Below are 144,179 nucleotides of genomic sequence, written 5' to 3'. Positions count from 1 at the left end.
TGCACTTGCATTGTGTGCCAAATTATACCCAAGGACAAATAAAACAGGCAATCAGGCTAATTCCACCGTGGCCTTATATTTTGACAGATTATAGTATTTATTAAAGTTAATTCAATAATTAAATGTAAGCCCTACTCCACATGTCGGTGAACAGCAAGAACAATTGAAGACACTAATGAAAACAGGGTACATTATCTCATTACCGGCTGTACATTTTTGGTCATATGCTAACTGGAACTAAACAGGGTCAAATTTTATCATAATTTTGGCTTCCTTTTCTCTTTTCTTAACCTGCGCAGTAGGTGTACCCAGATCCAAAAGCCGTCTTCGCTCATCTAAAGCAAGTGACCGGAGCTTGGCAGAGGGACAAAACAATAGTCCCCCTCATGGTGAAGTGGATGTGAGTGATCACAGTCCTAACAACCACCGCTGTGACCCGGTTTATGGAAATCACCTCTCCACTGAGCGGACGCCTCCAGCTCATCATTGGGGAATTTTCCAGAGGCTCTTACAGGCCAAGAGTAATATCAGCAGAGGAGCAGGAGAGGAGAGGTGTCATCACCTCCACTGTTTGTGTGGCCCGGTGTCTGCTCAAAAATACTAAAGGGTGCTTATGGTTTTAGATTGCAAGTGGATCTGGAGAGCAATATTGAAAAACACCATTACCCGCTTGATGACGGTTATTTAACGTCATTGAAAGTGCCGCTGTCTAAAATGACATGATTGGGCCCCGAGCCCGAGAGTGGATCAGCCCCTGGGGGCTACGACAGGTTGTTGCTCTTTTTGTTTTGCTCAGTGTTGACATCACTTGGACATGGGTGGGCAAGCATTTCCTAAAGGGCGGGTGGGAACGCATTATTTTGATAGTGACCCCATCCCGTTAGCTCAAATGACAAAACGTCCAATTTCTGCTGGAGTGTATTCTTCAGCCAAGCATGGGAGGTGTTATTCACAGCCACTGAGTGTTAATAATGTGCCAAACAATTATGTCACAGTATTTCGCCTCCCGTGTGAGAGCACCACCCCCCCACCACCCCTCTACCCCCCTGCTGTGTTACAGTATGCAAATGAGAAAAAGGCTAAAGTCTGAGAACTAGATCTTATGGAGCAGAGCCAGGCTGTGGCAAAGTGAATGGCATCTGTAAGCTTTTACAGCAGGGGGGAAAGTGAATGTGAATTAGAGCAGTGTTCCATGGGAAATAAATAGGGAATAAAGAGGCAACTTATTTTTTGGGGGGTTGTTGCTGGTTGGCACCCACAAATAACTGATGTTTTTTCGAATTTAGCTACAGAATGGAATCCATGTGAGCAAAGTACTTTGTATACTGGCCACTTAAAATAGCTCAGTGGGAATACTTAATGAGAACCACAGTGAAATGTGTTGGGTGACATACACTAGAAACATCACAAGAACGTGCAGCCGCAGGTTTACTGTTGGAGTTGAACTCTACCCCTACAGTATTTCCTTTGGCTGCTTAAAAACACAAAAAGGGATAAAAGATTTCTAAGAGTTAATGAAATTACCTTAACATTGATTTTTGTTGTTTCTTTCCCACCAACAACCTTCATCTTTCTGCCATAAATTACTGGCATTATTTACATTGCACTAACAAAGGCTTGTGGGAGATTGTAAAATTGCGATGGGGTCAAAGCGTCCTCCGTGCTCTATAAATTATGCGTCCGGTGCATGTTTAATCACATGAAGCACAACGCTGGCGAACAAACCCTGGCCTGACCTTCTCATAATTAAAATGCAAAGTAACCTGTTGCCTGTCCGCTGCAGTGATTGGACGTGACATGCAGTCCGTCAGCCTAACGCTGGTATACCACTGTTGCTTATCTTAGATTAGATTTGATCATCATGTACAGTTTGAAAGGAGGCAATCTGTGGTTGTAAATGTAAAGTGAAGAATCTCAAAAGCCTTAGTAGCAAACTCTTGCCTTTTGAAAGTCTGTCCTTAAAATGTCAAAAGAAAAAGCAGCTTTGGTTTCAGCCTCTGATAGACATAGATAAAAGCATGAAAATCACCAAAAGGGGAGATTTCACATAACTGCAGCATCATGTTTTGCTCTCTGACTGCAGCACTAAAAGGCTACTTGCTTCACAGCGAGTATCTACCATTAGCTTCAATGTCGATCCAGGGTTATGAAACCTTTTAACATTCCTAAGTGTCACCTCAGAAGCATTGCGCATCAGCATGCGAGAGAGAACGTCCACAGCCCCATTCATTTATATTTCACCGCAGGACCTCTTGATCCAGAATAAACTGGCAAAACAAAACAATCACTTTAGTAATAATTGGAGGACAGATGTCTTTTCTTCCTCAGGGTGTTGCGATTAATCTTTGAAATCCGCTGCATAACATGTCAGCTGAAAATAGAAAGAGCATGCCCTTTTATACAGTCTTCACTGGTTCTATAATTTATTTATTTTTCCAATGAGGCTGTGAAGATCATTTGCATATGTAACCTACAGTAGAGAGCACTGAACTGATGGCAGCATTTGCCAGAAATTCAGCGCTAATACAGACTTAATGTGTAAATATGCTACAGTGTCATGTGAGCAATTTTAAATGCTAATGCACATGATCCACTTGCGATAATAAAATGGATGTGATGTGAGCGCTATTCACCTTATTTCCTCAAAATGTGCTTTACTGTCATTTTGTTTCAGATAAACCCGCAGCCTCCAACACCAGCAGCTACTTTATTATCTCCTCACATGCTACAGTGTTTTCTATATGCTCTTCACTTTTTCAGTCGATAATTAATTGGTGTGACCAAAAATTAATTAGGGTCTAGTCCAACGACAACGGGTGCGCATTGCAAAATGAATTCCAGTGATGGAGGTAGAGAGGGGAGGATTAATATTCTGCATGAGTGTTCCTTTGTAGCCTTAGGTTTTTAATGAGAGATGATGAAGTGAAATGTAAATATCAAACACATAAAACCTGATGATTGACTTAACACGACTCTATTTACATACTTGTGATGAAAAGGAAAAGACAATAATTCAGCTAAGTTAATTCTTGTACAGCGAATGAAGATGACAAGACCTGGTAGTATTAATGGGATCACTTTTTCTTCTTTTTTAAAAGTAAAATATAGCGGAAATAAAAGGAGACAGGGGTAGAATATGGGAGCATCCCGGGCAAAAAACAGGAGGGTTGACAGCTATGAGTTAAGGCTGATGAGAATGTCATTAGCTAAGCATGGATTAAGTCATAAACCAAAGTATTGGACAAATTAAAATGTGTATCTGATGGAGAAGTCAAGAGATCAGTGATTAAAACTCATTCTGAGGGAAGATTACATGTCTATACAAAACTGCAATACATCAAGTAGTATTCAAGATATATTATAGAGCAAATGACAAGTCAGGGTAACACAAATATCATTAGGATTCAATCCATCCTATGTTTTTTGAGATATTTCAGTCAGGAACAAATTGCTATAACTATATTAAGGTCTCAACATGCAGATCAAATAAATGTCAAACTGTAAATTGCCTATAAATTTGAATATGTCTGCCACTGAGCACTACTATTCTCCAGGTTTCAGCGACACTGCACATGAGAAACCAAGGGGGAAAAAAAGCATAGATGGACCAAAAATCTCATTTTTGATTATATGGACTTCCAAGATGAAGTGGACAGATGTGTTAAGGCAAAAAGTAATAGTGCTTATGTGCCATGACCTCATCTTTTTCCTACCATAATTGCAATTTCAAGCAAAGCGGGATGCGTTACAGTAAGTCTGAAGTGAAAACATTCACAGCGTGTGAAATTAAAACACATCTCGTCGCGAGGCTATCGCTATCTCTCCGCTCGCCTCGCTTTCCTCTCCTCTCTGCCAGGCATAACACAGTCAAGAGGCAGTTGTCATGGTGATTAATGCGAATGCACACTGTTAACCTGTAGCAGAGAGAAGAGGACTTTTCAAAGCATCTCAAACCTTGACTTCAACTAATAAGTGTTTCTGCTCACCACCTATAGCAGCGAATTGAAAACCACACCGGCTGTTATGAAGTGTTTAGCAAGAGTGGGATGGAGCTTTTCATAAGTGACAACGCAGTTATTTCGCAACATAGCAACACGTTTTTTTAAATGACAGCCAGTGCGGTGACAGAACCATAACAACTGGGATCATTAGTGTGCATAAACCGGCATCTATAGTTCTTAAATCAATGCGACCTACCAAGAATGCCTTAATGAGAGCGGGAAAGGGCAGGGACAAAAACATCATTACACCAGGGACCATTATGTGGGTATGTGCGCTCGCCTGTCCTCACCTCTTCTTGACCGTTCGACCCCGCGTTCCAGAGGCTAACAGTGTATTTTGGTCCATCCTCCAGAGTACACTGCCGCTGTCTGCCAGGCTGACACAAGCCAGAGACTTGGAGAGAGAATCTAATTACAGAGACAATTATGATTGTGACCCAGTTCGACCCGGATTTGGATTCAAATGGACTCATTTACCTTGAGCTCTGGAGCTACATCTTCTGAGGACTGCGCGTGAACCCGGAGTCTCTTCTGTCACTCAGTCTCTCTAATACAGTACAGTCTCCTTGTTACACACTCACGCACTGCATACAATTATCGTTGACATGCATGCTTATTTGTCAGCGGAATGAATCACAGTCTTTATTTATTCTTTCATACTGATACATACTGTATAATCTAACCAGAGGGCCTCCGCTAGGACTTGGTGACAATACCATATTGTAGTTCAAAAGCTTCCAATAGAATCACTATGAGAACAACATCCCATGCCTACAAACAAGATAAGTTCACAAAATACACCTGAAATACAACATGGCCGGAACATATTTTATTGGCAAGCACTTTTCGAGTGACAATGAGTTTTTTTCCAAAACCCTTATGAGTCTGCACTTTCAATATACCAGCGTAGTGGCAACATTGAAATGAATGAGCATTGGCTGTTCTTTTGTACACATAACAATATCAGACACATCTTTTTTAATACCTAGCCTTTGAAATTGTTGAGTTCAACTGAGGGATCAAGATTTACTATATCTGAGGAGAATTCTACAACTTCTCAAGCAGATGAAGCAAAATCTTATCAAATGGGGGGTTGGTGCCCTATTATGTATGAATTTGCTGGTCTCTTGACACTGAACAGGTTGATAATCACTTCTTAAGGGCACCTAGGGAACTCCCTATGCCTTAAGCTTCCTTGCGGGGAGTGATGAGGTCATGAGCTAAGACACAAAAGTCGACAATATACATATCATGCATTCACATAATAACACACACAAATTTACTGACCACAACCAAAGGACCAAAACAGGGTGCCAACCACTTATATTAGCTTGAAGGCCAAACACCAGACTACTCCAGCAAAAGGTAGCTGGCCAACTATAAATTATTTCTCGCTCGTATATAATTTTAAGAGGCAAAAAGATTGTTTTACTCATTTATGATGCTGGTTAAAACCTATTTAATAAGGCAAAAAATATGGCTCTTTAACTAGTCTAAACGACCTGCTTCTTTTGAAATATATTACCACTATTCCTACCTACTTCTGAAATCGCCCTTGCTGCTTTGCATAGCACTCAGACGTGTTTGCTGGTTCACTGTGAGTTCTGCGACAAGGTCATGCTAAGTGACATCAGCTGGCAGAGGTACTCTCAAAGCGCCCCCCCCCACACACACAGACACACACACACACACACTTCAGTGTCTTACCCACACCCATCTCTGGCGGGGCTGTTGCTTCTTTTTCTTCAGGGCTTCCTCTCCGAGGATTGCATCTGAGTTTTCAAAAGAATCGACGCTCCTGCAGTTTCAGTTAATCTGTGCTCAGAGAGGAAACAATGAGCTGCAGCTATTTGCACATATTTCTGGGGCTTAAACACAAAACAAAACAGAGCGAGAGAGAAAAAAAAACAACAACTAATCTGGCACACTTTGTTGTGGGCAATGTTCTTAGATCCTCTCTCATTTCTTCTGCTAATTGCAACACGGTAATTAGGTGTAGAATCTAATTTACTACGGGGCTTCGTTTAAGGAAATATGCATTATTCAAGGGGGAATCCAGGAAGGAGGAGGAGGAGGAGGAGGAGGAGGAGGGATATTAGGGTAGCTGGAGCTCAATAGTACTGATGACTTGTATTTTTGATGATAAAATATGGATTGAAATGGGAAGGACAAGGTAGGGAGGAAGATAGCATCCATGGCGACGATGATGATGGGGATGATGGTGATTATGACATGCTGCTGGGGACTGCGGTACAGGCGAGCCATGAACATAAAGGAGGGTCATTGACCTCTGATTTCAGCCCTATTTCCCCTACAAGCCAAGTCCTAATAGACTCCATTAACAGGAAGAGAGGGAGGGAGGAAGAGAGGGAGGGAGGGAGGGAGGGAGAGAAAGCCCTGATGCTGGAGCTTTCACAGTAAAGTCTGCATATGTGATGACTTGCAGTCTGGCTGGCTGAATGAAGCAGGCTCAGAGTCTGATAACCTCTTCTTTCCTTATTATTTCCCCTCATTTAACTCAGTGTGTGCCTCCATCACAGTCCATTTTCCTGTGTGTGTGTGTGTGTGTGTGTGTGTGTGTGTGTGTATGTGTGTGTATGTGTGTGTGTGTGTGTGTGTGTGTGTGTGTGTGTGTGTGTGTGTGTGTATGTGGGTGTGTGTGTGTGTGTGTGAGGAAATCTCTCACTCCCGCAGCATGTCTGTTATTTCACAGCAATTTTGGATAATGACTTATTTTACTATCCACAATTGGAAGGCCTTCCGCTTGAAAAGGAATGATAAAATAGTAATCCCTTTGCAATTATGTAGCGAGGGATAGTCACGTTCATTGAGATTCACTGATACGACTGATGTGGACAGAGGACAGCTTTCAGATGACGGTGAATAACAGGCATTTTCCTCTTCTTTGTCATAAGCTCACTATATAGCATACAAAAACACTTGAAAATACACCATGCATATGTCATAAAGGGTAGCCACATTTGGCATGTTTATTTATAATACTTGAATATTAGTTAGGGGTGGGAATCACTAGGGGCCACACAATACGATACAATCGTGATACTTAAGCCACGATACGATAATATTGCGATTGTAAGATATGTTAAGTTTTGCGATACGATATATTGCGATATATTTTAAAATTGCTTCAGTTTATAATCATAACAGATCAAAAAGTTCTGTTTCATTTTTCAGTAAATCAGTTTATGGTGCGCTTCTACAAACAGAAAACAACATATTCAATACATTTAAACAAACTACTAATAGTAGATTAACTACATTATAGAAAAGAAACAGTAACTTTGGATAATAACAGGGGAATAATAAACCGACTGCTCTCTCTCCCTCCCTCTCTCCCACTTCTGACAGCCCGTCAGTATCCGTCTCATGCAGCTCGCTGATCCAGTAATGAGTGACCCGACAGAAAAGAATAAATGTCTCTATAACTAGTTCAGTTAGTTGCAGAGGTCGATAAAATAGCTGACCGTATAAGGTCTAACTGGAAGTGTGTGTTTTGCTACGCTTATCTGTCCATCACCGGGTGTATCTGCAGGTGATTGGGGTGGAGCTGGGTGTTCTCCGTCAGCAGCAGCTGATCCTGATCACTGATCACTGATCTCTCTCTCCAGTCCAGGTCAAAATGACCCCGTTCGGCGGGTTCAGTGTTAAACGCGCATTTCTTATTTCCATCTTTGTTTTGACTAACTTCCTACCAATCCCACTGACTTTACCCATAGCCATAACTGCACAAAAAAACAGCTAAGCACCATGTAGTGGATTTAAAAAGTATGGAAGCGGATTAGGGCCACATGAAAAAACAAATGGGGGGGTGTGAAAAAAATTCTTTTTTTTTGGTTTTGAAAAAAAGTCAGAATTCTGAGATTAAAGTCAGAATTCAGACTTTTTTCTGACAAAAAAACGTTTCATGTGGCCCTAATCCTCTTCCATAAAAAACCAATTGGTACAAAAACTTTAATTTGAATAGTTTATATAATAAAATATCAAAACTTGGCGTCCGTTTATCGATACAATATTGCCAGGCAATGTATCGCGATACTATATTTCAATTCTGTCCCACTACAAGTACAGAATAATGACTGAACCAAACAATAATGGGATCTCTTACAGCGGTTGATTTTAGATGGTCCATTTTCCTGACAAATTTGCATTTAATCAAATTAGCCTGGGACCCAGACAGGGTCAGTTACCTGGCAGGTGGAAAAACCACTCACATCTTTTACATAAGCAAAAGTAGCAATAGCGCAATAAAAAAAAGAAGAAAACACTGTTACACATAAAGGTCTATGCCCTTCTAAATGCACCGATTGACTGAAGTACTGATGAATCAAAGTGTAAGCATCATTTTACTGTTGTACTTGCTCGAGGTGCAGCTACATTAAGTACATTGTATGCTTCATCCCAACCTAGGGGTTGAGTCTCCTCACAAGAGAGTGTCAAATGTAATTATGCTGGATTACATGCAGGCAGTGCTGTGAATCCCCTCTGCTGGGTAGGTGACTCAGACTCAGCACGAGAATGGGGTTCTCCACAACTACCAATGAAAACTATTAGAGGTGATTACTGAATGAAAGTACATTGAATGATTATGTAAAGAAGAAAACCACACCATAAAGAGGAAATTAGATTTAGTGAAAAACTCAAGGGATTATGACTTTGTGTAGGTAGTTTAGCCCTCCTGACCCATTGTGGTTTATTCAACGGTTTCCCAACCTAGTATTGGGGCCCCTCCAAACGGTCTGCAGATAAATCTAAAGGGTTGCAAGATGATTAATGGACAGGAAAGAAAAAATCAAAACACTTCAATACAACCACCTCTAAGTAAAGTACTAAACATCTTTGGTTTCTCTCGTCCACTGGTTAGCCGTTAAATAAATCTTTCCAAACCGTGACATTGTGATAGGACACAACCCTAGATCTTATGCACTCCCCTGAGACGTTAAGATAAGATGTGTGACATCTAGAAATGATGAATTGGTTCCCTTAATCCTTTGGGTTTTAGACTGTGTTACAATATCAATGTGGGAAAGCATATGGAGGTTTTTGAAGTCTGGACACATCAAAGCAAATATGTGATCATAGAACCACATTTACGAGGACCTTTTACACATGACGGTCCGCTTCACAAGAGGATGTCCCACTTCTGTAGCGAGGATGAGTCAGCTGCATGGAATAGTAAGCAACATGTGCCGGACCTCTTTAAAAACAGAATCCGCAAACTTTTATGTGCAGGTCCAGTGAGAAGTTTGTGTTTAATTTTCTTGCGCTGGTTGTTTTTCTCCTCATGCATTATGCATCCTAGGTAGATTTGAAGTTGAGAAATCAAGCAGGGCAGCAGTTTTGAAGGATCAAGGAGCTGCAGCATTTGAGGCAAAAACAACACTCTTTGCCACTCCACGGCTGGGAGGTTCTCCAAAGCGAGCTTAATTACCAACTTCAGGCGAAGCTTCGTTTATAACCACAGGGTTTTTACTCGAAATCAGAGGAGCTAATAAGTTGCCTGCCCATTCTAGGTCATCACCGTAAACAGGGGAGCAGAGAGGAAGACGATCTCAAATCTTGTTTTCTTGTTAGTTTGTGACTTAAACTCAGCTCTTTGGTTTATCCACTGCTGTTTTGTATCATTATCTATGTCAAGTAGAGTAATTATCTAACAAATGTATAAAAGCTGCTCTCTAATTAAATGCCAAGGGCTGTAAGAGATGGAGATAAATTATTTATACTGCTTTGATGAGAGCTAGCTAGCTCTAAGGAGCGAGCAGTCAGTCGCTTTTAGAACTGAAAACACTGCAGTGAGGTTTTATAGAAACTTTTCCAGGGGGTGTTTGGGGAGAGAAAATGAAAATAAAGGTTTGCCACTGGGAGCGTCAGGTTTCTGTGTTTAGCAACCAGTTTCTGCAAAGATATAATTTGCTCGTTCGAGGGAGGGATATTTCCATGCTGGTATTTACAAGGCAGGATGAGGTGAGGACATTTAGAGCTCCTAGCAGGTAAACCAAGAATTTATATTGCACAAAGTGGAAATTCTATTTTTAAGTGATAAATTCTAAATGTCAGATATGTGCCCCCGGTGCTCACACACTGACACTAATCTCATTGTGTCCATATTACTGCAGCAGAAATGTAGCCATTCATCCTCAGCACACTGCAAACCTCCCACAGATAAAGAAAAAGCTTTCACAATAATCAGGCAGAACTGAGGAGAATCAACAAATGAGACAAAGGAAGCAAGCCAAAGTCAGATAAGAATTTCTTATTATTCCAATAAAAAATACATTCATACAGAAATATAACAATTTTGCAAAACAATTTCAAATAAAAATTTCATAAAGCATAAACATAACAATTTTACAAAAGTTTTTTTTTTCCTTTTTTTATACAAAGATTCAGTTGAGAACAAAGAGCTGTGTGTGTGTGTGTGTGTGTGTCTGTGTGTGTGTGTGTGTCTGTGTGTGACAGAAGAAGTTGGGATAGTGGGATGAAGGCGAATGATGGAAAAAGATGCGAGCAAACACGGGGCTTAATCAAGGCTCAATTACCATTTGAAAAGTATTGGCAGCCGCTTGCACGAAATGGATGTTCCTTTCCTTTTTGCCCACAAAAAAGGCACTGCCAGCACTCCCCAAATCTATCGCAGCAAGCGGTTTCAAGTTTGTACTCATCCTGTCTCTTTCACTCGCTGATCTGAAATCCATAAGTCGTAGCAAACCGCGGTGCTGCAACATCGAATTCCTACAGCACTGATCTGGAGTGGGTGGCACTTTTTCCTGAAACGGTAATAAGTAAAATCCCTACAATGACTATTGTTTTGTCCCACTCCACATCCAATAACAGATCCACCTTTAACGGTGATACTGCCATTGTTTTTTTTCAAACTTCCATGTGCACGCTTGATCTTTATCAGCTCCCCCGCCCCCATCGCTCGCTCCTGTGGTTTTGATAATACTGTTGCAGCTTGGCTAAAACAACGCTCCCCAGACAGGTCAATAACCAACCTACACAGTCAGCAGTCTGTGACAGATTCCATGCCAACAAAGCCTTTAGCAATTCATTACGGAGAGGCAGTACAAGGCGAGGCCTGTCCGACTGCAGCCTGTTAATTACAATAAATCTTTAGCTTTTTCTTCAGTCCCACTTGCAGAGATGGAGGGACAAGAGGGGGGGAATGATGGCGTTGGAGATGGTGGGGAGGGAGTCTGCGAAAAAGGAGCAGCACTGCACACATGAAGACCCATTTTTGTTTCCCCTGTCTGGTTGTTTTGTACCTTAGAGGTGTGTATGATGGACTGTGGTACATACTACACAGTAGCTTTTAATAAATGAATTTAAGTGCTCTTAACATATTTACATGTTCTGACTGGATTGAATGTGACATACATCAACTAAACTGGCGCTCTGACTTGAAGGTGCTTTTTTCTGAAGAACATTTGAGCAATTAATGGTCAGAACAGATGCGGACAGCTGTCATTAAACACAAAGAGGCGCGACTTAATGCGTAATTGAGCCTTGATCAAGCTTGTCAAATCACCCATATAACAAATGTGACTTCCACGGAGAGCAAAACCACCGCTACCACAGGGCTAAGTCACTTGCATAAGGCACCATTAAGGTCAACAGTGCATTATTAGATAAAAAAAGAAAGTAGAAAAATCAAAATTACTCCTCAAGGCATAGGATGAATGAGAGAATGAGTAAGCAGTGGTGAAGTCTCCAGCCAGATGAAAAAACGGATGAAAGAATAAAACAAAAAGAGGGAAATCATCAAGGCTTTATGTACAATATTGTAACATTTAACCGTCTGCACTTTAGCTGCACTTTTATTCAAACTATTTGCAGTCCTGATTACAGTGGAAACATGAAATGAACAAACCCTAGAACCATGCAACACCTGTCTATGATACTGAAGTTATAGTATAGTTGTGTTATAACTCTAAGCACACAGCTTATACAATTGGACTACAAATGAGCTTTGTAGCTTGTAAAAAAATAATAAACCAGGCTACATAACACATTGCACATTTAGTAGCTGCACCAAAAACACCAAAAAAAGCTCCTGTCATACAGTGACCAGGGGGGAGTTGTGGGTCACTGACAAGAAGGGGGACATGTCCTCCTTCTATAATGTCAGACCCAAGGCTTCAAAAGCTTTGAAAGCTTCCGAGACTCTCCCTCCCCCCTCTTGGTGCCAGACAGACAGGCAGGAACTTCCATCCTGCCCTATCCTCACACTGCCACCGGGGAAACACTAATTCCCCCCAGAAACCCATTCAGTCCACAGCAACATCGGTGCCAGCCCCGCACCATCCATCAATCCAACTCCAAAAAAGCATCTCCTCTTCCTCTCTTCCCAGGGGGGCCAGTCAGCCAATCTCAGACATTCACAGTGCACACATGCTTACCTCAGACAGTTTTGTAAAGTACCAGTGTATCTGCTGTCCGGGAGATGTCCCCCAAAACATCATGCACCATACATACAAATCATTCACTCTTTTTGTTTGTGTCTCTTTTATCTTTTTTTTTTTTGTCTTTTTTTGTGTGTCCTTCTCAAAAAAAATGTCTTCCCCATCCATGATTTTGTCCTTTTTTTCGTTGCAACAGACAACCTTCAGAGCGCCTTTCTCCAAAGAGAGGTCCCGGAGGCACTGGGTTTCAGTATGGTGCAAAACGGCATGCTTTGGCTGGAACACACTCCCGCCACTCTGCTCTGGGACAGTTCAACCAAGAGACTGGTCGGGAGACGACATTTGTTTTTTTTTCCTTTTCAAACTTTCCCCTTCTCGCCTTGGTTGGAGCTTGCCCTGCTCTAGACGTGCCTCTTCATGTGAAGAGCCAGATGATCGGACCTGGAGAAACATCTGTGGACAGAGGGGAGAAGAAGGAAGTCAGTATCAATGAAAAGATGGGCTACTGAAACAAGTGTTGTGCTCCAGTGATCACCAATAGATAAGATTAGATTAGATCACATGCTTTGTCATGTTGGGAGGTCATAATGGAAGCATGAAATTCCTTGACCGCCTTCAAACAATGTATGGAATTGAGACACTTTTGAGCTGATCCCAAACCTGCTTTTGCAATTTCTTAGCTGACATTTATACCAAGGCAATATATCTGCTTATATTGGCTGATGTATGTGTGTAGGTTTAATGTTTAGCTACCTGAATAAAATGCATCAGTGCTTCCAGTCTTTAAAGACATGCATCATTATCTAGATGGAGAATAGGAGATCAGCACTGGTGCATGCATCAGCTCTGTGTTAAAGGCTTATCAGAAGCCTGGTGACGTTCCTTGCAGACAAATGGTGTGGCTTACCTGTCACAGTGACTGCATTTAAATGGCTTTGCCCCAGTGTGCTTCCTGAAGTGTCTGGTCAACTCGTCGCTTCGTGCAAAACGCCACTCACAGCCCTCCCATGAACACCTGTAAGGTTTCTCACCTGCAGGACAAACATTAGGGCGATTAATTCAGCTCAAACACAAAAGGAATGTTTTTTTATCCTGCTCAGGCTGTGATTGGTCGACTCTGCGCTATTGTCATTCAAATTCATTCAGATCAATCAGCCTGGGGACAACGCAGATGACATAAGTGCTGACAAGTCACTCGAGACCCAGATTCCACAGAACTGGATTGATCACTAGCTGTGTTATGTAGACCACCTGAAACATGCTAAAAACTCTAATAGCGATGCTGCGTAGGCGAACATGTGACATTAATAAAATGAAAAAAAAGCCACACGTGCAATTTCACGCTGTTAATCAAAAAAAGAAACGCTCAAATGACCATTCAAAGCCCTTCCAACTCGGTGCCCCCTGGCTCCCCGCCCATTCACCCCTTTCCCATGCTGAAACTCAATCTGTTTTCAACTCCTTTTATCTCCCATGTGCTACCCCTCCCCCCTGTTCCCTCCCGCCTCCCTCGCTCGCTCACTCACTCAGTCAGTCACATTCCAGATAGATTAGGTCACAGTTTAGGTATCCAGCCATGCAGAGCTAATACTCGCAGCGCTCCAGCTGAGGACATCATGCAATGTGGACCTTTAATTACATTACACAATGGACGGACAATGACGTTAAGGTGGAAGACTGAATTAAAAGCACTTCCGCCACCCGCTCAATAAAAATTAAACACTATGAATGAATTTGCTTGAGAACAGCCGAGTAGACCCTCATGCCTTCTGTTTACATACATCACACATGGTCGTGATGATGGTAACTTTGATAGGAGCTTGAATCTCACCTGTATGAGTGCGCTGGTGTGCTTTTAGGTGGGAGCTCTTTGTGTAAACCTTGCGACACCCGTTGAAGTGACACCTGTGTACTCGCCTCCTGCCATCTGGGGACGCATCCCCGCAACTGAGTCCCGTCTTTTCCGTACTCTTTGCCACCCCGCCGCTCCTGATTTTGCCCGGCAAGTGTAACTCAGCATGTGTGTTGACCCAGCCGTTAGTCACGACACCGGGCTCCGAGTTGGCCTCCGGAGAGGACGGGGGAGTGCTTATGATGGATGGGCTAAAAGGTCCAGAGCCAACCAAGACAGAGCCCAGAGGGTTGGAGGTAAAGCTGTGTGTGGGCGAGAGCTCCTCAGAACTGTCTGAAGCTTCGCTGCTGGCGTCAGAATTCACACTGTTGGTGTCCAAGATTTGGCTGTCCTGATTGTCCTCATTGTGGGCCGTGGTCAGCTTTGGGTCGGACTCAGCCTTGGCCTTGTCCCCGCAGGCCAAGATCAACTTGCTCCAGAGGTCCTCCTGGCTGTTGAACTTGAGTTCTGACGTGGAGACGTAAGGCTCGCTCTGAAGGTAGCGCTCCAACTCCAAGCATGTCTGGAAAATTGAGTCAGAAGAAAAATGAATTACAACAAACCCCAAAGAGAGGATGTTCATTCACACCAGCACATTGCTTCTGTGTGGGAAATCCTTCTAAATGATGCATGTGCACATACCCAAAATGCCTAGTGTGGTGTAATATTTGTTAAGTGCTTACAGCAGGGAGCCTTCAACAGGAAATAGTAGTAATTACTGCACTTATCTTTAGTGTGATCCTAGGCTCATACTTTAAATGATCAGGTTTAGACATTGCAACTGTTAATATTAATGGATAGAAAGATAATCAATCGTTTTTTATGCCAAAATGCCAAATATTTGCTGGTTTCAGATTCTCAAAAGAAGATTCTGGTGCTTGTTTGCACCATATTTGATATTTGATGTTAATTAAAAATATTTGTGGTTTTGTTTTTGAAAAAGAACATAAAATAAAGCACATTATTTTGAGTTTAAATGACTTTAAATGTATTTGCATTACACTGTCCTACAGTCACTGATTTACTCCTTCCCATAATAAGGGCTTATCTCAAACATCAACACGTGCCAGCCAGCTCAGCTTCATATCATGTAAGCAGACCAGAATTGTCATCCCTCTGAACTCCAAACCTCTTGCACCTGAGTTCAGCCCAACACTAAACCTGCATTGTCATTTCAACACTGGCATGACTCACAGAACCAATCTAAAGTCCTTTTAAGGAAGCTGCTCAACTTCCCCCCCCGCCCCCCCCCCCCCCCTTCCTACAACATGACCCATTCAGATGCTTTTCCTCATGCAAACCTTTGACATGCAATCACATCCTTCCTCAGTGGCAGCCACTAGAGCCCACAAGATACCCTGGCTCTATTTGATTTTAGTAGGCCATTTAAGTTTAAAAGCAAAGGCCATTCATTAGAAGGTGCTCAGAGACAGCAGCTTTGACAGGGCAGATGTAAAAGAAATATTTCCCTCCAGGCTTCTGCAGCCCAACAACACATTTTCCAGCTGTGCTAGTGCCTACTCATGCAAGCAGGAATTGGCCCTGGCTGACATTTGATAGTGTCATGTTGTGGAGCACACTCAAACTCAAGAATGATGCATACAATTGAGTTTTTGAGGATATTATGGCGTAGAAAAACAAATGATAAAGCTGATAATGTTGAGACTGTGGCAAAACAGACTGAATCCTATTATAGAAGGTAAAAAACACAATATTGGCTCATGATCTTTAGAACTGATCCTGAGCCAACGCGCTACTAACATCTTGAATTAACTGTCGAGGTGTTTGAAATGCTACTTCCTTCTCCAAGGGCTAGTGAAACCAGCACTCATGCCCTGAAATCAGCTAGTGAAAGGAGAAGTCAAAATATAGCAGGGCAGTAAACGCCGCACGCTGCTGCTGGTATTACTCTGTGCCCAGCCATTCATCTTGGAGAAGCAGAGCCACGACTCCAGCTGTCAGACTGACACACTGATCCACTTCAGCCTGCCAGAAAACTTCATAAGGAAACTGATCGTGAAATACCGCGTCAGGTGAATGGATGTGCGCCGTCTCAGCGTGTCTTCACTACCGTTATGATGCGATTCAGTAACTTCGCGGTGTAATCTATTAAATAAAAACAAGCGCTTCAGTTCCGCTTTGGCACACTTTGAAAATAACATATATTCACCTGCTGCCAGTACTCCTCCAGTGACGGTAAGGCTGAGAAATAGCCCGTGTCGTGAACTATTTGAAGTTCTTGAAAGATGCTGCACATAGGTAGAACATCCATTTTTTTTCCAGAGTTGGTTTCAAAATGTTAAACTGCAGTTAAATGTGTTAGAAAAAACACCGAGCGGAAGCGATGAGAGCGGTCCCCTGTGATGCAAGCGATAGAAGCGCTCGTTTTCAGCACGCAGTAGCAGCCGAGCGTCCGTCCGTCCGTCAGTTCCCCCCCTTCTTCTTCTTCTCCTCGCTTGCGTTCAAGGTGTTTGCAAACACTGCACCGGACTGGATGGGGAACAACTGCGCTCTGCAAACTTCTCTCTTCAAACCTCCAAGCCCGCCCCCCCCTGACTCACGGCAGGATTACGCCTGCATCGCATGAGCCAATCAGCGTCGCGCAACGTCAGGGTTTGCAAATGATATCACAGTCAGCCAATCAGGGCCAGCCTCTGATTTAATTTGGTTCCTTCTCCGTTTTAATTGGCGCGTTTAACTCCTAGTGTCTCGCCGCTGATTGGCTGGTTATTTATAGGCATGTATATAACCGAGTGATGGGCTCTCTGTCCGTGCAGTCTTTTCTGTCGGCGACGAGTTTCGCCACAGACAGCGCATGTGAGCCGAAACAGTTTTATTCCTCTTCAGTGGAAAACATCTCTCTCTCTCTCTCTCTCTCTCTCTGTGTCTCTGTCTGTAACTTTGTCATAAGTAGCACTTGCAACACTGCTGTTTAAGGAGAGGAGTTCACCAAGCCTGTAACAGTGTTGAAGTGCATGTTGACATCAGCAACTGAATCTTGGGACACAGTGACTAATGGATGGCAGGGTATTATATGTTATCAACGCACGTATGTCTTTAGAGGAAGCATTTGTCCTCACTTCTCTCTGACTGAATGTCTACAAACTTTACACTTCTGCTTTAGTTCTAAATAAGATCAGAGTTGCACTCTTTGCTAAGTAGCGGTTTCAACAAGTGCATCTTGCCATTAGTTAAAAAAAGCTTTTATCAGCTAATTTGCATTTAAAAGAGCATGCATCAGATTAAAATTCAAAGGAGTTCCCAGAAATTAAAGGATTTATTTTACCCCAGTTTAGTTATATGATTCATGGAGCAACACTTAGTTATTTCCCAAAACATGTAAGACCAAAATACATGTGCAACTTAGCAGGAATATCACCCAATGCATTAAGAAAGTGGTTTGCAACATTTTTTTTGTTGGTCAAGAATAACGAATGTGTACTTATGACCCCAAATTAGTGTCCACGTGAGTTTTAAGCGACTGAAAAGGGATTTTTGCCTCTCAAATATATAACTTCAGGGGTGTATGGAGTTTTGTTGTTTATCTTTATTGATAAAAACAGAGACAAGTAAAAAATAAATGTGTTTTTTCTTCTTTTTGTTTCTTTGAATACATTTATGTGAGGTCTGTAAGAAGAAATGTTGAGCCTTTTTTAAAAAATGTACTTTTTAATCTTACATTGCATAATTTTGACATGACACAAAGTAATTAGAAGTATTTGCATTGCAGTTTAATTATACCTTACATAATTCCACTATTGTCTGGTGATACCCAGCTTTAGTCCCTCATGAATGACTCTTCATTCCAGTAACATTCAATCGCATATTTGGAAATGCTGTTACGTCATCCCAACTTATTCTTATCATTTCCTCTGCAGAAGTACTCGCGTGCCACAGAGGCATCTCTTCCTGCTGCATTTCAATAAGTTCACAAAATGAAGTCGTAACGCAACCTGGCACGCCATTGCCCGATGAGATAAACAACATTTCTACACAAGTCCAGCATTGTCTCATGAGTTGCAGTATTTTCTGCTGCCGGCCCAAGCAGACAACTGAGTGTCCTTTGTGCTGCTCTCAGCTGTGAGGCCATATTTGTCACCCATAGCATCTGATTTAGTCATATGGCGAAGGGATGCCTTGTGAAAGCCTGGAACTGGCCTCTGTTGCCCTGCAAAGGAATTCCATTCTGCTTTTATGTCACTAATGGGGCTATTCATTATGTCCCTGTAGGACTGAGTGGGTACTTTGCTTTGAAGAGTACAATCTGAGTCCATTTCACAAAGTTCTTCCATCACCTCAACTTATCATTGCACAATAACACTCATTATTTATGCATTTTCCAAAGTTGCCAAGGCTCACACCGTCTGTGTTTGATGAATAACACAGTACAATGTTGGGTCCCGCCGGAGCATTAGTGGGCAGCTCGGCAGTAATCACTTCCTTCAGAAGGCCTCTCAGATGAAGCATTTAGAAAATGCGCGAGGTCCTGCATGGCAGGTTTTATCTTGGAAAGCCAGGTCCGCAGCTTTATCATCGTTATGTAATCCCAGCCCAGCCAGTAGCCACAGGAAAGAGCAATTCCAGGATGACCCATTTTAATGCATCACTGTCAACTCAATTAGTGAGTTGTTCTAAGGGGTTTTTCTGGGCAACCTAGGTGCACTGGAGACCAGCTCTTGTATGGTTTTCCATAATGTGTACAGGGAATATTTAAAGACCAAGGCTATTCCCCAGAGTTCCCCATCCTCTGGGGACGTCTAACAGGAGCTAAAACGGAAAAGATTAGCAGAATGATGCTCGAAAAAATAATAGTCAACTATTTTGATCATCAATTAATAATTAATTTTAAGCCAAAAAATGCAACATTTCACAGGTATGGTTGCTCCTAAGTTATAGTACATGTATGGTTGCTGTGCTGTTGGTTGGATATAACTAGAAATCTGTAGAAACCCGCTTAATTAAAAAGAATTTTCACTCTACGATGCATTTAATTGATTCAAAAACTAAAATCACTCATTTTGAATATACTTTTACTCAAGGAGATTAATATACACTATGCAATGGTATTTCTTCAATAGAAGGACTCAAATGTGCATTTTGTTTTGTTTGCAGAGTAAAAAAAGCTTCAAATACAACAAAATAAAAGTTGTAAGGCTAAGATACAAAAGGCCTCAGAGGGTTAGAGAAGGAATCTCAACTGAATGAGCATTAAAAAATCTGACAAATACAAAAGAAAAAGTCATCAAACAAGGCAATAAAGTATTTCATTAGTCCTTTATTTATCTTCCATAACATACGTTTGTTTAATCCACTTGAACAAAAATAGGAACACATTAGTTATAAATTTAGGGCAAAGTTTGGTACATAACAGTACTTAATTTTTTTCCGATTTGCCTTTAAGTGTCATAGAAAAGAAGCAGAGTCAAATTTATTGCCTAACAATGTTTAAGCAGACATAACAGACTCAGATTTAAACACCCTCTCATTAAATCCCTGCTTACCATCAGAAGGCCAGTTAGTAATGAGGTACAGCGCTGTTGATAGAGATGCATCGCTCTCCGCGGGTGCCACTGAAAATTTGTCCAAGCTTAAATAAAATGAGAATAAAAATAATTGATTGGAAATCAATGCACATACATCATTCACTCTTTTGTTAAAAGGAGAAATGGAAGGGAAGAGCGAGGGGGGGAAAAAGAGCTCCTGGAAAATCGATATTCATTACAATCATAAATCAGAATTGAGTCAGCGCTCGCGGGGAGGGGAGATAATCATTGGCCTGGTTTTGGATTACATACTCCACAGGGCTGAGGCTTGTCCGGCCTGCAAATGTGTTTAGCTATGTCACAATCCCCCAGCCGCTACATTTCTTGTCCCACACACACACACAAACATGAACGGTGAGATCCTCTCATTGAAATGCATTGATGGTAGAGTGCGGCGTTGGCCTTATGTGCCGCTGTCAGCCCACGTCTGGGGACAGATCAACATGTGTGTACAATGGGTCGCGTGGTGTCAGTTCCATCAGGCCGTCATTGAGGAGCCTCTGCCTCCCAGTAGCTCTTGACCTTGAGGATGAAGAGTGGGCCCCTGTGTGTGTGTGTGTGTGTGTGTGTGTGTGTGTGTGTGTGTGTGTGTGTGTGTGTGTGTGTGTGTGTACACATGTGTGTTTTAGCTGCAGACTTGCATGGGACACAGCAATCAGTCAGGAAGCTCTTGTGGTGATGGAGGTGTGCGAATTGGTTTGTGCGCTTGCATTCAGAATACACACGGATATATCAGTTTGCGGAAATCAATACGGTCCACCTGTGAAATGACAGAGGTTCTGCTCTCATCACTGCTACACACACTTTTGCACTCAGTGGAAAAGGTTCAACACTTTTTTTCCCCTTTGGTTTAAGCAGAAAGATCTTTGCTATTAAGCCTCAAACAGCGCTATTGTGCATGTTTGTTTATTAATAAGGGGACAGAACATGTTAATCCCATATTATTCAACATTGACCTTTTCACTGCATGCATTTATATATGCTGAGGTCAGCTCAACATAATTAAAAACTTACCATCACAATTCATCACCATATTTAAAGCGACTCGGACTCCTTGCCGTGCCATAGCGACTTTGAGATTTTCAAATATCTTAATATTCTTTTCCCACTTCAAATAATGTTGTTTGCCATATTATCCATAATATTTCATGATTTATGCCATCATGAGGTCAAAGTGGTGGTTTGACTTTGGTTTATCATTAAATATCTGCAACACTAATTTCCCTCCCTTAAGCAGGATATATAAAAACTGTTCAAATATAGAAACGGTCAATCCACACAGCCCGAATTCAGAAACCCCCGTAAGGTTTTGATGTCACAGCGTCACAATTTATTGGTAGTAGTGCTGCTTTTGTGCTGTTGAAGTCATCCCTTGGCTGCAATTGAGGGTGTAGAGACCATTCTGTAAACCTGAGATTCATACGGTATGACTTTGAAATCCATAAATGCAATGAATGAATTATACATTTAGAATCAAGATATAATGGAAGCCCTCTTTGTTCTGCCTTGTAAAACATTTTGACAACAGTGAAACATCGGCAGCATCAGAACCATTTCAAATGAACTGTGACTGTGTCTGTAACCATGTGTATGGTGGTGGTGTTTTGACAACAGCAAATTACCAGTGAGCATGCAGGCTGTGTCATATGGCCTTGAGGTTATCACTCAAGTGAATAGCAACAGAGTCGGTGTCTCTTATCTGCAGAGACACTCGCGTTGCCCTCAGGAGTCTCTATCTGTTCAAAATGAAACAAATAGACATTTCTGGAAAAACAAACACTGTTGGGACCTCATGTACCGCCTCCAACTGAGCTTCATTCACTCCTTCCAACCGCGGATCCAAAATGTGCCAGAAATAGAGTTTGTTTGAATGCTGCAGTCACACAGGGAGAAACTTTAGCAGTAGTAGATCTTAAAAGTGCTGGAAAATGTGCATGACACTTCAATGGTCATTGTTCACACGGTGGTGCATTCAGGGGCTGAAAGTTGTTTTTCCCTCCGGCGATGCCAGCGCTGCATTAAAGGCCACTGCCATTATATAGGGTGCAGGAATGTTAAGTATTTTTATTATTTTCTGCCAACCTCTGGGAACCAGCGCTCTCTGGCTGTTTCGGGGGTGGTATTTAACAAGGCCACGGTATAAACACAGACCCAACCCACTGATTAGGGAACTGTGATGGATTCATTGTAAACTTTCGGGTGTGGGAGAGAAAGAGGAGGAGGAAAGGGGGGCGTGGGGGAGTTATGATCGGGTTACGGTGACCATGAACGCATCGTGCTGAATGTGGTATTCTCAGACTCTTGATACTGGATCGCATATCGCCAAGATCTGGAGAGCACATAGACACATTCCTTAGCCATGAATAAAAGCTACTCTGACTCACAGTTTCATTTGTGTGGCAGAAAACATACGAGCTGTCCGGGATTTCTGTCACAAGGAAGCGTTTTTTTGGTTTTTCTTGGCTTTTCTGGTCGAGTTATATTTTTGTAGTGCTTAAAATCCAAATGTTTCCACAATCCCAAACGCCACGGATTCAGTATCACATGGGTCGTGTTACCCTTTATTTTAGTTAAAGATCTTACTTTCATTTCTATGTGAGTTTAACCTTATTGGTGGTACTCTCTGCAGTCTGTCTCAGACTGAATTGGGCTACTGGAATCTAAAAAAAACAACCTCTAAGCACCGAGTTGTTTTGAGACTGTTTCCAATCTCCTGCCAAATCTGTGTTTTACAATGTAATGCTAGTCCCTTGCTGTGTGCTATCTGAGCTTACGTCTCTCTCTCTCTCTGAGCCTGTGACCTGGGAGGCAGGCCTCTGCCCGGGGGGTCTTTGTCCTCACACAACCGAGAACAATATGACTCCACTTTTTTCCCTTATCACGCTTATCCAAACCCAGATCTTCGTTTATTGCCACAGATCTGGGTCACAGATCAGTTTCGGATTAAGTTATCTGACTGTAAGGACACAAAGGGGGGATTTAAGAAAAGAAAAGTGCTTTTGTTTTTCCACAGGTACACAAAGACGGACTTTGTTTCACATGAACTCATTTGAGAGTGAGACTTTGAGCAGCAGCAATATATCAGTAAACGGTTGCTCGTCATCACATTGAGATCCTACTTCCTTGTACATACAGGCTTAGATTCATCAAAGCAAAGTTTATGGCACTGTAAAGAATGAACTTTGGAAAATCTTTAATGTGAGCTTCTACTCTGTTATAATTGTGTTTTTGTCAGGAGAGCTGATCAGCTAATGCAGAGTGTGAACTTTAGATATCGGTGCAGTATAGGAAACACATCAGCTCTCCTGCACCTTTTGCTAAGGTCGTGACTTTTAAAGGTTGACTCCAAACACCAGCTTTGTTGACTCAGCGCCTGTCTGTACATTAGGACACAGATAGTGAGCAGGCTAACGGCCGGCTGCTGCCAGAGTAACAAATCCTATCCACTATGACCTCACTTGCTGGCGAACGCTGGTGAACTTTGAACACTTATGTCATTTATTTGATCTGTGTGTCATCGGCATTTCCCTTCATAGATTCCTCCCCTCCGTTGCCCTCCCTCTTTCCTCGAGCCTTACACATTTTCTTTACTTATCAAAAGGAAATCCTATCCCGAAACCCCTTGTTTCCCTTCCTAACCTATTATGCCCCATGCTTTTGTTTTGCTCCATTGTGTGTTTTCTTTGGCGTAATCACTACTATGTTAGCCCCTTTTATTTAAACTCCATTTTCCCAAGCTTACATAATGGATATTCTCTGAGCGTAAACACATGAGTGCACACTTTGATCTAAGGTGACCCGCACAGTGTAGTTTTCAGTTCTCATACAAGCTTACAATATAACACTTCAATAAATAATCATTATAAAACAACGTGTGTTCCTATCTGTACGTTATCACCTGATTGCTGCATCAACCAGATGACAATCATCAGTGCAAGAGATTCTCGGTCTCATCCCCCCACCCCCCTCCCTGCAGCAGATACCTTTGCCCAGCTGAGAATGACTCATGTCTCATGACTTCTCTCCAATGCAACTTGTTGTTCCAAGCAGCAGTTTCCGGGAAACAGGCTGAGTGGTGAATTATACCATCACCCCACCACAGGCTCCAGGGAATAAGACTGACATAAACAAATATACCCAGTACAAACTGTGCATACTAATGGCCTTAATTACTCGTCAAAGAGACATTCATGCAAAGTGAAGTCTGACTCTTCTCCCTAAACCTGGGATTTAAGTCCAAGGCATTAGAGGCAGGTGATGAGTCAGCTCTGTTCCAGCCTATATTTCTCCTACTGTTACTTATAAGTACTGTTAATACTCAATATAATAATCAAAATACAAAATATCAGAAACAATACCAAAGTTTTAATACCCAAATGACACAATTATTCTCTGTCACAGTTACAAAAAAAGACACGATTAAAGTGCTCACTATGCATGCTAAATGGGTTATCAGTTAGATATTATACTAATGGATTATTATTGCTAAACATAAACAGCGTTTTAATGTTGTAACTGTCTCTAATATCTAATGAGACCCATCTTATGCTGTTTTAATTTACTCTATTGCTACAGTATGCATTTTATTTTAGATGCTTATAATAAGGTTTTAAATGTCTGCATCTGCAAGGCAAATGTAAATGAATAAACAAGACTCAAGTAGCTCAAAATAAATGTACTTTCCATCACTAACTATAAATAATAACAGTCAAGTAACCAAAGCATAATGAAGCGACCGGGGGAGTGCCATAAACCCTTTTTTAATGGGCACCTTTGCCACTGTCCTAACAGGCACTGAGTTAGACTCGGCTCAACATGTTGACGTTAATAATGAAGAGTGTGTGAACTTGTCTCTTCCCTGAGCCCCTAACCAGTGTCATTTTTGAAGCCTTCCGCCAGGACAGACACCGTGAGGCCAGTCAAGCAGCAGCGGCGGCAAGGTGACACAGGCAGACAGACAGATATGCCGGCAGACTACAGCAGACAGGTAAACAGACAGAAAAACAGGGCCGGGGCAATACCCCAGAGAGCAATGATACAAGCCACTGCCTCCCTTCTGCCACACAGGGAGGGAGGCGGGAGAGGAGCGGGTGGCTTTCCAGTGACTGGAGTGTAGACACACAGCAGCCCACTCGCCTCAAACAACCAGCCTGTAATGACTGGAGACACAGCTGCCTTCCCAAGGGGGAAAAAACAAGGAGAGGGTGGGGGGGGGGGGGGGTGGGAGCACAGCACCAACTCTTCCCCAACAAACCCTAATGGTTGAGGCTCAATAAACAACAGCGGTGGCAACAACAACCCAAATAAGCCATGACAGCGCGTGGGGTACCTGAGCGAGTTCCTAATTGATCTTCCTCGGTTGGAGACTTCCCGCTCCCGCTGTAAAACACGCACGCTCCTCCTGCCCCAGCTACGCTTAGCATCATCGCTATTCTTAGCGCAGGTGTTGGAATTCTCATTTTGCCCCAGCTGCTTTCACTGTAAACATATTCCAATATCATTTATTCATAGAGAGTCTGCTCTTGATATCATAAAAAGTGTCCCATTTTCGTTATAAGCTCCAAATTCAGCTAAAGCAGTCGCGTCATAAGCCTGCAGCCGGCTGACCTATTGTTAGAATTAATTAGCGGCCATGGCAGATTTTAGCACAGTTATTTGGGACTTTCTGTACCTAGGTGTGATATGTGGGTCAGTGGGGAGCGACGCGGCCGGGCGTCATGTCATCTCACACTATCAGCGGGTGACAGCCGCTCAGAGCAGCCTCAATAAGCCTGCTGACCAGCACAGTTAACATTCCCTCCCTTTACAGCCGCCTAATCCGGGAATTTAACAATGCGCCTGGCCTTCCAAACCAAGGATCAAATTCTCCCGGTTGACCCCGTATTAGCCAAGCCAGCACATGCAGCCCCGGCCCTGTGCCCACCCACAAAGCGGACAAGCAAAAATTCACACACTCACACCCGGGGTTCATTCTCCAGCCCTGGCCACACGCAACACCGAGTAACAGGGGGGTGTTAATAAGAGCTGTAAATGTCTTCTTCCAGTTTTCTGCCTCTTTAATCCTTCCAGCTCCTTCATGTGTGTTTCCCGCTAACCTTCAACATAAATGTAATCCAATTGAGATGGCTGCTGGGGTCTTTAACTTGCATTATGCCTTAACAATTGACATTGACAAAAATGGTGAGGGAAGCAGGCCTTGTTTGCGCTGAGGCAATGGTATCAAATCCGGGGAGAAATCTATTTCCCTGAGAAGACATGCCACAGAGATAGGAAAACTGGACACATCCTGACATGCAATTAGGGTCCTGCACTTTGGGAGCATTGCAATTAGCGAGTGTCATTTTCAAGTGTTTTCTTTCCGTTGTCACCCTTCCAGGACGAGCTTCTAGCATTTCAGTCCAGGCTACTACAAGGTCAGATAGAAGAGATACCCTACGCTGGTGTCGGAACCTCTCAGCTGTATGCGGTAATTACTGGTGTCCTTGATATTTGATGTGAAATGGGGATGGTAACCTTTAGTGTTTGCCTGTTAGTCCGACCCCTCCTCCTGCCTCCCCCTCACTGCATCCTCCCTCCCCACAGCTCCTGGGAGTAGGGACGGTAAAAAACAGGAGGCTCGCTTTGGAGCGAAATGAGAAGTGTGCCAGCTGGTGTCCAGGGACACAGTTAAACATCTACCGGCCAAATGGTTCTTGTCATTTTTGTGATGCGAGGGGACACTTTTGATGGGAGCTGATGTCCGGGAGAAGACAAGCGAAAGGGCAAAGGGCGCACAGATGAAGGCTTTGGTCCTATTTATTTTCGTGCAGAGGAATAATTAAAACATTAACCATATTGAGGAATGATCAAGTTTTACACATAACTAGGTTAGACAAGTTCCTAGAATTTCCCCTCAGACATCTTTTAAGACATACAGTATTTATTTGCCTGTCCCTGCCAGCTGTAGCTTCTTCCGATATTTCCATTCAAAATGATATGTTTTGTAAGGATCATTTTCAGGAAATGTCATGGTTTCCAACCTGCCGACTTTCTCGCTAGATTTCGTGACTTCCTGATTAGTGTTGCTAGCTACTTTTATTGGGAAAAGAGTGGGTTACATTTTCTCCTCCAGTCTTACTGCCATAGTTTTAAAGTTATTTAGGAAGAACTCAAGAGTTTCAAGCAATGTGATAAGGGAGCTTTATCCTAAAAAAAGACAAAAGTATTTAAAGTCAAGGACACTAAACTGAAGCGGGAAGAATAAATATGCAATAAAACGTCTGCAGCACCGTTTGTTAGGTAATGAGACATTCTTGAAAGGATTTGCACCGGCAGACTGGACTTGTGATTACTTGTTCATATGAACGCTTATGCCATAGCCAGAGCAGTGAGACTCCAACATGGCCTGTGGCTACTAATTAGACTAACAACAGCTCCACCATCAGTCCCTAAAGAGCGGCTTTAATTGGCAGCGCAACAATTGAAAAAAAAGCCTTGTGGCCATTACTTTAAGCTACACCTGTGATGGAGAAACTCCTCAGTCGGCTGCCTTTATAAAACACACTGGAATTGCACGTGGCTGGATTGATCGTCCTGTGTTGAGGGAGATCCGGTCCCTCTCAGTGTTTTGTTGCAGTTCCACGCAACTGCAGCCGTGCACATCTGTCGTCACTACGAGTGCTATGAAATCAGCATGTTTCGCAACACACTCGGAATAGTATGCTATAGAAAACCCCATGTGAACACATCCAAGTGCAAAAGCGGCGTGTTGCAACATGCCAGGTGTTTTGACAGTCGGCGGGTGTCTCTCAAGCCCCTACATCAAGTGTGTTGTGCCAACCTCCAAACACTCCCCCAGCTGAATAGGACTGGCTTATGTAACAAGGCTTTACATTCATCAATCTGTACGCCCCATGTTTACCCCCTTGCTGTTTATCTTGGAGTTCCCGTTCCGAGGAAAGTGGCAATGGAAAGGGTGCGGGGCTCGTGAGCAAACACAGGCGAAACACCTGCATATCTGAGATGCCTGGCAGGAATTATCATCACGGTCCACTGTAAACACACACACGCTGATCTACGTGCAAATGCCGTACAAAAGCTGAGGAACTCCAGGGCTGTGTTCTGATAATACGTGGCTGCCAGGAAACACTACAGGGATTGACTGGGATAGATTGCACCATGGGCCTCGGTTGGGACATGTCACTGGAAGACGGGGCAAAAGCAACAACATAAACTCTTCCTCTCACAGGTTTGTGTCGGAACATGTTTTAAAACGAGGTGCCTACTTTTACAAACAGAGAGGGTTGAGAATATCTCACCGTTTGTTCATTCCCCTGAAATATAAAAGCGGCATCAATAAAAAAATCACAACTGTTCTGCAATAGGCTATAATACTGCAAATACAATTGGCTGGGGAATTCAGCAGTAAAACGATAATGGCTTTCCATTACAGTCATGGCAATGAAGACATTTGCAGCCACATTATCTACACTTATTGATATTTTTAGTCATTACTTTTGCAGCTAATTTCAAGTCAGCCATTCTACACGGCTCCTATTGATTCGATGTGAAAACACGGAAAAAGTGGAGCAAAGATATGAAGGTGAAAGGAGGAGTGAATGTGGCAGGAGGACTGAGGTCAGCAGCATTGTGCAGTCGTGATCTTCATCCATTGTCCATCCATGGGTGCCGGACTGAATGGGAATTTTCTTTGATAAACTTTTGACCTCGACGTATCTCCTCCTTGTGCAAACAAGTTGACCTTGGCTCGCTCATTCACTGACATGCTGAGGCCGTGGAGAGAGAGCACGATAACATATTCCGATGAGCCGATACTGGCATCTTCGGTGGAAAAGTTTGAGAAAGTCGAGCACTGCTTGTGTCATTGGGTAAAGTTGCATTTAATGGCCCTATTTCGAGAAACCAGGTCAATGCCTCTTCTGCTGCGAGAACATCCTTCACTCCCATCCCAAAATACAAGCTCCGCTGCTCCCTCCTATGTGAGATTCGTTACCCAGAACCAAACCGTGCCAGGGCATGCCGCCGAGCATTTGTCAAAAATTGCTCAAGCAGTTGCTGGTTATTATTTATGGTGTCTTGTCACACAGCCTAGTTGTTGATTCTCGCTGCGGGCACCTGCATGCATTTTCATCACACACGCTCATCTCCCGCCCTTTCATCAGGCGTCTTTAGCTTCAGGTTGTGACCGATGTTCCCGAAATCTCTCAGCCCTAACCGGGAACCTCTTGGAGGTGTTTTTTTTTTATATACTTCAATAAAATAAGAGCTGGGACAAGGGGGAGATGAAGGGAGCTTGGGGGAGTGATTGCCACCTGCCACTTCATTCTACTGCATTTTAATCTGGGGTGTCTGGAGGAATCTCGTTCCGCAAATGACTTCACCGGAGGAGTGGCGGCGCGGGAAGGAGGGAGAGGAGATTTGAGCGGCTGATACCTCGCAACAAATCACCTGGATATGAACTATTCACTTTCTAATGGGAATCCATATTCATCTTCCTCTCCAAAAGCTCTCCTGTGGGGATGCAGATGTGTGGCTGCTTTTATATCTTCTCCTTATCCACTTCCCCATCCGTGTTCCCTAATCACAACCCCCACATATTTGAAGGCCCCTACACCAGCCGCTCACTCATATTGAATTTCCATTGCTACACCATTGAGTTTATGGACCATCTTTGGGATTATTAATGACACTGCACAGAGTTATACATATGAATATGGAGATCAGCCATATTGTGCATACGCTTCCCTATATAACAGGATTGATCTAAATCTGTAATGTCTCCTTTGACTGATGACACCACCCTTCTGCTCCACGGGCTTTTTTCTTAATAATGTGTCTTCTCCACTCCCATTATCTGTGTATTTAAAACCCGAGACCCCCTAAAAAGCAAGCGTGAATGATAACTGTCCTCCACACAAACTCCTCCAGCTTCTTCAATTCAATCTGCGGCACAGATAAAGGGGTCAACTTCATGCTACAAGGGATCAAATTGAAAGCATAACAGGTTTAGTTCTGGTGGTCCTTTTTTTTTTTCAATGCACAGAATATGCGTTTTATTCAGGCGTCTTGAAGGGCACCTTCACGCTCGTTGTTGCCGTTTCAGTAGCTGCTCTAAGCGTGCGATGCCCAGACAAGATATGAAGGATGAATTATTACAGTAAAAGGATATTATTTATTAAGTGGCCAAAAGAAGTTGGGAGCGTGCCAACTGTTGCTGTTCCATTCCAGGGCCTATCATACGTATTGTCAGAGGGCAGATAAATACCGTATGGCTGTATTCATGGTTACAGATGATATATAGCCGGGCAGTCGGAATCTACATTAGCAGAGAATTAGTCTGAAGACTGTTGGGGAACAGCCAGCGCATGAGGGCGGACAAAGACGCCATTCCACTATCTGCTGAGAGCTCACTTTTAGAAAAGTCTGTTAAAGTGATGATAATTTGTCAAAATGGGGTTAAGTTAAAGGTGCACTCCAGCGATTACACATCACCCCATTTGAGTATCTACACCAACAGCTTGAGAACTACCTTTGCATTTTTCTCAAGAATTTTCCAGAGTGGGAAAATAAGAAACCGCTATAGTAAAGACATATGGTAAAAACATGTACAGTTGGGAAAAAATTAAGACACCACTTTATTTATAGGTATGTCTTTGAGTTAAATGATTTATTTAAATTGTATTCTATAAACTACTGACAACATTTCTCTGTGTTGGAATTCAACAGACACTGGAATGGCTGCCATACATGAAGACATAAAGATTGGAGTTGTCTCTTCATTTGTTTCCGGAGCTGTATGTTCAGAAAGACAGTTTAAAAGATGAGAACATTTGTCCTTTGTAACATTAGAGACCTAAAACCCAAGTAATGAATGACCAAAACCCTGCAATCTGCCATGCCAGGCTCAGATTAGTTTGCCGTATAACTGACCTTTAAAACCAGTTACACTCTATTGATTCTAATAAATATCATACTTCATTGGCACACAGATATTTTGGGATGTGTCATAAAGAGGATGAGAATGAACCCTTGGCCCTTTCATACATGTATCTGCTGTCAATCTTCAAAAGCACCTTATAAAAAAGGTATGAAAGCTTGACAAATAATGAAAAAAGGGCAATTACCCTTTGATTTTTATTAGATTTTCCATTGATTTTGAGCATGTTAGAGTCTGTAAGGGAGGATGTGTGTCTACAATACGCACCATAGCAACCAGTGTAAACATCACACATGGCAGTAGGTCATTTTACCTAGTATTATGTCATCTTTCAGAAGTGGATTGCATAACAAAAGCTACACAACAGTGAGTGTAAAATTGAGAGATGTTATCTGAGGATACTGAGCAGGGGGAGGACTATTGCTCTGCATCTTCAAGTTATTATTTCTACAAATTACTTTTCAATTGCCTTTTTAAAAGTTTTTTATTGTTATAATTTATTTTCTTATCTCCATTTCAAACCTCCCCAGGCTGCAGATTTCAATCAAGCATAGCGAAGCCGGTGCTGTTGTGTAACTGTGTGTATCTTTCTGACCTGCGCTAGTAATGAGTGTCATCTGCACATGCTTGTGGAGACGCGCTGCAATATCAGCTGATAGTCATGTTTGTTCATGGTTGTTATCCCGGGTTGAGAAACAGCTCGGGGTAAACAGGGAGGAAACAGAGCGCCTACATACACACAAGCTCGGCATCTCAGCAAATTACATCAAATCACTCTCTTTATTTTTTCTCCCCCTCTATTGGTTTTACAGTAAAGCGATGCTGCATCATCTAACCAACAATTTCTGGGGAAATGCTCGACTGCAGCAGAAACAGCAGCCTGGAGTTTTGAGATAAATTTGTGCTATTCAGCATGCAAGCAAAGCCTTTCACTCAGGGGCTCTGTCGTGTTTTTATTTGCGAGCAGCAATTTCATCTCGCCGTCTTCACACCAGTCTCAGAAATCCAATAAAGATGACTGACTACATTTTATCACTGCAGGATTTATCTTTCAGGAAGATTTACAAGTCCATCCAGATAATGTGGCAAAAAGCAGAAATATGAAGCGACATAAACCTGGGGTGATATGTGTTTTACTCAAAATTGCGAGTAGCCGCTGGAACCTGTAATTCACCAGCCCTGTTACTGCTGAATAAAATAATTACACAGCTGATTTGTACAGCAGCATATAATGTGTCATGTTCTGAGCATTGAAGCTTACTTTTTTTTGTATTTCTGTTCTCCTGGATTGAGATGTTATCTGATTCAAACCAACAGGCTGACAGTGATTCCTTGGCCCTGTGACTCAGGAAAAGCCTGTTTCACCCTCGACCTTTGTCATTATCCACCAACAACATCGCAGGGCAGACAATCAAGGGATCAAGGCCGGCCAGGAGAAATCCTGTCCCTAGACATAAAAAAGGATGCGCGCTGTGATCTCTCCCCCTCATTGCCAGGAATTCAATTTCACTCAGCTAACATCTGCCAGAGATAAGTGAAACATAAACAATGTCATTCACACATAGAGAGGGAGCTCTTCTCCAGAGCTTTTTCTGGAGAAACACAGCAGTACTGACACATCCCTTAATTACAACCATGACATTTGTGACCAACATTCTTCTCTCCTGCTATTTTATTAATCAAAAAGTAAGAAAAACTAAAAAGGAATCCTTGGATGGAAAGAGAAAATAGCATGCCGCTCAAAGGGGGTCACTTTCAATAGTAATGGAAAGAGAAAATCCATTCAAATGTATCCTGCACAATTTAAAAGAAACAGACAATCATGACGGAGCGAGGATACAGTCTGGATGCCTTGTGCTAATAATGAGTCCCCAGAAAATACGTGTCTCTGCAAACAAAGACGTCCAATTTCCCGTCCAACAGTAGGTGTCAAGGCCACAAACCCCCTGCTGTCACATGATACAGAAGACCTGCACCCTCGGGTCAATGTCAGTGTAGTGTTTTTCTTCTTCTACACTGCTGTAGCTTAACTTGAAAGCTCCATTATGGTTGAGATGACGCAGACATCCAGTGTCCTGGTGCAACCCCACAAGGCCTGACTCACTCCAGTAAACATGTTATTAGGAAACCATGTTGTTTACATTGGAAAACTTCCAGGTAACGGTGCTAACCTGTGCCGCCATGCTGTTTTATATACACATCTTTAAAGTGTACATGGGCTTCTGTTTGTGTGCTCAATAAAGAAATCCTAAAAAAGGGCTGATCTCAGTAGAAGTTTTTATGGCTGTGGAAAGTTTGTTCAAGCGAAAAACATCTCTGTTTTTCCCATTAACCATTTTCATATTTTTTTGCTCGTTGTTTCCCTTTCTGCCCAAAATGTGGCAAATATTCATGGTTTAAAGCAAAAATCGGATCAAATATTCCTTGTTGAGATCATTTAAAAGGGAGACAAATTGACCATCAGTGTTATTCTACCTAAGGGACTGTACACAAATGAGTCTCTGTTTTATTTAAGGTCAGATTTTCTGACCCTGCAACCCTCTCACAGTTTTTGAATACATATTTCTAATAAACATTTAGGAAAAGGCTTTGAATATTGATGAAATACATAAAATCCCAGAACAAAGAGAAGTTTTTTCTTTATTTTCCTTCTTAAATACACCTTTATTACCCCGAACAACTCAGCTCTATGTGATCTATTTGATAAAAAAAAAACATATTGCACAAAGGAATGCTGAAATAAACTATATGAAAACCAGTCAGATTCTATTCCTTCAGCAAAAATAAAAAGTATTAAACCCTGACCTTTTCTGACCCGCTAATCATTTTGATACAGTCCCTTAGTTTGGGCCGTCAGGTCTGTTCTCTAACAAGAGACGTGACTGTCGGACTTCGCTTCAACTGTCATCCATAAAGCCAGGATGTGCTCTACCTTTGTGCAGCTTTACCGGTGCCTTGCATAAAGATGTATTGCCTATTGAAGTATAAAGGAACACATAATGCAATCATCTTATACTGGTGGAATAATATCATTTTCTTTTCACTGCCTCAAAGGAAAATGCAGACCACCATTATCACTAAGTATTCTCTTGAGGAAAAAAAAAAGAAAAGAAACCCCAAAGGCAATATTTGTGTTCTCTGTGTGCCAGTTGCATTTGGAAACACAAAATCAGTATTCATGCAGACTTTGGTTATTTGGTGTACAGACCTCATTATATTAGCATACCAGGAGGTAAATGACAAATAAATGCAGCACTCATCACCGTCTCTATTTCTTCTTGACAATGCATGTTCTGCATGAATGAATATTGATGCACAGCTTTCCCTAGATGGCTCGTTTTCAAGTTAACTCTCCCCCCTTTTTTGGGAGGGAGAGGGATGAGGTTCAAAAAAAGAGGCAGCAGCAGCAAGGAGACTTGTAAGTAGCGCACATTGTTAGCATTGAAAGTGTTTCCTGCTGGTAGTCAATAAACAGGATGCTTGCTGTGTCATCCCAGACGTTTGAAGACAGCTGCCGTATGGCAAAGAGAAACAGCTTGGAGCCTGCCACTTTGAGCCTAAATCTATTTCGGGGATTTATCCTCAGGTTTTTTTTTTTTTCCTTCTTGTGAAATGGATGTGAAAGTGAAGTGCCCCCCTCCCCACCATCACCACCCCCTTCTTAGCTCCTTCCCCTTGCAGCTTCACACACCTGCTTTTTGTTCGACACAAAGCTGATTACACTTTTCAGCACAGCTTTTCCCCAAATAAAAAAAAGAAAACACGGAAAGAAAGAAATAGGCAAGCCTTGGAAAGTGTCCTCGGCAGGTAACTGCACTTCTTCAAGAGAGCATTGTTAAGAATTTTAAGTATACTATACTATGCCATTTTGAGAAATATGCCTGACAAGAGAAAGAAGATCTATCCCACGGTATTTCTTTTTAAATGTAACTGGACCTACCTCTGTCCAAAGGTAACACAATTAACCAACCAGCACGTCTGAAGCTGTTGCATCCGGTTTGTTAAATAAAAAAAAAAACCTGTCAAGTTGTGGTTTTAAGGGGAGTTACATTCTAGATTATTTAATTGGCAAGGAGCAGTTGCAAGGCAACAAGAGCTGCTGTAATAGATGCCAATTTGGTGGATATGGAAATTTAACACCAGGAACAGAACGATCAGTTTTGAAGGAAGTGCTAGCGCAACAGATGCCTGCTTGGAAGTGATTTAAGGTCTTAGCCTCTCAACATGTTCATGAAAGTTGTTTCAGTTGTGCCTGAAGACAAGAATGGACTGACTCAAATCAAAAAAAGAAGCATAGAGTAAGTCAATGAGAAAAAGTATTTCTTAACCCACTGACGTCGCAGACTGCAAATTTGCTTTGAAGGCTTGCATATTTACTGGATAGCTGTTTTCCCCTCGATTCATGTCTTAATGCTAAGCTAAAATAAGCTAAGTTACACGGCTATTTATTTGCCATAAAGAGGTTGGAGAGTGGTGTCAATCTTTTCATCTTACTTTGAGCAAGAGAGATTTCCTAAAAGGTTGAATTATTACCAAGGAAGTAAACTTAGAAAGATATCACCACATCTCCTTGGTTATGAACCATTGCCCTGAACTCTTACTCTCTCCATATTTCTTGAGTTTTTCACTCTCCTACAGTTGCAGAGACTCCCTCTGACTCCCTGACCCTGCCTGCTTGGATCATACGGTTCCAGAGCGCACTGAGCACGCCCAACCCAGCCGGTGGATAACCCCACTACCTCATCCTCCCCCTGGGACCAACTTACATCCTTCCTCCCCTGTCCGCACTCTTTACCATTCTCCTCGTATCTTCGCTCAGCTTCACTTCCCTCCACAGTGAGAGAATCACCATCTGCTTGCCCAAATCCCTAGTCACCCTGCCTCCCCCTCTTTAAATCTCCCAGCCTCCTTCCTTCTCCATGCTTGTGTCTCAGCAGCAGGAAGCAGCACCTGCCTCTTTACATCACTTCCTGTTGTCAGAATGGTTCCCCCCCCACAGCTTCTGTGTCTAATCTTTTAGCCCGGATTTGTTTGCAGGGATTTTAGGCCCTTATGTGTGTTGGAAAACGTTCTGGATTTGCCATTCACTTTTTGGCTTGATTCCCGGCTCCCACAGTTGAGGCTGTATGTTAGGTGGCAGTTTGTGTCTCAGCACTTAATCTGCTCTCACAAGCAACCTTGGCCATGGATTTCTCCCTGACCCAGGCCACCATGTGAGCAAGTTCCTGGCATCAATCACACCATTACCCCCCCAGTTGGAATCTTATCAATTCATCCATAATGTCCTTTTTTTGGAGCAGTCATCTTTACAGCAACATAAACCATGCAGCTTGACTTCTTATTTAGGACAAAACATATGGATGTCAGACAAGGAGCATAAAAGTTGTTTGTCTGCATTAACTTCAAATGTCACATTCTTCTGTCACTGCCCATTTCCCAGCGATTCTTTCCATTACACAGCTTTGGAAATATTCTTATTGTTTATTGCAGCAGGCACTCTATTGAGTTAGGGAACTCAAAACAGGATGTTTCGCTGCGCAATTACCGCTCACAAGGAATGATGGAGGAACAAACAGAAGCTGAAGTCACTTCTGTTTCTCACTGGGTGGATGTCTATTGTTTTAGACTCTCTAGTTATTCTTTGTTCCGCCGGCTTCCTGTACTAACATTAGGCCCATACAGTCGCGTGTCCGGTCATCCTCCGTCATGTGTGGTCACAATGGTCTTCCCACACTGCAGTTACTCAATGTTGAGCATGATTCAAATCTTTATGTTAAATCACTTTGTTAAGGGTAGACTGATCTTGGTTAAACATTCAAAAATGAATGAAATACATATTTAATCAAACCTACAAAATGTTCTTCACCTTAAAACAAAGTGTTTTAAGTGTTGAGGACTCATAAAAGTACTATAAGCAAAGATGTACATACACTTTCTTTCAGTTTTAAAAAGAGTTCTCCTTGAACGAACCAAAAACGCTTTGTCTGAACCTCGTCTCCACTTTGCAGACTCATGCATGTCGTTTCGTAGTCCTATCATTACATCACATCTCTTCCTCTTTCACTGCTGGCTTTACTAATGTGTATTTTTCCACATTCTGTACTATTTCCTGTAACGCGGTGTTTCTGGAGACAAAAGAGCCCCCGAAACGACGGTCACTGTGTTATTCATACTAACATTCCAGTCGTAAAAAGCAACCATCACCGATACACTGGATGACTCGGAATCGACCTCCTCCCACTGATTTAAATGGCTGTGTGAAACTGTTAATAGAACATCTCGGGCCTTGAGGCCAAATGCATTGATCCTATACAATGTGTTCACTGAGTCTAGATAGAGAGTATTGATACGCCCAGTATGGATCCACAATATTAGACTTTACATGTGGAGAGTCATAGATTGGATCATGGAAGGCATGTATGGGTGAATATATTGCTTTGTGTGTCTTTTCCAGCAGTTTGAAGTTTAGGTAAAGATCCTGCAACACATTTTTGATGCAAATATGATCATGACAAAGCCAGCCAATGTCAGATATCCAAGATGAATGGGTCTTCGAGACTGATTGATTTGTCTGAGACTTCAGTGACAGACAAAATGTTTCATTATATCAATCAATATGAGTGTCTGGCTTGACAGCACCGTTTCATTATGAGAAAGGAGTTAATACAACATTTCATCTACAGTATGCAATCACAGTTATCTGGAGACACAGTTCAAGGATTTAAGCAGTTCTCAGAAGTTGTCTTCTCCGGTGTCGCTGTTTTGTTGCCAGGAAACCAAACAGTGGTGTGATAACAGGAAATGGTTTCATTGCCTCTTTCCTTTAACGTACAAAAAGGAGGTGGCATGCTGCAGTGCATGTGCTAATATGCAAATACAATGAGAGATGCGGAGCTCAACTAAATGCAAACATGATGGTGTCACATTAGAAAAGTTAAAATGTATGCTGTAATTTAATGGTTTTCTAATCCATTATATATATTTGTTTCTAATGAATAATTTAATTGTTTCTTTCTATCAATTTCCAACAAAAGGCCACAGACCAAACAGGATTGAAGCCTCTGATTTACACATATGGATCTAATTTTATAAGCATATTATATCGTTTCTAGGTATAATCACTGTTTGAAAGGTCCCTATACCAATAGCCTTAAAATAATTGTCATGCATTGTAGTAAGGTACAATATTTACCTCCTAATATGTAGCAGCAAATGGAGATACTCAAGTACAGGGAACTCAAAACTATACAGTCCAAATAATATTTGAAAAGATGTGCTTTGTTTGTTACCACCACTGACCAGCACTCAAAGCAACTGCCACTAGACAACCAAAATGGGCTGCAAAGATGAAGGAAAAAAATTCGATCATTCATTTAAGACATTTTTATTGTCTTTTGGTTTTTATGGACATGCATTTGAGTGATTGCTTCCTGTTGCCACACAGAAAGCTGCCTAATGTGTGGTGGCAGTATGTGAGTGCTCCTACCCCTGATCTGCACTTCTTTCATTATAGGGATGATTATGGAGCCGGCTGATGCTTGCCAGGTCGGAGCCAGAAGGGTTCATCTGTGCAGATAAGGCTGAACTATACCAGAGCAGCCCCAGGCACCCTCTCTGACATGTTCTCATACCGGCTTGATAGCGCTAGGAGGAATGTAGTGTTTCGTATGCTACATGTCCTCTCTCCTTAGCTCCCACTCAGTTTTTTCCCCTCGCAAGGAAAAGACAAAATTAGATATAAAAATCCACCAGTGTATCACGTAGACGGTGGAGTGGAATCACCTCTGGTTTTGATATTAAATGGTTGTGTCTCTTAATGAATATTCAGCCATGCTTGATGCCAAAACATGGCTGATGCAACAAGGCCTTTTCACCCTGAAGATGTATACCTCGGAAACCCTCTCAATCCCCGTTGTGTCACAGCGCTTCTATTAACATCTTGATAATGGCCCAGCAGTACCTGTCAGGCGTTTAAAGAAAGACTTCAGTGTCAGCTCCCTCAATAATTTGTAGCGTTTTTCGGCCCTTGTGGGGGGAGGCCCGGGTCTTCTCAGGGGAGGCTCTCTTAAGCAGAGCGCTACGTTCCCAGAAAACATGGCTGGAATTTGGCTCCAGGGCAGATGGGTATCCTTTCGACAAGGGGAGGGCGGAATGTGTTTCTTTGTAGAAGGGAGTGTTGATGGGAGGAGAAGGGGTGCATCTGAGCCGGTGCCAACTCTCCCAAACTCTCACTGACTGAGAGATGTATATGTGATGTAAACACGTGGGGAGCTGATGAAAACATGAATCTCAAACAGAGATAGTGAATCCGAGCTGCAGGGTTGTTGTTGTGAGGACGTTGGGTAGGAGGTTGTTTATTAGAGCTTCTGCTCACCTATGTTCAATCTTTGATACTGCACTGTTTCACTGCAGGTTTTCAAATATGATTACTGAACCCAATGTGAGATTGTTCATATCATTTAAGTGCAAAGTTCTATAAAACGGGTAACAATTTAAAAGAAGGTTAGTCCTGAAACACAAGAAAGTTAAATTGTCTGCTTCAATGTTTTCTGAAAAGATTTGAAAGAAGACACTGATTTTTGTAACGTATCTAAAGAGATTGAACTTGTTTATAATACATCACAGATCCACTTTAGTATTTAGATACAAAAGCAAACAGTGAACAACACTGACTTTACACAGAATTAAAAAACCTACCATGCCCTAATGAACATAAAATAAAATGTAAAGTTAACCGCTCCACAAAATTATTCATTTGACACAAGGTTGATACTTTAAAAGCATCTTGACCAATTAGGGAACCTGCGCACCACTAGTGTTTTTGCCTTAAGCAGCTTTAACTGGGACAAAGTTCTTATATTCCTTTAATTAGGGGATACAAACTATCGTATCTTTCTTAGATCCAACCACAGTCCTGTCCCCATGCCAACTATTCCCATTTGGACAGATTCAATCTGTTCTATCCCATTACTGCGAGAATTATACAGGGTGACGTATAACAGCATCCTCCAGTTCTCTTCATATCAACCCCCAAAAAGTGTTTCATGGTGGAAAAGAGATCACATTAAAAAGACCTATGCATGGCCGAGTGATTCTGAAAAAACCCTAGAAGTAAATAGGATGGATATGGGTTGCAACAATCTGACAATAAAAAGAGTAGCTAATGAAAGCGGAGGCGAAATGTGGTTTGTTGAAGTGAAAAGTGTGAATGCCCAAACTAGAAAGATGAAAGGACAAACATTTTAATAGAGAAGGCATTTGATTTTTTTCCTATTACATTATCATTTTTATGTATGTCTAGTTTATATATCCGTGATGAATTGCAAATTCACCATTTGACCTTTTTTTGAATAAAAGGAACTGTTTATTCAACCACTATAATGGTGGGATATATTGCTGCTGTGCCAGGGCACACAAGATTGTCAACAACATCTACATCTTTCATGCAAGTGCAAAATGCTTCATAAACAAAGTACTGTCCTCGATACAAACAAATGACTTGCTGATTGTCCTCTGTTTTAGTACTACTTGACCTGATTGCAGCCTTGCAGCCAACTCTAATTAGTTTTTGTACACTGATTGACAGAATGAAGCTCTTGGTTGCGAACTGTACAACAATTCTAAAATAAGTTCATCTTTCTTGAATGCCAGAACGTTTGATTGTGTCTCATCACTTTGACATTGGTCTGACTTAGACATGGAACACCACAGGGCTCAATTCTTGGTCCTTTTTTTATTTCCCTCGCTTGAAAAATATTCCGTCATTTGCACTCAGCACATCGACAAACATTATGTTTCTTTCAAAGGGATGGATCAAATTATTTTAACTGGCTCCAGACAGTCCAGAACTGAGCTTCTGTCCTGGACTAAATCACTCCCTCCAACCGCCTTCCTGCCAGGATTGATTTGAAAAGTTTGCTAACAACTTTTGAAGCACTTCAACGCCTGGATCCCAGCCTACAGTACAAGCATTTCATGTCTATATCCACACCAATGGCGGTTTGCATTGAATAAACAGAAGAGGAACTTGGCAGAGAACGTGAAAACAGTGTGGCTGAGAGAAGGCTGAGAAATAAGCAACGCCTGCAGGAACGCACATATCACTCTGTTTGATAGACAGGTGCCCTTTTGGATGAAAGGGGAGTAATATCAAGTTATTACCAAAAGTTAAACAAATTAAATACAACAGAACCATATCCAATTCTTTATCATTATTTAAAACTAATCCCTAAAGCTGCAGCTGGAAAACACCACATTGTGACTTTTTAAACTTGAGCCTCACCTCTCCTATCACAGAGGCTTGAGTCTTACTGGGCTTTGCTGAGTCTCTTTTACATCCTCCAGGGACAATAGTCTCTTCCCATTAGCTCACCCAAGGTTGGCCGGGATCTCCAAAGATATGCATTTCTAAACATTGTATAAGCATTGTGCATTATTCATTGGGCTTATTAGGGGAGGTGGACTTTGGGTTATTGCAAATCAGAGGAACAAATATTAACCCATAACATTAGCATACGAATGAGTAAGCTTCTCACCGAATGACTTACAAGGACTGGTTTCATAGAACATGCCCTCAAGGTAAGCACTGCTCTATAGCACATACAAACAATATAGGGTTGAATTAAAATTGCATGATACAGGCTCCTGAAAGTCCAATTTCGTATGTACCTAGACAATATCCTGTGTGTTGCTGTTATCCAGATAACCCCATCATAAAGACTCCAATGGCATTTCCTGTATTTACCATGAAAAACAACATAATTAACCTTGATAATGGCATTAGCATAGCATTATTGCTGCTGTGATGGTAAATTACGTAAATAAAAAGCGTTACGGCATCATGTGAACTGACTGAGCCTTGCCTCAGTGCACATGCCTGCACATATGTTCCCATGTTTATGACGTCTTTGAGCATCAATTCATTTTGGATGAAAATCAATGATCCTCTAGGATCAAATTGTCTCACTATGGCCTGAGGTTTTATATTTCTGAGATGGTAGCCTAATGAGGCAGTGCAATCTCCCTTTACACACAGACACAGTTCAATCCCATCCTGCACCCCCACCCATCCAGCTGGTCATGCACTCTACGTGCTCCGATGCAGATGTCTTCAATGCTGTATACTCATTACCCAAGGGTTGCTTATCGAACCTCCTCCCACTTCTCGTTTCATTTATTATAAAACAGAAGTATGGAGATTCTTTTAAACCCTTAAGAACTGGTACCATGACATGTAAACTGAAACACTACCATGGCCTTCATCAATTTAAAAAAAGAACGCCCCTCATGTCAGTTTTCCAATGATACAGGGAATTATTTTCACAGTAAAATGACATGAAATATACATTTTCTGTTCATTTGTGTCAATCATGTTCATCCTAACACCCTACTCATCTCTCCATCAGCTGCTTGATGGTTATCGTCCGACTTCCATCATCAGGCTCTGCATAACTTGCCATTTTAGTGACGCACGCATCTCAACTTTCCTTGACCCTATTACATCACTTCACTGCCTCTCCTCTTACTGCATTTGTCATAATTATATTGTCGGCGGAGGGTGAGCATGTGTGAGTGTAGGTGTGTGCGAGAGAAAGTTGAAGAAGCATACAGTGCCGGATTTGATCCAGCGCACAGTGTTTTTCTAATTACCGTCTTGTACACAAACCTCTACTGGAGTTGGTGGATAGGCATCTTTAAGCATCATCAAGTTTGGAGATAAACATTGCAAAAGCTCATTCAAAGAATGAAACATTTCCTGAGAATCTTATGTTGACAGGAAACACAATGCGAAGCAGGCAAATTGAGCAAACTCTAAGACCGGTTCCGCTGTGTTACTCTGCATGCCTTCGAAACTTTGCCTTCTTGCACAAGATATATGTAGGCCTAGTTTGATCATTCAATAATTAGCAGTGTGAAAATGTATTGTACCAAATTTAAAGCAATGTTCTTGCTTCTCATTTATAACAGGCAGAGTCTAATCAGCTGTAACTAACAAGTCAAAACAGCTAGTGTTAGCATCATGAGCTAGTTAAAAACACTGATGGCCTAGTGAGTAAATCCTATATGTATAGATGAGCAAATACTGCTTAGCATGAGTTGTAAGCGTACTTGAACTTCCTTTAAATATGTTTTGTCCTTACGGTAGAAATGCCTTCTAAGATGAGAACTGTTTCTTTCAACCCTAGTCGTAGTCTTTGTCCTTCACCAGCACATGCATGAGTTTATATGAAGAAGCTTTGACCCTGACAAAAGGTTGAAGGGGTTCATCATTATAAGATCCACAACATGGTTATGTTAAGTCACTTTTTACATTTACCAATGTATGATTCAACATGATAATGGAAAAGTAGCTGGGAAAAGTCTTGATGTATTCAAATAAACTTGATGCCCTGGGTGCATTCTGATCCAGTTGTTATTAAGCTTTTCCGTGGCTTCTGCTCCTTACTCTCTGCTTTCCCTTAGCCAGACAGGTCAGTAATGAGAAAAACTTGTTTTACCCTAAAAACATGATTTCCAAGGCTGGCTGGAAACACTCTTTGTTTGGCTCTTATGACCAGACCCTAAGTAGGTCAGCCATAATGGTCTGCTCCATCGTCCTTCGTCTGGTAATTCGGAGCATTGATTGAACTCCGTCTCAACTTTCCGTTAACCTGTGCACAGAGGCAGAAGACACGGTATCACTCAGGAGGAAAGAAAGATAGAAACAGGAGAGGTGGTCGAAGGAAAAGATTCTCATATGCCTGACTTGGTCTCCAAAAGAAACATGTGTTTCCAAATATAGCAATTTGACCTGAGGACATGGGATTTAGTTCTCTTTATACCAAATTCCCCTGAATAAAAGTAAGCTGAAAAGCAATTAACCATTCCATTTTCACATGATTTATGCTCTTTGTTTACACATGGAAATGCAAGCATCTGCCTGAATTAATTTTCCGGTGGAAATGTTTAGACCGTCAGCCAAAATGACGGCCTCTCTGCACTCTTCAAACGTAACCAGCATTGACTTCGCTGTTTCAACAAATGAACTGTAAAGTTAACTTATGCAATGCTCTTAGAAGCGGTACAACCCCAATTCTCTTTCACAATCACAGTATGGCTTCTACAATTAGCCGTAATATAGTGCACATTGCTGTTCCGTTACCAATAATCTTCTTTTCATAATCAATGAGTCTCATAGGACATGTGATGGATCGTAACGGCACATGAGCATAGCCTGACATTAATGATTCAAATTTTCAATAGCAGGCACTGGCTATATTGTTTGTCCTTGCCACATTTCAGCACATCTATTTCGTATTGAATACCATTCATCATTCCAGTGTCAAACATGCTTCATGTGAGTACACATAATGTGGTCGTAAAAAGACGGATGCTGCGCCGCATAAGAAGCAGTAGATAATGGCCCTTTTTGGACTTGAGGGAATTTGTCACTTTTGTTTGTACACCACAAAGCAAAGTACATCAGCAAGGACAACTGTGGTTTACACGAGTCATTGGCAGGCAGCCAAGCAAAGAGTAATAACAGAGACAGGAAGAAAAAGGAGCTACCTTACATCATCTATTGCATTGAAAAGCGACAGGAGAATGATGTACTGTAACAGTGTCAAATAAGAGTTGTTGAAGGGCTTGAATTACAGCAGGGACCATTACAATGGCTGCTTCAAGAGCCTCCCTTTCCCCTTATTAGCTGATCAATTATTTGGTGTATGAATCTGATGTAAACATCAGACAAAAAAGGTATATCGTGTGAAAGTAGCAGCCTATTGAGCTATATATCCGGATATTTTCCTGGATATTGTTCATTCCTAGATGTGAGAGATTATTCTCCAATCCAACACTTAAGTTTGCCTGTAGTCCCTTTCAAGCACTTTTTGGTATATGTGCTGCACCTATCTATTGAAACATTATTTCCCCCCTGTGGCCAACCCCTCCCTTTCTCCTCTTTCTGACAGAGTTTTCGATGCCTGCGCCAGATGGCATTTCTCGACACAAATGAACCATGCCGGCGAACGCACGCCCGAAACACGAGAGAGAGAAAATAGTGACGGTCCGAGTGTGGTGTCTCTGAATAAATCATGGGCTGGGGAACAAAGGCTTCCAGCAGTTTGATCAACGAAGCTCATTTAAATCTCTTTTTAATACGCTAAGACCTGCAAAATGTATCAACCTGGCTGCATTAAACTCAGCTTAACATTTACAACGGTGGGGAACCTTGTCTGAAGGAGCTGTTAATTCCTCATTTATTCTGTGGAAAAGGACACTCTCTGAGGTGCACTGAGTTAATCTCTATTAGTTGACGACAGTGTGCACTTTTGCTTTTATTAAATCGGCTAACGTTTTTGACAACAGGCTAGAGATGCAGCTAGTAACAACTGTGCTTTTATTCTTCTCTATTCTAAATAACGCAACGTGCCATAAATGATAAGTAAGGCTGAAGGTAAAACCTTTGAATTTGAGCCTTTGTAACCTCCATTAATAATACCCTTTAACTACGCTAGCAGCGACGTTCTAGGGATGACAATATTTATCGGTTGGTCCACCACTAAAATATAACAACTCTTTGCACGGGATTTTCTAAAGAATTTGTTTTGTCTGCAGACACTGTTTCCAACCCTTCGGACATTAAATAGTGAGCATGATGCACATTGAACCCATGGATCATCAGTATGTTGGCATGCTAATGTTAGCATTTAGCCCAAAGCACAGATGTGTACAGCCTCGGAGCTGCTAGCATGACTGTAGTTTCTCAGTCGAGTGATCTATAGAATAACCTATGTATTTGATCACCAAGAAGGGAATGCTTTTTCATTTCATTAATGAAATTTGTTAACATGAATTGAAATCTAAAGCCTTCCAACCAGCTGGAAGCTTCAGATATGCAGCGGAAAGTTTTCGCAGTAACAAGAGTTATGGAGATGGCCTTCATCTTTTGAAAACTGCATTGTCTGCCTATCGCATCGACTTCGCCTTCTGTTTAATCAGCTCTTTTCTGACAAAGGTCATCAGGAAACATCCAAACCTGGACTACAAATATTAGCCCATTTGTGATCAGAAAGGCTCCATGCTAAACATTTTGGCTTGGATTTTTGCAAGCATAGCCATTAACCTTTGCAAAAATCGAATCTAGATTTGACAAAATGGGGCACAACATAATGTGCTTCATCCCTCAGCGTGGATTAAGAAAACCAGAGCCCTTTATCAAGCAAGATACACATTTGGAGATAGCACAGTGGGACAGTTTGAGGTAAACTGTATCTGGGTCAGGTCCAGCCTGCCAGACTGTTAGTGCTTATTATTGAACAGCGCCATCCTGTTTCTCTTTCTCTCTTGCCTCTCGAGTTCATCCAGCAGATCCTCTCATATTGACCGCATGCATTACGGGGCTTGGGGAACATGGCAACAAAAGTCACTCATTAGAAGTTTGGGTTTCTCTGAACATTATGGGAGGAGGTGGAGTATTGATCGCTGCAAGATAGCTAACTGGAAAACACTTCCCATCGGAGCCGACTGAGGCTCACTTGGGAGGGATGCTGCTGGCAAGCTGGAGACTATTCCACATCTGGCTATTGGACCCGGGGCGGCAGTGAATACAGTATGTTTCTCCCGCAATCAGGAAACACTGGGAAATCTATATGTGGTAATTACAAATTCATGCCAGCACTGTGAAATTGAACACTTGGCGTCATTATAAAGTAATAGGCGCATTAGAGGGAGGTTTTGCAGTGATGATTTCCCTCTCGTATGGAGTATCATCAGCAGTGATCCAAACAAATCCAACATTATCCTGTCAAACTGCACAAAAGGATGGTATTAAATGAGAAGGCAGCGCAGGAATCTACCTTTACTGCTAACAAAACAAAGTGGAATGTGGCCCAAAAACTGAAATACAGCAGCATGTAGATGGTTAACTGGGTTCAAAGTAAATCTCATTATTTGCTTACCAAGCTCATTTGAAAGCCATTAATTCAAGGAGGCTTTTTTATATTGCTACTACAATAGCCAATTTGTACATGAGAATGTAAAATATGCCATGACTCACATCCATTCCGTCTATCTGTAATGTAATTACCTCACATGCTGTAACTCCAACTAAGATTCCATAAATATTCATGCAAATCCAACAATTCATAGGAGGCACCCATTCACTATCAAGTCTGAAGTGGCATGTGTGCTTTATGGCAAAAAATATCCCTGACTCTGTATTTGAGATGGGACATGAATGGCTGTGCTAGTCCCACTGCTGACAGGGTAAGACAATGGATATAGGTCATGAAGAATGAGGTCCACTTAAAAAGTGCTCATCATACTGGAAGGCACAGTCATTATTTTCCCCAGAAACTCGGTAATGGGCTCACGCAGATACAGAGATGAAAGGCCAACATCTGCTTGCATAGTCATCTCTCAAAGCCCATTTTTGCCAATGTTATCCAGCCTATTTCACCATCATCGACAGCCTTAATCAATGCATAAAGATTGACCAACTCCAGGGCCACATCTCCACCATGAAAAGCCTGTGTGAAAAAAACCCTGTTTTCATTCATCATGACAGATATTGGTGCAGACTTTGTTTTCCCTAACATCAAAGTGTCTCTGATTCCTCTGTTGCTGCCCAGATTTAAATGCAGATGCACTCAGATAAACGCACTGCCTGTTACAAAAGCGTGGAGATGGCGACTAATGTTGCACTTCACTGCAGTTGAGTCACAACTCAATTATGCGTCTAACTTAACATCAGGAAGCTGTGAGATTTCCCTCCTACAGCCTAGTCATGAGGCTACTTGTAATTCACCTCTTATATCCGTTTAGCATGAAATGGTGTGTACAAAGCCAATTGAACTTGAGACAATCTCTCCATGATTACAGCTCTTCCCATCCCTTTACAGCTATTGGTCCTTGGTGTCCTCTGCAACGCTGAATAAGAATTTGGGCCCAGTCATCTGGAAATGAGGAAGGAGGGAGGTGACTGGATGGTATTTGTTGGCCATGCTCGATGAGGCTGCTAATTGTCCTTGGCCATGTAAAGCAAACCTACATGTCCCATCCTTTTTTTCTTTATCGCTGTGTGCTGTCTCTTTATTATCCCCAACCAACCAGTGCGCAAGGCCATGGATGAAACAAAGGAAAATGCCACAGTATGGATACAAGTAGACATTTTGCTAATAGGGAATGCCTTACTCTTGCAGTTATTAACTGTGAAACCACATTTTCTTTCATGAGCTGGTTTTTAAAAATATAATTGGGCCAATATTTATCAAATGTCTTAAATGAACAAAATCATTCACGACTGGTCCAAATGTCATTTCAGGTCCCTCTAGGAATAGGACTTTAGGCCATTTCTATAGTGAAGACATTCCTCAAAATATGGGAGAACTCTATGGAGTTACGGGGCTGTGACATTTTAGAGATATATCCCTATTGTGACCCTAACACACACATGCACACTCAGCAAGGATCAAACAGGCACTGAGGAGAAAACCAGGCGTACGGTCAAATTGTCAAAAAATCAGCTCCTCTCGTCTATTCCTATCTACTATCCCTTGACCGCTGCCTGAAACGTCACGGGGTTAAGGTATAGTGGATAGGAGAATTCAAAAGGACTTAATAGAAGAGGCTGCGGTGCTTTGAGAATCTGACTGCACTTACACTATCCCACGTATTTATGATGCACCAGCGGACGTTATTAATGTGCGTCTGCTGTGGGGAACTACAGCTTTCTATAAAGCGGACTACTGAAAGCGTATCTACTCTGCACCGTGCTCTCTGATGGTGTTGTTTTATGCTTTATGAACGAGGACAACAGTGAGACATATATTCTGCAAGACCAAGGTTGGAATTGAAATAAAAAAGGAAAGTGAAACTTATGCTTGTCACCCTCACCCTCCGGTCCACACATATTAACCCACATGAATCCCAATACGTATGATTATATGAAGTATTTTAAAATAAATACAAATGTGTAATGGGAAATGTTGCGGCCGCAATGCATTGTGGGACAGCATTTTGTAATTTCCTTCCCTAAAGGAAGGTCCAGTGTTTCCTAAACTAAAGGAGGTTATAAAGGAAGTTTCAGAGCTCCTCCTATTCGACCGTACCCCAGGACTTAGATACAAACTAATCAGAAGAGGGGATGGAGTGCAGCTGGACCGGATGACAGGTGACTGCAAGGCTGATTGGGAAACAGGTGAAACTAATAAGGGCAAGGTAGACAATCAAAAAAGGCGGGAAAACACTGGTAACAGGAAGCAGTTGATTGTTTGGAGAGGCAAACGAGGGAGGTGTGTCGATTGGCAAAGGGAGCACAGAGAAACAAACTGAAAAATACCGATTTAAAAGTAAAACCACACATATTTGTAACATTTCAGATAAAAACATATCAAAAGCCTCTATAAAAAGTGTGTTCAAAGTAACTATTCCACATTTTGACTCCTTAACCTTGCATTACTTCTTGGTACTTAATTATTCTCAAAGTAGAATTCATTCTCTTCGCTGAAATTTAGGACAGCAAACTTTTTAAACACCAACACACTTAGGATAGTTCTAAGTCCCACACTTTAACATAACTCCTGGGGATTGATTCATAGATGCTTGATAAATACAGACATCGCTTATTCAAAATATCCTGCATAACATTTTGGCTGTAGCAAAATTGCACAGCTGACGATTAATGCCCATGTATGGATTGCCACTTTACCTTGACATGCACTAATGCATGGAATAAAGAAAACGTATAAATCTGACAAAATCACTGGCACCCTTCATTTTTCAGTCTAATGGCAGTAGCATTAACAGCTGGTAGTCGCTGTCTTATAGTCATTTATTACCACCCGTGTTATCCTAGTCTGCCATTTTACTACCATAGCACTATAAATCAGGGGGCAAGAAGGGGGCCAGCACCCCCATTCATGCCTGCTTCAGGAGAGAAATACGGGGCCTGTGCACCGCAAGCTGAGGTGGATATCATGTCTGAAGCACAGCATTTAAAAGTCAGTCATAACTTCTCTTTTGCCTCCAGGTCAAATACTTTGCATTACACCATGGCCTGTGTGGAATTACGCCACTATTATCATGCTTACATCATTCCTGCATTACTTCATGATCAGTCATTTGGAATAAACCGTTGATAGAGAAATGTATGTTTTTCTTTTTTTGCCTGATATAAGTAAAAGAGGAGAAACTCCTTTAAGTATGCCATCTTGTAGCTTTTTATGAGAGGTGGTGCCTGGAAACGGTGGGGGGTATATAAATGTTTTGGCCACAACAGTGCAGGCCAATATATTCCGGCCTGGCCTGTTTGCATCTGTGTGGCATCGAGGCACACTGCATTTAATTTACTAGCGGCTCGACTAAATGTAGCGGGGGAGGTGCTCCATAATTCATGAGAGAAGAGAAAGGGAGAAAAAAATCATGATGAATCTAAGGTTGCTATTCATCCACTTTCAATTGAATGTTAATGGGCAGAGACAAAAGACTAAAAGAGATGGGTTCTGAAAGCAGACAGAGATCCGAGGTTAAAACAACAAGTTAAAATGTGTGAATGTGTTTACTGTATATAGACAAGGCATGATCTCAAACTGAATTGCATTGAGAGAGAGAGAGAGAGAGAGAAAATGTTTTCAGACTTTGCATTTATCATTGCCAATTTGGTTCCCGACCATTTTCTTATCTCCATAATTAAGTAATTAACAGTTTTTGGTTCCAGTTAGCCCTGCGCTCGGACAGGACACAGCAGGAAAATAATAACACTAAATCACTCAACCGTAGAGGATTTTTGGAAAACAGCCGCATGGTAATCAAAGATTAAAGGTAACAAGTGAATAAATAGATATCAGCTTGGCAAGCGTTAGAAGGAAATATTCTCTCACTCAATATTCTGCGTTCAAATGCAACAAACACAGACACAAGTACATGCACAAACTAATCTAAGAGATGAAAAATGACCACGGGCATTTTCACACACTTAATATGCCGGCACATGCGCTCGTGCAAAAATTCACACAGATGCATAGACCTGACCTGTAAATCAACACTTGACAGGATGGAATTCATCACAGATCTTTGTACTTTTCCATTACACATGAGAATGCCACACAAATACCATTGTTCACTTGTGATGTATAGCGGGGATTTTATATCATGATCACGACAGAGATAGAATCAAGTCGCGGGGACAATGAAAAATGGCGCTCAATTAAAGCAAAGGAGAAGTAAGAACAAACAAAAGAAAGGTAAAAGAGATAAATCAATATACAAATCCCTTGTCTTTCGCACCAATCAGTCCTAACATTAGGACGTTTAGCTAACTAGCTTCCACTTTGGCTTATGGTCCAAATCTTAAGTCATGTTGGCTTATTGGAAAAAGGGAATAAATGCATATACAGCCCCGAAAAAAATTCAGAGACCTCTCCACATCTACATGTATGGCAGCCATTTCAGTGTCTGTTGAATTCCAACACAGAGAAATGTTGTCAGTGGTTTATAGAATACAATAGAAAATCCTTTAACTCAAAGACATACCTATAAATAGTAAAACCGGAGAAACTGATGCTGCAATGGTCTCTTCATTTTTTCCTGAGCTATAAGGATTCTCCAGTCTGATGTGCACCATGGAATTTATGTTGAGTCTTCCAGCAAAAAAAACACTCAAACAGTAAATGTCAATCTACTGTTGCCATGGAAGAAGTCCACGCAGATGTTGAAGCTTAGATTGTGTTCTCACCAATATGTTGATAGTATATGCATTTTCATTCCTGTATTTCGGCTCTTAGTTATTCTTAAGCATATCCTTTATCTTATTGGTCTTTGTATCCAAGTCACATTAAAGGCTTGACCTTCATATGCCCAGCTTCCATAAACAGAGTCAAAATCAAATGGTGGCCATTTATCCATGTAAGGCTCTGTACACCTGATGCAAACTCAGTTTATAGTAATTTATTGGACGTGATCCTACACACACCTATGAAAGTTAACAAGCTCCCTCTTAAACCCAGGTTTGGACATTTATAAGGTTGCGGGAGACATCATGTTACATCGCTCAGAAAGACACAGAGAGCTCAGAGGACAGTTGTTGAAAGGCGCCCGCTGATGTATTGGCCATCCTTTTGCTTCCCTGGACTTCAATGAATACATCTTTGCTTTGATCCGCTAAAGTTGTTTATAAAGATTCTCTATTAGCGGCACAGTCATTACCCTTTCCCATGGGAGTGATGCAACCCCCACCTTTTAACACACACACACCACACACACAAACGTTAGGGCGCACGAGCAGACTATTCATTCCCGTCAACAGCAGAGTGTCTGGCAGATTAAAAAGAGAAAGTGCACATATCTCAAAGCGCCCATACATCAAGCAGTCTGAACGCTCTTCCTCTGTGGTTCCATTGTTAGAGCTGAGTGCTAGTGGTGTTGGGGGGTGTCTAAATGCTGGTCTGTGCTGGACTTTATCATGTGTCGTCTCTGCTTTTCAGCCCTTTTGAAAGACAGAGATAGGGAGGTCTTTCATTGTGACCACTGTCTAAGATAGTTAATCCCGGGCTGTACACTCGCTTCGCCTCAACAATGTAGCCGAGCATGTCCCTTTGATTTGGAGGCCTTGTTCCAATCTGGCTCCAATCAGTGCGTTGAGTTTCTGAGGGCACTGCTGATTTTCTCGCCTCAGATGAGTGATCGTTGGGAGACAGCCGGACATGCGCTGCCAAACCCGTATCGCATGTGTTGAAAAATCACACAATCTCACACTGAAATGACCAGCTGTGTGTATTTGTGTGTGTGTGTGTCCACTGCCAAGGCGCTATGGTAAACCAAAATGTACTGGCTTGCCTCCAGTTTGAAAGTTCTTTAATCCTCCATCTGCAGGAGAGTGTGCAGGTTGCACAGCGCACCTCAACGACGATACCTTCACACACACACATTCGAGCACCTCGACGCTGTGATATTATGCCATTCGTGTTTGATGTGGGCGACTAAAGAATCCTCTCAAAACCTGTATAAAGCCGTTTCTGTGGGAAGAACAACCTGCTGCTTCGATTGAAGTGCAGCAGTCAATGGCGACCTAGCGGATCAAAACAACCACGACGCAACCCCTGCGGCTTGTACACCTTTGTCAAATTCTTCAGAAGACACATTGTTAGACATTCAAAGGGAAGAGGTTATTACTTTGTCAGAGAATATTTCCAACTGACAAAAGATGAAAAATGCTATCCCTTTCATTGTAACAGCGGGTGGAAGTGAGAGGAAGAGAGGGTAACCTTGGTGGTTGGCAATGCACTGACCCAGGTCACTTTGTCTGCGTCACACAGCACACAGCACATTTATTAGACTGTGTAATGATAAAAAGATAGTGGGGGAAATGGATGATGGTTGAATTGGAGCCCACACATGGAGACGAGGCTTCTGCTCGCAGTCTCCTGGCGGTAATATCATAAAGCAGGCGAGAGAAGATGCTCCTCAGGAATACAAATGTTGCCTTTAAGTTGAAAATGTGTGGCCTGAGATGTGCCACCATATTGAAGGTGGGTCTCTTTAGCCGATTAATCTTTGTCATCATCTTGGCATTGTGGAGAAGCAATTTAGATGGTAAATACAGTTTGTGATCCATACATCATGTGGTTGGTGCCGTGATGTGCCCAAGTTTGGCGGCACATTTCGAGGCTAAGCTAGATTTATGCTAAATAAATGGTCTTATGTGTCATTGAGATCTTTTATTTCTTACTAGGCACCAACAAGGAGATTTTATGGGAGCATATCTGAATTTCATCACTTGTAGTGAAAGTTTAACATGTTGGATGAAATTCTTCTGATGTTAGGAAGGAGGGATGTGTTACGTTATAGAATCAAAAACAGACGTATACTGGCAAAAGCTGAAAAATGATAAATGGTGAATAAATGAATAAATAAGAGAGACATACTGAGGGAAGAAACTTGTTGGCTGCTCGAGTTAAACATTAAACTGTGTTTTTTCTGACTAAGTGGGCGTTAAGACCAAAAGCAGCCCTGCATTAAACAGTGCAAAGGGCTGAGTTGGCTTGAGCATATTTCTACAGGTAATGGTGAAATGATGAAACAGAATAAGGGAAGTTACATTTAAGTAATACGCGAGTGTGACGGATTATCAAACCACTGCACAGGGGATAAAGACGCATCTTTAAACGCTGTAATGTTATTTTGTCAATAGTAATTGTAACCTAAAGCACGTATCCTGTAATCTATCATTTTGTGTTCTTAAAGTTACTACATTACTAAAAAACTCGCCCATATTTGAATCAAGCCAATGTAATTGTATTTAATAACAAATTGAACTGTCATTTCAGCCTCAGACCTTTGTGTCTATTTTAACTGTTCCTTCAGGGAAAATCTCCCACCTATTAGGACATGATATAGACGTGTAAAAAGAAAGTGTTACTATAAATGTATTGCATCAGGTAGGCCATTATGGGAACACTTTCAACACAGTGGCGTAACATGCGTACAAAATGTTTCCCTCATGTCTAACCTGTGAAGATAATTAAGATGGGTCTGACCTGTAAAGTAAGTGGGTTCACTGGCTGATGTGTTCCTGAGTAAAAGTAACCTGACTAAATGTACAAGATCATAAATGTCATAATAATCTATTAATGAAAAACATGTGACAGCCAGTATCGTAGATTTTTGCTAACCAGAACTGCAGATATGTGATTCAACGGATAATAATAGGTCTTACCTGCAGAGCTGCACTGTTTGTAAAACTAAATCTCAACCTGCCCAGTGGAAGCCCAAGATCCCTATCTCATGTCAGACCCACGTTCACAGAATGAAATTGGGAGGATTTTTCTCAGAGCTGCTAGACTGTCTGGCTTTCCTCACATCTGACTTTTAATGAGGAAAATATTTTTGGAATGTGTCCAAAAGTGAAGTTGCTACACAGCAGACCTATAGAATAAGATTATCTCTCCAGGAGCTGCTGAAAACTGTGGGAAACCACGAGACGCTTGCATGGAAATTACCAAGCAGTCCTACCACTCCCTTGACTGTAATGTACGAGATCTACTGCCTTAATATCTCTGTCTGAAGACATAAAGTCTGTCTCTTTACAAGTCCCAAGAAAACTCAGGCCTGCCAGCTACACTCCACTGGCCCAGTGACAGAAGTGGCTTGATACTGAACGCATGTTTCATATTCAGTAGTCAATGGGGTGCGTAGTGAATTATGCTACAGTCTGCCAGCAAAGCATACAGATTGTCCCCTCTGTGTGCATAACAAATGCAAAACAATTTTACATATGGTATTCATATGACATCTGGAGCTAATGGAAAAGATATAAAAAAATTGCTTGGAACTGAGTGATAGAATTTTAAATTGTATTCTACACATGAATGCCTCCCAGGGTGACCGTCGGACCCCCAGACGCTGCTTTATGGTAAACAGACAGTGTTGAGTATTTTTGCAGCAAAGTGATCAGAAAAATAGAAAAATACAAGATGTGGAAATCAAGCGCTCTTTGTGTTGCTCTCCTCCTCCATCTGTGTCACAGACTCCCTGGGAGGGTGATGTCATCTTCAGACGTTCCACACTTTGACCTGCGTGCAGACTGGAGGGAGCGTGGCCTCGGATAATTGACAGTGGGGCGGCTTCGAAATGCTGATTAAGCACAACCTGCCCCGAACCCCCCCCCCCCAGACTGTCGGCCTAGCGGAGGAGGGGAGGAGGCTTCTGACACGGGGAGGAATGCTTAAAGGAGAGCTCTCTCTGATGTGGTTACAGTATCATAACGCATGAAAATTCATGGCCAGAGATACTCATGTAGACACAAAAAAGTTAGTGGTGGTGGGGGTGGTGGTGTGTGCGTGTGTGGGGGGGTGTTCATTAGAGCTTCATTAAAACATCCTTCCTGCTTCATATTTTCCTGGGTATAGCTTCATGTGGATTGTGTCACACCGCCTCTGCTCCTCCACCGCTGCACGGGGTGCTATCTTTCGCTGCGTTCACGCCGTGTTACACTCCCGGATAGCGCTTCGTGGGGAGATTAGGATCACACTTTGAATTAAAATTTAAAGGCTCATTAATTCTAAAATCCCCCCTTACATGCCAGCTTATGTTAACACGGTTTGTATGATTTACAAATTTTGTAAATTGTCCAAGTGCCTGCTACATAATTTCAATCATTACACAAGGACATCAATTTTGGGAATGCTTCTAGGAATGCAGTAATGATCTAATTAAATGGCAGTAAAATTGATATATTTAATGGCTGCCTGTGAAACCGAGGGCAGAAATTGAACTTCAGGGACTTTAGATTCCTTAGATGGTCTCCTCTTGCCAATAACCGCAGCAAGGTCAATGCTCTGGAGGTCATTTGTCTTCCCCAACCTGATGAAAAATATTGACCAAGAAGCTGTGAAGAACCACGAAAGTGCCATAGCACAACTTTTTCACTTTGACATCTAAGTGAGCGAGTACAGTGAGCGTGGATTAAAAGTCTTGATGTGGCGGAGAGAGCTATCAGTCAGGATGAAGAATGGAGAAGAGCCGAGGGGTTACACTGAGGCCATTTGCTCTCAACCTTTTATTCCGGGTACATGGTCAATAGCAACAGACTGGAAACGCAAGGGTCGAGTTCTGGCGAGAAAAGCGATGGCTTACCCTCGTCTCACTCGAGGGACCGGTCAAATTTGTCCCTCGGGAGTGGAGAGACCTTCTAACATAACTCAGCCCTTTGACCTTTCAACCCCAACGAGGCGTTTTCCTGCTGTGATGGATGGCTTTTCACGCTGGTCTCGTGATTTATAGAGAGCTGCAAATATTTACTTTTTTTCCACCCCTTTCCAACCCTCCTTTATCCCCATTTTGATTTCATTTCCCGGCTCCTTCCACTCACACCTTCATCTTTTTCTTATCAATTAGCATCTTGCCAAAAAGGTGAATCCATCCTAACGTGGGAGGCAGAGTTAGAGATGGATATGATAAACATGACAGAGGCTCTAGCTCTCTCACGCGTCGCTGAGATGGCATCATTTTTCACTTTTTTAATATCCATGTGCCAGAATGTGTGTTTAATGGCTTCCCCGGGGCTATAGGCTAAAATGCACTTTAGTCTCAGAGCTGTATCTAGAGGTAAGTGTAATGGGAAACTCCCAGGGTAAAGTTACCTTTCCATTAGAGATATGAAAGATTCTCTGTGTCTTTAAGGTAATAACTTAAAGGGATTCTTCCAAGATTTTAATCCAAACCATGAATTCAGTTTTTATAATCGTAGTTTCTTCCACTGATTAACCAGTGGCAAGTCTGTAAATGCTCCTATTAATTAACCAGCTCTATATTACATTAAATTACTTTACATTTAGCTGATTTTTGTCCAAAGCAACAGGAAGATACACATTCAGAACAGCTAGAAAGATGCAGGTGCAATAAATAAGCCAATTTGTTGTGAGTGCTGCTGCATTAGTTTGAAATGAGCGAAAACCCCTACTTCATTTTCTTGTGTTAGGTTTAATGGACAAGGTGCAGACTAAGCAGGTGGGTTTTCAGTCTGTGATGGAAGTAGTGTTGTTTTAAAGATCTACTTGACAAGAAGAGAAGCATGCTTTAGTGTGTTTGCCTGGCTGCTGCCGTGGTTAAAGCAGCAAAAAGAGATATAACACACGTTTACAGCATGTCATTATTGATGCTTTATGCTTCAAATGTCAGATGCCTATGCTTTCTGTCTCTCCTGTCTGCAAGTTGACAAGCAGTTGGTTGCTACACTTAAAACGTATCATTTACAAGAGGAAAAAGTGCCTGAAAGCATACAGACCAATTCTGCACAAATGTGCCTGAGGATATACAAATAACAGGTCCAGAGTGTCTTTCTCAACTCTGGATGTCTAGCTTTTATTAGACATAAGGGGATGGAGGATAACCGTCCGTTAATATCTTTTAAAACTGCTCCTAACATGCAACACAACATGATCCAAATTATGATTACACTCAGTATCAAATGTAATCCGCCTTCACACTTGTGGTCGTACCGCAAACAGGAACTACTGCATAGCACATGCAGCATGACTTGTGTACAGACTTGTCACAAAATAAATCATTATGTTGTAAAAGATAATACTCACTGTCTCCGTGGCAACGTTACACTTCCTGTTTGTTGAGTGATTTGTGATGATGACTGTTGCATGGTTATGCTGTTTCTAGAATAAGACAAATGACTAGGACTAAAGAAATGCTTTTGAAAAACATATTCAAACTCCCTTAAACACAGTTTGTCAAGCTGCAATATAAAGTACTTCTTATCCATGCAAAAAACATGCTAAACCGCTGTAACGGTACTTTAACCCTCAAAGCAGCCAGATGATCTGCACTGAGGCCTGTTGGTAAAAAGATGAAGAGCCTCTATAGTCACGCTTCTCTGCGATACTTCTGATGCTTTAGCTTGAGCTCTTCTTTGTGTCCTACTTGTCAACCAGACGCCTGTATACATAAGCCTTTCTATAAAGTAGTTCAAGAAATACAGTGAAAGCTGCCAGGCTATGGATAAAGCTAAAATGGAATATGTACAGGCTGAAATGGACAGTTAGGCTCTAAGCATCCTGAGCCCTTCAACTGAGAAATGTCTGCTTCAAATCCTGTCAGTTTCACCTGCATTCATATGTTACCCATGGAGCATGCAGGCCGAGCGGAAAATTACAGACAGTCTATAGGGTAAACTAGGCCAATGTGTTACATAATAAACTGACAGGTTAGAACAGTGTGAGATCAGGCTCCCTGAAGATAAGTGACCCAGAAATATCAGCTGCAGGTTTATGACACATATTATATTACATACAGTTCTCCCTTTCACACGCTTTGGCTGGTTCTTTGCACTCTCCACTACACGCTATTTTCCTGCCAGGAGTGAGAATCACTTTAAATGTCAGCAAAGACACATTTGTTCACCAGTTGAAGTTATACATCATATTCTAGTCTTGCTGCAGAAAGCTGGTTGAGATGGATGCACAGAGCGTGTTCAGCGTCACAATGCTTTTAGCTCTGTGGATTTCGGCTGGACCACCACTTTGGACTAAACTGAAAAATCTCAACAACGGATCAACGCACTGCCTTGAGATTTCGAACAGACATTCTTGGTGTCCAGATGATGTATCCTTAGTATTTTTTGGGTTCTGTGAAACATTCCCATTCATGGTCCCCAGAGGATAGTAGTACCTTAGTTTGTCAGATACTTAGGATAAGTACTTGCAGAACTACTGACATTAACTTCAGTTGTACCTTATGCTAACTGCTGATTAGCAACTGTTAGCATGCTAACATGATAAATGTGTAAGCTGCCTAGCGTCGGCATATTTTCATTGTCATCGTGAAGTGCCTCTGTGAACACTTATTTCAGTACTTCCTCAAATAAAATCTTCTCACATTACACAGGACCAACAAATGGAAAGAAACCAATGTTGTCCTGAAAGTTTCAAAGAGATTAAAGTCAAACAATGAAACTGAAAGTAACCGTAATTCAGACCGTTCCAAGCCAACCAGAACTGTGGTCTATTTGGAATTTCTGGACAAACAGTCATTAAATAGAACTAGTTGTTTGGACAGAATCCGCTCTTTATCTGCAACAAGCTATCTAAACCAGATTTTGGAGGATTCACTTAAACCCACATCCGACAAATTAAGAGTGACATCAATAACCCCCCCCCCCCATTGAGCTTTAATCGGCCACAGGCATGCAAACTGGAAAAGAAGGATAAGTGTATTTAAGGAGAAGAAGTAATACAAAATAGCTGTGGGCCAACTGGAATTAATTTAAACATGGCACAAAACATCAGTGAATACAATTCAAATCCCCCCCTCCCAGCCAGCTGTGATGTGATGTTTACAACTTTGACTGGTTTGAGATCACACACACACACAAAAGGTTTTCCCGTTTGTTAATAATGGCGGATGCGAAGAAAAGAAAAGAAAAACCTGGAATAATTAAACAGATCAGAGGAAGAGATCCTTCGCTAGAGGTCATGCAGCTGATAAACGATAGGCATGCCTGCAATGCATGTTAAGTGAGTATCGGTGTAATTATCCCGGCTGCAGCGCCTTATGAATGTGTGTAATGTCACGGCCTTTCTTCCCTCACCCCCCTCAGGCGCTTTCCTTCCTTGTCAGACGCTCTACAGACAGGGAGTGAAGGTCACTTGACCAGAAGAAAAAAAGGTCAAGGGAGGGACTGGGCCCATGACGGACTGATCAGCCCACCGCCACTGAATTGCGCATATAATTAAGATTGAGAGTGACATTTTCATTTCCCATGTCTTCTATCCTAGCTCCCAGTCTGCAGGGTTCTGATTATCAATTTTTCTAAAAGAATAGGCACTTCATTCAAATGAGGGTAGAACCCCCTTAGGGGATTAATGAAGGTTTAGTAGGCTCATTCTCACTTTCCTGCCTTTTTTTTAAAGCAGAAACTTTCTGGAAAATCACTTGCCAAAAAATTCTCTTTTTACCTAATCTCAGAGGTTGGTGCGTAACAAGAACCCTTCAGAAATGCACGAGACATCTTCATTAAAACATCAAAAAACTTCTTTGGAATGGAGGCAGCAGCTCATCCAAGGCAGACCTCCTTCCTCTAAATTGAGAGGAGCTCATGCCATGATAATCTGTGCTTGTTCTGCAGATTCTTACGAGCCGATGGGGGACCCGGTGCAATAAAAGGGAGCCCTTCCTGAAGGTTTGGCGGTATGTTTCTGTGGGCGACACACAGGAGATCAAGGGAGCGAGAGAACTGACTGGGCAGGCCTAGAGCCGCCTCTCTCTCCAGGGGCCCTTCGCTTTAATCACAGTGCAGCCAAGCAAAGTGATGGTGAACTCCACATGCCTTTGGTCTTCCTCATTTCTCCCTCTCTCTGTCTTCATCTCCTTATTCTGCTTGTCTCAGTTTTCTCTCTTCTTTTGCTCTCTGTCCTCACACCACTGCTCGTCTCCCCCTGCTCATACATTTTACCCCCATTGCGTCTTTCTTCTCAGTGCTCCTCCTGGATTTCGTTGTAAAATTTCAAACTGCAGCCCACATGCATTTTTTGTTCAATATTGCAGCACAAAGTGAACGCAAGCAGCACCAGAGAGGTGATAATCGTGTGAAAAGCTGCTTCCAGTAAGGCTTCTTCCAGCAGCTCTAATTGAGGCTTGGACATGTCCCTGATCACTGAGCCTCCAGAGGCCGGCTGCCATAAAAGCAGGGCTAGGAGCAGTCATTACTGCACAGGGAAACATGTGGTGTCAGGTATCTTTAGGCTTAACTGTCCAGTGGCACATGGAAGAAATGAGTGCTGGGGACATGGGGAGCTGACCATTATGAGAAATCCTGGAGGTGTTGCACAGTGGAGGGCCCCAGACAAGCATGTCACTGTTGTCTCCTATATGATTTATTAAAACACCAGACATGTGCTGTAAGCTGAGGACATGGGATATGCGTGATGGCATCTGGCTTACTTTACACCATGTTAAGGCCATGTCATAAACACAGAAAACATGGCCTTAGAGTTGCATTTCTAGGATATTAAACACTCCAAAGTCATTCATTTTGGGTTAGTTTCAATGTTTCTAGCCACAAGTCAAACACTAACTTTTCTCGTAACTTACCATGAAATACGACATTTAATTTAGCTTACACAAAGCGACTTTCAATAAGTGCAATCAACCGTACAGATACAAACTCAAAACACCAAAAATCTCAGAAGAACATTCACTTCAAATAAGCCAAACCATTTAAAGTGCATTAGTTTCAAATAAACCAAAAGGATATTGCTATCTGTTTGATTTTTAGCCACTAACTTTGTCCATCTGCTATTCGGTGCCACTGCAGAGAGACGGCAGAATTCAGAGGCCGTTAAATAAAACGCTTGCAGTTTTTTCAGTTGACAAAAGGTCTGTAAATTTGACAGGAAATACAGACTTGCATGATCATTTCTGTGGTCACTGTCAACCACAACTTTCACAGTATTGATATAAATGTGATTTCAGTCAAACAACTCACTTCTTTCATTAATATGTTTATTAGAAACAGTATATAGTTTGAGTTTGGCGTCTAGGCTCGGGCCTCATTACTCCACATATTAACATAGAACATTGAGTGATGATTAGATAACTATCCCCGAGCCTACAGATGGAAGCTGGGGTGGTGGTGGGGCAGGCGAGCATCGCCAACGTGAATGCAGCAGCAGGGAGGTGAACGCATTAGCAGCGTGGAAGCAGCAGTAGCAGCAGCAGCAGCAGTAGCTGCAGCAGCAGCAGCAGCAGCAGCAAGGTGAACACATTAGCAGCGTGGAAGCTGTAGTAGCAGCATTAGCGAGGCAGAGGTAGGCGGATCCAACAGCTTAAATAGAGCGCCAGGTTAGGAGACTATGTTTGGTTGGTTACAAGTGTGACGAGGGCCGTTATGTGCGAATGTATCATTGGTGCTCGAGTTGACTGCCTGAACTAGCTTGCAGGCTGCGCCCCATTTTTGGTAATATTAAAAAACAGATCAGTGCATATGTATTGTACATACAGTGGTTATTTGCAGATACCTTTTTGCTACATTTTGCATAGCCTATTGTGGTGTTTTCACTATTGTTCTTCCCCTATTAGCTTATTACTTTTGTTATTAAGAATAGACGTTTAATGATGCCTCTCGAATACTGAATGTTCAGAAATGCTAGAGCTGTGAAGAATCTGCTGTTGGTTGAATCATTTTGCAGCCACTTCATTTTCCTCACTTTTTAACCTCAACCGATAGTGTTTAGAAATAGAAATTCAGCAGGGAGATCTGCAGATCCTTACCTGTGCATGACTCCTCTGCAGAGTCTCATAAAGCAGGTCTTCATGCTGCAGCCACATTCCTGTCAACTGTGGCCCTCCGGCTACTGACAGCATCTCCAGTTTCCCAGGATGCTTCTCTAGGCAAAGCTGCAGAGAAAGAGAGCAAATGGAATTTACATTGGGTTAGTGTGTACATAAATACACTTTAATAATGTGCTTCTATTGCTTGCAACAAGAAGCTGTGAACCATTAGCATTATAGCAATGCCTAGCCTTCCTGTGCTGTAATATGAAGCAGGGGAGTAAAACTGTCACTAAGTCCTTATCAAGTCAATGATGTCTCTGTTGCCTGGCAGGCGTCAAAAACAAACGACGGTCGAAAGCGCCTTCTCAGTTTGAAACTCATTTCCTCTCATGTGTGTGTGTGTGTGTGTGTGCGAGAGCGTGAAGAGAAATGTTATTGAAGTTACCATGGTGATTCAATTTCAGCAACCCCCCCTCCACTTCTCTCACCCTCATTTCCTCACTAGAACAAAAAAGCAAATATTTCTGAGAGGAATTCCCTCGGTTGCGAGAGCTGCGGCGGGTTTCACCAACTGATCTGAGCGAGGTTTGGGTGAATGTGTTTCCCGCTGGGGATCCCTGCTCAGATATGCATCCTCACGGAACTGCTGAGCACTGAAGTCACACAAAACAATGTTAATTTCTGGAATTTTAAGTATCTCGGCAAAATTTGCAGGCTGGAAATGAAGACTGTGTGGAAAATAGGCAGTATATTACACTTTCAAATGTAGACTTTTTAGGGCAGTCGATACACCCAGTTTGGAGAGCAAATGTCAAATCCTTTGCGTTCTTTGCACTCCTGTCAAAAGCAACTGCCAAGCATAAAATGTACAGCCCTGCCAAGTAAAATGTCACTTTTGCAGAACCGGATCTATCCACCCTATTAGGAAACCCTGGGTGATATTGTGTGCTGTGTTTATTTGAAGTTCAAACAGGAAGTCTATTTATGCCTCTATCTCCTCCCTCATCACAACAGGGTCCACTGAGGTTTCATTTTCCTCCTCAAAATAGAAAAGCTAGTAACAGAGGAAGTATGTTTCTAATTCCCTAAACAAATGATGGGCAACGGGGCAACTCTGTTTTGACATCTAACAATGTGTTAGCTGCAATTTGTTTCCCCTCATCACTCCGAATCGCCTTGGGTGAATCAGTGGCCGCAAGACAAGCAGCGCTGAAAGTGAGAGCTTGTTAAGAGGATGTTTGAATTTCATTTATACACTATTCCAGCAATGTAATACTGTGTAGGATCCAAGCACAACAACACACACTGGCTTCCTTTTCAGTTTAAGCTCAGCTCTTCCTCTCCACTGACTGACTCACAGTCACCATCTGCCATGTTGGAAATCTGCCCTCAGTCTGAGAGCTGGAGTCTGACTTGAGAGCATATATTTAGCTCTCTATATTTCCCCTCTTTAGAAGTCACATTTGTAATCTTGATGCCCGTAAATCACAACTCGTTAATAATTGAGCACATTTTTTCAACACAGAACATTGCAACCACATCGTCCTGTTAGCGCCATAAAAGCACACAGCCGTAGAGCCCCATTTTGTGGTTTTTCATGAGCTTTAGCATGGTAATTAGAGCTTCCACAGGCGGGGGGGGGGGGGGGGGGGGGGGGTTTACCGCCGACCAGTTGGCGCATTTTAGCAAGACGGGGGAAGCCCACAGCCATGCCAGGGAAAGGTTGATGGGAATGCACGTGACACCGGCTGGGCCGTCATTGGGCTGAAAGGGAATCCCTTCCTGTTTCCCCTGTTTTGTCAGCCGCTCAGACTGCTGCCATGGTGACCTGGTGTTTACTGTACTGGCTGGTTGGCAGCCACACAGCAACAGGCAGATGACGTGTTCATATGGTCATGGCTATTTATAAGCTTCAACGGTAACTCTGTGTGCATATGTGAGTGTGAATGCATGCTCAGTGGAAAGCATGGACGTCCGGTCAGTTGCTAAATAACAAAAGTCTAAATGAAGAAGGGAGGACATGCTCAAGTTGTGATTAAATCTCCATGGTTACTGTATCATTACAGAGATGACTGAATGGGCGGGACTTTTTAGTCTTAGTTCTTTTACTTTCTTCTTATGTTACAGTACAATTATTAAGTTGATTTGTACAAAATATACATTTGTTTCCTTCTCTTCATGATTTGTGAAAGTTGAGCTGGATCTTTTTTGGGAAAATAAATGAATCTTTCCCCCTCAAAAAAAAAAGCCAGAATTATTTATGACTTACTTTTAGTTTTTTTTTACAGAATCTTAAATAATGAGAGAGATTCCTGGCGCCGGTGAGAAGGACCACCGGATCGTAAAGCTCTGTAGAGCTCAATTAGGAGTCATCTCTATCATTAACTCAACCTATAAACTATTAATGGTCTCCAGCCATTTTTCAAGATAAGGCTCCCCACATTTGAAAAATTCTCATTAGGGCTTAAATTAGGGAGCTCTCGTAGATCAAAATTGGCCTTATCTAGTTTTTTGAAATTGCAAAATAAAGATTTAATGAAATAACTCTCCCTCGCTCGGCTTTTGGCAGTCCATGTTCCTTCCTCCTTTAGCTAATACGTTAGACACCGATGTTGAATTGGCAGAATATTTTCTATGTTTAGATGTGTCCACCTGTGAATATAAATACCTAGAAAGGTAGGTTTTCATGCATGCTTCTAGGTACTGGGTGCTTTTCCCAAAGAAATCTCTCTGGTTTAATGCACACAAACCTGTGTGGTCGGATCCACTCAAACATCGTGTCCACTGTCACATCATTTACCGCAGAATACAAGATGACCTTCCCCTCTACAAACACCCAACTTCTCTGATTACCTTAGCCTTACCTCTGAAGCTTAGATTTGACTTGCTACGTATAGAATAAAACATGCATGCCGCCCGCCTGCTTTCCCTGAATTTTAAACAGTTCCATAGGAATGAAAATGAAAGCCATGTAAAAATTAATATTACATTTCCATGACTTCCTATGCTGTTTAAAAAATAATGAGACTGAATAAAAAAGCACTCAAGTTAATAGCCTTGAAATATTGTGCCCCTGACATTTCGTCTGCACTTCCAGGAAGCAGACAGTGTTCAAATTGTTGGCAATATAACCCGCCTTTTCCTTAATGGTTGTGTCCATTTGATAACTTAATTGTTCCCTGCATTAGTAGAAAGCTTTTACATTTATTCGGGCAAACAGCTCAAGGATGACAAGGAATGTCTGAAAGTTGACAAGTTTGAGCCAAACCATGCTGAACTCGGAAAAGTCTGGAAGCATTTTTGAAAGATACGTGAAGACAGTCACATTTGCCTGGGTGTGTACTCGAACACACCCCCCTCCACCATTCATTCAGGGTGTGTTCATGTGTAGGAGTCTGAGCAGGGATATCCCCCTATGGTTTTTGAAGAGGTCTGACTCATTGCCAAGCACATTTTTTCTTTCCGGAGAACACTCTGTCCTGTTTACAGCTCCAGAGGATGCCCCTGTTCTCTGGGAGGATACGCCTTCCATGAGTTCCCTGCACGTGTTTACTGTGATCGGCCTTCACTGGGAATTTAAGGTCAACATAACTTATGGCAAAGTGCTAAATGGAATTGTGTAACCTTAGCTGGCTAGCTTCCCCTTTTCAAAAGGAATGCAAAATTAAAAGCACATTCGGTCCCCACCGGATTAGTTTTGAGGAAATTATAGGCAGCCTAAATCACTAATTGATAGCTAATGCTATGTGGGATTTCAAAAGGAGGGAAAACAATGCCTCTTATGTCCATGTTCCTAGGCTTCTGCCACCCACCCTCAGTCCTGAAGCTTAGCCATTGTTTCCCTAAATGTGCACATTAGGTATCATCTTCTTTTGAAAAATGGAAATTGTTTTCAGAGTACATTTAAGTGTTTGTACTATTTGGCGTGGGTAATTTTCCGGTCCTCAAACAACCTCTACATACTGCTTGTTATGGGGATGCTGAATATTATTCTGTCTGTGTTCCGTGGACTGTTTACAAATATGCAAGGCTAAAATTCCTTGTTCAAAATATTATTTACAGTTTTTATGAATAATGGAGAATAGGCTTGAGAAAATGAAAGCATTTTGGAATGCAGTTTGAATTGTTGGAGTGTTCCGTATGAAAGAAAACAAACAGCACACTTCATTCAGTACTATCAGGGGCTAAGAAATTCATAACTAATGGAATGCAAAACATCCCAAACATGCATCCTTTTATTACATGGCTGAGTTTAAACACAAATTATTGAGATAGCATAATAAGCTTTTCAACCTTGCTAAATGTAGGGCCATGGCCTCGACAAACTATAAATTCGCATTATCCAATATAACTGACACCTACGGAAACACTTACAGCAGCATCTGAAGGAGATTACATCCCTCCCATTTAGATTTACAACCCGGGAACAGTCATCAGTTTCTATGTGCTTTTACACTTGGAGAATTTCCACATCACTGTAGTAACACAAACAAACCAAAGGCTGAGGCTGCGTAATTGGAAACATCTGGATGTCATTTTGGTCTTTTCAGACCCGCAATCATGAATGCTATAACATCTTATTTGGCTATTTGCTACAGTGGGTATTGGCTCAGGGGGAAAAAAACAAATGGTTGAAATAAACAACCTCACCGAAATCACACAACACTATTACAACTTGTCACCCACAAATGACTCTATCACAATTTTGGTTACATAGAAATGACACCGGTATGTCACCTTACTGTGACCTGATTTTTTGTTTAAATATCAGCTGTGTTTGTAAAGGTCAATTCATAGACAAAACAGTATTTGCGGTATGGAAAAAAACCGAAATTGCATAACAAAAAACCGAAAAAGAATCTGAAAAGCATGTATCACCTGCAGGTTTTGAACCAGGGCCACCCTCTTAAGGATTAAATTGCATCCGACAGGTAAATAGAAGCAGAAAAGCAATACAGCAGGGATTAGAAAATGAAAACAAATGAGCTTTTAAAGGCTAATGAAGGATTTAACCTAAATGAAGCACAGGTGGCTGGTAATAGGTGCTGCTCTAACATCCACAATAGGGCAGGTTTGTGAGATTTCAGAGCCCTTTAACTCCCCCCCCCCACCCACCCACCACAACCACCTCCTCCCCCCTCTTGGCCTTGCCTTTGGTATTTACTCACGCTTTTCCTGGGGTCACAGTGTCACCCGGTTTAGCTGATGGGAACGTGCCATTTTCCAGTGTTTTCATTGGCTGGGGAGAACATGGGAAAAAAGAAGCCGGGTATCCTCTGCGGTCCCACCCCGAGCAAAGGACCCCACCCCCCTTCTGTAATCCAACATGTAACCCCTTCTGCTCCGGAATTGCAAGGAAATAATGATGTCAGAAAGATGGGGCTCGACCTTTGCTGCCGGGTTTCATGGGAAGAACTTTAAACCAACGTGACAAAGTATCCTCCCGGGGTAAGAGCATGCAGAGGAATTTCACCACTGATATCCATTACACTTAAAGTTCATGAACTGCTATTTTATCTGGCAAACATTAAGTTCAATGCGAGCGGAGTAAACACATAGTATTTATGTGACTACAGCTCCAAACAATAGCTTCAAATCCTCTTTTGATGGATTAAGTATAGCACCAAAGGCTGTGTAAGAAAACGAGGGCTTATTTTATGATTAAACCGCTACATGATCAAAATTACCCAGATCAAAGACACTCCCCGAGTTAAAACTGAATAAAAAATTACTCAGTGGAATTAATTTATTTTCTATTTTCTCTGTTAACATGTATTAGTTTGCATTTGGCATCAGGGGCTACATATTCAACAAATTGGCTTTCCCCCCTCCTTTTTCTCCATCCACTTATTTTATACATTTGTAATCAGATATTAGGTGTTGATGTTTTGGATATTACTCAAGCTGTGCAGAAAGATCCCCTGTTAGTTTAAAACCCATGTGTTGAATGTCACTTCCCATCTATGGAAGTTAATCATTTCCAGTGTGAGAGGCTGTCAGCAAGAAAAAGCACTCAGGCCTGTTGTGTTATGTAGCCATCATTACTGTTCATAGACAGGAAGTTTGACCATTTGCAGCACTACTATACTGCGTGTAAAAAGCTTATTAGTAGCAACACCCAGCCATGTGTTAGAGGGAGAACACATGGAACACAGACTGAAATGCATGCTAGATTTACAGGAAATATAATTGGTTCTAATATATCAATGTACACCTACACAGTGCTATCTATTGGAGAGCAAAGGATCCACTATATCAATTATTTAAAATCATCCTCATAATGAGGCAAATAACGGGCCAGGATAATATGCTTTTACAAGTAAGAGGATCAAAACGGAGTACTACAAAGATATCTGTATTAATTTGTATCTAATATACAACCATTCATTAAGATCAGTATGCTTATTTTGGTTTTCAACTGAATAGTTACTGTGAAGATTAACCTCAGTTTTAAGGTAGGTGTAGAATAACACACACATGTAGTAGACTGTGGACTGGACTGTAAAATCATGGGGTGGTTGTTTGGTTATTTTTGTACAATTTATTCATCTTTAAAATGATTTCATGTGCATGCTATGTTTTATTTATCAGGTTTTGCACGTTGGTCTTTTCCACAAAAAGAGATGTGCAATCAATTATTCCACTTTAATGGAGACAAATCTATGCAAATTGCTGAGAGGGTACTTTACCGGGAATGGACATCTCTAAGGCTCAGAATTTAAAATAAAAAGGCTGTGTTTCAGGTTGTGTTTTGAGCTTCTTCTTGCATTTTGTATTTGCAGCGTTTAGTATCTTTTAGGAAATGTTGCTCATGTTCCATCAAGTTGGTGAACATGTTTCTTTATTTGCATGGGTTAAGGCATGTTTTTGACTTAACATCTGCATCGTTTTGGACTGCTGTACCAGTCAGCACGTATACTAAACAAATTTGACTCTGCAGGTGTATGCGCAGGCCTACTAATCACGTGTTTGCTGGACATTCGTTGGAAAAGGCATACAAAATGACCAAATAACTTTTTAGAAATCATAACGATCCTTCTACAGTATACCTTGTACAATTCTGAAGCATTTCTGTATTCTTATCTTGCAAATCCAGTGTGTACACCCTGGCATTTCTCTGCTTTGTTGACCACTCAGATGGAAAGTGGCAGATGAAAAATGAGTTCAGAGCAAACTTTTCAAACCAAAACAAACCACACGAGTGCTGCACAGCCCTATTCCTCCCCTACAGAGTTTATCAAGGGCGTGGTGCTGTGAAATCCAGCTGCTGCATACTGAGCGAGTGAATAATAAAATAAATTGTGTTTGAGCAGGCTTACATTAAAGATTAGTCATTCATGAATCATGGGGAGAGATCTGATTTGAGTTCTATCCCTGCCCTTTTATGGCTTACCACCAGCACTTTAAACCATACGCAGGCCCGGCTGTTGGACCGGGGCCGGACTCTGTCTGACTCACAGCATGTTTCTGCAGGAGGGATGGCTGGAGAGTTGTTTTGGGCGAGTTGCACCCAGCAGGCGGTCGGGGCTCTCAGCATGCAGCCCGGTCCTCTAAATAACCAAAGGATGGCCAGATGGGGACACTAACAGGGACGCACCGGATGACCACTGTCACAAGTCACTTTGGCTCTGTCTACTTACAAAATCTTTTTTATTATGTTGTTAAACATCCTGCAAATATCGTAGAACATATTGCATAGTCGAGTGTACGGGAACAAACTGTGCGATGCTTACAGTGTAGGCTAGCTTTTTCATGTGCACAAACATAAGCAAAAGCTCAGCTGCAACAAACAACAGAACAACCACACACTGTAGACAGACAACAGAACATAAGGTTATTGTCTTGAACCTTTTGAAGTATGTTTGTCACGTTAAAAATTGAATTGTAGGAAACAGAGCTTTTTCAGTTCTGACCCTAAAGCGATTCAGACATGTTGAATGCTACCAAAAGTTAGCATTTCTGTCTGGTAGATGTCTTTAATACTCAATACCTAGTTTTTTTTTTGCAGGCTTTCTGTTTAAAATTTGCACCCTCGCAAGCTGAAGCCTATTACATTTTGAAAAGTAGTGCTCTTTATGACAATGTAGTGCCCCTTTATCAACGTTATGTTCAAAAGAGAGTCAGGAAACATGGGGATTTGCGGTGTATTGGATCTGTACACGAATGTATCTGGTTACTCTGTAGAGGTTGTTTTCCAAAAGCTATTAAAAACACATCAATGAGCCACGCTATTGCACTGGATGACGCGTTCCTTCATTATTATCTTGAGTTGATTCCACAAACACCTGCAGCAGGAAATAATCACTGGAGCACCAAACTTGTTTTATTCTGAGACTGAATACAGCCCAAAACTACTTCATTATTAATTCCAGTGAGGGAAATTGGCTTACAATCACAGTGTCCAGGTGTTTTAAGAAGGATTTTTGCCTTTATAAAAAATATAATTAAGTGTTTATGGTTAGTTTTGAATGCTTTAAGTTGTAAGTGCCACAGACAAGGTAGGGAAAATACTGAGAACCGGGTTTACACGTTTGTTTTGCCTTTTAAAATGGGATTATCTGACAATGAGAAACATTGGTAATAACACCAGCCTCATCCTTTAAATCCCTTTTGTCAGCTGTCAATCATCGGTGTATTTTTGAGCCAATGTGCCTTGTGATTGGTTGTAGTTCTAGCTGAATTGTAACACAGTAGAAGAGTTGGCTGGAGAAGGAAAAGGATACAATTACGTCAGAGTATTAGCACAAAATAAACTGCCCGGCCAAAGAAAGGTCACAAGCCTGTGGGGGGGCAGTGCTATGATCTGGGGTTGCTGCAGTTGGTCTGCTCTAGGTTCAGGAATGTGCCCAAAGAATGAGGTCAGCTGACTCCCTGAATATACTGAAGGACCAGGTTATTCCATCAATGGATTTTTTCTTCCCTGATGGCACGGGCATGTTCCAAGATGACAATGCCAGGATCCATCGGGCTCAGATTGTGAAAGAGTGGTTCAGGGAGCATGAGACATCATTTTCACACATGGATTGGCCCCCACAGAGTCCAGACCTGAACCCGATTGAGAATTTTTGGGATGTACTGCAGAAGACTTTGCGCAGTGGGCCGAATCTCCCGTCATCAATACAAGATAAAAATGTTTTATGCAAGACAGAAATAAATGCTGTGACGTTGCAGAAGCTTGTGGAAACGATGCCAAAGTGAAAGCGTGCCGTAATCAAAACTAAAGGCGGTCCAACGAATATTAGAGTGTGTGACCTTTTTTTTGGCCGGGCAGTGTACATCTCAATATATTCCAGTGAAAAGGATTTGCCCCTCGCCGATTATACTGCACATGCAAGCCCGCAAGAATGTCTTTATGTGCTTACCTTATGCACATACATACACTCATCTGCACCCACTCACACATTTAAAATCCATTCCTCCATCTTTTTCCATAGCTGTGGTTATTGAGTGACATTTGGGAGTGAAATCACTTTAGTTAGAAGACATAACAGTAAACACGTTTAGTTTAGTCTGCCCCCCCCCCTCTGAGTTCCTCTCCCCCCCAGCCTCCATCCCAACTCCGTGCCCTATGGGCAGGATGTGGGGAGACTTTCACCTTATCTCCTATTGATCTTCCCTCCTGAATGGTGTCATTTATTTGCAGGGTGATATAAGTGGGACTGATTAGAACAAGGAGCCTGATTGATTTGTGCACACATGCCGCACGACAACCGGGAGAAAATCAGACCTGGCGGGGGAGGGAGAACATTCATCTGAGGTTTGTCCAGCTCTCTCATGCCAGGAAACATTATCCTCCATGTGTGCGTGTGCCTAGGCATGCAAGCATCCGTGTGTGTGCGATCGCAGAGTACGCAAGGGCTTTAAATCAGCCGGAAAAAGCTTTGATGGAAAAAAAAACAAATGCAATTTGCATTCCAATTTGTTTACAAAGCAACCTTACAAACCGTCAAATGATAAGATAAATGATGGTGTGCGCCCTTTGTAAAGCACTCCCTCGATTCAAACACTTCTGATTGATTTGAGGCGGACCCTGACCCTGGCACTGAAGCACCATTATAAACATCTCCAATACCCTTGTTTGTGCATTATGTCTAGCTGAGTAACTCTAATAAGCATCTTTCACGTATTGTGTTGGTGAGATGTGCCCTCTAATATCTGGCTGATTAAAAGAGCGGCTTAAATGTCCTTTTGCGCCGTGCGTCAGCCAAGTTTCTTTATCCGCCACCCCTGAGAGCATTTGCGGCTTGGTGAGTGGATAAAATACAATGACTCAAACATTAAATCTGCCCCTTTTTTTCCCCCGAGCTGACCAGAAAATCCTACAAAGCCAGTTTTTGATGATTCATTCCTTATTCAACCGTAACCCTAACCCTACCTACAGGACTGTTTTGATTCCGCAGACTTTCCATTTTCTTAGTGAAGTTCTTACTTAGGTTCAGTTAAATATACTAGAGTTCAACTGTGAGTCAAATCCCATTCACACTAATGATCTGGTCATAGTGCTGAACATAGTGGAGACCCAGACACATGCCCCCAATTTCCTTAAAAGCATGCTATGTTCTTGTAAACAGCTCCTCTAGCATAACATGACAAGTCTCCCCTTCCTCGTTCAAAGGGCATCCTCTCTGCATTATGGCCCCCTTAATGAAAAAGAAGCAGGATGGGAAACATTAGGGAAGATTTCACAAGAAGCTTCCCTTTAATGTTTGCGGAAGCCAAGGGGCTTTTAAAAAAGAAATCTCCTGAAAGTTCTGTCTGCCCGATTGCTTCCACAATGAGTTGGTTAACACACCTTCCCTCAGCCTGCAGACAAACATTCACTATAAATGCCACAGTGATATTCTCACATGGCAAATCTCTCCTCCTGTTATCATCAATGGCGCGATGGTTTGAACCCCGTCTTTTGATGAGCGGAGACTGAGCCTGGCCCTGCAGGGGACCGGCTTGTCTTCCAAGCAGAGACACTATCATCACTAAATATCTGCTAACAAGCACCAGCACTTAAGCCAGAGCCTTGTTTGCATTCCAGCAGGATAGTGAAAGCTGCACATTATGTAGCCATGGTTTGCTATTTTCCTGACAGATCTTGGTTTTTACATGTTTGTATTTTCGAGATATAAAGAGACTTCTCATGTTGGCAGCTTTGAATGGCATTCAAACAATTCTTGCTATCAAAGACACAAAGAGACAAGAAAGAAGAAGAGCTAGCATCAACAACTCCAGCTGTCTGTGGACAGAGCACTGCCTCAATGGAAGTTTTAGGATACCAAGTTCTGATTCATTACTTCCTTTGCACTGGGAAGAATACTCAAGGAAGTGATCATGCCAATACCACATCATCATTTGAGTAAATTGGACGAATAAAAACAGATTTGTAAAAAGTGTGGTTGCATGTATTTCTACACTCCTTCTGTTTTTTAATCACCCTTGGCATCAAGCGGAATCATTTGTACTTTAAATAAACTTTGGAATTTTTCTTTATGACAGACGTTCATAAAGTGAAAGCTTCCTCTGGTTTCTCAAAATAATGTTCCAAGGGTAAATTGAGATAAGTTTAGATGATGTTTTTGCTGGCACATCATGTTTCTCTGGTGTTTACAGCGAGTTAAATTGAGTCTATTTTATTTATATAGACCTTCATCACGAGGCTGTCTCCTAGCACTTTGCAGAGTCTATGCCTAACTAATCAGCAGTCCATCACAGAAGTAAATGATGCAGTGAAATACAGAGCAAAACAAAAGACCTGACATTTAATAGCACTTTGGGAACTTTATAGCCTCATGCCACTGACTTTAAATGATATGAAAATACACAGAAAAACAACAATAACTCTAGAGATCGGTTGAATCAGACCAGAGTTGTGTTGTTTATAATCTAAATGAGGTTGATATGGGTCAAATGAGCTCATTAACCCCCCGTTTCTCCCACTTTCTCTGCACGGGGCATGTAGTATGCAGTTAGAAATTAGTTTCTGCTAACTTGATTATGCTCAATTGTATTTATTCAAGTGCAACAACTGAAACGATAACGGCTTGGAGTGATTTTATACTACAATATTATATAATAATAGTGTTGTTTTACTTTGTAGTAGTACTCCTTTGTAGTGGTAAGCTTACTACCAACAATACAATGAAATACTTTTTCTGTGTATTTATTTTTGTCAAAGTCTCCTCCTGAGAACAAAATCAAGCCTCTTCTATTAAGTTTGATGAGGGATAAAATTATTGTTTGCCACAAGTCCTTTGTGAGCTTGATAATGTTGGACTCAGTACTAGTGAAACTACTCCCACAAGTACCATGAAGTACTTTTACTGCATACCGTTTGAGTAATCCTCTGTCAAAGTCCCTCCTGAATACAAGAATGCTACTTTTAATAAGCATTTATTCACAAGACTGATCTTGTTGGACAGTATTTTAAGAGGATATAGACATGATATCAGCATTGCTTCCAGTCAGTACTCCAGCAGCAGCATTTTTACCCCTTGGAAAGTCTTTAGATCTTTTTATCTGGCCTGGATCGCTGGTCACAACTATCCTTAGCACAACAGCCTCATCTTTGCCTGCTACCACCCTGAAATTAAATGAGTGTTTGATTATGTACAGTTTTTTAAAATGCATTTCTAAAAACAGATGGACGATAGCTCATGTATAAGAGGGCAATAGTCTTTTCATTTGGATAAAATGTGTTTCCTATTTCTGCTTTTTCGTGTTGAGTAAGATGAGAAGATTATTCTCATTATGTGAAACATAAAGCTATAACCAGCCAGTAGATAGCTTAGCTTAGCTTAGCAGACTAAATCGAGACACCTAGACTCTAAATCATCCTTTAAAGCTCACTGATAGATTGCCTAGCTGGGTAGGGAATTAATCCTAATTGAATATCTATGGGCTCAGTGGAAACAAGTGGGGGAAACATTAATATGTACAAGGATCTGGAGTTAGAAATGGAAAGGTTCGTAAAGAACTAGTCAGAGAGGTTTAGGTTACCTCAGATCAAATCCATCCCCATTTGAAAGTACGTCTGCCGTAAAAGGTCATCAGGTACAAGGCAGTGCCAATGCCTTTTGGAAAGCTGTTCTACCTCTGCCCTGTTTTCAGGACACTGGATGATTTGACAATAATTGGAGGTCAGTGTTCCAGCACAATATACTTTGGAATTGTTTTGCTTCCGGAAAAGAAAAATACAACCTAGTTCCCAGCAGCAGTATTGCAGAAATTGCTTTGTTTCAACTACATTCAGGCTCTGTCTGTATCTGAATAATCAGAGCAAATTATGCCTCTCTCACCCTAACAAAAGCACTTAGTCTGCATCTTCTCTCAGCAATTGATCTTGAATGTCCTTCTCTCTGTGTGGAGACTTTAGTTTGTCCCCGATCCTTAATGCTCAGCTCTCTTTTCCTCCTCTGTCTATCTCTGCCTATCTCACTCTCCCTCACTTGTTCTCCCTGCATGCATAAATGTACCTTCTTCCTCCCTGCCTGAAAGTCGTTTATCCTAATGTGGGAGGAAGTTGCGGCTTTACCGGCCTCCTCATTACTTATTCAGGATAATGTGCGACAGTGACGCTCTAATGGCATCCTGTTTGAGAGCCTCCTCTAACAAATGGCCGGGCTGTAGTGTCCACCCAGAGTCTGATTAATACGTGGTGGCAATCGATGGAGGTGGCCCGACCCCTGGGGTATGGACAGATTGTACATCATGGACCATATGCTTGACCAGCTGAATATACTGTATGTGTGTGTGTGTTGACCCAACATTGGGAGATAAAAAAGTGCAGGCCTGGCAAGGGAGGAATACAAGTATATGTGTGTGTGGGTGCATCAGGTATTAGCAGCTTCAAGCGATGGTCTGTATCTATGTTTGTGAACGCATCCAATGTGCAAAGCGTGTTCAAACTAGACTGATGACCCATGCATTTGCAAGTCCTTGATGTGAGCTGCTTTTCTTGTCGTTTCCTTGGCAAACTGTTTCCTCTTAACCGTGTTTCCCCTGTGAAAAGCAAAACACACACACAAGTCCAGCAATTTGGTGGTCAGCCAAGACACGAAAAACCCATCAATAAGCCTACAGAGGCAATACACAGAGGGGACATGCAACATCCCCCGGAGCGTTCCATTTTAAAACGGCCCCCCGTTCCCTTCCTTGTAAACTCCCAAACGATGACAAGACAATTAACCTGCATCATTAGTTTGAGAGGAAGCTCTTTTAAATGAAACCACAAGGCAGAACTTTAAGGAGGTTTTGCATTATTGATCTAATGTCGGGGCCGGAAGCTGAGGTTGTCATTGGGGAGTTGACGCAGGCTGGAGCGAATTACTGTAATGGCTATCTGTGCCATCTGAAAATCAGCTATCATTGTTAACCACTAATGGGCTGTAACATACTGTTAGTGTGCTTGCTAATGCATTACAGATTAGCTGGATTTGGTTTCCTCCTCTTCATCTGTTTCAGAGAGAACAGATTTTGAAGGGCATTGTTTCGGCGTGGTTTGAGAGTAATGGGAGATTTTCACTTTGCCTGCACTTCTTTGGTTCAATATAGAACCATTTGTGTTCCAATAATGTCAATTATATTATTCGAAACTAAAGTTTTGAGCAGAAGGTCCTCCTTACCAGTGGACCAGATAGTAACTTAATATTCTGTGATTTGAAAACCTCACTGTGTGCCAAGTTGGATTTACTGTTTTGCCCCTAGCCAGCTCTGATGGTAATTTATATTGACCCTTCCTCTCCGTTTACATTCAATAAATATGATCACTCAAGTTGGAAACTCTTTTTTGTGGTTCTTCACATAAATTGTTCATGATACCTATAACATTTCTACCATCAAAAAGATTCATAATACAACTGTGTTTTCATGTTCTTATTCATTACATTCTGAAGGGATCTGGAGAAACAATAAAAACATGATTTCCTCTCCCTAACCTCACATGTATTATTAACTACGAGAGGGGTGATTCTCACATATCTCATTACCCATAAACATTGGCAGTATAACAGCAGTGAGTTTATTATAACACACTTGCTCATTGAAGTGAAGAAAATCCTCTACTTTTTAAAGAGCTAAGAGTGATATCACACTTTGCTCTGTTAGTAAGATGTGGATTTTGATCAGTGCTGTTATCACCATCACATTACATTTGATACAGAAAGTCGTTCACTTGAAGTTTCCTCTATTTCCTCCACCTTTTTTCCCCCCACATAAAGTCTCCCCTAAAAAGACATGTATGCCCTTAGTGGGGGGAAGGGTGCAATCCTTTACTTCATTAGAAATGTACAACACGTGCCTCAGTAAAGTGATATGTAAGCAAAAAAGGAACCCAATTGATAACATGCTGCTTTGCCATGGCACTGCTCCCTGCTTCTGTGTGCCAGCAGCATGCCTCATTACCTTCAAAGAGCATTTTCAAACAGCATTTTGGGAGGCTTGCCAACATCTTTTTTTCCTCAGGAAATTTTCAAAAACAATTTGGTTTTGCCATCTTTATTTTTGTGATTTGAGTATTGAATAATTAATGTTCTCTCTGCTCTGCCTCATCAAGCACAACACACATCTGCCCACATCCCTCCCCCCCGTTGTTGATTGTGTAGAGACGGACAGTAAATATAAAGATATCATTCCATATGGCTATAATGTTCAAGGAACAGGACTGCAGGTAATCACCTATAAAGGGCGAGTCATTAGCCCCAAGCGGTCACAAGTACAAGGAACAACATATTGGACTGGATTAATCAATTTTACAGCTTCTTGCTTGCTTTTTATTTAGATTTGCAGGTAGGACATTTTAGCATCCCTGAGCAACAAGAAAGAGCGAGACATTCAGCACATTCTTTTAACACATAGAGCACTGGGGGTTATGCGCCTCAAAAGGAGTGTAAAATGAACAGCGCTTCTGAAAGCAGAGCTGGATAAGACAAACGTGCTCAACCAGACGTAACTTAATTTGCTTAAATATCTTCAGACTTTGCAGCAATATCAGCGGGCTCAGGCCTCAAGTTATTTTTCCCCCCTGCTCTCAAGAAGAGATGCAATTATAGATGCTCTGTTATATGTCGAAAATGTATTTGTGTTTCCACGCATGCATGCACACTAGCAACGGGTGGACAGACTGGATTTGTGTGCATGGTGGAATGAGCACACTGAGCTGTGGCGCTCATCCCTTTGCCCGATGACTGATAGCTGCCCCGAAGGCAGGGCTCACCTGGACGCCCCCTTTGACCCTTCACCTTTCCCACCTCACCTTAAAATGCTGGCTCCACGCCGCATTTTATTTTGTGTGCTGACTTCAAACAGAGGCTGGAATGTCCCCATTTTTTAAATATGTTAACTCGTTTGAAGGTGAGGCAACACACATAATCCAAATGTCCCACTTTCAGGGAACATTCTACTCTTTGTAGACCTAAATTCACTGTCTTTTCAACTTTTAAGAATAACGAACAGGGTTCACCTTCCATTACTGCCAAGGGAGACAGTATTCTAGCCAGGCAGACATGACATGAACCACAATAATATTCACGCAGGGAAAGCTATTGTTCCATAACCTTACTCTGCACGTCTCTTGGGGAGTCCCTCCTTGCGGAAAAAGGCTTTTCCAATCATGAAACATATTTTCCTGTTTGGAGTGAAGTGTATGTGAATGTCTGAGCCATAAAATTCAATGGCGTGTAAATGACCGGCGCTGAATGACATCATGAACTCTGAGTTTGATCACTCTGAGAACAGAAGTTATCATGATGAGCATCCAGCTTACTAAATCTGAGGATACCTCTGTCTCAACCAGTACTTGAGCTAATAGGAAAACATGCATGCTCTCTATGCTTCAGCAGTGATTCTCCACCCGTACTGCTGTCGTCATTAGACACTGCAGGCTTTCACAGATGCACTTATCTGTTTTTTCCTGCATTCCAAGTCAAGTGTTTGAGGTCAGAAATGGTGACCTGGCCTGCAGTTGAGTGGCCACCACTGAAGGGCCAATATCTGATGGATCTGGCTCTTTCACTCTTGCCGTCTGTTTCTTTTTACTTCTCTGTCTCCAGCAGAGATGAAGAGAGTTGTGTTTGCTCTCCAGGGCCCTAAATCAAAGTACACCCCTCTTCGGCCTGGCTCAAGGGGCTACACCAAGGGGGGGCCTCAAACTGCTCTCAGGTTCAAAGGCCTTTATCACCTCCAGAAGCTGACCACTGTCATCTCCAGTAGAGTCAACTGCCTTTGATTGTCTCCTTGCCCTCTTGTATCTACCAGGGGTTATCCACCTGACTGACACATGCTAAAAAACTGTTAGCTTTGATAATAAAGCTGGGGAGAGGGGACGCTGCTGAGCCCATGAGCAACAGAACATGTACAGTACACACTGTAGCGTTAGAGTTTATCTACAGTGTGAACTCCCCCACATGCTTTCTTTGACCAATAGTGTCCTTCAGTAACAGCTATTGAAGCCCTTCTTGCGCACGTGTCTTTGAACGGTTTAACAAATCCTAATGAAACATGCTGACACAGCCACTTTTTTTTGTCAGAGTTTGACTGAAAACCCAGGGTAAATCAAGTTAACGGCAGCGGACTGTGATGGCATCCGATTTTCTCTGACAGCGCATCACATTGCAGAGAGGCACATGGAATGTATTCCGAGGATGTTGGAGGAGGGCAACGCGCCTCATTGGTTTTCCTGTGATGTCCTCGACCGCTTTGAAGATGTCCTCCAGCTCCATTCACCTTTGAATTCTTATCACGGCCCAATAGATCAGTAGTGAAATATACCCTCAAAACTTACGAACTCATGAATTTTACACAGGAATATCTTTCACCGGGTCCATATCACCAAGGGGAAAGTTTCCTCGCTCAGAGGTAAAGTTGCAGCCAATAAAAAAAATGAAAAGGGAAAAAAAAGAGAGAAAGAATAATGTAGCAGCATTGATATTCCACGCTAACACCTGCATCATGTTGCTTGGAATTAACTTCATGTAAGGGAGGGTCCGTGTTTATTTCATATAAAGGTCACCTTTTTATAAGCCTGATAAAGGGTGAGATCACGTATCCAGCATGGAATAAAAATGATGTACCGCACTTCTTGCACTTTGTGTCTTAGGACTGTAAATTATCAGTGTGTGTTGAATAGAAAACTGTCAAGTCTGATCCTGAGGGATCCATTTGGCTCTTCTACAGTAAATGAGACTTTGTTATTTCTAAATGCCTTGGTGTGTCTTCAGTATGTCTTAATATCATTGATCAGACATGTGCTGGTGTGGGTGTAGGCCCACATGTTGTACTTTCTGTCCAATGCTCTGTTCTTATAATAGTCCCAGTAATAGCTCTGTGGTTACTCACAACCTTTAAAGTGTGCATTGGCAAGTGTGTACGCAAGTAACAACGCACGCACCCTCACACAGGAGGCATATCTCTTTCCAACGACCCATACAAACAGTGTCTGGCAGATGCAGATAAACAGCTGTGATTTACTTCACTTCTTTGTTTCTGCTCACAACAGAGTGCCAGATTGCAGCAGGTTCACTCCCTGGTGTCCACACTCCGTACTTCAGAGGGTGTTGGAGGCTGCCTTCCTTGGTACAGCATGGCACAGTTCAGGTTAACAGTGAGCAATGCTTTTGGGAGATTGTCTGAGACGATGGAATAAACAACTGTGATTTACCTCTCTGTTATTCCTCCATGAAGAGGGCAGACATGGCAGTCACTGTGGCCTCTGCTCTCCCTAAGAGCGGCCTGCTGCTCGCGGCGCACCGAGCCAATTGTCCCAGAGGTCAAATGGAACAGGGAAGCAGCTGGAAGTGCTAGAACACACCGTATTTACAATAGGAAAACACACACCTACACGCACAATATGACATCCTCTTCGCTTATCGGGCAGCATCTGTTTCCTGGAGCTCACAGCGGCTCATGTACTCCATTGAGCCATGTGGGAGAAACACGGCTTGAGCTGCTATTCATAAATGCTCGTCTTCCCCGAGTGAGTCACTCAGGTCCACTCATTTATATCTCCTCACTCCAGCAACTATAAACACTTAGAGGATGTTCCCCGTATCCTCGATAGCCTCCACGGCCTACTATAACAATAGTGTTGCCATTGTTGACATCTTAACATGAACATAGTGCGGATGTTAGATACTGGGACTGAGTTTGTGGTTCATGTGCACTGTGGGTTTATTTGGAATTGAACCAACATGGCATGACATGTTTTTTCCCCAGGTTTAAAAGGATCTGTTTTCTTCTGCTATTGAATCTGTGTTTGAAGCGCCTCCTCTTCATAGCTCTTTATACAATGTCTTCCCATTTCTTTTTTTGTGGTAGTGTAGCATTGATTTGATTAAGGCAGTGAGTGTAAAGTTCAAATGGCAACCACATTCATAACATGGTAGAGAGGCACGTGACAACGCTGGTCTTGACGGGACAGACAATCTTCTTATTGCTCTGGAAGAGTCAGCAAATGGAAATGAAGTTGGATGGGATATCTGGTGTAGCTCTTGAATGGTTAATGTATTCATTCCAGTCTTTCTATCTACTACTGAAAAATGTTCCACTGGCCTTTGGATTTCCTCAAGGGTCAATCAAAGGACCCTCCTTATTCTTTGTTTACTCCTTTGTTCTATCGCCTCCAATCTGTGAACAACGAAAGGTGTTTACGCCTTAAAAAACATAAATAGGTTGAAAATCTACGCTGAATACATTTGAATTAATCTGTGAAATAAAAGACGGAATAGCGACAGAGACAAAGACGCAAGAACAAGAAAAGAAGCGGGAGGTGCAGCGAGCAATCATGTGTTACATTGTGCTCTGAGCAATTTAAACACTATAGCAGAGAGCGGCTGTGATGAAGCATCCAGTTTTGCACTCAGCATGGACGCGCCACAGGATGTAAATGAGACCTTGATGGCATTAGTAACCATTTTCTACTCACACACAGATACAGATGTTAGGGATCTGTAAACCATTCCCCTTGGACCGGCCTGCTGGGCTTAAGTATAGTCAAACAGCGGAGCAGCTGTAAAAGATTTACCTTTACACCCCTCTCCCTCTGCTTTACTTCATCTTTCCAAACCACATGATAGTATTGTCTTCCTCCAGCTGAACCAGCACACCCGACGCAAAGGCCAATGCCACTTTTGTTTCCATAACTCAGCTGGACCTGTTTGTCTGCGTGTGTCTGTTCAGTTTGGGTAAAAAAAAATGCCGTCATGATTCATTCTGCACACACAATACAGACCTGACTGGGGCTTACAATAGGAGGCCCTTTGTTTTGGTTTGGGTGCTGTGCACTTCCCAAACCACACATACACACGCATTATTACCTCCAACCACCACTGAATACATTTGCGCGCACACACACAGACACACAAATCCCTGCCATAACCCCTCGTGAAAGAGACGGCAGAGTGGTTATGAATGAAAACAGGGGAGGAGTGGAGGGGGGATAAACCGGCCGTGCACAATGACACTTTAACGAAATGTCTGAGTCAATTCAAACACATCTAAATCCTTCCTCCTGGGTTCCCCACTGACGCTCCATTATCCCTGCTCCACAGAAAATCCTTCCAAAAGGAGAACTTCAGAATGGCATCAGGGACATGAAACAAAAATGTCCATTCATCTGCAGATCTGACTGGAGGCCCATTAGAAACCACTCACAGTAATTATTTGCATGACGTGTAAAATCTGTCATGGTAAACAAAATGCTATTTTATAGCTCCAAGCTCACTCTGCTATGTTCTTTCCCCTCTCCCTGACCTTCTTGTAAAAAAAAAGCATGTTTCGGACGTCAATACTGTTTTCTGAGTTTCAAAGTGGTGCTAACTGCCCCGATGAATCCATCTTTAAGCAATCTAAGCAAAACTGGGCACGTCTCTGAAGTACCATCAAGAGGCCACTGAGCATATGCTTTTCTGAGCATGCTCCAATGAAAGGCTATACCCCCTCCTTTCCTCCCATCAGTGTACAGAGGAATCACAGAACAGCGAGAGGCAAGGAAGATCAATGCCCTGCTTCTGCCAGTTCGGGCAAAAGGATAGAGCTCTTTACAGCAAACTGTGCTGCATTTACAGTGTGATATACAACACAAACAGGGTTTCCACATGTCTGTAAACGTGTGTTTCGCTTTATTTGTTTTGAACCTCCTCCTGGCTGCAGCTTTCGGCAGTTACTGTCTCATAGAGAAGAGCAAATGATTCATTCCTGAGGCTTTAATGTCATACTCCATAAAGTAGCAGTCTGCTGGATGTCACTCTAAAAGATGTTTGGCCCTTGAGCTATCGACCATTCACAGGAAAAAAAATAGTATTTTCTTTCATGGATGGTGTGTGTGGTAATATTAGCAGACCTGCAAATTGAGCATTAGATGGCGGCTCAGCTGTCACATTTCACTGCAAGAACAAGAGCTAACAATTTGGTCAATTCTGCCATGTACTTAAGGCCTGCCAGCAGCTACTTCAGAATAGGAACTTGATTCCAATACTCGATCCGACCAAGCAATGGGTCTAATATGACAATTACACACTTGGAGCAGCCAGCTTGCCAAAGCCCTCACAGTAATGACAGGAGATGGTGGTTAATCACATCCTTATGCAGGGATCAGGGTGCGGCTCATGGGAGCTAAAGCCTCGCTGTAACCTGCAAGCGCAATTACTTTTTAGCAATTACAGCAAGCGTTGTTCAGGGCACTTCAGCAAAAAGCTCACAACAAAGAGACGTCTGCCAAGTGGTGCGGCAACACGGACCGCCATTAGATACAACGGTTTGTAAGTCAAATGCAGGACGGTGGATTTGCTTAAACATTCGTCCTCTCATGTAACACTTACACAAAAACAATTTGGCAAAAGCTGCACAGACATCATGGCCTTGAAGTCTAAAAGGACAACCTGTTCCAGATGCAAACACTGTAACACTTATAAGCTACTGGGTTAATTATTCATGTTACTGTCCTCAGAGTGTTATCATTGGTCAGGGTCAAAGTTGTATGCGCTACATGTGTTTTATCCATATGGAAGCCGGAGAAACACATGTTTGCGAATGCAGTCAGTTCACAGGATCAGCTGTCCTTCATGACTAACATCTGTTAGCCGACGATGCCCCAGGCTTAAGTACAGTGTGTGTGTGTGCGTGGGGTCCGATTTAGTGTGCAGATACCATACGATTTGTGTACATACAGTGTATAAAAAAGTCCAAGGGCCATATGTCCATTGCATAAAACATCTTCATATACAGATGCTTTCGTACAATTGGGTATAAAAACAAAGTGGTTGGAAAAAGGTGCTCTCAAGCCTAAATTGTCTCGAACTAGAAAAAACTTGATGTTTCGCGTAATCCCATTGTGCCGCCATAACAGCTTTTACCCCAGTTAATTATTTCCAAATCTTAAACAAATACATAAGGTACAGCCTTCAATTGGATTTCAATGTGCAAGTCAGGCCTCTCGAGGCTAGAACTGCTGCTGTTCTGTATCCATTTTTACTCAGGGTAATCAAATGACTGATAATGCTGGCTGTGTGTTCTCAGAGATGAGGGGAAATGCAGCATCTTAGAAAGATAAGAAATCAGTTCCTGCTTTTTTTTGATTGGATTACATCTGGGGAGGGTAATCCTTCATAGTGCTCACTCTGGGACTCCATGCAGACCAGAACGTAAATGTGGAAGAGAGACAGAGAGAGTGGGAGAGGATTTGGAGATTTGAATCCCAAGACAAGCTGAGTAAATCTAGGTGGGGAGAGTGAATTAGTAACTCATCCTATATCCCTCAGTCAGAGCTGATGAGATTCCCTGGAGCAAGGCACTACTCATGGAAGCTGTTTAAGTGAGCTCTTAATGTATTTCCCTTAGAATTAACTTAGCAGTGTATCAATTTTTGACTTTTAGTGAAGAAACTGACTCTTCAGACATGCTGGCAGCTCTGAGGCTGTACCTAGTTTCTACTATTAGCTATGCTAACCTCGCCATGCTAACATGCTCACAATGGCAGTGTTACTCTGATGACGCTGAGCAGGTACAATGTTTACAACATTCACTAACAGGAGTGTACCTTTCTTTTAAAATTCCAGATATTTTCTTAAGCAATTGTTTGTTTTTACACTCACAATTCATCTTGGGAGAGTGTGATTACCATCCAAGGCATAAACTAATTGTCTAAGCCTATTGCAAAAAGGGAAAATGGGACTTTTACTTAAGAGAGCACCCATAAAATATAATCTGAGGCAAGTCAGGGTTAGAAAGTTAGATCATAGACCGTACCGAATTCCATTGCACATTAGTGTCAAGGAGCGAACTCTGAGGCATGAACCCAAATGCACAACTCGGACATGGTGGATCTTCAGAAGCAAAGTCTTTTACTGGACACAGTAAAAAGACACAAAATCACTCGTTCGAGGAAACTAAACTGGATTACGAAAAACAAAATCACTGACGAGGATAACTAGAACTAAATACAGGGATGTGGCGTACGCTGGTGTGTCTGCACGAAACAGATAGGATGAACTGACACAGGACAGGGGAAGGCAAGGACAATATACACACACACAAGGTAAAGGGACACAGGTGGAAACAATCAGGGCGGGGCAGACAATCACAAGCGTGGGAGACACACAGGGGCAGGGAGCACAGCGATCTGAATTGAGAGGGAGAATTACTTTTCAAAATATGACATGGGACAAGACAACAAAAGGACAGGACAAAAACTAATTCAACTGACTTATTTAGTCTTTCGGGACATGACAATTAGCTGTGATATGCATTTTCCAATGACGAAATTCCAGCAGTGGTGAACACTATCTTGTATCATCTCCTAGAATCTCTTCAGCCTGTTTAAATCAGTTAAACCAGTGTTTCAAAAACAGTTAAACCAGTGTAATTACTTAAGTGATTTGGCTGGCGCGCAGACACGGCCGTCTGTTGGCCTGAGGTCTGAGCTGTGTTTGGAGCAGCTGTCTGAGTGACTGATTGACCTCTGAGGACACGAGTTTGACTACGACCACTGGACACCGGGAGAATGAAAGACATTAGATGGTGCTGACAGATAGTCACCTCTCTCGTCTCCTGTGAACAAGACAACAATCACTTTCCCCTAATGCCTCCAAGGTAGGAGAGGGAGCTGGAATGAATGTGTTAAAGTATTGTTTTCCTGCACTGCTACACTGTTTATTCTTTCAATGTCAGACAGATGCAGCAAACATGTCAAACTAAACCAAGATGGAAATAGGATTTTAAAGTTATTCCAAGGTTGAGAATTTAAAAAACGTTTCTCTACTTAATCTGCCATCAAATCAGAAATCCTCCTCCACAAAGTGTTTGCGCTTTGTGCTCTTTTCTGTCAAGAAACAAACACTTGTCAACAGGGCAAATCTGCTCTGTAGCAGTCCTTAGATAATAGGCTAGATTTGCAGAGAATGAAAACTTGTTTACATTCTTTGAGCTCTTGTCACAAAGTGCAAAACCGCCTGAGGAGAAATGAGTCATTGACTCCTACCAGGTCACGCTAGGCATGTCTGTGTTTAGAGCACCTTGGTATGCAACCTGTACAAACCTGCCCCATCCCCTCCCCGAGCTCAGACATGAAATTAATAGCAGCTCCATATTTTCAACACATCATCATTACTTTGCAAGACAAACATTTAATCCCAGTGCAATACCGAACTGAGCAAATTATCACGGGTCTCATTCTATCAGCCCCTAAATGAGATGATATTGAATTAGATTATGCTAGAAAATGAGGTGTTCACGCCAATTGAAAGTAATCAAGGTGGTTGAATCGAAGGATAATGAAAGCCTCTAGAGCTAATCCAGGCCTGCAGAGTGCTTTTTGACTAATAACGGGTGTTTGTCAGGTGAGTAATGATGAAACCAGGGGACAATAAAGAAGAGCCAAGGCGAGCTGCAAGCTACTGTAGAGAGGTTAATGGCTTAACAACATTTGGGGTTGAAAGGTCTATTGACCAAATGTTTACATACTGTATGTCACAGACCCGAGAGCACTGCCACCATAGAATGCGTGACCACAGCTAATGCAATTTTGTGAAGCCTATGGATTGATGCCAAGGTCGGCGGACAAGGGTGCGATATTAGCCTGGGTAATCAAAATCAGAACAACAGGTAAGCAAGTTCATAATTAGTGTCAGATATCCTGTCGGCAGCAGTGTTACATCTCATTCCACATTATGTGAAACAAGTCTTAGGAGTTATGAGTGCCTTAGTGTTTTCTGTCCTTAAAGGGCCAGTTCACTCAAACTGTTTTTTCCTCTAACCTGCAGATCTACTCATCTAAACAGGCCGATGTGACTCACAGGTTTGGAGCTTTGCCAGTTGCAATGCAATCAAGTTTGTTTTTGTTGCACAAACTTCTAGAGGAAGAGAGTATAATTATAAACACAAAGAGACAGCCAATTCAAAGTATTAAACTCTCAACTATGCTCATGTATTATAGGGCAGGCAATACCACACCATGGCCAGATCCCAAATATGGATACTGTCAGCATGCCTGAGTGGTCACGGGGGCGAAGAGAAGAGCACGACTCCAAAAGGTTTTCAAATCGAAATATATATATTTTTTGCTTCCCCATGACATGGTTGCCTCCACCACCAACAACACAGAATCCAGGAACTATTTATAGAGGTGCCGGTCCCAAGGGAACTCTTTTACCCGAACACCCTGGGAGAGAGAGACGTACGTTTCCACAACATTCATATCAGTGCGTTGAACTGCGTTCTATTTGCTGGGGAGTTTCACTAATATGGATTACCCAACGACAATAATAATAATAATAACCATTACTTGTTCCTAACTGGATGTGTATTTTAATCCGTACTTTCTCCATCACTCAGGCGAACGGCGAGAGGGAACGGCCCAGCATCAATGCTGTGAAAGTTATCAAACTACCCCCGTTCTCAATCGATACATTTAAAACTATTCCCCATGCGTGCTCTCTTATCCATAAATACAATCTATCTGTATGACAATGCTGCAAATAACGGTTATATGTGTCATTGTGCTCTCTATTAACGGCCCCGTCGTACCTCAATTTTCATGTACTCTGGAAAGACAGTCTGCCACCAGGTAGGTTTTCCCTTCTGTAGAGTTCAAGCGTGGACCCTCTTCCTGCAGAGGAGAGCAGGTCCTTTTCTTCTGCTGCGAATATAGAATGTCCTGGTTGGGGCTTTGAATAGCTTCAGGTTCAGAAGACCTATTTTTGTCCTCTTCAGTGGGGGTAGATAAAATAATTTTACTCTGCAGCTCATTTGGGGAAGCTGAGCGATCCTTTTCTGAAGGAGCCATGCTCTGGGCTTGCACTGGGCTTCCTACTGTATGTCAGAGGCCTCCATGTTGCGGTCCATTTCTGGCTTCTTTCGTGGACTTGTCATGTTCCTTGTTTTGTCTCTGTTTCCTGCTTTATTTTGAACTGTTTACCCTCTTGTGTCATGTTTAGCTTCACTTCCTGTCTGCGTTTCCCTCCTGTGCCTGATTGTGTCATTGTGTTCACCTGTTGCCCCTGTGTTTCTCCTCCCCTCTCCAGCTGTGTCTTGTGATTACCCTTGTGTATTTAATCTTACTGCCCCTTTTGTCTCTTGTCCGGTTGTCGTCCTTCATGTGTCAAGTATTTTTTAAAGATTTTTTTGGGCAAGCAGTGCCTTTAATATAGTGCAGATGAGAACTAGGGAGACGGGGGTCCCGGCGACCCATGTCCCTGTCCAGTCAGGGGCCCCGCCGACCCATGTCCCTGTCCAGTCGGGGGTCCTGCCGAACCATGTCCCTGTCCAGTCGGGGGCCCCGCTGACCCATGTCCCTGTCCAGTCGGGGGTCCCGCCGAACTATGTCCCTGTCCAGTCGGGGGTCCCGCCGACTCAAGCTCCTGTCCCGTCGGTGGTCCCGCCGACTCAAACTCATGTCCCGTCGGCGGTCCCGCCGACTAAAGCTCATGTCCCGTCGGTGAACCCGCCGACTCAAACTCATGTCCCGTCGGTGAACCCGCCGACTCAAACTCATGTCCCGTCAGTGAACCCGCCGACTCAAGCTCATGTCCCGTCGGTGGACCCGCCGACTCAAGCTTATGTCCCGTCGGGGGTTCTGCCGGCCGCTGCTCCTGCTCCAGGTGCTCCTCCATACCTTCCTCCGGAGCGGTCCCGCCGGCCTCCTGCCCGTCCTCCAGATACAGTTGCATTTCATCATTAGAGCAGCAGAGAAATTTGTCATGATTAATGAGGTGAATAATCGCAAATTGGCAACAAAAAAAAAAGAAAACTACCAAATCAGATCATTTTCAAACAATAGTTCTTTTTTCTCTCGTAAATTACTTGATCATTTAAATTGTAATATGTGAGAACACTTGTAATTGTACAGTTGATAAATATGAATTACCAAACTAACAAGGCGTAGACTGCACATAACAGCAGCAGATAAGCAAAGATGGAGCACTGAGAAGAGTAATAATATGCCCAATCTTACATGAAATTGATCTTTTAACTAATTCAATTGAAGCTCAACTGAATACACTGTATATATACATTCATACACACAGACAGACTATAACACTCATTTTAACATAATAATAGTAGATTGGTCAAAAACAGGACCTGAAGGTACTATGTGATATGATATGTCCACTAAAGAAAAATTATTGCTGGAAAAAACAATCCAGGCTCCCCCCGACTGTGTACTCAAAAGTCCCTTTCACTTGGATTCTACTACACGGTTGTAAATCACAGCACATGGTTTTCAGCAGTTCAATGTATTTATGTAAGACTGACTCCCTGTGAAGATGAATATACAGTTAATGCTCGCTTGGTGTGGAGAAAGAGTTTGGCTGCGCGACTAAAGTATGGCCCTTTGACCGATTGGATCTCTGTCTAAGAGCTGCTCAAAGAGGCAGCTGCTTTATGTCTGCTCCACCGTCAAATAGGGCACTCGGTCCTGCACGGGAAGAGGATAAATCAAGCCCCATGCACCGCTGTTCTAACTCATTCTGGCTTCACTGAGAGTGCCATTCCTACAAAACCACAGAGTAAAAAAAAAGCACAGCCAGTGTTTACTACCCTCCACTTCAATGTCTTCTTTGGTTTGCTCTGATTTTGGCCTTTCTGTGCAAAATGGACCACAACCATCTCAGCCATGTCAGGAATTTACTCCAAATGATTGTTTTGCTTCGCCTCCTCTTGAGTATGTGTTACAGTATGTGTGTGGGTGTGTGTGCATGGCTTTAGGCTAAGGAGTAGTGAGGGAGTTCCCCCACATCTGTTCACCATAAGAGCTTGTTGACAGCAGCTCTCCCTCTATCTCTCTCTCAGTTCCCAGTTCATCCCTTCTTTGGATTCTGTTGCCAATGCTCCTCATCTAAGATTAAGTGGAACACAGTGTCGGCCTGCTGTTTAGGGGCCTGCTTGGCTGCTTATCAGGAAGGAGGGGTCAGGTTTGTAGCTTTGGTAAGGCCTCTATAAGGTACTGGACCATGGGGGAAAAAATTAAAATTGCTTGTTGTTTTGTACAGCATTCTCCAATTTCATATTTCTAATCTCAGCGTGAATTATTCCTTATTAAAAAGAGAAGATTAATCCTCATTTTGATCCGATTACTGATTCAACAACAAAGTTAGATTGGCTCAAACCAAGACTTTTAATGAAATAGACCAAAATGTATGATTCACTTACCCAGCAGCACAAGGGTGTGTGTTCTCGTGTGTGTCTGGGTACATAAGAGACGAGGAAGGATCACAACCAGGCCACTAAGTAGTTATCTGAAGTTAAGGCCGGAGGATTGAAAGCCACCCATGCCTATAATTGGGAAAAGGGCTATTTGGACCATCGGAGTTGTCCATTTGTTTTTAAAAGGGAAAAGCGATCGATGGGCAGCATTAAGCAGATCTGTGAGAGATCTAAATGGTACCACAGGTCGCAATCTTTACTTCCTGCCTCAAAGATACTGGCCTTTAATGATTGGACAAGACCCAGAGATAAAAACGAAGCTGTAAAACCGGCCAATCAGACAGCAAACGGATATCTTGCGACACCTACCTATTGACCGCAGTGTTCTCTCCTTGCTTTAAAGGTGCTGCGAGTTAAGATATCACCATCGGCCCGAGTCACATGCAAACAAATCAAGGATAACCTGGTAACTGAAAGCTCTACTGTGTGTTGCTTTGATTATTTGCTAATTAGCTGTGGTGTAATGACTTTTAGGAGGAAGTCCTTGTAATTGAATTGTTTGAGTTTCATTTTCTTTTAGGTTTTGCTGGCGTAATCATCCTGTTGGACTGAATCTCTTCACATCTCCGTTCTCACTAACATAGTCAGGGTTCTGTCAGTGCCTTAAAAGTGTATTGATCTTCTCGTACAAGCAGAGTATTGACAGGTTGTTCACCAAGACAGTGTGTAGACCTGTATGCAGGAACTGTTCAACGGGAAAATGAAACATCAGCCTCACATCGCCATGGCTGAGAGACTGTCTGTGCATTTTTATTGTTATTCCTTTTTTCTGGAAGTTGATTTAAGGTAAAAACCCACAAAGGATGTGCACCTGCTACATCAACAGTGATGGTGGCTTAAACTGCTGGAGCTGTACAAATGGGTCCTCTGAGGACCTCTCCATGTCTTTCTTCTCATTCAGTGTAAAGTTTCCAACAGCTGGTAGACAATAAAAAAGTGAGTGCAGTGGAGCTGAGATTGCAAAGCAATCCAGAGGTTTTATGGAAGGGGAAAAATAACAACTGCCGTCATAACTCAGAGAGCTGAACATTAAGAAAGCTAATTTATGATTAGCATACTTTGTATCATTTCCATATCCTTCTGGCAGTTACTCAGTATTTAACATTTTATATTTAAACTTTTAATCATCAAGAATTGATTAAATCAAACCCAGTTTTCTTCTTTCAAAACCTTTTTACATCAATAGCCAATCAATGTTTTTACACTGGGATATTTCCTCTGCATAATAGCTTTTGTTGTTGCAGAATTCACCAATGCAGTGTGGGGTTTACAGGAAATGATGCATGCATATTTTCCAGTATTGCTTTTTTGAAACTGATCTCATTGATAACAGTTGTATAGGAACCCTCTTTACATCCAGTGTGAGCTGAATTAAGTTAGGCCAGTGCGAAACGACAAAATGCATCGTATTTGGAGGATAGCGCTGACTGCAATGGTTCTTCCAATTTGCATGTTCTAATATATCGAAACAGATCTTTTGGTAGAATGTTGGTCTGGCTTCTCTGTAGTAAAGAGATACACCAGTTGTCATTGTCCATGTCCTACCCATATTCCTGTCAAACAAACCACAAGCCAAGCATGGCCACTGCTTGTTTAGCATTAGCCACCTAGCTGCTGCATTAGCAGTTATTAAGCTATTTGGCTTTCGACTTCTTCCATTACAAGTTGAACATTTTGATCTGCAAGTACAGGATATGTAAATGAGCAACTGTTAACACATTTGCGACGATAACTTAAAATTGGACTGTGTGTCAATGTTCTGTTTATTGGCTTGATTCCCAGATTGAACAAGAAAAGTGGAGTATCCAACATGAGATGAGTAGAGGCACAGTGGGGAAAATATTCCACCTGAAACAGAAGTCTTTGTCAAACAAACGGCTCTCATGCAGTCTACATCATATTGAATTTGTGCTACATTCAATCTGAATTCTCCCAAATCTGCATGGGGCAGATGGAACCTTTTTTAGTATTTATGCCCTTTTGGTATTCAGCCTCTCGGCCATCCCTTGTCTCAAGAAGAGTCCTGCTCTCCTCTCTCCCAGTCTCTTTGTTCTTTCCAAAAGTGCTCGTCTTCCACTGAAGCCGCCACTGTTGCCGTGTCTTTGATGTGAGTTGGGAAGACGGCAGTGAGTCCTCACCTGTCAGCTTTCATGGCTCCCTGAAGGTTGACTTTGAGCCGATGTCTGTTAAATTGGGATTGATCGCAACAACAGGAGCCGCACATTCCACACACACTCGAGGGGAAAAACAGCGCATTTCCTGACAGTCGCACAGGGGTTGCTGCTGTTTGTTGAAGAGCAACCGTTTTTCATGGTGGACGAGGCAGTTTGATGTGACCGCGGAAGCCATTTGTTTGGAGTTTAATTTCTTCTGTGGCATAGCTGGATGTCAGAGCGAGATATGTAGGGAATGCCAAATACCGGTATCACTTGAGCGGAAGACTTATTGGTGAGAGTGGTTCTTCCTGTAGCATGTCTGAATCACAAACCAAAGGGTCACAGTTAAGAGAATGATAAATACTCCATTTCATCCGGAGTCTTCGACCACAACATCCCTCCCTGCACAGCCTCTCAAAACTTGGCTCCTGTGTCCAATTACCAATTGTCAAATATCATGCTGGCACTGTCAAGCCCCACATGCAGACAGATATTTCAAAGCCCTCCTCCTGAATCCTTTTGCACTGCTGTTTCCATGAGGGGGAAGTTAAACCATGTCTGTTGTGGGTCTTTGCAGATGTAGTATAGTTTGCAAAACAATAGGCTGTGGTGGAATCGGATTGGCCTATGGAGAGCAGTAACATAAACATCGAAGAGCGAGTTTGTGAGCTCCCCCCCCCCTTCCCCTCCTCCTCTTGAGGAACGCCTGATCCCCAGGCCGCTTCTAAAGCCATCATTGATTAGGAGAGAAGTTTCTTTGGCAATGGAATCTCAAATAAAGTCTCCTTATCTGCAGTGATAAATGTGTGAGGGGGAGAATACAGAGGAAGAGGGGAGAGAGAGAGACCATTAAAAGGAGGAGAAAAAGGAGAGGAGAGCCCCCCACGGATGCTACTGTCAGCTGTGGGAACCCAGATGAAAGTGGTGCAGCCAGATACCAGCGCTCTTTGATCGTGCCTTTGTGTGATAAACATCGCACTATGCCAGCCATGCTCAATGCATCGTGCCAGCCCGGCTGTGAAGGTGAAGGGCTTTGAGCAGGCTTCCAGCGCTGCTCTGCTTAGGACCAGCAGGCGTTTGCCATGCCAGAGAGCTGTCTGTAGCACACACACACACACACACTCACAGACACACGGTCATACGGACACATTCTCCAGCAGATTGCTCTTTTTCCCTTTAATCATTTTGGTCTTTTACTCTGCTCCTACAATTGAGATTTTTATTTTATTTTTGGGGAGATACTCGTTAAAGATGCAAGCCTGGTTCCAGAGGAGGCTCCTGCTGTGGAGCAAGAGTCCTATTTGAACCAATGATCATCAAGTTCTCAAAATTAAAAGTGTGCAGAGGGTGCATGCATGTGTTTTCTACTGTGTGTTCTAATAGTAATACAGGCTGTTGAATATTTCATGTCTGCCAATGCTTTGAAACGGTGCAGGTTTGCGATGTTAGGTGTACCAAGGGAGGTGTGAGGGAATTCTGCCAATGCTGCCTGCATAAATCCTCACCCCTTCGTTTTCTCCTTTCTTTTTTTATGCATAAACCGGAGCGAGCTACTTTATTTTTTTATACGATATAAGGCAATACCAATCCGGCTCTCAGCTTCGGCTTGTGCCTAGTGTAACAAAGCCACATGGTGATTTCGATTCACTGAAAGGAGAACAGGATTATTCTTGCTTCATAGCGACGGGGAGAGCAGAATGTGTATGTCTGAGAAAGGAAAGAGGGAGACGGGGAGAAGGGAGGAATGAATGCCATGCATGTGTGGGAAGTGGTTTTGGCAGGGTTTGAAATTAATGATCTCAACATGTGCTATAGTTGAGAATCATCAGAAAAAAAGTGCAGACAAAAGCACTTGGATGCAGGGTCCACAGATGGAGAAACCACAAGGACTGCGAGACAGAAGCTGTGGAGAAAACTTTTGTTAAAAAGAAGGAAAGAAACATGTTCTTTCAATAAAAAAAATGTCAACTTTAATGCTGGAAAAGTCTTGAGTGCTACTTGTGCTTGAGATCTAAAAGAACTCAGCAGCCGTGCGAGGACATGTCAACTCCCGGCACACGACACTTATTTAACCCAAGAAACGATTCGTTTAACTGGCTCTTTAGAGCTGAGAGACGTGCCAATCAGCCTGTCGCCATGGCAGCATGTTACATTTAAGTGGGAGGGTTTGACACATGGAAATGACAACCTCCAGCCGCTGTGCATCGTCCAACGCAACGTCTCTTAAGTAATGCATATTTCACGCAGATGGACAATTTATGAATATATGTCCCTGGGTTCATGACGCGTGGAGGAGCAGCTATAAATGAGCCTCTGCTGGATAAATACGCTCTTTTATTGGTCTTGAAGGAAGTGGAGATGGTGGGGAAGCTAAATCTGACATCAAATATCCAGAAGACTAGGGTCAAATCTCATGCCACAACAAATGAGATAATAGTAGTGAGAATGTGTGTGTTTAAGAGAAAGTGTGTGTGTAGCATTCACATCAAGCTTATATTTCTGCTGTCATTCAATGGAGGGCCTTTTGATGTCATGACATTCTTGTTAGTACAATTTAGGTGATTTTATGTTTCAACCTCCACTGAAAGATTGCACGGCTCTTGTTGAGCAACACCACTGTTTCGAAGTCTGTTTAATTGGAAAGACAAAGTTATACACGCAATGACTTTTATTTGACATTTGGTTAACTCCCTATTAAAGTGGAATTTCAGCAGAGCGGAATCTGAAAAATCTACTTTCTCCCTTTGCAATATACAGATGGTCTGATTCATTTCACTGATAAAATGCTACAGATGTCTGCCATAAAGAGAAATAGGAGGATACTGCTCTTACCGAGGTCTTTGAACCCCACAAGGAAAAAGCTGCACACACGAGTTGTTACAAACAGAACATAATTAGCTATAATTGGATAAACTTAAAAGTGTATTTCATGTGGAGTGGTCCAATTATCTTAAAGCTAAGGGGCAGAGGAATGCAAGGAATCTGAAGGAGGCTAATATTTAATGTACATGTGCTGTACAATCAATATATTTCAAGACAATGGCAAACATTGAGTGAGATATCACCAAGTGTGTCAAAGTGTGAAGGGGCTTGTCAGAGCCTACCAAGCGAATCCAACATTGTCATCGCCGCTCGCCTGTCTGCCTTTGCAGAACATCCGCAGTTGACAAGAGGTGAGCTCCGGCTCCTCTCCGCATCAGTTTTGGATCACTACTCTCAATCAAAGCCGGGAGAGGAGGGCCCGCATAATGTGACAGAGCCTGGCTCTCTTTTTGCCTTTTGATGCCTGAGGAAGGCTCAACCAGAGCAACCCCTGTCAGAAACCTGCCCACAGGCCTAGACACAAAGAGATCCAGGAACACGAGCAGGCAGATAAACCGACAGAAAGTTTCCGACAAACAAAAGAGCAGCGAAGAGGCACAAAAAAAAAAGTGAGGATGCAGATAAACAAGACAGACAGAGATAAAGGAGGTAGATGCATCAAAGCTGTAAAATATCCAGCTTATATAAATGCTATCAGCGCGTGATAAGACTGCACTTTTCATTAAACAGCCCCTGTGGGCCAGCTAAATGTATTTGCAAATAATGGCAGTCAGATTTAATGACATTATGAGCCATTAAAAAGGAAGGAAAAAAAGTGACTGATCTTATCATCTCCTTGTTTCACATTGATCGCCATATCTGATATCTTGTTTCATATCTCTCCCCATCTAATGCAGTAACAGCTGTGGAAATCTGAGCTGATGTGCATTGTTAACTGTGTTTATTGTGGTTGTGTAATTACAAACTGTATAATGCACAATTTAATTTATTAGATTAGTGAAAGGATTGTAAATCAGTAATTGGGAGATGGGTTTTTTTTTTTTGTTGCTGCGTGGTGCATTCAGGCGGTGCTGTTGTAAACAGTGCCATCTAGTGAATAGCAGCCGCGTTTGATTTCGTTCCGGGGCTTTGAAGATTGCAGATAAACTCAGGAGGCATGGAGAAGAAATGTAAAGTTGCAAGACATGAGCGTCTGCTGGTTGTAACAAACTAAGAACATGTTGTGGTACTTCTCCTCAAGTCAGGAGGTCAGACAGGCTGTTTGTAACGGTTAAAATCAGGAAAGTCAGCAATCTTTTTAAGTTAGACAGCCCATGTGTAAAGTATGTGCGCCTTCTGGGGTTTCAAATCTGCATATTTATTAACAGTATTCTGCCTTTTTTGCTTAATTTCTAAAAGAGAACATGCTATAATTAGAAAGAATTCGGAATGCATTTTTAAAACGTTGCCCCTGGACGCCAATATGTCTTACATTTTTCTGCATCTGTAATGAAACAAGCAGGCAGACAAGGTCATCTGAGGATATGCTTTTGCAGAAAGTGCTAGGAAACTACCGCTCATGTCACCGCAGCACATTCCTCAGCTTTTACACCACGGAAAATAAAGCACTAGAAGCAAATTTACCACCCAATCATAGGGAGATCGGTCCTGGGACGTACACGCAGTCGGAAACTCAAAATAACCCCCGACTAGACCCAGACTGGACCTCTCTGAGCTATTTCTTCTTCAGCCGTGGCAAAATATCAAGGAAAATATTAGTCAAAACTTGCCACTTGTGTGTAAATGAGATCAAGATGGATTAGGAGCTCTGTACTCTATTTGAGGCCTTATGAAACACAAGATTTCTATCTGCAGCTGAAAGCCAGCAGAGACCCACATGTGCGGAGCAGAGCCGGGGCAACTTTGAATGTGATTTCCTCTCTTAAGCCTTTAGTGTAGGTAAAGGCATTAAAGTCGATCAAACCTCTTAGCCGTCCTACTTGTGGGATTTGATGTGCATTACTGACAGTGAGAAATGGCCTGCCTGAAATACAATATCTCACTTCAGTGGAAGATGGAGAGGAGAGAGGGGGGAGTGGTGGGGAAGCAAGGATATTGGCTGACAATAAGGCATACAAAAACACATATACTACTGCGGTGATTTCAGACCTTATCACTGATTATTGTGTGGTACCTGGCATGATTGTTCCATAAGTGGCTTGCCTAGTTTGTAAAACTGAAAATAGGGTTTTATAAAGCTGATTCCTGCATACTGTATTTGTGTTGTGTAACGACCACAAATAAAAGCCTTCTGTGGCACATTTTGTGACCCACAACCCGAGAGACTGTTTACTTCTAAAAACATTTTATCCAGAAGTGGTTAAGAATTAAATTAAGCAACTCAAGTCTGGAGGACTGGCCAAAAAAAACAAAAAGATGGAAGAAGCCTAGGCCAGCCACACCAGAACTTCCGCCCAAATCTAAAAAGAAAATTAACCCAGAGACAAAGCCGCGAGAACTGGACTGCCAGATCTCCAGACTCAAAACTAAATAGAAAGCAAACAAAGACAAAACAAAGAGCAAAACATCGAGACCCAAAGCCCACAGAGGGCTCCTCAGCCAGGCAGCAACTCCAAACTTTCTTAAGTGTCAGAGCTGATTGCAGATCTGGAACACCTGAGCAGGGCGGAGCCAGGAGGGGGGAATCCAAAACAAGGAGAAAAAGGTTGTTCTACTAAAGCAAACTCGATCAAACTGAACGAAGCATTCCCCAATCAAAAGGTTATGTTAATATAGTGTAACAATATCCAATTGTATGCAGTGTTACCTCAAGCATACACTTTAAAACAACATTTGAAATGACTGAATATGAGGGGCAGGGTCAATGACTGGGTGCTTGAGATCTTCTGACAAGTGGGGTTCATGACGGACAAAAGAAATTTGACTGCAGCATTAACGTAGGTTTGGAAAGGATGGCAGTTATACGTTTAAACGTGCAATAAATCATTAGAATTAGATCATTTTTCAGATCCCAAGTTTGAAGACACCCTCTCAAAAGACGAAACTCCTTCGTTTCAGAAATTAGCAGCTGAGTCATCACTTGCCAATTTTCCACTTTTAAAATGTTTCAGATTAATTTGGCTTGGGCCGAGGTAAAGTCACAGCGTCTATTGATATATTTCTAAAGAGCCTTAAATAAGAAGTGAATGAAAAGATGATGTAACTCTCCTGCCCGACATGCTCCGAGGCAGAAAGGGAGAAAGGTGAAATAAAAACTATATTGAGGTGGTTCTTCCATAATGGACTTTTTCACCTCGCTGTATTCAGTCTTACCTTGGCTTATCTGTGCCCTTGCCCATGATATAATTGAGCTTTTCAAAGTGGCAGCACATTTGAAAGCCCACGTATGGATTTGCATTTGAAAATGACTACAATTTAAGGCTTTTATTAACCAAGTGGCTTGCTGTAATTTTCATAACCTGAGCGCAGTTAGTGGAGCTGAAAGAAACCAGATGTTTCCCTTGACCGGCGTTCACCCTGTAAAGGACATGTGCTGCTTTTGATATGGATACAGCGAAAAAAATACTCTACTCTGTTGTGGTTTCAAAGTCAGCTGGACCCATGGTGTTATATCCACACGTCCTCCTCCGCACACACACTTCCTTCCTCTGAGGGAACCTTCCTATAGAGACTTCCTGCTCTGAGTGTTGTTTGCTTAATGCCCACTCATTTCCCAGTTCCTTGGCAGCCACTTCCTCTTCCTCCTGCTGCGTTCCTGTGTGCGTTTGCATACTGTGTGTTTGCAAAACATGTCTGATTTTACATATTTATATGTAACTACACAGGTGCATGAGCTGCTTCCATGTATTCATGTGTTCATATGAGTTGTGTGTGTGTCACTTGACAGATGGTCATCCGGCCAGCTGACACCAATGACCCTATTAGCTGAACCCTAGTCCAGCGGGTGACAACCCCCACCCTACCCACTGACCACTACACTTGCGTCCCTCCTGAGAGAGTGGATGTAGCACTGATTCACTCAGCGGGACTGTGGGGGTGGAACCAGCTGAGATTTTTCTACAATCTGTCCTTAAGGTTAATCTATGTGTAGGTAGAATACACAATCTGCTGTGGGTAAGGATATAGATACAAGACGGCATGTCATTAATCTAACAATGTGAATCAAGGAGCCAAAGCCAAAGAGATTACTTCTGGTACAATTCAAAAATGATTTAAGCCACCCATTCAAACTGCACCAAATGTAACTTTTTCTCTACCAAGCAAGTTGGATCTCTGTCATACCATCTTGTGTTTCACCAACACACACACTTTGCCATCGGTTCCACTATGACCCTCTAGTAGTTTTTCTTTTTCAAGCTAGGGCAGGAGAGCGTTCAGAAATGATCTCACATAATTGATGGCTGTAAGGCTATGTGTTAGACTTAAGAAAGTACTTAGTGTGAGCTGGTCTTTGTTGACATTCAAGTAGGGTTAACCCCTTAATAGCATATAAATAAATAGAAGCTAAGCCAGTTTTTTATGCATTTGTAATTAGGTCACACCTTGAACAAACATACATAAAGTTAGCCAGGCCTACGTTTGCCCTACACTGGTAACACAGTCATGGGCTGTATAGTAAATCATCCAAAGGAAAAGGATATAGAAAACATTTCTGAAAAAAAACCAAACCAGCCATTAGGTACGTCCACGCTAAAGCTATAACTACATGCTCATGGTTTTTTCCATAGCTTGTATCTGTTTAGCAGCTGATTTGAGTCATAATGGAGAAAGACCTAAATATTCTGCATCTACTATTATTATTATTATGATTGGAAAAACTCCTTGGAAAACACTGATTATTGGACTGACTACAATAAAGCTTATTTTCTTAATACTGCAATAACTGATTTTCTTTGCCATTTGGGAGCCAGTCAAATAATGTGCTTTCATTATTTGGAATGCATATTGTTCTTGTATTCATCTATTCTTGATTTTCAGTCCAAATGATTGTGTGTAGGGACACTTCTGCACGGCCCATTTAAAAGGAGAGAGCACCCTGGCCAAGACTGTAATCAAAAGATTTAGTGTCCAAACAAGGACGGCTATCGGTGCGCTCATTATGTTTGAATGCAATAAAAAGGCTTACTTTATCGTTTCCGCACAAGCCCATTTCGGTGGGGCACCTGTGTGCATGTCTTATAGTAAATAAGTAATGAGTAAGTGAAAGAGTGACGTGATCTTTGCCTTTCAGAGCCACTTTCCCTGCCGACCCCGGAGTACAGAGGTTAATGACATCATTAGCATTCTGTTGGGGCTTGCTTGGCCTCTCTTTCCCAGCACGGCCTGGGCTCAGAGGCTGACTAAGCCAGGGACTTAACACAGGGCCAGACTGTGAGCAGAGATTGTGTGTGCATATGTGTATGTGTGAGGGAAAGAGAGAGAGAGAGAGAGAAGAAAGGGGGAGGAGGGGACTGTGGTGGTGGTGGATGTGTGATCATCCTGAAAGTGTCACAGGATACTGGCACAGTGAGTCAGAGGCTGATGATGAAGAGGAGGAAGAGGAGGATGAGAAAAAGGGTTGGACGGTGAGTGGGTGGATGGATACCGGGAGCAGGGACAGGACGTGCTAAAGAGTGACTGGATATGTGAGTCAGAAGGAGTGACCAGTGGCCAAGGACACACACACACACACACACACACACACACACACACACACACACACACACACACACACACACACACACACACACACACACACACACACACACACACACACACACACACACACACACACACACACACACACACACACACACACACACACACACACACACACACACACACACACACACACACACACACACACACACACACACACACACACACACACACACACACACACACACACACACACACACACACACACACACACACACACACACACACACACACACACACACACACACACACACACACACACACACACACACACACACACACACACACACACACACACACACACACACACACACACACACACACAAAATGAAATTTGGCCAGCCATACTTGTCAGAGCCTTTATTAGATAAAACTTATATCCTTATCCACCAGCCAATTTTAGAATTTTCTGTTTTTGTTCTCCGCTTCTGAGAAAAATGTCTGGCTCTGCAGCTGCTAAATGTTCCACTATGTTCTCTAGCTAGTTGCTAACTTTGTCTGTCGGCTTGTTTTTAAGTGTTCTACTTGTTACTCAAAACAGCTGTCTCTCCGGGCGGAAAATACTGCTAGGAAATTGGTGAGAGAACCAAAACAATAAAGTTACGGGTTTAAAAATGTAAACAACTAGCTCAAAGACATTCATAAAGGGACAGTGCCGAGTCATGTGATAATAGTCTGTAGGTTAATATCATCAATATACATTGTAATTTAATCAATTGTTATTGCAAAAATGTTGGTAGCAGCTTTAAATATGAATGTATGTGTCTTTACATCAGTTAATTGTGAGCTTTTATTTGAGACAGTGTTTTCATGAAGGGGAGACAGGGTCACCTGATGAAACAGAGGTCTCAAGGCTCTAAACCAGGGATTGGACACTCGATATGGATCCACCAAATGTTCTTACGGGTTTTAAAGTGTTAAACTTAAACCTAATCCAAACCTCAGAACCCTAAACCCAGGGTCTCCTCTATAATAAATCCCTGACAAAAGAATAAATTGCAACGTCTCAATTTCGACCTTAATTTTCCTGATATCTCCATGCTTTCGAGCACACATGGGGAAACACAAGAACATATAAGGTAAACAGACACACTTTCCAGTGTGGCGTTGCGCTCCATCATGGTTAAAATAAATGGCAAGTAGCAGGCTAACTGCTACTCTGAGGGAAACTCCACTGACTCAGTGTTATTGTGGTGCAATAGCTCCAATTGCAGAGAAGCTATGGAAACACTCGTCCACAGACTCCTTCTCCCTGTTATTTCCTCTGTCCTAATTGCTTTTGGACTGTGTTTGTGTGTGTGCATGTTCGTGTGTGTGTGTGTGTGTGTGTGTGTGTGTGTGTGTGTGTGTGTGTGTGTGTGTGTGTGTGTGTAATTTCTTTGCCAAGGGAACAGAGGGAAAACAGTTATGTAACCGAGGCTGGTGCCTTGTGGTTCGGCATCCTAAGGGAAGCGTCAGCACTTACCTCTGTTACTTTAATTTCATTTTCACTTTTTCCATGGGAATCATTTCCATTTTCAATTACATAAGATCCCGTTCCCGCATAACGCACTGCATTGTGAGAAATACAGCGTGACCGCCTTTGGATTCATGTCACTGTGAAGCATATCGATACAGAAGGAGTCAGGCCAGAGGCAGATTTCAGTACCTTCATAAATAAACTCAGCCACAACATGAAGGTAACCATAGCATTTAGACAATGAACACTTAGATGATTACACCCTTGTGATGGCATTTAGCTTCCAGCGTGTTGGACAGGCACAACTAAAAATGGGGTGAATGCCAAATCCTGACGCCTTGTCATGCTTCTGGAAAAAGACCTGGAGCAATGACTCAGGAGACTCTGTGTTTTCCCCTAGGGTGACATTGTGGGCCATGTCAACACATTAACTGTGGAGAAGGCACAGAGGAGGGAGGCAGCGGGGGGTTACAGGGGAAGTGATTTTCCATACATGAGTCTCACTTCAGACTTAAATACTGAGGCACTCACAGCAGTGTGCAAGTTCTGGCACAATGTGGGTATGTCACACCTCTTTGCCAGAGCACTGAACTGACCCAAATATATCCTGGACACTCTGACTGGCTGGGTTCTCCACCTCTCATGTCAAAACCATTTCAGCTGAGTGTCAACACTGAAATAGCCCGACTAAAATCTGTGTAGAGGAATGAAAAGGCAAATAGCAAACCAAGACAAAACAATTTTTTTCAAAGATCTATGGTGATGCTGTTCCTGGTGATTTTCTGTCCTCTAATGTTTGGCAACAGTTAATACTAGATTAGGGTTAGGGTAAAGGTATAGACATTGAACTACGTCATAAGCTATATGTCAAACCAACACAAACACACTTCAGGTCAAACATTGCCATCGTGACTCTGTTAATATGTTTCCATCTCACAGTATTTCATTTTTATGTTCAACTCAAAGGAGCGTAAGAGACTCAATTAGTTATCACTTCGATGTTTCATGGAAAATCTTCAGCATTTAAACAGATGGAAAGTTGCCATTGTAAAACGGCTGATTTCTGTCCAAAGGCCTGCTGGTAAATTCATAGAAATGGGAATTAATAACTCCCTAAACTCCTTCAATAATTCCCCTTAAATGTCCCCCTCTGCAAAGCAACCAAACCCCGAGCTGCTCCAGAGCACAGACATGGAGCAATAATTAGGTACACAGCGCTCTGAGAGTTTTCCGCACCGTAGAGAGGAGCTGTGAACGCTGCCCAAAGATGGTGGATTCATTAAGAGCCTCGCTTCTGTAATCAGATGTAACCCCAGTGGCCGGGAATCAAATCCCTGCAGAGCTTTTCTCTCTGGTGCCTCACTCACTCGGCATCGCTCTCAAACACAGACTGGCCAAATAGAGATAAAAGTGGTGATGAGACACGCAGCACTTCATAGTGTCTACGTGTGTGTACTCCAATACCCCAATCAACCAACAACCCTGCTGTATAGTCCCATCTGATACAAGGCCAGGCGTCACATTGTTCGATTAAAATGCCTCCAAGAGCTAACCTTAAGACTCTGTGGGGGGGGTCTTTCTGTGCCAACACTGGCTCCCTAAAGAGGAAATCACCCTGTTGTTGAAAGGAAATTGTATTGTTACGGATGCATTGGCCTGCATACTAAACTACCTCCATCGTGCCATACTAGTAAATAACAGCCATTCCCTGCCTGTCAGCTCCTTTACATCGCACAATTGCAAAGTGGTCCGAAATTAAAAGCACCCTAGTTATCTAAAAACAGACGGAAAGGCGACGTACCGCAGCTTAAACGCTCCTGTACTAATTGATTCAAGCCATGCAGTGAGAGAAATAAAAGAGACATGTTTGGGGGAATAATTGCGTGAAAGACAGCAGCATATGTGGTCTATAGATTTATGAGCAGCAAAATAAAAAAAGGAGAAAAACTGGCGCTCTGCCTTTTGCCTGTCAGGCCATTGCTTATAGCTAATGATATCACGTAAAAGGATGCTGGGGGAAGTGCTGCTATATGTGTTTATGTGTGTATATGTATAAGGTGGGGGGTGTGCTTTCAACCCCAAAAAAAGATTGGGGCAATTTACATGGGATTGATGCACGGCACACCGCAGTGCCAGCAGGAGCGATACAACACGGTTGTTAAAGCCATGTCTGAGCTCTTTGTACATGTTGTACAATGGCAGACTACTACCTCTTAGAATATGCAGCAGATCTCTCTTTCAGGTGACTGTTGAATATTGGATTCACAGGAGAAGCTGCACTCTTAGCAAACCAAATGCTAGCTCAAATGAACAAAAGCAGGGGGGTTTTTTCCAGCAGACTTTCATCTTAGATCACACCACCTACATCCTGTCTTGAGCGTGTTGGATACCTTTCCGCCTGATCATCAGAAGGGCATCCTGTCCGTTATATTTACTTTGTTTCCTCGACTTTGGCCGACCCTGCATCATTCTTGCTGCCCAGGAAGCAGGGAGCCTTGTAAATCAGATTAAGATACTGTGTGAAACACTGGTTCATTCCATAATGCTGTATCGACATTGGCAGCTGCCAATACAATTCATGACATCCACATCATTATCTGGAGTGGAATGAACAGCCCTGTCAACTTGCACAGTGGGGTGGAGGGAGCTGAGGGATGGAGGGGTAAAAAAAAACTGACGGCAAAGTCATGTGAACATACAGCACACAGATTCATATTCATTCATATAGGTCACATTCTCTCAGCTCATAAGTAATGCACCTCACATTGGTCTTGGATTGAGCGGCATTATAACCTCTACATGGGAAAAGAAAAGGGCACTGTTATATATATTCTGAGCTAATGCCATTTACAGACTTGTGTCACCCTGAGACAGGAGGTGAGTTCATGCCTGACCCCCTCTCCTTTAACCCCAGGCTCAGGATCTGCGGAATAGTTTTACATATCTAGGCGACCTGTCCATCTGACATGACCTCAGGGCACAACGGGACACATGGGCAGGCTTAACCAAATCTCACACAGCCTGGCTGAAAAATGACTCTCCAGGTAATGTGGCTGGATATATTTTCTTTCCCCCCACTCCTCTCCCAGGTGAATTCCATGGATTTTAAAAGGACACTTTGAATTCAGAGGAAGCTCTGCTGAGAACAATCAAGGAACATGGCTGGCTGATTATGTACGGTCGGTGTGGGGGACATTCTCATTCATGTATGCATCTCTGCATGTGAATTTCTTTATATTCATCTTATGAATCTGCTGCTCGCTTCCAGACAGACTTCTGAGGAAAGTGACTGAGGTTCAGAACACCAATATACTCTATATCCAGAACATATTGCCACTCGTATGTACCTGCACTGTATTTCATTTTCTTTTTCATGTGTTCTGTACGTGGCCATGTATGCATAATTGCAGTTGTCCAGATGCTACCTAGCATCTGTAAAGATCAGTAAATCAATGGAAGGCAAAATTAAACCGTGGTCAAATTGATTGGTAACCCCTTTTTTTTTTTAAACAAGAGACCACACACAGCTTCAAAAGATTGTATGCTAATTTAAAACGAATAGTCCTCTTGCCATCTTGTGCAATAAATCAATAAGATGAAGCATTCAAGACGATTTCTTAAAAAGGTTCTTCCTCCTTGTCATGTAATACAAAATGTAGAGTTTACTTCTCATAATTGTGCATCTGTTTGGTTTCCTTTTTGTTTTCCCACCTTAAGTTATATCCACTCCATTGAATGACTGTAATGTATTTCAATGCTCACGACGCGATACATATATTAATATAATATAGTATAATATAATATACTGCAGTAGACAAATCATCATCAGTTTAACAACGCCAAAATGATGGTGTCTTCTTTTCTTATCTCATAAATCATCTTCTGTTTACAAAATAAGTCTGGTTATATTCAACATTTTTCTTGTTGTCAACCAATCTAATGAAAAGACTTCAAACCAGCAAGGATTTGATCTTAATAACACGTGTTCCCAGAGGCAGAGCCTGATATCAGTTGTGTTTTTGCTGTTAGAACACGTCACTAAGCCACGCTGTAACACTGCTCGACATGTTCCGTGATTACCACGGCCACTGTAGCTATCCTGAGGAGGTTTTCAGTGTTATCAGGCTGGATATGACATATGGTCTTGTTTGACTGCCATGGGTCTCAGGTCTGTGTGTCGATACTGGAGAGGAACCATAATTGATTCGAGCCACTCAGTATCTATTTGGATCACATGATACGTCATAATCACTGCTTTCAATTATATCAATTATATCTCGGCCTAGGTCTTTGAAGCATATAAACAAATTAGCTTTGGAATTAGTCTCTACAGACAATCATTCTCAGGATATTATTATCATATTGCTGCTTTTTTTTCGATAGCGGTTGCTTGGCAATTTTTCCGATCGTCATGCTGCTGCCGGAGCTGGTGTTTTCTTTCTAGGGTCTGGTCCTGATTATCCATAGGGCTGTTCAGATCATATCCAATTTTTCTCTCGTTGTAAAATATGTTGAACACACAGGGTTTGGGTAGGTTTGTTCGAATGTGGGACGGGTTAGGTTAGGGAAAAGCGAAGTGCACTGGCTCTCGGGGATAAAGGGATGTTAAAAGCATTTTGAAAAACTCAGAGAATTTCATAAAATGATTTGTAAAGTCCTTTAAAAATAAAATGCAAACTAAAACCCAAATTAAATCAAAATATTAAAATTAATTAACTTTAAAAAGGGGCTGGGGAGTTGGTCCCAGAGGCACTAGCAGGGTTAGGTTAGGGAAAAGCGTAGCGCTCCGGAGGCTCTCTGGGACCTTTTCCGTTGACCATAAATGTTGTCAATTCAAACAAAACTAGTGTTTTTGAGGCAACAAAATAATTGGTTTGTCTAGAAAAAAGACCATGTTACGTAACAAGTTTGTACATTAAGTAGTCGACATGAATAAGTCAACAGTTAACTTTTGCTCTCACACGGAATGCCAACAGCAGTCTCATGGGGGAAAGTCATGTGTTAAAGATAAGAGTGATTGTTACGTAAATAAACCAACGCCAACGCTAATGAGTCGACAGTCTGCATTGGCTTTAAAGCAGGACACAAACAGCAGTCTCCAGGGTGAATGTCCTGTTGTTGTTTTGATCCATCCATTCTTCTTACACAAACCTTCTCTATCTTTATACTATAAAACTACTACTTAAATTATGGAGCATTCCCGCCTGATTTGATAAGGAGTCAAATGATACGCGCATTCGGTGATTTCATACTGGTTTTTCCCAGGTCTGTTTTGGATTGTGTCCAACATTTTTTGATGCATAAAAACCTCTACTTGTGTCTTAATTTGCTACATTGCCAAGGAGTTTTTAAAAAGGAAGTCAGTGTATGCGTTCAGTTGGAACAATTGGGCTTCGGCACTTCAGATGTTAGGGTTAGGGAAATAATAGTATGCAATATCGACCCACACAACCCAAAAATAGAGTTCCATAAGAGGGAGTTGTACTGAAGTACTGCAATTGCCTTTCTCCGGCTACACTGATGCAACACAATCTGTTCTTGGGAGGTCAGATGTTAATGAAATTCCTGCATTCAGTTAAATAGTCATTTAGGTTATACTGTGCTCCATACAAACCAGCCATAAATCATCCTAATTTAATAAATGTAGGAATAATGATGAGATGTCCGGCGAAGACATTTACTCACAGACCTCCTCCCACTGTAATAAACGAGTGTAAAACAGAAGGATGTCCGATGACATGTAAATGTAAATGAATCACAGACAATAGGGTCAAATCACATTTCCTTCCTCTTATTAGAAACAATTTGAAAAGTTTTTTTTTGTGAAACAAACTGATTATTCACACAGTTTCGAAGCAACAGTAACAGTAAAATCCAGTTAGTCTGTCCATGGGTTTTTTTTGTATTATTCCAACTCCTTTTTGCCCTGCCAAATATCAATTTGGACATATTAGCACAAAGCATGCATTAGCCAAGATATATATTTTACACGCAACACTGTGCTTTCAGTAGGAGGCATAATGAAGTGTGAATGAGAAAATCTGGTGTTCTATGAATCCCTCGTGAATATCATTTTGTTTAGCTGCTGAATAGATTCTGTTGTTCAGGGGAATTTATAGCCTTTCCAAATATCTCTACAGTCAGCCAGCAGGGGTCTTTTTTTTTATTCAGCTGTACATTTCCATTCAGAGTGGTGCCAAATCCAAAGTTTCTGGACAACAGACTCCAGCTGATTGAGCTCCAAAGGGGAGTAAATGAAGGTCAATACTGCAACACTTATTTGGTCTTATATTACATTTCTGCATCTTTATTATTTGTGCAAACATCAACTGAGATCTTCTCTGTTTCGCTCCTACCGTTGGCTCCAAAGTGTATTATTATAATCTAGTGCCCCCTAATGGATCTAAAGCTTTGGTGCCTCTTTAACAGGATTTAAGATGTGGATTTCATAACCAGAAAGCACATTTGTTAATTGTTCATTAAAGGACACTTTAATGGGAAGGCTTGACTAGCTTGTCTCAAAATGAAAACAGCTCTTTTTGTGCCTTTCTAACGCAGACAGCCTTCCTCTCTTCTCTGCCGTACACAAAAATCCCATTTGGCAGAATCAACAATAAGAGTCACTATTGCGAGCAGAGTGGCCGGGGAGCATCCAGCATGAAGACAAATCAATGAAATCCATTTGACTTTCAAGCCTTCAAAATGCCAAAATGCCAGGGAGTACAAAAAAGCAGCATTTTCTCAGTGCCCTATCAAAACCCTTTTAATTCTTCGTGACATTTCCCGGCAATTTCCTTCACTATGTAAATGTCTTCCAGCAATCTGATTCAAACAAATGTCATTCATGAGTTAAACAACAACTGGTCAGACGGATTTTTTTGTTTGCCACTTTTTATCTTGTCTCACTGAAAGCAATCTGTAATGGTTAAGTGAGCCTTGGGGACAGGTGTCTGGGAAGAATATTGTTATAGAAAGAGCAGTGTTTTGTCAGCGTCTGTCTGGGGAAGAAAATCCATACACACTTATGATCAGAGCTGGGTGCTCATGTTTTCATGCTAGATATCACACTCAAGTCCTTATAGTATTTCATTTTCCCTGCATGTTATTGCACCAAACTCAAATACAAATCTGGTGTATACCTCTCTGGAGCCAAGCAGCATGCGGCCCACTCCAAAACTGTCTGCTTGTATGGCTGCTGGGGCACACCAATTTAGCTGGTCTGAGATCTGAGGCCGAGCAGGAAAAGATGTCCAAAAAGGAGCAAAAATGGAAGGGGTTATAGAGGGAACAGGACAAAAGATCCGTTCTTCTGCTCCCTATCGTGGAAAAGGGTAGTCAGTGTCCAGCAATGCACCAAATTCTGGAAGTGATACACATTGTGTCTTGAACATTGGCCAGACATTTAAGACTCAGTAAACGTCAAATCCACATGGAATCTTCCGGAGCTTTACTGCATACTGCGAGTGGCACTGTACTGGCACTGAAATGGCCCTTGAGGGCTAATTAATTTTCCAAGCTGACAAACTGACACTGTGCACTAATAATGTTTCCAAAACATGGAGTACATGGACTGGGATACCCACAATCCTTTGATGGACAAAATAACTGACATGTATTAAAGAGAGATTATTTGTCACATCTACGTCATGAACTGTATTTTAACAGAGTTTTTATGTGGCCAATACAGTCACAGCGCTGCATTCACATGCTATAAATGACAGTAAAGTTATAGTAAACTGACCCTTAGCTCCACTGGCTGCAGTCTCACACACTGTGCTTTATTTGACAGACAGTGCCATCTGGTGGTGTAGATCAAACCTGTCAAAGACTTATAAAAAGGGAGTTGTATTCAATATAAATCGTTAATTACTCTTTGGAAACTCAAAACACACCAACATCATGGACATTACCGGAATTTTGTGACTATAGTGAGATTACTGAATAATAAAACGGTTCTACACCTTTGTTTTCTTTGTCCAGAAACTATAAATGTTAGTCCTCATCCATTAAGGAATAGGTTATTTGAACCTAGACTTCTCCATACATGGGTCCAAATGTACTTGTAGTTCCTCATATCACATCATATTAAGTTTCTTAAAAGCAGTCACAGTTAGTCTAAAAGACAAAAGAAAAACCCAACGAGTTTAAAAATGTGTCTGTATAAAATTAAATAATATGGAAAGTCAGGATATTTGGGCCTCTGCGCCACTCTTCCTCTTAATCTGTTCACCAACTTTATGGAAGTAAACGTAAAGAACATACACTTAGGTACAGTAAGGTCTCCATATATCCAATATGTTTATCAAAGTAATAAAGAGCAATATAATAAAGTGTTTGATGATACTTCTTGACCTTATGCCTTTTTACGACCATTTGTAATCATGATTCATTTAACAGGAAACTGGATTGATCCTCCAAGCTCAACAAATAACCATTAATGTGTAATGTTGTCATTAGAGAAGGAAAAGGTTTTAATATTCTTCCATGCTCAGGAGACCGTCGTCCAATATTTCAGGTTTCTGTTGGGAAGCGTCCTTATTTCTGAGCCTGAGGAATGATCTCATTTAACCCTCATAACATTTGAGAAACCCTTCAAGCCTTTTCAGGTCCATATGCCATGATTTGTTACACATATTCGGTCATCGAGTCATGATCCTGTGGGACTGTACAGTAGGAAAATTCATAATTTAACGTGGCATGCTGATAGTGTGCTTACTTGTGCTAGCGTGCCGTATGGAAGCTATTTTCATGATTCTTCTCTTCCAAGAGCCTCTCTTATTAGCCAGCTGTAACCGGCCCTGATAATGTTTATGGAAGCTTCATTGCTTTTGTTGGACAGTTAAACTGGTCTTTGTGGTTTATGAGGTCATGCTGTTTCAAAGAGTCGGGACTGGGTTTCATGGAACGCAGTGTGTCCACAGGCGTAAACCTCCCTTTAATAACGATACAAAACAGGCCGGCTCACTTGAAATCTTTATCGGTCTCTTGATAGCGAGTCTACTGATCTTCCTCTTGCTAATTAATTTTTATTCACATCCTCAAATGACTTTATTTTTGCTTTTATGAACCTAATATTTATGAAGTCAAACACATTCTCTCTATCTTTAATTAGCAAAGATTATAATACCAACCATGTGGGGATTAGCTTTGGATAACTATCACTATTTTATCTTACATTGGCTGAAACTTCAATAATGTGCCAGTGGGTGACAAGACTTTTCTATCTTTAAATGACATCACTGCCATGTGGGAGCCTCGGTGTATTAAAGTATGCATCACAAATGTATTATATGATAATGTATTAATGCTAAGAGTAAATTTGTACTACTCTAGGCTGGATTTGACTGTCAACAGTACTTTTATCACATGCTGGTAATGCAGCTTATAGTGTTTCATAAGGTTTGAATGAAATATATAAAGAAGCAGGCAAATCTGCAGACTTATTGGAATAGTTAACAAAGGAGAAAGCAAGAAAAAAAACAAGGATGGTCTTCTTATTTAGATTAATTGGGTTATTTACATTTAGAGTTAAGGTTTACCCAACTCACAAAGGCACATATTCTAGCACGCAGTACTATTTGCAGAGTCTTTTGAAGAATACAATTGATATAATGTCAGATATACAGACAAATCACAGTAATAACCACATCTGTGACCTACAGTGAGCATGTTAGCCTGTGATGAGCTAGCATAGTTCTTTATCTTCAAGGTTATTGAGGCCAGAAATATGGCATATTCATCCCCCTATGGTACTGGTGTTGCCAGGAGACTCAACATACCAACCTTTAACATCACAGTAAGTGAATGTCAGTGGGTTGTAAACCTTATATTCCACTGGCCTTATCTGGTGATATGTTATATTGCTTCCACCATGTGATCTGATTTCGGTTTGCTTTAAGCTTATTCAGCTTTTTCCCCTGCCCCATTCACATCAGTTTCACTTCTACTTTTCAATGATTTACTGGAAATACGAGTCCAACTCTATCAATTAAATCCAACAACCAATTGCTGCGGCGAGATGGACAGGCCGAGACAAGATATGACCAGAGAGTTGTCAGAGGGCAACAGTAACTGGGAGAACATGATCAGAAGCGGGGGGGGGGGAAGGGGACAAACTGAACAAAACTGGAGGCAGTGGAGCAACGGGAGAGGTGAGGAGTGTGAGGAGAGGAGGGGGAGGCTTGTTTCAGACGGCTATGTCAAGGGGGGCTTACACTAATGATCTCTCAGTATCTCTGTCAGCGGGGCCCGTCTCAGCACGTACAGGGAAACATGTCAGCTAGAGAGGCATCCATTACTCGTCACACACACACACACACACACACACACACACACACACACACACACACACACACACACACACACACACACACACACACACACACACACACACACACACACACACACACACACACACACACACACACACACACACACACACACACACACACACACACACACACACACACACACACACACACACACACACACACACACACACACACACACACACACACACACACACACACACACACACACACACACACACACACACACACACGAGCCTACATAAACGTAAGACAAGAGGCCTCTTTATCAAATGATGACAAATCACCTCTGTTGTGTGTGTGCTATATTTATTCGTACAATTAAACCTAAACTCTACTGACTCCCAGACCTGGAGAGATTCCCCCTGCTCTTCAGGTTGCATCTTTTTAACTTTCCATTATACCCTGCAGCATCTCCAGGCTGCACTGACAGACACTAAGAACCTCATTAGGAGCAGAGAGAGAGGAAGAGGAACAGGGGAGGGAGACAAACAGAGGCAGAAAAGGAGACAGCAGCACATTGCCACTGGGCTAATTTGAATGCATGTGGTGTGGTGTGGGGATAAAGGGGGTGTAGGCTAGTCCTCTAGGTAGAGGGATGGCTATACTCTAGGTTGCGGGTTGGAGGCCAGGACTCCCTCCACTATCTTGAATCACAGCGGCTCTGTGAGTGTGCACATGTGTATGTGTGTGTGTGTGTGTGTGTGTGTGTTATGCGTGTGACAGGCTGTCAGAGCCAGCAGTCAGACAGACTGGGCCTGCCTCTGCATGTCCCTGAACACAACACTGTCTCACTGCTGAGGGGTGATTAGTGGGATGTGGAGTAGGACGGAGGAAGGGAGGGAGACATGGAGATGGAAAGAGATCGGCCTAGAGCGTGGAAGATGTTGAAACCAGTAAAGGAGGCAAGAGTAAAGAGGAGTTTTATAGGAGCTTCTTGTAAAATTTTACAAATCTGTTTTGTCAGAACTATTTTTAAACTCATTTTAGAGAGGTTGTGTCGGAGAGGTCCCAGTCTGTACAATTTGTACAGACTAAACTTTGCTGAAGGCAGTTTTTTTGCGGACCCTTGTTCCTGAGTTGTGGCCCAAAGTATTACTTGTACCTTCCAGGTTTGACTACTTTTGATTCTATGTGAAACGCAGTGCAACACCAGTCAAGCTTGAACACACTCTCAATTCATGAAGGATTGATTTACTACTGTTAAAGCCACTGAGGGTAGAATTGGAAAATATCTGGTGCCTCCTAGTGCTGGTATCAATGAGTGTACAGGCATGCTAGCAGGTGTATTTTTTAGATTGCCAATAAACTCAAAATGACATTGCACTAGAAGAGGAAAGTAAAGGAACAAAAGATTATAATAATTTCTGCGAAACAAAAGAGGAAACTGAATTTTAAAATGAACAAATGTTATTTAATAACTCAAACGAAACAAAAGTACTCTGGGCAATGAACGACATATGATACGGAAAAGGCTGCATCGCCTCCTAATTGTGTTTCAGTGACCCATTGGTAAAAGGCTGCTTCAAATGGATTGAAAACAAGTAATCATGCTGATGTGTCGGATAATAAATGATGGTGTTCACATTGACAGCCTTGTCACCTGCTTGTGGCGACATGTCAAGTAAATCCTATTCATCCACAGTAGTACTTAAAAGTCCAAGAACTACAAGGAACTGTGTCAGATTGACAGAACAGCGGACAGGAAATATGTGAAAGGCTTAAAGCAAAGCCTCATTGGCTTGAACTTAAAAAATGACTGCCTTCTCTGGCTTTTGGTCCAAAGACTGTATGATCTGCTTGGAAAAGATGGAACATTGGGTCTTTTTTTGGAACAGAGTATGGGTATTCATGTTCCTCCAATAAAAACATGAGGAACAGATGGTCATTTTATTTGCTCAGCTGTAATTAGCTAATTAGTGAGTGTAACGCTAACATGCTGAAGTAAGATTGTGAACTTAGTTGACATTCAACCTGGTTAACATCAGCAGGGAAGCATGGCTGTATGCGTCATCTGATTATGTTATACTTTACATTGAACATCATTGTGTGTCTGGTGTTTTTGCAGCCTACAGGTCTGAAAATATCTTACTGTCAATGGAGCTACTGTGTCTATTACGGTTTAAATTAAGTATAGTAATATAGTTAAAGCCAAGACGATGGCCAATGCTCAAGGTCAGTGACCTCTGCTTTATCAGATACACCCCCCAATAATTACCATGATATAATCACTTCATCTACCAGACAGCACTCAGGCAGGAGTACAGCTTTATCACGATGGTGACTCTCCCTGAGGATAGGAGTCGGGCTGCACAAGGCCACAGGTCTGGCCTCGCTAAGGGCAAGCTTCTGGCAACAAGTTGTGATGGATGAGCCATGCAAGATGACTGGCTGCAGATCGGCCTCTAGAGGGGTGTAAATTCAGAATCAGCTGGCATCGATGTGACCGTGTGTCCTTCTGTTTGTGCTTGTACAGCTCAAGCTTAGGTTAACTGATTTCTAATGTATAGCTACATATGTATACAGCATATAGCATATATGTGCAAACTGAAGCCTATACATCACAAGGTTCAGTTATTCGTCAAATATTCTTATGGAAATATTCCAATTCTTAACTGCAAAATCCATTTGCCTACACATTTCTTCGTCTCATTCTTTATGCATTTCTGTGCAGATGTTTTTCCACTGCTTTCATCATGGTCTCTTGCTTTACAAAGTGCATAGGTATTAGTTTACTCCCGTTAAACACAAGGCACCAAAAAAAAAAGGGTCTCACTGAAAGAGCTGGATTAGCTTTTGCTCTTTAAATTAGAAGTTTCCAAAATAGTTGTGTGTTTGAATATGATCACGGTCACTGAACCAGAAGCTGTGTAATAATGTGCTTCACATACACATGTTTTTCAGCATAAGCTTAAATCATACTTTCTTTTTCTCCCAGCATCAGTCAAAAAGAAAATATAACCCCAGAGGATCCCCACTGCTTCCAGGGGTACCCACTCTATCTTGAGCATGCTTCAAAACATCTACTACACATGACTGACACGCATCATAGTCAGTGGAGAGCCAGGAAAAAGTATGACAGGTAGGTCTGTTGTATATCTCCACACACACACACACACCCACACACACACACACACCCATCATCAACCCCTTACCAGTGAGCGTTTAGACAGAGCCAGACAGTCTGCTATCTCTATTAAGCCCGTATCCCAGAAGAGCCTTCCCCTCCTGCCAGACCTGGAGCACAGCTGATCCCTGAAGACTATCAATCAGAGCAGATCTGCGGCTGGAGCTCAGGCTGCAGTGCAACAAGTCTCCTCATATTCCCCAAACCCCGTCTTTTCTGCAGACGTGTAGGCGAATAAAATTATAGACGGTGTTAACATGCTGACTGGACTTCTACACATTCACATTCTGTGCGTGTACTCACATGCACATATGTTAAAATATAAGAGTCAGACTGAACTACAATCAAATGTGTTGTACTGCAAGCAGCCAATGTCAATTAAAGGCTCTGTTTATTGATGGTTAATTCTATTTATTTTTTAGTAAATATCACTTGTAAAATGTAATATATATATTCAAATATTTGTACGACAGGTACAGTATATTGCAATTATACAGTAGGAATTAAATAATTGCTTCTTTAAAAATGTTTAAACCATAAAAACAACAATCATAAATAAGGCTATTCCATCCAAAACTGACTGCATTTGGCCACTAGGTGATAGCAAAGTGCTACAACTGGTGCAACCATCAACAGTTTCCAATGTCATGGTTAAGCAACAGCAGTGAAAACATAAATGAATGACATATTCAGAGAAATAACAACCCCTAAAAACCGCATTCTGAACTGGACCACAAATAGAAATGTTAAATGTTTACATTGAATCCCTGACTGAGTGAAACTAATGAGGACAAATATACACTCGGTCATATTGGGGGAAATTTCCCTTCGTAATTTCCTCCAAATGTGAATCACTGACTTCCTGGCCAAAAACTACACATCTCCTCAGCCTGTTTTCCTTTCTCAAACCATCTGTGGAAAATTGAGTTACTGGCCATTTTGTAGGAGTGACATGTTGGGCGGCCAGTGTATCACATGTCGCCTGCACCGTGACTTTAGCTGACAAGATGAGAGGAGGGATGTGGACACCAGGGCAGCTGTCAGTGCGGTGATTGAACACAATCTGGGCTGATCCTCGATAAACTCTGGGTGTGTCCTATTAAAGGCTGGGCCACATGTAAACTCCAGTCACTGGGAAATAAGATATTCTGGTATTAAATGTGGTGTTGTACAAAAACAAACCAGGACCATTTGTTGAGGTTTAAAATATTACAAGTCAAGTTCAAGTGTAATGGAAACATCACAACCAGACTTTTACTTGGAATATGGAATTTGAATGGCTTTGCACATGATTACACAATGATGTTTTGTAACCAATAGATATATCGTCTAAATATTTCCCCCAAACATAAGCTCACACATATGCTTTTACCACGTTTATGGATACCCGAAAATGACACCCTCATGGGATTGTTTAATATCCGATCAAGAGTCTTATGGACATTTTGTTCTAGCATATTTAATGGTATGGCTAAGTCTGGCACCTTGACCAAATAGTGCATATGTTAATTAATGTACATTGTCCCTGGTTAAATAACTAAATACAAAATGTGGCGAAATTCAATTCGAAGAGAGAGATAGCCAAACTTAGCTTTCAACTAACCTCATGAAAAAGGTTATGGACTTTATTGCTTCAAACGTTGTGTTTAAACCAAGCTTAAATGATCATGTGTCAGGCAAAAAGGGATTATCCTCACAGTTGATGTTCCATAAGAAGATATTAAAGTATAAAAAAAGGAGCAGCATTGTTTATGTACGCACATAAGAGCTAGTTTGCCTTGATCTTCCATGATAACCTAGTTTGAATGCTTAGCTATCTTACAGAATAAGACATGTGTTCAGTTGGCTTTAGAGTTCAAACTTTCAACATAACAAAACAGTTTTCATCTCCATTTGTGACATTAGACGTTTTGTTCACAGATCAAAGACTAATTCATGCTGACCACTCCTAGAAACAAGTAATTGTATCTGGGTTCTGGATCAACCTTGTCAAACTTTGCTTATAGTTTATGACCATGAAAAGGGGTTTGATCATGTGCTGTGTATTGTTGAAGTACTAATAAGGGCCATTGTGTTTGCACATCTTTTTTAATGCAGCCGGATGTTCTACCTGGCATACAACCAGGTAAACACAACTGCACTGCACACTGGTGACTCAATGCAAACACTGTGGGAAGAAGATACCGAAGAGCAGGATGCTGATTTCAAAGTGTCAGGACGTCCATATAAATTACTGGTGAAACGCTCCTTAAACATAAGAGATGTCACTTAGATTTTATGACGTCTCCTCAGTGACTGACAGTGCTGATATAAAAGGTTAGAAATATGATCACGTAAACAACCACATGGCTGATAAACTACACGCTCTCATCCATCACTTCCACTTTGAGTCCAAATGCAATCAATCACAGCCGAGCCACAGCATCATAATGGAGCAGCAGCTCTGGATGGAGGAGGACTCCATCCATCAATGTGAAGGTAATGTGACACTCATAACATTTGCACACAGGACAGAGTGAGTCAAATGAAGTGCCCTGTCCTTTGAAGTAACACCTTCAACAGGCTAATGATGATGAAGATGAGGCTTTATTTAATCTTCCTGAGCAGTGTCTGTATCCTTAAACCACAGTGGCGACCCGTGACGTTTATACCTGGGCCCTCTGGCCCCCCTTCCCTCGTCGAAAAAAAACCCCTCTAGCCTTATCAATGCAACAGACAGAGAAAAGAGTTTTTCCAAAATCGACTTATTTATTAAGCACAACGTTGTATTTACAAATACAAAGATAATCATATCTTCATCAAGCTGCGTCTACTTCAGCGATGCGTTTTGAAACAACGGCCCAGGGCTGCAAAACACATTCAGCCCCCCTATCATGAGAAGGCGCACACAGCCAGGTAACAATGGACTAGCATTTTGGAACACAACACAGGCAATTGAGTTAAAACCGGCACAGCTAATTCCAAATACATACATTCATTGGGGATACACTCATAGGCACAATGAATTAAGTCGGCTCGGCGGCCTACATTGAAAATAACTTTGGCCTAACCTTATCGATCCTGTCATCCAGTTGTATCGGGTATGGCTGCTGATTTTTTTTTTTAAATGCTTCTCAAAACTCCTTTAAAGATCCAAAAATCCACGGTTTTCTTACATTTCTGAAACTTCCGAATTTCTAGTGGCCGGAGCCATATTTCGCCCGGAGGTGACGCAGGTGTTACTCTCATCTAATTGACGCCAGCTAATTTTCCACTAGTTAGACAGCGTGCCGTAAAGTCCACGATAATAAAGCCCACCCATTTAGAGGGAAGATATGATTGGCTAATTGTATTGTCAGTTGACATTACTCTCTCGTTGAGTTACTACAGCTGGGCCCTCTGTGCATTTATAGCTGGACCACCAATCACCTCCTATCTTCCCAGTAACTCCAGAGAGGCCAGAGGAGCTTCTTTCATGTAACCCTTCACATTCCAGCAGAAACCGAGTAGGCAGATTCAAAGGATTTATTTCTTTGGAAATGTTATTTTAAATACAATTAAATCAAGGTATTTTGGTGAAACTTCTAAAAGAGATGTAAAATGTTTTTAAATATTATTTTTCAGAGTATCTTAGAGGGCCCTGACGGTTTGCCACTGTTAAACCAGATTATTTGTGGCCTCACATTGAGTACTATTCAGAAAAGGAGGTTGTTTTACTTGAATTTGGATCAAACTATTACATTCTTGATTAAAAGTCAATGTCATAACTTTGATCCCTTTAATTAAGTAACTTTTAAGGGACATTTCTTAAGCTAATATGTCTAGAAAAATACTCAAGGGAACAGTAACCTTAATTCAACTCCTTTGCAAAGCCCCGTTACGTGATGTGTGTTCCAAGTGATCAAAGCACACAGAGTTAAATACTCCTTATAGTTTCCCGTAAAGCCAGAGGAAGAAAGGATGGGTGGTGGCCTGCTGGCCTTCCCTTTTATAAACCCAAGGCTACTTTCCCTCGGTCCACAGAACAACTCTTGACAGGCCTAGGTGGTATTTTATTATTTCAGTTCATTCTGTCTATTCGGACTCTATAATTACTCCCTACAAGTCATTTAACTTTTTTTTTTCAAATTACATGTCTGACCCTCTCTCTGGGATAGGATTTCCCTGCCATGTATTTTAACGTGCTCTATTTTAAACCCTCTCTCTGTTATTATTTTTCATTTTGGGTTTTCCTTTAATCATTGAGCTATGATCTTGCTTTTGGTATTTTGTCTGGAACTGAGAGTTAACATGTTGAAAATTTGAGGCAAAGTTAGTGCAAGTTGGGTCCCCCTAACCTGCTCAAAACACTCACGGGATTTGGATGAAGGCAAATGATTTTTGCTGTTTATGTCTGTATTTGCATTCAAAGGATTGTGTGTCATTTTAAATAAAGTATCATTCATTTGAAAGAGCTGTCAGTTACGAACACCATGATTAAGACATTCATGTCAGACTGTATTTTCAGTCTGAAGCGATCACAGCACTGATTCAACCGACTCGATTATGGAATTGGTTTTAAAACCCAGTGAAAACTAAAAACCAACTCCCTGCGTTGTATCTACAAACAATCTAATTGTGGGCCCAGCAGAGATGTGTTTTCCAAGAGAATTCCTCCTCTAATTTTAAACCAAAACATTACATTATTGGATTGATGCCTGTCTCAAAGAGAGGCGAAGAAAGACAGAGCGACAGGCCTTTCAGGGCCTTTGTTTATGTGAGCGTTACCGGCACGATTCCCACAAATGTGGATGGGAGGCCTTTGTAAACAGCTTGAGCGAAGCTACTGTGAATCTGCCAATCCAAATACAACAAGGGCAGTGGTAGGCTCTGCCGCCATCTCTAATTCTGGCTTTGGTTTTTACTTTGGCTTTGGCAATGGCAGAGAGTGGGACCACGGCTCGAGGCCACGCTGCTGCACGCAGCTACTTAGGGAGGAACATTTATGTAACTCACGAAAGATAAAACCACAAGTACTGTATGGATATGCACAGTACACCACACACATCGACTCACTGGATAAAGCAAAAACACTGATGCAATAATGGATTTAATGCAAAATGAAGTTCAGGCCAGGTCTTAAAGGGAGCCAGGACACATAACAGTCTTGAAGTGAATGTTAGATACCGAGGATTCAGTATTTCCGGCATTCATCCAGCTGTAATTACAATAATAAAAATGTGTCTTTGTTAATTCTAAACTGTTCTCAGAATCTACAAAGACCTCCATTTTCTGAATAAGCTTAACACAAAAGAAAAGTGGTGTGGACACTGTGTATATCAGGTCTGTGCGTGTCCTTTAAATCATATAACCATGGTAGTCCCGAGTGTGCAGTCTCGTTGTCTGTTTCACATGACATCAGACTCCCGTCGATATAATTGTCTGCACAGTAGTAAATGTCAGTTATATAGACGATTGGCTCCGTCAACATCTCACCATGTTTATTTGTATGTCACTGACCTGGCTTTTATAGGAATGCTGGTAACTAATAACCAATGTGTCACCTACAGGTGTAAACACGCTGTAACCAGAAGAGTGTGACCAACAACACTAGGGGGAGCCAAGCCATTACAGGAAATCCTCAACAAATCCGCCTTAAAAATCAGTAAATGAAAGTTTTACTCCCAGCTGAACTTAATCCACTCGTAAAAGAACAGTTCTCTTCTCTCTCTTTCTTGTTAGGGATGCCACTGATGTGTGACATGTCCTCGTCTATCAGCATGCGCTCTTAACACAGCCTTGTTGTTAAAGTTGAAGGTAAACTTGTGTAATGGAGGCCCTGTTCATTAAGCCTGTGGAGTGAACTTGGGACAGACTAATGAGAAAGGCGCCTTTGACAGAGCGAGGCTGGCGGTGTAGTAATTGGCCAAAACTAAAAATGGTCACTGAAAAAAAGGGGTTAAAATGGACAGGGACTCTGAGCCCTTGCAGCTTTGCCCACTTAGTCGTATTTCGCTGTGTTTTCGACAGATTTCTTGCTTGAGTGGCCCCACATAAATTGATACAAATCCATAATCCAGATTGGGGCTTAAATTCGTCTCTCCCTCCTGCTTTTCCTCACAGGAGTGTGTTGAGTATTGGTCCGAGCCTGAATAATTGAGGGGCTTATGCTAAGCAAGCATGTGAGGGAAATGGTACTGAATAGTACATCCCAAAATTGGGCATCACATTTGAAGTGCAAAGAGCTGCTGTGTAAGTCAACGATAAATTAGGCCTATTTGTTTTGTAACACTTTTTTATAGGGAGTTTTTTATTCATGGCAGCTTAAGTAATTTGGCGAAAAACTGGCAGTCTTTTATGTTAGATGTAAATCTGCCTAATGAAATGATTACCTAAAATTACCTGACATTACCAATGCAGAAGAGTCTCACTATTCTGCTCCGTGAGCTGTAGTCCTGCATGTTTGTCATTAAAACCCATTTTAAAGGATTCTAATGTCATGCACAGGACACCTCACTCAGTCCACTTTCCCAGCCTCCCGCCCTCTAATGCTCCTGAAGGGACTTATTAAAATCCATATTTTTCCACCAGACCATGTAAAAGATTTAAGAAACGGTGTGCACCTGGTGCTGCGACTGTTGCTAGGGCTGGTTGTTATGTACTGCATTTGGCTAACTGAAAAGAAAAAGGAAAAGGAAAATAAATCTCAACTTTATATTGTGACTCAATCTGCTCTGAAGCACTGAAACTACATGTTGTTATACATGCAACTGTCATGACTTTTTAAAATAAACCAACCAAAACCTCCCAGGGACCTTTGATATATGAAACATCTGCCAGAAATCTGAAACTGTATGTAACAGTCGGTGCATTATAGTAGCAGATATGTTTTTGTTGTAAAATGATAATACCCTGAATTTTTTTAACCAAACTGGCAATCTGATTTCTCTCACTTTGTGAATGACTCATTAAAAACAATGGAAACATTACAATTTAGTTCAGCACAAAGAACTAAAATGGGTACAGAAGGAACACACCACTCTTTATGGACATTTTATTTACTTTTAACTTCTTAAAATTCCATCCATTAAGCATTAACCAACATGTGCTTTTGGGCGGCGCGCCCCTTGTGATTGACAGGCCACTAACACACAGTTTCCGGTTTGGGTTCGCTCTGTGTTTCTGTCTAAGACCTTTGACCCTTTTGAAGCGGTGTGGTTTCAGCTCATGAATGTTAATCATAACATTTGGCACCTCAAAAAGTCTTGTTCAGCATTTCATTGTAGTTGTTCAAATGTGGTTCCAAAACAGTTAAGACAGGGACGACAAAAAAGCAGCATGGAGGCGACCAACATTTCAAACTGGGGGCTTCAATACCGTAATCTAAAAACAAACAGGTCACATGATGGTGACCATGTTCACTTCTTATAAATATGATTTTGACTCAATGTAAGGCAAGGCAAGTTTATTTATATAGCACCTTTTAAAACGAGGCAATTCAAATTGCTTTACAAAAATGAATGAATGTAAGTCCAACGTTCACTCTCTTGTAGCCATGTTAGCCAACACCAAGATAGCAGGTACAGTGGAAGTTTTCAGTGAAAACTAGTGCCAGCAGCTAATTCTGCTGTACAGGCTTCATCCCTCTTTGATTCAGAGTGACCCGGGTGTTCATGAAATGTTCTGACAGCAATCATAGGCCGTGAAAATAATGCCTTATTTTCTTTTCTCAGCAGAAGCTTGCAGCACTTCTGTCACACATACAGCAAGCACACTTCCACCCATCTGCAGTGAGTCTCCTGCTTCTCCAATATCTCTCACTCCTACTTCTTCGCTCTCTCCACATGTCACTGAGCCACAGCGGAGGAGACAGGCGTCGAACAGGCCGGCAGCTGATGATGAAATATGACCCGGTGATTTGTGGATTGTCTGCTGTTGAAGATGTTAGCGAAAGAGAGTCCTCAGACGTGTAGTGGGAAGCAACAGATGGGAGAGGAGTCCTTTTTTCTTCTTCTTCCTTTTATTCTCCCACATTGCATAACTTCCACTTGTATGATACACTGAGGCTTAAGTTGCTCTGTAGGGGAGGCAGACATGTTGAGGAGCAGTTGATGAACAGAAAGACACTTTTCATTTACGTCATGGTAGAAACATGTTGACTGTTTGTTATGTTGAATGAAATATCATAGGTTTTTAATGTGTGCTAATGTTACAGGTCCCATACCAAATGAATAACCAATATTTACTTCTTCATCATTTAAAATAAAATGCAAATTCAGGAGCTGATGTAATAATATGGTATTCGTTTAGTTTTTTCAACTGTCAGCCGTGATTATAGCTGACAATTCAGGAGTTATTTTAGTTTTCCAAGGTTTGTGGAAAATCATCATCTATAACACGTATACCGCCACTCATTTGAAAAGTCAACAGTGACCATTAGTTACGCCAAACTGCCTGAATTCCTCACTGATTACCATTTCCAAGGTGGTGTTTTAATTTATGTCGGGAGGGAGAAATATCCCCACGAAGATCTTTCACAGAACCTTTCTGGTCATTTGCTATTCATTCATTTAGTGCTGACATTGAAAGCAGCGAGGCGGAGAGAATGAAACAAGGACGGGCTTGTGTTCGCGTCTCGATCCAGACTCAAGACCTGAGTCGACATGGCAGAGAATTGGCAGATGAATTTCTCTGCTACGCTCCATTTACTCCATCTTGCTGAAGTCTTTTTCCTTACGTCATTCCAGGTGATGTAAACTGGCATGCTCCCCCGAGTTGACAAAAAGTGGGCATGCAGCTGTGTAATGGATGACTCAGGGTAACTGTCATGATTTCATTCAGTTTGAAGCTATAGATTCAATATCACATCATCCTTTATAAACTGTGACCACTCGAAATTGAAATGAATCAGATTTGTCAGGCTCAATCAATTAATGTTCAATACGTTCCAGAAAATGATTGTGTGTTGGGGCCTGATTTATTTGAATCCTCCTAAAAAATCACAGGGAAATGAATGTGGTTGTTTTTTGCCCAGGTTAGCTCCCCCACAAGACATACAATCCTCATGGCTGCAATGCATTCTAGTCTTTCAAGCTAACACTGTATCCTATGAATTATTATAACATGAAATATGCATTAGTGATTAAATCTGCATAGCAGCATTGGGTAGCGATGTAAAAAGTAATGTCATGCATACTCAACCTTACTCCTGCAGCTCTATCAAACACCACTTGTTCATCTACCACCATGTTCGAATTGTACTGAATTAAACCAATTCTGAAGCCGATCTTATACCATTAAGTATATAAAAGAGAATACTGTTACAATAATGTTAAACCATAACGTCAGTGTGCCTCTAGATAACCAATGTCTGTCTTTTCGTGGGTAAACCACTTCCTGTCTACTTCTACAGTATATATGTTTCCATTGTGGCATATCTACTCAATATTCTGACAGATAAAAAAGAAGTGTTCAATCCCACACTGGGAATTGAACTTGTAAAACAATGTTTTATTAAAAGGAACGCAGTGAACCATTATCCTGAGCTACAAAACAGTGTCTGCAATTATTCCCGGGGAAGAAGTGATAAATAAAGATGAAACATTATGAACAAAACAAGGTATGTACAACACCTGCAGATATTCATGGAATCCTAACGCCTTGAAATTTGTCTTTTTTGGACTATATCGATATTAAATAAGGCCCAATACAAAGAAATGATCATCATCCTTGATTTGTTTTTGTTTCCCCCTCAACCCACAGATACTTTGTATAATGTTTTCTGGTCTTACATATTTCAAAATACTGAATATGATTGTATTAATGTAAGATAAGGTTATTTCAGGCAGTACAGTACAGGAATATGTTTTCTGGTCAATCCAGCCTCTTCTCTTTGTTTGACCTGCTATCCACACAGGAGGTCCTTAGGGTGGATTTTTCCTCAAGGATATCAAGTTGCAGCCTCTTTTCCTCAAATCCATGCCCCAGCTGTCTGTCTGACAAACATCCTTAATTGTCTTCTCTCCCTCTCATACTCAATGTCGTCTAGACTGCAGTTTAGTTATGGATAATGACAGGGTCTCACCTGGAACTGTGGTGGCCTCATGGTGCTGTAAGTCTCAAGATGAAGTCCTTTTTTCAAGTTGCATTAAATCAGCCTGATTAGACTTGAAGTAGAATTCCAGGATCAAAATGGATACCAACGTTTGTAGAGTTTGTTTCCTAAAGACATACTCAATAGTGTTCTTCCCTACAATAAAACATGTAATGAAGCAACCGCCATGTGCTTGCACTAATAATGCCCTGTTTTTGTGTTATTTCTTTCAGCACGCAGCAAGGCTCTGGGACCTGTGCAGGTTTCTGTGAAAAGAGGAACCCAAGGTTTTGTTTTCCTTACTGATTGCAATAGCTGGAGCAGGAACACTGATTAAAATTCCCACAGAGAGGACGTATGGCGAGTGTCAGGTCTCAGTCTGGAGCCCAAAACTAGTGGAAATAATGATCACAAACAAGTTCCTCACAAGTTATTGCACACTAGATAATTGCATCTGCATTTGCTGTTCAATTACCACTTTGTGCCAAGGCAGACACAACCGTCTCCAAGTATGAGTCAACAATATGGAAATGGTGCGATTACGGAGCCCTTAATCATACAAAACAGTTTCTGCAATTATTCCCGGGGAAAAAATGCAAGAAATGGACTCTGGCCTCCTGCAGCTCCGCCACAACTGAGACGCTTCCCCGCTGGAGGAAACTGGGACTTTAATTGCAGGCAGGTCTGTGTTTACTTAGCAGTGACACCGGCAGCCACTGAACCTGTGTTTATTTTCAGATTCGGGTGACTTTAGAATAGAATAAATCATCCTTGTGCCGCCACATCATAAAAACCATTCAAAAGGGATGTCGAGCTGAAAGGGACCTGCATCTGGTGGAAAAGTAAACCATTTTTTGCACCTTTTTGAAGCGTCTTTGAAAAGCAAGGGCATGAAGCCCTTTTGCTAATGCATTACCACATAATTGTTTTCTTCCCTCTTCAAAATGTTAAGTACCCACCCTCGTGCATTAATTGTGGACATTCAGGAATTTTAAAATGATAATGCTTGGCGCCATGCTTTTCTGCACTTAGGGCCTCATTATACAGTGGAAAGCTCTATGATGGCCTGTAATGAAGAAGCAAAGGGAGCCATCCAGGCAGAGAAAGAAGAGGACCACTATATTTCAAGTCCTGTGTGTCCTACTGAGGGGGGACTCGTGGGACCCGCTCAGAGTGTGAAGTTCTCCCAAGGGTACGTGGGATAGCCGAGAGGGGAAATGTAATAACTCAATGACGAGGAGAGGCTGCCAATTACAGTCAGCTCAGGATAGCAGAGCAGGATCAGACACATTGAAAAACGGCTGCGACTCCCCGGGGAAGACTTTCCATCAGTGTGCTGCCAGGCCATTGGAAATATGAGCAGCAATGTGGGAATCCAAACAATATCGTAATTGTGAGCGATAAAAGCCAACTAAAGGATATATCTAAACACCAGTATCAATGGCAATGTTGTTTCAAGATTATATGTACACTCAGGCCTGGGATCTCCTCGCACTCTTGGCACTTTTGTTGCGCTTATACAATGTTTGGATTGTCCCGTGGAGTATTTCTTTCAATAACATAAGTGGAATTACTCATAGGCTCGACATTCCTTGCACTGCAGATAAGCGGCTTAACGCGAGACAAGCTAAACAAACTTAGAATAAAATGAAAATTAAGTACAATTTCAACTTTTTGAGTTCATTTGGTTTTGGCGAGTCAGTCATCGTTTTATCGTGCCGGGGCAGAAACCAAAGGTCAGGTGCCAGTTTCTTCAGCAGGTCACATAAAAAAAAGCAACCGTCAACAATGTGTAAAACAGTTCACAGCTGCCTGAGGGGTACTGCAAAATATTTCAATGATTAATAGAGACACTGTAGAGCCCGCAATGATAGATGACATCATGTTACAATCTGAGTGACAAGCTTTGAGTATTCAATGATAACATCACGAGTATAATTTATGCATTTTTTAAAATAACTTAAAATGGTAGGGAAATGATGGGCTTTAAATAAAAAACAGAAGTGCTGTCTAGTACTTTAAATAGCTTATGAAAAAACGTGGAAGTAGTCATTCAACCACTCATATCAAAACCGATTCCAAGAGTCTCACAATACAGGGCAAAGTAAAAGATTACACAGCATAAATGAAATCAAATGATCAAATGATATGCGTGGTTACGTTATTTTCCACAAACACCTGGCCCCTGGTGTTTTTCAAAGCACCAAAGTTCCCGATATGTGCAGATTGAGTTGCAAAAATGAAGTAGTCATTAGTAGGACCTACTTTGTGAAATCCTTACATTCCAAACACTGGACGTATCCAGTTGACCTAAGGACATAAGGCAACAAAAACAACCAAGCATTTAAAGAGTAGCTCAGATTAATTGTTTTAGTAGTGGATGTATGAATATCATTTTTTGCAGAGGGACGTGGTATGCCAACTGTCACTGTGTGTAAAATGCATGTGATAAAGGCTCTCCTGCTGAGCCTGACATGCCTCTGTGTGGTGACGGCCATATTTGTGTCTTATGATGACAGGCTTGCTGACAAAGTGAATCAGGGGCAGGATGTCCAGAAGACCCACTGGGGCAGCAGATTCTTTGGGAGGCCCATTCTGATGATAAGGAAGCGCTGGGCCCTGAACCTGTGACCTGTTCTGTTTATTTACCTTTTGCTGGTTTAGGTCACTGTGACTTACTGCTGCATTGTTGTGTCAACAACCCCAAGTCCATTTGGATCTGTTCATTCCAGCGTGTTTTTAAGTTTGTGTATGAAAGGTTGGACTGGGCGTTTCCACATCAGAAGGTACGTTTTTGTTCTATGATTCCAACTTGATTTTGGGAATAAAAGTTGAGGGTGTGTGTGTGTTGGAGAGACCTGTGTGTGGAAGGATCTTTGTGGTTTTAGCCTTTGCAGACCATTTACATGCACTAAAATGCATATAAACACACTTCAGGACAGGGAAAACCCTAAAAAGTAGAATAGGGCCTCTTTGACTTTCATATCAAAATTCAAGTACAAATGTTCAATATTCATTTTCTAGTCACTGCCAGCATAACTACAATCTTGCAAGAACACACCCAGATCTAAATTGTTGGACGTTCATTACTGCCACACCATGGGGAGAAAGCGCTGTCTACATATCCAGCTCCATCTTTCTGAAAAGCTTCACCTCTAATTAACTCCTCCATGCAGCGCAGAGGAGAGCAGAGCAGAACGGTTCTAACAGCCATAGTCTGGAGTAAACAAGACCCTGGCGGGAAAAGGCTCTTGTGTTGTCTGGCTAGCTGGCCAATTTTAATAAATCGATGCGCTAATCATCGGACGTGCACCGAGTGGCCTGGCTGTGCTTCCAGTCCCTCTCCCTTTGAGGTTAATTTAATTAGGTTCCAATGCTGAAAAGCCCCTGACACACACACTGAAGCGCACAGTGTAATTGATTTTTTCCCTCTCCCTGATATTCTCAGTTTTTAGGTGTACAGGGTTAAGGGAATTTAATGACAAAAACAGTCCACAAAGAGCCCATTTCTGTGGCTAAGGGGAAGTTTAGCTTGTGATACAGCCGAGGTCTAATGACGGAAGATTAATCCTTAACTAGTAGGATGAGTTTATTTACAAAGCACTTCTTTTGTATTGATTTTTTTGTGTGTGTTTCCCTAATTTGGCACCGCATTGTCACGAAAGTAAAAATACTGTTCAGACGACTGTGACACCTTTTTCTAACAGTGCCAAAGTAACTCAAGCTAAACTGTAATTGAACATGTGCAGCTGTGTAAATGGGAAAAAGTGATGTCACTATGGAAACTTTTGTTAGATTTCAGCTTTTTAATTGGCTTTGAAAAGTTTCTGTTTACTCAGCCCTGGTTGCTGCTCATTATTGTCTGGCAAGCCACCAGCTGAGTAGCACACACAGGTGAGTATCACGTAGCCTACCGATTTGTCATACACAAACAAAACAAAAGAAACAGAATGACGGAGCATTGGCCTTCAAGACGTAACAGAAACTTAAAAAACTACTGAACATGTGGTGAGCTGGTGTGTCCCAGCCGTGTGGCATGGTAACAAAGGGCCGAAGCATGGTTTGCAGCCCTATTAAATGCAGGTGAGCCAGGTTACACAGGTGCTCCTCATCTCCTCTGATGAGCCTTGCCTTTACTCCGCCTACAGGCACACCGTAACACAACCCACTTACCGCATGTGCACAGACAAACAAATGGGATAACCACATTCTGCTTAAGCGTAAGCCGCGGACTTCAGCATGTCTAGCTAACTGACTTACCTTCCTTCAGTACCAGGGACATTTACATTATCTCTGAATTAATTGTTGCATAGCTGACATCTGGCTTCTAAATCTGAAGGTCTTGTATCCACCAGGTTGTTAATTTGACATGCACGTTTTAAAAGCTAACTTCATTTAACTTTAAGCTTGCTAACATGAGGTAAACATGAGGCAACCGTGAAGTACAGTATTTAAAAATGTCAAGTGCATCATCTGCTACTTGTATTTATTAAAAACAGTAACTAAAGGGAGCAGGGATTTCAGAATTGTGTTTAATGCTATTGTTCATGAGTTTCGATCCATCCACCTAATTAAAATCAGACATTTAGTTACTATTGGTCTGTACACCAATGTCTACAGAGGCCTGTGAGTGTAAAACTGAATCAGCTTTCACCTGCATATGTCTGTCAAACTGAAGTGGAATCCCCACTTTTTCCCCTGACAGTACAACCTTCAACATTTTGTTCAGAAGTGGGAAGTGTAGGAGTCTATAGTCCCTCAGAGGCATGTCCGCCTGCATTCACATACTTACACACTGAAACTGAGATGTGGAAGGCTCCAGCAGATCCTCAGGCCTTTTCAGCTCGCATCTGGACAACCATGGCCGGTGCTCAGAGACGGGCCCTTACCGTGCCAGCTCTGATTCATGCCGCATTCCCTCATTCATCATCAGCATTATATTCAAAGGATCAGAAAGAAAACCATCATCCCACAATGGTCTACAGAAAAAACTATGTGTATAACACTTGATGTCCGGTATCCACATTCCAACACTTTTTTTTCCCCCGTTACCCAGAAGATGTACAGCAGGGTGTAATGTGTCCCTGTACATTGCCAAACACAATACTGTGTCCTCTCCATGCTTGGATTTCGAGGTGCGTAGTGCAGCCGCAGCACAGAGGGAACATCCAGCCTGTCAGCATAAACACGTTTTTAGTTTTACAGACAGACCAGCACACCGCAACCTTTCCCCCAGGAAGTATGAGAGTTTTCATTTTGTGTCCTGCTTCAAGCCAGTATGACTGACCCAGACAGTGCCGGGTTTAAGTACAGTATAATGTACACGTCCCTCAGTGTTCTAGACTTGAGAAGGGCACAAGCAGCACGTAAATGTCAGTCTTTTTTTCCCCCACTGATGCAGATAAGGGTGTGTTGAAATCCTTGGGTCAGGGTTGCACTCATTGTACACTGGTTATTCATGTCAGAGAGCCTCTCCAAACCTTTAAACTCATCATTTATTTAAGGAGTTCTAGTTTGCCTTGTCAAGCTGCTGCCTTGCTTCTGGTGCCAGCATGTGCCCCGGACTACATTTTTGCATCTCACAAGGCTAACCTGTATTAATATTTCAAATCAGGAAAGCAAACAGGCCCCTGTCCACCCTTTTGATTGGCAGTTGAGGTGATGCAGCATTGAGTGATTATTGATGCATTGTTAGGGGATTAGGTTTGGGCCTGTGAAAAATAGAAGAAAAAAAAAAACAGCAAACATTTGTCCATCAATTTCACAGAGTTTAATTGAATAACGCTTGTTTGGGTTGTGAAGCTTCAGGCAGATTCCAAGTGGCACAGATGTCGCATGAATAAAACATGGACTCTGTGAGCAAATATTAGCACTTGCAGTTATGATTATTTTCTTGTTAGTGCTTGGCGATGTCAAACAGGCGCTTTCGGATGTTGCTGTGCGATTGTGACTTTAATTGGCCACGTTAAAAACACACAAGCTGTGACACATGACTTAAATGGAGAAGACAGAAGCAATCCATTAAGATTTGCATGTTATTTTTGAAAAGATAATCTCTGGAATAAATGAATCTCCAGCTCGCATTCACAGTCAGTGTTTTTGGTGATCACATCCAAATCAGTCCCAATAATTGAGTTTATCTGAGCGTGTTATTGTAAGCATCTAAGATAAGGTTGCATTTCGTTATGACTCCTACCTTCTGCAGTCTACACTTTCTGTCAGTGTAAGTTATCTCACAGAAGACTTTGAGCTGACTGAAGTATGGCCATGCATCCTAACACGGCAGTCTGAACTGACTATCTTGTCCCAGCTTGCAGGACAGATAAAATGCAGTGAGAATGTTATCAGAGGTTACTGTCATAACAGAGTTCAAGTAAAGGAGAAATCATTGCTGTCATGAGAGCATAATCACCTGAAAATGAAGCTTGTCTTGGATTTACAACCCAGGCTAAAATATCTCAACAACGACTGGATAAGTTTACTTGATTCCCAGAGTATGGACCCTACTGTCTAAGGTTATCCTCTGGCCTTTCTTTTATCACCATCAGCAGGTCTTCATTTGTGGTTTTCAGCTAAATGTTTTAGACTGTTTGCAATGAAATTTGGTATAGACGGATCATGGTTCCCTTTCAGGACTTTCCCAATGGCCTTTGCTCTACTTTGTGTTTATAATACGCAACTGTTGGCATGCTAACACGATAAACTGAACAAATAAAGAGGTTAGGTTGTATACATGCTTAACGAAATTATTACCAAAAAAATGTTTCTTGTCATTGTTTGAATAGTAGACAACTTTTAATATAATACAGGCCAAAAAAACTATGTGAAAATGATTTATTGCAAGGCTGTTTTATTACATTGCACTAGACTGCACAGGATTCAACTTCATAACTAATGACATCATACACTCAGAATGAATAATGCTATGTTTTGCCAATAGTTTGATTTGCAGTTTACCTTGAGTTTAAACAAAATAAATTAAGCAGAAATAGGATAATAGTGTTAGGTTGGTGGATTTTCATTGTATTAACATGAGGCGAACAAGACAAACTACCATTCAGGTGGAAGCATGCCTGTTTAATATCTGTACATACTGGTCCAGTTGTGTGCAGCATACAGGACAATCCTTATCATGTTGTAGGTGTTTATTTTGCATAAGCCTTTTCTCTGAATGGAGCACTTTGTGAACAGTGACTGTTGCCTCTCTCTCGCTCTCTCGCAGTAGGTGGTCCTGCCTTATAACAAAGTTTGTATATTGTGTTTTCCAAGAGGCCATGTGAAACGACATCCCTGCGGATGCCCCTGAGAGAGCACTGTGTTGAGTGACTCTGTTAACACGTTTGGTGGAGAACTTAAAAAGAATGAATAGTGCTGAATTGCATTCTTCCCATTCGTCCTGAACTCGTTGAAACTGTTTTACAGTTGGGTAATGCAATTTATTACTGCCTGTCACTTAAACATGTTACAGTGAAGTCACTGTCAAAGTGAGCCTAGTCAGCCTTTTTTTGATAGTGCTCTTAATTTTGACTGAAAACAATAATATGTGATGTATTTATCGTATAGCATCTGAATTTGATAGACTGTTTACATTTCCAATATATTAGCCGAGTAGTGTTAGTAATTACTCACAGGCACATCATAATGGTGGTTTGAAGGGGTTCATTTCAATCACTTAAAATCTGACATTTCAACAATCTATAATCCATTAAATGGTCAGTGATTATTACCAACTGTCATCATTTCAGAGGATGATACACACTAGTTGTGACTAGATTGCCTTTATTCAAATAGTGTTGAAAGCTATACTTTAAAACGAGTTATGTTGAGTAGTCCATATTTTATGATGGTGGAATTGAAAATGAAAGTAAATATTAAATTGACCTGCAAGATTAGTTTTGAACGTGCTGGAGCCTGGCTGCTGTCAGAGATGAATGGGCTTGACGTGGCCTCAGGTCAACACAGATGCTGTGTGGGCCTGACTAATGAGGGTCAACACAGGTCAAAGGTCAGCGGGTGGACCCTCTTTCTCTAACTGGTACACAGGCTGATGTCACACTCCGATTATGGAAATATATAACCCTGGTGCATTCAGAAAATAAGCACAACAAAGAGGTGCTATAGCCTGCAGCTACAAGGAGAGGAAAATAAACAAATAAATCAGAAAATGTATTTGGTAATGAAAAACAAAATTCACCCTGTAATATTAATATGCTGAAGCTGAGAGCTAATTGAAGGCATTTTTATCTTTCTCCCTCAAGTAATTGTGATTTTGAACCAAGACAAATTCAATCAGCTCCCCGCTGACTCATGCAGCCCAAAAACACTCCCCCCTAATCAGGAAAAGAAAAAAAATCGCAAGTTTTGTCACTTTTTCCATTAAGTGGATAGCACCCCAAGGTGTCCTTCACCTTCCTTGCAGGGAAAATGTCCTCCTTTATGTTCTCAACAGGAGGTCTTCCCCATCTCTTTGACACTACTCATCCTGAGCTTGTTTCCACATCTGTCATGATGAGGACGATAAGAGGACAGAAGAGAGGCGTTTGAAAAATGGATTAAATTAGCCTCTCTGTGCAAAGGCTATGTTTCCCCTTGCTGTGTTGTCTTTCTCACAGCCATGTTTACATTCATTAGCACTTGTCTGAAATGTGTCACAATGTCTTTCCCCACGCTCTCACACGCCGACCACTCTTGAGATCCTCTCTAATCTGTACTGCAAGCAGATGCTATCGAGCAAAGAAAATGTTTTGTCTGCCTTCCATTAGCAAAGCCCAGGGCTTGGTCAAGACTTTACTTGTCAGAGGAAACATAATCTATTAAGAGCACCAAGCACTGGTATTCACATTTGCCTCACTGGCCTTAGCAAATCAGTTCCGCCAGAATATCACCGGTGGTATCTGTTCATGCAGGACATTTTGGTTTTATTTCCCCAGCTGAAAACAACAGGTATGAGTGGAATTTGCTAGCGGTATTTATTATAATTTATGGTCATCTCTTTACAAATATGAGGTCCAGCCGGTGAGCTGTAGCCAGGTAGCTTATTGTGTTTGTGTTTCCTCACTAAAATGCGTTGAGTGAAACCTTGTGGTCGTTTAATTTTCATAAAAGTTAGTAGCTGTTGAAGCTGTAACATAGTTTGCCCATGCTTACTTACTAGGTGTGTTTTTGAACTTGCATGTGTGCTCACTGGTGTGTGTATGTCAATCAATCAATTATTATTTATAGAGCCCAATATCACGGATAACACCTTTGTGTGTCTGTGTCTTCATACAAGTGTAAGACGCCAATCACAACAACTGTAACTGTCAAACTCTACGTTTTACTTTTAGGATAGAGCTACGCAGTGCTTAGCTTACCATAACGTCTTGAAGCACGGGGGAAAACGGTAGCCTACTTTCAAAATGCATACATAAAAATAGGTTTGCAAGGTAACTTGGTTTGCTATTATAACTCAAAATGATATAAATGTATATGTCCTGACTGAATGCATACACAACATTTCCCTCCGGGTTTAGTATTGGTTGTATTTCAATTTGAACTTGGGAGGAAATAATTCAATTGTTTCTTTGAGGAAAAAAAAAAAGAACACAGAGTACAACCCCCCCACCCCCCACCGCAGACACACACCGACCGCTCCCCGCTGCCAGAGATCAGTCCAATTCTTAGCATACCAGCGTCCCCTGCATTTGATAGGATGGATTGAGTCATTAAGCCCATCTGACACGAGCAATGGCCTGCCATGATAAGAGTCAAAGTTTGGAGAGACGTATGGGCCTCTTTGATGAAGGGGCCGCACTTTGGCTCAAGCGGGGTGGTGGAGGAGGTGGGGTGGGGGGGGTGGCGTTGGAGGCTTTCAGCAGGCATGGACCGAGGTCACTCCATGCCAGACCCTATTAGGTCCCCATCAGCGAAATGCTAGCTGTCAGGCTACGCATTGAAATAGAGGAGGGCTCCTGGTGAGCCTTCTGCCGCTCAGCACCAACTTTCTGGCTCGATGGTCATGATCAAACCCGTCTGGCCCAGGCAACAGCGATGCCTTGTGTCACTCCATTAAACAGAATGTATTACTGGTTTCACGCCACGTCAAGGAGGTGACAGGGAAAGTCAACTTGACCTTGAATGCTCCAGCGGCTGTAATTCCTTCTCACATGTGTTAATCAAAAAACTAGCCAGATGTCAGTAAACTAATCACAAGTCCGTGACAAAATGACACAAAGTTAATGAGGGTTTGCTGGCCGACAAGTCAGGAGTCAGTTTTAATGATGGTGAAAAGCCATTTGTGCATAATGCTAAATAATGATCTAGGTGTTCTTTGAAATGTTTCCAACACCTCACATCAGAGTATGAATTGTTGTTGTTAGTATGTCCAAGGTCTTACAGACTTATGTAGATATAGCCAATCTTTAAATGAACTGTAGTTCTACCTGATCAACATTTCTTTAACTCAAAAGCCTTTTGTGTCACCCTTGGCTTCACTGTTATGCTCTCTATGTGAGGTCTAGTGACATTCATACACTGTACGGGGTGGAAAATCGTGGACCAATTCAATCCAAATAGTGAAACATAAATTGAAAGGAAAATAATCAACTGCCTTGTGAATCTGGAAGAGCAATATTTGGTTTGGGCCTTGGACCTTCTTTGAACTGAATATATATGCTGCAGAACAGTGTACGTGCTGCAGAAAGAGCTCTCCATGCCCCAATGCTTTCCCTCAAAACACCGCTGTCATCAAAATCCTATAGCAGCCATAGCTGAAGGACAGTGCATTTGAATATTTAGAACTATAAACTGTTAGTGTAAGTAGCATGTATTATTGATCTAACGTTAGCCCCATTTTTATCCACGTAGGGTGGAAGCAAAACATCGACTCGTATATCATCAAACTGACGACTGGGTGTCCAGGCTAATGGGATCCCTTACCAATAGTTAATGGGTCTCATATCAGTAGAACTGCATGAGTCAAGAAGCCAAGATATAGTAACACTCAGTGGTTGGTAGGCTGTTGAATCAGTAAAACGGCAAGGCTGGGAAGTCAACCCGACTGCTTTTCCACCCGCACCCAGGATCCAATAACAAACTCACTCTGCAAATTCTCCGATGACAGCCGGCTCCTAATAAGTTGATGGTCACACTGCTTCTGTATGTGGGCCAAGCCAACGAAACGAGAGAACGCTCAATCTGTGCAACCATTGCCAACTCAGGCCACCGTGCTTTTAACCATCCCCCCGGATCCATCTTACCCCACCTTACTACTAGAGAAGTGATCAGGACTTGGCGACATGCAGAATCCTTTCAAATTATGTCCACAGGAGAGTGTTAGTCACCAACGAATAATGAAAAATGTATTATTCGTTGGTGCCTTTGTCAGGTGACAATACATCTGTGGATACCCATGACAAGTTGGATGTGCAGCCTAACACAGAATATTCAATTTCATTCTGCCCTAAAGGATACACTCATGCATGTTTGTTTTTCTGTGAAAGTCTGAAGTTACACAACCCATCACTAGTATAAATCAAACAGAGGTGTAGTTTGCAAACTAATTGGCTAATCAAAGCATAAATAATAAAGGATTGATTTAACTGATGAGCGATGGTGGTCTCAACTCTCTAAACTGAAAACTTTGTATAAACATTAGAACTAGTGAACAAGTGGAGAGCTGGTGTGTCCCAGCCGTTTGGCTTGGTAACAAAGGGCCAAAGCATGGTCTGCAGCCCTTTTAATTACAGGTGAGCCAGGTAACACAGGTGTTCCTCATCTCCTCTGACGACCCTTCACTCCGCCTACAGGTGCTCTGAAACACAACACAAATAAGTACATAGACACAGGCACACACACACCAAAGATTGGATGGAAAAAAATATATTGCATATCTTATTCAGCCATCTCTAGCACTTAGTTGAAGTGTAGTTGGCCTCGAAAAATTCCCAGGGTGCATGGCGGTTTAATAACAGTTTTAGGTTTCCTATTTTGTCGGCGTCTTGTGGCGAGCAGAGCAATTCGTTTTCATTTTGATGGAAAATAATACCCACCATTGTAGCAGTACTCATGCAGTCTCATGACATTGTAAATGTTTTCCCAAGCAGACAAAGCATAATATTTCCATCGAATACAACGTTTTTTTGTTAATATAAATACTAAGTATTCAAATTAGCCGTTGTGGGTGTGGCCTTGTCACTTCTATCACTGTGGCAAACAAGACATACATTATATTTTATTGCTGTGCCAAAAAACTAGCAGAAGTGTTTACTCTGAAGGTCACAAAAACAACCTTCAAACTATAGACATTCTTGATAACTGAACTTCCTGCACAAGAATACAGTGTGTTTACATTCTTCTAGATAACCTGACCTCATAAATCAGGTCAACGGACCAGTTACACAAGACGAACATATAGTTATCTGCAACCTAGCTACTGTAAACAACCTGATAAAATGCTATTAGTGACTCCTGCAAGCAGAGTTTAAATGAGCACGCAGAAATGGGAAGACAAACAGGAACACTGCGAAAACCATAAAGAGCTGAACATCTCTCTCTGTTAGTGCCATGATGAAAAGCCATGTGATTAATACGATCTGTGGCTGACTTGGACGGGCTGCTGTAACTGTACCTTGAACACATGTTTTTGCTGAGGAGTTGAAAGATGGCACTCTCAGGGCCAGAACTGACTGCCTCCAACCTTGAGGAGACATTACTCCGGTTTACTTCCCCTCTCAATTCTGCCGCAACCGTTTTATGCCTCGAGGCTCGAGCGGAGAGGGTTAAAATGAAGAGTTAAGAGGGGAAACACAGGGAGACACACAGAGCAGCCCGAGCATTGTTTATTTTCACAGGAACATTCCAGGAGTTGACAGCTATTCCCTTGTCTGGAGAGCTAAATCGAAGTAAAATTTTCCAGACTCCAGACACAGTGTGTGAACTCCCACTATGACTAGTCTGGGACAATGAAGAATGAGTCTCTTATTCACACTTCCACTGTGATGATAGGGCTGAAAACTGAATACAAGGACAGGTTACAAAGCTGGTTAACTCATTCAAGGCAACACAGCGATAAAGTGCCAGATAAGGTGTGTAGGGGATCCTTTCAAAATTCATTCCAGTGTGATTTTCTCTGCTCTAAAGCTGAGAAGATGGTGTTCCTTTGGCTGCAGCGCAGAGTTTGAGATCTATATTTGATTTCTAGGCTAGCATTGCAGTGTCCACTCTCCACGTGGCCACTGCACCAGGCTCTCTAGAAATGTCAGGGTAACCAGATCGTTACACACACGAGATCAGTTACACATCCGTTAACGACCGTGAAAAGGATCCACACGCTGACCCCAGAAAAGAGCCCCGAATTAGCATACGTATTTATAGATCTTGGTTTTTGGTTGCAGGAAGGTGTTTCACAAGATTCACACCCAAGCTCTCACTGAACGTTCCTTCGTGGAAACCAGAGTGGAGCAATAGAATATACCTGATGACATTTTCATTGAAAGGTTTGGACATTTTGGAACACATTTTATCATGAAGTTTAATTGAGAGGTTCAGGGATGACATACTTTCAACAAAAAGCAATGGGATTTCCCCAATGGATTTTGGTATATTCTTTGGTATATACCCTTATGACACATGTTTGTTCAGCAGGATAGTCCTAACAACACTTGTGATTTTTGGAGCATAAGTGCAATCACCAGAAATAGAAAGCTTACATTAGGCTATAAAGGAACTACATCATGTTGGCATTGCTAAGCTAAAGGAGGACTCGTTCCGGCATGATGAAGTTTAATTTATTAAGTCACTTGTTAGCAAACTGCTGGTTTCATGACACAGACATTTCGGACTTGAACAAATACGGGTGATAACATCTCTTGAACTTGTGTTAGACACAGACCTTATTCCAGGCTTGAAAACAATCACGTTAAACATGTTTTTCTTTCGAGGGACCAGGAAGTGGTAAAATGCTTAGTCATTTCCAGATTTTAGGAAACATCCCTTTACAACTCTGGATATGGAGAAACCTCATTTGGCTTTGGCTTTTATGAGATACTGACGCATTTTAAAGTGTGCCTACAAGAAGAATGAAAATGTAGAGCATATACAGATCTAGGCCTTCATGATGATTCTTAGGACATCCTTGAGCAGGAATGTGAGGAGAAAAAAAATTGGTTATTTTATTTATTTTTTAAATATCTTCCAATTTAAAGTTACTTTTGAGGGATTTCAAGGTGAGTAGGGATGTGCAATTGCTGGCTAAGTGATGGTGATGCAAGCATGATGCAATAGAGAAAATAGTAGAGGCACACACGATGAAAGTTACTGGTGTGTGCAATCCCCGAAGTTGAGCGGGTCAAACACTTAATCCACATTTCCCTGTGGACCCAGTGTTATTACAGGATGGAGCTGTACCCCTGTGCATCATCTAAAATGCTCCCCATTGTCTTGAACTGCGATGACTTATAATCATGAGGGACATAAACATTCTGACCTCTGCTCTCTCATTTCTGCTGGTCAATCACAGAATGTCTGAATATACGTTCCTGCCTCCATTATGGATACCATCTGGAAAGTCAAGTAACACATTTGTGATTTATGTTTCCTATCGTCAGCTTTTTTCAGCTTTAGCCTCATTTCAGAATGTTGGACTTAGCAGCGGGAAAGGACCATTATCAGCAGACTATTAAACAGTGTTCTGCTAACAGGAGGTGGTGAGAAAAAACAAAGGCTTGTCTTAAGGCGATCTGGTAGGAAATGTTTTCTTTTTCAAAGTGTGTTATACCCCCTGGTGATTAAAAAAAAAAGGACCAGAAAGAAAGAGGTTAAGTTGTTGAAAAGCATGAAAAAAGTTTACTCTGCCCCAGGTGCAGGCCGTCCCCTGCTGGCGTCTTTTCACAAACACTTTGTTCCTTTGCTGGGTTGATGGGGTGGCTGGACAGCTTACTGGATGGCTGCCTGGTCACTGGGCCAGCTCCTGATTGGAACATCAAACTTAACATGAACTAGACCCCCATCCATTTCTTTGTCCCTCTTGCCCCCATGTAGTTTGGCTGAGATTGAGATGCTGCATGAAGCTAAAACTATTCGTCAAGTGTCAAGAACGTTGAATGTAATCGTCCGCATCGTTTTTCTTTGCAGTGGTAGGTGCCACAGCTTGTTTGCCTTTGCAAAGAGAAGCACGCCTCCGCTGTGCTTCCCAGCTGTCTGCTAACCAGTAAATGGAACCCCACCTCTGGGCACTGCATTTGTCTGTCCAAAGCCCCCAGGGCTCAGTGGGTACTGCGTCTCACTGTTGGCACAGACAAGCCACTCTCTGTTTGATTCTTTAGTTTGAAAGAGGCTTGCTGGGTGTAAGCCGTCTTCTTTCATTGTTTAGAGACGTTGTGGCGGGGTAGGGGGTTTACAAAAGTGTGTTACCAGCCCATCCCTGCACAGCTACAGCTGACAAGAGCTCCAGCAGAGTGGCTGCTGCCACCTTCATTTACAGTGCTTTCGCACATGTGAATGTAGCACAGCCCTCTATTGACTGTTTTGTTGAGCGCAGATCAGCAGGGGTCAATTAATGAGCGGCCCCTGACCATCAGATCCCAATTATGGCTTTCAGCGCACTCCACTGTGTGCCCCTCAAATACCCAGCTCCATTTTCCTGATAATTGTGTAATTAGAGTTTGTATCAATAATTGAAGCACCAACAGGGACACGCATTATTCTCCTGTTTGCCTCATCTGCAGCAACATTTTGCTAATGATGGGCTGAGGCGTGCTCATGTGCATTATTTATTAGAATTACAAATCCCCTCATATCACTAACAAGACTGTTTATTGCCTATTATATATCTATGACTCATTATTTATACTACAGCAGACAGACAAAGTAAGGGTCTAGCTGCTGAACAATGTGGAACATTTACACCGCATTTAAAGAGCCAAATATTTTCCTCAGTAGTTGGTGGAGAGTGAAGCGGAGCAAGAAAGGTGAGTGAATGTTGGGCATACATTCACAGATAACACTATGTCACTGTTAAATCTGTAATTGCAGGTTTAAAATATCAAAGCAAAATCCATGGGAAATGGAACTATGCAACTATGCAAAAAAGTACAGACCATTATCAATTTGTTCATATCCCAGACCCTGTTGTTAATTGTTGTTGTACAGCCATAAAGTTAGTCCCTCGCCTGCAGTCACTTTATGACAAGGTGTCTATCTTTCTTCTTTCAAATAATGGAAACATGGTATTCGAGTGAAGCTCTTGTATTGCAGTTTTCTTGTAATAGATATGGGTTACAGCTTTCACACACTCACAAATACATGCACAAAACACTGTGAAACACTGCCTGTTGCTCTTTTGAAAAGACCTCCAGGCAATCCAGTGATAAGCACTTCCTCCCAACACAATGCCTGATTTTTCTCTTGGTACTCTCCCTAACCTGTATCCTGTGACAGCCTTCCCCAGTCATGATTTCAATAACCCTACGCATCTGCCCTTGTTTTCTCTCTGTCCCATAAATGTTTGACAAGACAGCCTTATTAAGGGACAGGAATGTTATTTTTCACTCTTCCTCAGGTACATTGTCTATCACTTTCCTTTCAATAAATAATGGGTTATACCACAATTTCACATACAGTGCAGGCTCATGACATAAATATGAATACACCTTTGCCTTGACATGGGGTAATGAGACATTTGACAGCTATGACAGTCATATAGCTGATGGTGCTGCAGTCTGCCTGTAGTTTGGTGGACTACGCATTCAAAAATGCCAGGAAAGTGAATTCCTCAACTGTCCATAACAAACTGCATATGGCACGCTTAGCTTATCTTGGACATGCATGACAATCAAACCACAGCCACGAGAGATAGAGAGTAATTAATTCTAATTAGGGTATTTGTGCAGGTCTGGGAGTAAATTCTACTCTGGAGCAATGTTCTTCATGGAGCAACAGCCCCATATGCTGTACTCGGGAACACATCTGTGCCAAGTGCCCATGGAGAAATCCCCTGGCAGGAAACACTTCAATACTGCGAAAAGGGGAGGGAAAGAAAGTAAGACACCGGGAGCATTATTATGCCAGCCGGCAACAAATATCCATCCTAATTGCACCACAATTGTATTAAACTACCTATTATGTAGCAATTACATTTGTTTAAGCTTCAGCTCCAGTTACAGTTTTCAGTGTGACTAATTAAAAACAAGGGAGCAGGAAAACCCCAGGCAGAAGCTCCCCCTAAGCTGGAGCTCCAGCTCCCCTGCCATGACTGTATTTAGAGTGTCAATCACGGCAGAGTCAGAGGCAAGTCATTCAGGCAGCCTTTTTGATTTAACCTATTCACT

At 41.9% G+C, this 144,179-nt stretch overlaps 1 protein-coding gene and 1 long non-coding RNA gene across 2 annotated transcripts; both read right to left on the bottom strand.

Annotated features, from left to right (window-relative positions):
- Nucleotides 1-10,252: 10,252 nt before the first annotated feature.
- On the bottom strand, nt 10,253-16,824 carry klf6a (Kruppel like factor 6a). The gene is made up of 4 exons (XM_063912569.1): nt 16,483-16,824; nt 14,253-14,835; nt 13,329-13,452; nt 10,253-12,874 (listed from the first exon to the last, which is right to left on the bottom strand). The coding sequence occupies exons 1-4, from the start codon at nt 16,582-16,584 to the stop codon at nt 12,823-12,825; spliced, it is 861 nt and encodes a 286-aa protein (XP_063768639.1). The 5' UTR covers nt 16,585-16,824; the 3' UTR covers nt 10,253-12,822.
- A 41,036-nt stretch (nt 16,825-57,860) lies between these two features.
- Nucleotides 57,861-120,022, bottom strand: LOC134883734 (uncharacterized). The gene is made up of 3 exons (XR_010168314.1): nt 119,873-120,022; nt 62,550-62,675; nt 57,861-57,937 (listed from the first exon to the last, which is right to left on the bottom strand). It is a non-coding gene; the product is annotated as an uncharacterized LOC134883734 (long non-coding RNA).
- Between the last annotated feature and the right edge of the window lie 24,157 nt (nt 120,023-144,179).

This window comes from Eleginops maclovinus, chromosome 21, assembly GCF_036324505.1.
Source record: "Eleginops maclovinus isolate JMC-PN-2008 ecotype Puerto Natales chromosome 21, JC_Emac_rtc_rv5, whole genome shotgun sequence".
Classification (NCBI taxonomy): Eukaryota; Metazoa; Chordata; class Actinopteri; order Perciformes; family Eleginopidae; genus Eleginops; species Eleginops maclovinus.
The sequence above is the reverse complement of the archived record's forward strand: the minus strand, read 5'-3'. Positions and strand labels throughout refer to the sequence as shown.

Coding starts and splice junctions, on each gene's coding strand:
- klf6a (XM_063912569.1), bottom strand. CDS start 16,584: ATGGATGTTCTACCTATGTGCAGCATCTTTCAAGAACTTCAAATAGTT. Junction 14,836..16,482: donor TGGAGGAGTACTGGCAGCAG/GTGAATATATGT, acceptor TCAATTTTCCAG/ACATGCTTGGAGTTGGAGCG. Junction 13,453..14,252: donor ACACCAGCGCACTCATACAG/GTGAGATTCAAG, acceptor TTTGTCCTGCAG/GTGAGAAACCTTACAGGTGT.